The sequence below is a fragment of the Xiphophorus maculatus genome, chromosome 24 (assembly GCF_002775205.1).
Source record: "Xiphophorus maculatus strain JP 163 A chromosome 24, X_maculatus-5.0-male, whole genome shotgun sequence".
Classification (NCBI taxonomy): domain Eukaryota; kingdom Metazoa; phylum Chordata; class Actinopteri; order Cyprinodontiformes; family Poeciliidae; genus Xiphophorus; species Xiphophorus maculatus.
In genome coordinates, this window is record NC_036466.1 from 5,158,939 (window position 1) to 5,270,510 (window position 111,572).

General features: G+C 41.9%; 8 protein-coding genes and 1 non-coding gene across 12 annotated transcripts; 5 read left to right on the forward strand and 4 right to left on the reverse strand.

Moving 5' to 3' along the window:
* Positions 1-3,796: 3,796 nt before the first annotated feature.
* LOC102231613 (sodium/potassium-transporting ATPase subunit beta-233-like) lies at positions 3,797-9,005 on the forward strand. Its single transcript, XM_005807816.2, has 6 exons — positions 3,797-3,999; positions 5,388-5,516; positions 6,644-6,799; positions 6,898-7,082; positions 7,372-7,455; positions 7,569-9,005. The coding sequence occupies exons 1-6, from the start codon at positions 3,909-3,911 to the stop codon at positions 7,824-7,826; spliced, it is 903 nt and encodes a 300-aa protein (XP_005807873.1). The 5' UTR covers positions 3,797-3,908; the 3' UTR covers positions 7,827-9,005.
* A 4,551-nt stretch (positions 9,006-13,556) lies between these two features.
* Positions 13,557-19,218, forward strand: LOC102236010 (cyclic nucleotide-gated channel cone photoreceptor subunit alpha-like). Its single transcript, XM_023329604.1, has 8 exons — positions 13,557-13,743; positions 14,433-14,477; positions 15,052-15,129; positions 15,253-15,309; positions 17,050-17,172; positions 17,372-17,473; positions 17,570-17,676; positions 17,754-19,218. Exons 2-8 carry the CDS (start codon positions 14,434-14,436, stop codon positions 19,106-19,108), a joined length of 1,866 nt encoding a protein of 621 aa, XP_023185372.1. The 5' UTR covers positions 13,557-13,743; position 14,433; the 3' UTR covers positions 19,109-19,218.
* Positions 19,219-20,420: 1,202 nt separating this feature from the next.
* On the reverse strand, positions 20,421-29,236 carry LOC102231350 (ubiquitin-protein ligase E3A-like). The gene is made up of 11 exons (XM_005807815.2): positions 28,928-29,236; positions 28,354-28,398; positions 26,982-27,286; positions 25,648-26,897; positions 25,419-25,563; positions 25,066-25,271; positions 24,821-24,985; positions 24,589-24,744; positions 24,430-24,503; positions 23,732-23,875; positions 20,421-22,978 (listed from the first exon to the last, which is right to left on the reverse strand). Exons 1-11 carry the CDS (start codon positions 29,002-29,004, stop codon positions 22,858-22,860), a joined length of 2,688 nt encoding a protein of 895 aa, XP_005807872.1. The 5' UTR covers positions 29,005-29,236; the 3' UTR covers positions 20,421-22,857.
* A 1,319-nt stretch (positions 29,237-30,555) lies between these two features.
* ddx4 (DEAD-box helicase 4) lies at positions 30,556-36,893 on the forward strand. The gene is made up of 22 exons (XM_023329176.1): positions 30,556-30,856; positions 31,781-31,813; positions 31,916-31,964; positions 32,091-32,138; positions 32,224-32,274; positions 32,943-33,008; positions 33,245-33,289; positions 33,370-33,396; positions 33,470-33,523; positions 33,595-33,630; positions 33,702-33,737; positions 33,814-33,855; positions 33,935-34,077; positions 34,142-34,294; positions 34,405-34,559; positions 34,642-34,771; positions 34,837-35,003; positions 35,081-35,226; positions 35,849-35,948; positions 36,020-36,290; positions 36,357-36,458; positions 36,538-36,893. Exons 2-22 carry the CDS (start codon positions 31,793-31,795, stop codon positions 36,613-36,615), a joined length of 1,920 nt encoding a protein of 639 aa, XP_023184944.1. The 5' UTR covers positions 30,556-30,856; positions 31,781-31,792; the 3' UTR covers positions 36,616-36,893.
* A 1,418-nt stretch (positions 36,894-38,311) lies between these two features.
* On the forward strand, positions 38,312-45,365 carry ccdc14 (coiled-coil domain containing 14). Of its 2 annotated transcripts, none has more exons than XM_023329890.1 (13): positions 38,312-38,415; positions 38,534-38,577; positions 38,648-38,723; positions 38,904-38,976; positions 39,423-39,524; positions 39,851-39,955; positions 40,409-40,774; positions 40,857-40,926; positions 41,009-41,073; positions 41,261-41,404; positions 41,693-41,795; positions 41,936-42,407; positions 45,280-45,365. In XM_023329890.1, exons 1-12 carry the CDS (start codon positions 38,392-38,394, stop codon positions 42,390-42,392), a joined length of 1,629 nt encoding a protein of 542 aa, XP_023185658.1. In that variant the 5' UTR covers positions 38,312-38,391; the 3' UTR covers positions 42,393-42,407; positions 45,280-45,365. The 2 variants fall into 2 exon arrangements, with proteins under 2 accessions (XP_023185658.1, XP_023185657.1); XM_023329889.1 differs by lacking the exon at positions 45,280-45,365 and adding an exon at positions 44,774-44,856.
* LOC102235755 (ankyrin repeat domain-containing protein 10-like) lies at positions 42,426-46,988 on the reverse strand. The gene is made up of 6 exons (XM_005807830.2): positions 46,711-46,988; positions 45,417-45,569; positions 45,254-45,345; positions 44,709-44,920; positions 44,571-44,630; positions 42,426-44,459 (listed from the first exon to the last, which is right to left on the reverse strand). Exons 1-6 carry the CDS (start codon positions 46,906-46,908, stop codon positions 44,164-44,166), a joined length of 1,011 nt encoding a protein of 336 aa, XP_005807887.1. The 5' UTR covers positions 46,909-46,988; the 3' UTR covers positions 42,426-44,163.
* Positions 46,989-47,414: 426 nt separating this feature from the next.
* On the forward strand, positions 47,415-50,641 carry hsf2bp (heat shock transcription factor 2 binding protein). Of its 3 annotated transcripts, none has more exons than XM_023329211.1 (9): positions 47,415-47,491; positions 47,777-47,832; positions 47,928-48,063; positions 48,546-48,649; positions 49,036-49,185; positions 49,357-49,501; positions 49,581-49,698; positions 49,776-49,879; positions 49,960-50,641. In XM_023329211.1, the coding sequence occupies exons 2-9, from the start codon at positions 47,785-47,787 to the stop codon at positions 50,253-50,255; spliced, it is 1,101 nt and encodes a 366-aa protein (XP_023184979.1). In that variant the 5' UTR covers positions 47,415-47,491; positions 47,777-47,784; the 3' UTR covers positions 50,256-50,641. The 3 variants fall into 3 exon arrangements, with proteins under 3 accessions (XP_023184979.1, XP_014327519.1, XP_023184980.1); XM_014472033.2 differs by having other exon boundaries at positions 47,444-47,491; positions 47,750-47,832; XM_023329212.1 differs by having other exon boundaries at positions 47,455-47,832; positions 49,960-50,157; positions 50,242-50,641.
* Positions 50,642-51,527: 886 nt separating this feature from the next.
* Positions 51,528-54,133, reverse strand: cryaa (crystallin alpha A). Its single transcript, XM_005807813.3, has 3 exons — positions 53,757-54,133; positions 53,461-53,583; positions 51,528-52,051 (listed from the first exon to the last, which is right to left on the reverse strand). Exons 1-3 carry the CDS (start codon positions 53,952-53,954, stop codon positions 51,842-51,844), a joined length of 531 nt encoding a protein of 176 aa, XP_005807870.1. The 5' UTR covers positions 53,955-54,133; the 3' UTR covers positions 51,528-51,841.
* Positions 54,134-62,111: 7,978 nt separating this feature from the next.
* On the reverse strand, positions 62,112-62,185 carry trnat-agu. Its single transcript has one exon. It is a non-coding gene; the product is annotated as a tRNA-Thr (tRNA).
* Between the last annotated feature and the right edge of the window lie 49,387 nt (positions 62,186-111,572).

Below are 111,572 nucleotides of genomic sequence, written 5' to 3' on the forward strand. Positions count from 1 at the left end.
ACATGTCACAACCAGAGTAGAAAATCTAAATATTTTTCTCATTCCAATACTATTTTATTGTTACCAAATCAAAAAACAACACTAGGTAAAGCAGCTTGACTTAGAAAACCTACGATATAAAAAAAGTTTAGTTAGAAGACTTCGTGAAGAACACTTGCAGAGAGATATCCTATAGGAAAAACACGATTTTCATCTGAGTGTTTAATCTGTAAACAGCTGCATAGGACATATTCAGGTTCGTCAGTGAATAGTCAAGGTCAGACGCTCTGAATGTCTCCAGCTACTTTTAGCAACACAATCACTCTGACTTTTGGGGAAACGATCTTCCTACAAACTCTGGACTTAGCATTTCATTTTAACAGTTTCCTTTAAAATGTGCTGACCTGAGTCCTGGGCATCCTGCTGCTAATAGGATGGAGTCCTAACCCTAAACAGACGGTCACTTCACTAAAACCGCAACACAGAAACAGGGAGTGATTACAGTGACAATAAAACTATTAAACACTAACACACACTCCACCTTTTAGAAATTTCTTGTAAAAACAAACAAAAAATGCTAAAAACCGAGAATTATTGCCTTTTACTCCGCAGTTATGCACTACTTAGTGTTGGTTTCACATTGAGTCGTAATCAAGTATGTAGTAGTATTTAACTTTAAGGCCTGTTAAGGTGAATTTGTAGTTGACTCTTGTCAGTGAAGGATTGTTGATATGTAAGCAGCACAGACCCACAACATCCTGACTAATATCTGAAAATGGTTTCTTACAGAGAGAGCTTCTGTGGAGGAGTTTTAGGGCACATATGAAATGTAACAAAGACGTCTTCGTGACTTATCCCTGCCCAAAGGTAACGTACGCGGCGGTATTAATAAGAGACGTAACCAATCAGACGAAACTTTTCCTGTTTTAGATCAGTCAGACTTCCTCCATTGTTTCTGATTGCTAATTGGCAGAATAAGAACAGAAGTTTCCAACCCATTCCCTCTGTGTTTGCTAGAATTACCTTTAATTGCTGTTGTCGATTGTCCCATTTGTTCTGGCAGAACTGCTGGAACTTTTTGTTTTCTTGTTTCTAGGCCTCCTTGCTCTCACACACACCTTTTTTTTTTTTTTATGCACCAATCACTGATTTTCACAGATCAGACCTTTATGATGGCCACTCCAAAACACTGACTTTGTCGTCCTTAAGATACTTTGTAACTTATTTGGTGATACAGTGAGGGACAATCAACTTTGGAAGATCTTTTAAAGACAGAGCGAGGGTTGACTAACATTAAACTGAAACAACTCAAGACTAAAAAAAATTGCTCCTGGACCGTCTTCATCAACTTAAATCTGAATTATTTTCACCTTCGCCTTTCATAACCAGTTTTGAGTTGTTTCCTGGAAAAAAAAAAAAAAAAGTAACCAAGTTCAGGTAGGATGTTTGTTATGTTATGCATAAACTATCTTCCTTGGGGCGACATCTCCACATGAAACTGGGGGTAAGGCCCAAAACAGGATGAGTCCCTTTCACCTTGATTCTCCCCCCGCTCCTCACATCATTCCACACCACAAGTGTTTATAGTGTATACAAACTGACAATAGTTGGCGGTTGTAACAGGGCGTAGTGCCTGTCAGACACCGGGCTGTATCATTATAAGGACATCGCCAGCCTGGGTTGGCAGTCGGTTCCGTCACGTGACAGCTTCTTATCAAACACGGGAGACGAGGATTGGAGCAGCGCAAATTATGGTCCAGTTTGGATCTGCACGGTTCCCAGGAATTATCTGACCTTTTCTTCTGTCAACAACAACAAATGGCGGAAAGTACAGCTAAAACGCTAGCTCATTTTAGACATGTTTATCTTCGTAGTAGTAGGATCAGTTCCAAAGCAATTAATAAAAAGTTGATTGTGTAAAGGCAAAAATAATTTTCCATATTTTACACCTGGGAGTCACACGGACAGGACCCAGAAAGACATCATATTCACAATCAACTAATTGTAGTGTCACCTTAGTCCACGGCTCAATCCAATCCAATCGGAGAGCAACATTTAGGAGGAAGAACGGTACTTTACTGGAGGAGACCTCCTGCAGAGCCAGACTCCGAATGTAACCACCTCAACATGTTTGGGGAGTGAAAGTATGCCAGAGAGAAGAAAACAGATCGGAGAACGTCAGGCCAAAGGATCCCTGCTGCGGGAAAGAAGAAAGACTAAACACAGAGATAATGACAGTAATAACGGCCTGTTATAGACAGGAGAGTGAGGAAGCATCTCCATCCCATCATGGGACGTCCACCAAGCACAATTTAATAAGATGTTTACATATACTGTGGAAGCCAGAACTTCACATACAGTTAGACTGTCGTTTAAATGACTTGGGACAGAGTTGTGGATCTTCACCCGTCTGGTTCATCCTTGGGTCTAACTTCAATCAGAAGGTAGACCCAAGTCTAACTTCATTAGTTTGAACAGATGAAGGTGGAACCTGCTGTTCACACTGTTATCTGAAAGTGTAAACGGCGTGCACGTTACACGCAGCTTTAGTGAGTAAATATTTCAGTATTCTAAAAAGTCATTCAAAAAAAATCTCTTTTTCATTATTGTGGCATTTAGTAAATCTAGTCCGTCTTGTGAAAATGTTTGCAAAGTTTCAGTTTTGACTTCCTGGCGGAGAGATGGAAAGGAGAGATAAGAGAATCAAAGTGACCTTTTCACGAGCTTTTATTTTATACAGGAATAACTTTCGAATTCAGCAAATATTTCTCAAATTTCAAATTTGGCAAAAAAAAATAAAATAATAATAATAAAGTGGAATGCGGGATTTTAGTTCTTTCAAAGTCATGCTGTAAGAAAGACATTAGAGATTTGACTTCCCTTGTCCTTGAGCTGATATTTAAAGGTAAAACCACCATGTGTGAAATCCATTCACTCTTACGCACGCATGTTTACAACCAAACAAACGCAGCAGTGTAAGACACCCACATGGCCACACGCTGCTGAGCAGTTCTGCACTGTATGAGCGAACTTTGATAACCCACACACCTGGCAAGAGTGTAAAACTGACAGAATTACCCAGGCTTGTGCCATTAACATGTGGGCATGTTAATGAGTAGTGGGCACGCCACGGTTCTCTAACCATGACAACTTAAGTTGCTCTCAAATTTAACCCAGAATATGTAGTTCATTTTAAGCTTTCACTATAGATGACAGTATTTTGGTTGTTATTATTATACCTGTGGTTGGAAGGTAGTACCTTCTGATTAGAAGGTTTGCATACAGGCACAGCTATGGACACCCACCATGTTAAACAGATGGAAAATAAAAAGGTGAGCAAGAACACAAGAACAAGCTGGAAAAAAAACAAACTACTTTTCACTTCATGATGGGGATCAGGTGAACACATTGTTTGCTCAGTAATTATTGTTTTAGAGGAACCACCGTCACACGCAATTGTAGGTTTGAGGACTGTAATCTGGCTTTGTGTGTGCCTCATAACAGAATTGATTGAACCTGAACAGGAAGATCTCTTACTCTACAAAGTAGAGATGCTTTATATCTAAAGTTTAAAGTTTAATGTAAGGTCTAACACGCTATACTGTCACTTTTTGTCACCAAGCATATATGTCTATATTCTTCTTTTTTTTTAATTGTTATTAATGTATACTTCTATAATGGTTTTTGTCCATGGTCCTGACGTCAGATCGACGCACTGCGTCTCCGCTCCGTAATTGGCCCCCCGGCGCTCAGTAAGCACCACTAGGTAAAGTTGTCCGGAGTTTTCGGGCGGAGTCAAGAAAGCGTGGGGTTTATATATGGGAGTCCAGCGGCAACTTTGGCACCTCTATCCACTACTCTGAGGCTGGGTGGCAGACGGAGGGAGTCCGCCGGGGAACGAGCGACAGAGGAAAAGAAACGCAGGCAAAATGCCCTCCAATAAAGATGACGGCGGCTGGAAGGAGTTCCTGTGGAATTCAGAGAAGGGGGAGCTGCTGGGGCGAACCGGGGGAAGCTGGTGTGAGTATTGGTGCTGAATGGCCGCGTTTCTCTTCTCCCATCATCAGGCTGAATGCGAGCGCGTGCCGCGACGTGCCGCCACCTGTTTGATCCGCTGCGACGCTCCCCTGTTCACGTGCACGAGTTATTTCCGCTAGCTCCAAATGTTTTTATTTTTATTATAAAAAAAAATATATATATATATATTATATTATATATAATATAATATATTATGTTATAATATATATTATATATTATAATATATAATAAAAAATAATATTTTTATTATATATTATTTTTTATTATAACCAACAAGACAAGCGTGTCTTGTTGGTTAAGACACGCTTGTTCCTCCTTATTGTACAGGCGGGGAGCGCCGGCACCGAGCGTGTTGGTTGTTAGGGAAACGTCAACTTTTACGTTTTTAATACTCCCCCTGGAATGAGATGCCTAAGGGTTAAAACTGCATTCAACAGTCCAAGGTGACTCAAGGTGACGGGGGGCCTGGACGGAACCGAAGCGAGTAGTCGGTTTATGGATCTCTATCGGCGTCCTCCCCCTGATCGGGTGTCACCGGGACACAACCGAACTACCTCCCTGCGACCTTTCTGCGCTCCTTTCCCCTATCGCCGCCACTGCGCATGCGCTAGCCGCTTCTTAATGTCACAACGGGAACACCTGGCTAACATGACTGGGAGCGGGGAGTGCATGAGCCTCAGCTGGGGTCCGCATCATTTGCATCCCGCTTCCATCCTCTGGGAGGGGAGGGGTCATTTGTCCTTCTGAGGACACCTGAAAGTGCTGATGCAGGAGAGAAACCCGACATGCGCAGTGCTGTGGATTGAAGGTCTTTGGTCCCATTTGTGTCGTGCTGCACATAAATGAGAAGTTTCCCCCATATATTATGAGATGCTCTCGTTAGCTTTAAGTTTTAACTGCAGTTTTCAGCACTAGTACTGGCAAAAAAAATTTATGCAAAAACAGCCAAGATCAGAAAGCACACGTCTGCCGGTCACTGTTGGAAGTAATGTTCCACCGTGACCTGATGACCTTCCCTTCATGCAGCAAAAAGAGCTTGAGGCTGCTGATGGCTGGCTTGCCACAGCTTCATGTTCTCCTGCAGAACATGAAAGTGCTGCAGTGATGTCACTCTGCATCATCCAGTAGGAGAGTTATCAGTCGACTTGCCACATGCGCCTTTATTTCTCTTTTCGCAACTTTTCTCCCCCCCAGTTCCTCATGTTCCCAAGCGCATGTCCCTTCATAGAGTAAAGGAAGCTCAGAATGCCTCGTCAGGGTATTTTCAGAGCGCTTTCCTCTGCAGAACAGATGTGTTGGTGAGGGATCACGCTCCTCTTGTGTTGCTCCCTGAAAAGTGACCCTGAGCTCCATCTTTTTCTCTCCCGCAGTCAAAGTTGCGCTCTTCTATGTCATCTTCTTCGGCATCCTGGCGGGGATCTTCGTTGGCACCATCCAGGCCATGTTGATGACCTTGAGTGAGAACAAGCCCACCTGGCAGGACAGAGTTGCGCCCCCTGGTAAGAGTCGGCCACCCATGTTCTGCCCAAGCTGTAAGAAAATGGTGCCTGGGATGTTTTGCTGAGTCATGTAAAATTATAGCCTTATGGGAGGATCAGTTTGCTCCATTTCCGACTGAGTTTTTGTAATTTTATATCGATGCGGAGCTTACTCGCTGGATCGGACGACGTAGCTTTTATTAATCCTGCTGACATGAAAAGTTCTGGGAAAATAATGCATGGCGAAAATAATCTTTTGAGGAAACTAGTGTTAATCTGGGGAAGTGAGGATCCCAATGAAGCCTCTGTCTGTCTAGCATTTATTGACCTGAGCTCCTTCTGACCGTAATCAGCATTGTTGCATGTTGTTTCGTTTGGTAACCCTCGTCCCATCGAAGCCTCCCCAGAGGCCACTCTCTGCAGTGAGGTTGCCAAAGCAGGTTGGGCACACCTGAGGGCAACTGGGCCAGTCGGAGGCCAAGTGGCAGTCAGCTGCTGTTCAAAGAGAAAGTATTCCTCTTTGTGTTGAGATTTGGGGTGATCGAGTTTTTGATGGGTTCCTACAGAGTCTGGGAATTGAGACTGGTATTGTTTCAGGCCTTCATAGACGTGGAAAAAGATTTGAATCAATTTGTAAGCTGTCTTTTCGTGTCCTACATTAGCACTTAGCACAGTTAGTGCTAATTGCTTTAGCTCAGATTTCTATATCCACAATGTTGCATGGCAGAAAATGTTGAAAACTGAACTGCTCTTTTCGGCTTCCTGTTATCTGCTGAAGTTGGCAGCTCACTTCTTCTTCACTTCAGACATTGAGCTGTTCACGTCCATCACTTAAAACCTGGCACTAAACACTATGTGTTGGTTTTCATAGATGTTCCTTTCAGCCACTTCATTTGACAGAACACACTGCCACCTACTGACCAGCAGGTGTAACTCCAATCTATAGTCTATTTTCTTAGAGAGTACAGATTCTCAAAGAGTTCCCCTCCAGCTGCAACAACTTCTGCAACAAAGAGTGTTGAAGTTGTATGGGGTGTTTGCTTATCTGACGGCATTTTGTTTAGTTTCGGGCAGGTTTGAAGGTTCCGGCAGCAGCGTGTGGGAAGCTGCTGTCAGTAATAACTCTGCTTCTTTGGTGCCCCCTGCAGGCCTTTCACACACCCCACGTGTTGACAAAGCTGAGGTGTTCTTCAACGTGAGGGAGTCGGAGACCTACCTGCGTTACGTCAAAGCTATGAGGGACTTCATGAAACTTTACGATGACAACATTCAGACCAACAACATGTTGTTTGAGGACTGCGGTGGTAGGCTTCCTTTTATTCTTTGAAGGGATGTTCGAGAAGCGGGCAGAAAAATAAAACCGCTTCTATGTCCAACTGTCCCCTTCCACTGGCCCTTTCAGAACAACCCGCAGACTACAAGCATAGAGGTGACTTGGAGAGCGACATGGGTGGCGTTAAGGCTTGCAGGTTCCCCAAGACTCTGCTGGGTCCTTGCTCCGGCATTGAAGACAATGATTTTGGCTTCAAGGACGGCAAGCCATGCCTGATTGTGAAGCTCAACCGGATCGTCAACTTTCGTCCCAGGGTACTTCTGCTCTCACTACTTCTATGTTTTATGTCCTACTTCCACATTTCCTTCTGGGTCCTTTATATCTTCCTTAGTCATTTCCTTTCTACCTTATATTTGCTGCCATTTTCCTTTTATCTCCTACCTTTTTTCTTTTCATCCTTCCTTTCTTCCTTTATCTTTCCTTCTTGTATTGTTCAAGTTCTTTCTTAATTGTAACTTTTTCCCACATGTCCAACCACTCCCCCTTCTGTCCTGCCGTCTTTGCTTCTTTCACGTTAAGACGTCTATGATTTGTCTTTTTTAGCCTCCCAGCAACAATGACAGCATTCCTGAAGAGGCAAAGCCCAAAGTCCAGGCCAACATCATCCCTCTCTACTGCACTAACAAGGTATCAAATCCTTTTTAACTTCTTTCTTTCTTTCTTTCTTTCTTTCTTATAAACACCCTTTTCCCTCCTTTTTTCCTCCAAATCAATGCATTTCTTTTTTCCCCACATCCTAGAGGGAGGAGGATGCTGATAAAATCGGGGAGATCAAATATTACGGAATAGGCGAGGGCTTCCCTCTGCAGTATTACCCCTACTACGGCAAGCGCCATCATCCCCAATACCTCCAGCCACTGGTGGCGCTGCAGTTCACCAACCTGACCCGGAACACTGAACTGCGCATCGAGTGCAAAGTGTTTGGAGAAAACCTCTACTACAACGAGAAGGACCGCTACCAGGGACGCTTTGACATCAAGATCCAGGTTGACTCATGACCGTCCGGAATATAGCACCCTCCATCTCTCCCCACACGTCCCTTTAAACGGTACCGCACATGCGAAGGGATGGGTCGACCCTCACTAGTCTTAAACTGATGAAAGGAAATGCTTGTTGGGGCGTTGTGGTAATCAGCCTTCATTACTAGCTTCTGCACCTCTTTCTAGCCTTTAGACTTAAATTTAGAGAAGAAATTAGCAGTAGGGCCAATAAGCGTCTAGTTATTCCAATGTAAATGAGTTTCCCACAAGCCATGGGACGTCACTGAAGAGTGTAATTCATCCAGTCTGTCCCCTCTACATATTGTTCCCTTGTGGTGGTTTTGGAGAGAGCAGGACTTGGTGAATCTGGTCCCTCTAAAATGCACCTTCCCTCTATGCATCTGGAGCAGCTCTTGGTGTGCCTGAAACTAAAGCACACTTTTATTAACGCCATGATTTCAAACGGGCGGTTCACTCTTCTGATCTATGTAAGGAAAGCTGCGGTCCAGGGAGCCTCTTCCCCTTTGTGTCTTTTATCTCTGATCATGAGATGCTTTAATCTATTTTTCCTCTTGTGGGTTTTACTGCTGGGGTTCAAACCTTTTTTTTTTTTTGTTTATTTGCCTTGAATGTAGACTTGCGTGTCCAGGCTGTTAGACACTTTAGCCTGCTGTCGGGGCAATGGTGCTGACTTGTTTTTAACATTTCTTGTTTCTTTTTTTGATTTTTTTGTTCTGCTGGATTTCAAACAGCATCGTGGCGTAACTCTGAATGTGCGAGTCATTTAAACATGGTGGGAACATTTTTATATTTATGCAGATGTACATTTTTGTTTCCTTGCAGAATCTTTTAAATGTATAAAGGCAATACCAAAGTGAGTTGGAGAAGGAATGCTGTACTCCTTTCTAAGAAGGTCATCATGTTAAGTGCTAAAGTCCATGTCTTGCCTTGCAACCTTTCAACGGTTAACTTCTGGTTATGGATGTAGTTGGAAGTAAACTAAACTAGTAGCAGGCGTATCGAACTCCATTCATTTCAGAAAACGCTAACTAACTCTGCCCAATGCTGGTACCCGAAATACTCCATAGGATCTCATGTTGATGTTAAATGCTCAACCTGATGTTTAGCAAGCCTTTCATCAGTTCACCCACCTTTATTTCATCAGAAATGGAGACAAATAAAGTATAGTGAACCTTTGTCCTGTGTTTCATTTGATGTCTGTCAAAGTCTTCCATGTACAGATAGAGCTTTGCTGTTCGCCCATTGAACAGGTTCACTTCATTTGACACTGTTTCCTACTGAGCAGCCGGGGTAAACTCGCAATTCAATTCAGTTTCTCCCAAGTTCTTTAAGAACAAAACAGGCCAATTTTGATGTAGAAATGTACAGACGTTCAATCCGAACTCTATAGCAACGGTTAAATTTATCGTTCCATCTAGGAAGTGTCCTGAGGAAACCCGGTCAGCTGCATCAAGACGCTAACTTCTAAAGGAATCTCTGATGCTGAACATAAATGTGGCGACATTAGATGGGGAAAACTCGCCTGTTGCAGGAAGAAACCTCCAGCAAAACCAGAACTGGTCTTGTTGTTGGCAGCCATCTTGGCTCACCTGACTGGGTTTAAGAGGAAGCATACACAAAAAACACAGAAATGATGATCCAGGAGTACTTTCTATGTTAAAATAAAGGTGAAGAGTTGACGGTAAGAAATGGTTAAAACTAGAGAACACACTGCTAGTCACAGAACTGGCCCCTTTAATTAGGTTGTCTTGGAAAGAAACAGTCAAGTGTATTCTAGTGAAACATAATATTCATAAGACAAAGAATCGTTGTTATTGCAAAAGGGAAGGGGGAGGACTTCCTGTTCCTGGAAAGGCTTAACAAGCTCTTTAAAGGAATCGAGTATTTGTTGTTGGGTTGTCCACTAGAATGGACACCCAAAGGGATGTGGAATGGTTTCTATTTAAAGAGAGAGAGCGTTGTCTTTGCTGGACCTGCTGCTGGTGCTCATTTCGGGGGAAATAAGCGAACTGTAACTGGAAATTCTTGTAAGACCTAAAAACCTGTGTTTTGGGGTCTAACGTTTCCTTAATCTAATAATTCCTTTATCGTTTCAGTAATATTTGGAGTTCTTCAATGTGAACCCAAACTGCTTGTGGGGAAGGAGATGATTGTTTCAAGACGATCAACAAAACTTTACGAAAAAGACATTATCACAAGGTCTGAGACTAAATCTGACTAAATATTTTCTGTTTTGTGTCATTTGGGTGACCAATCTTATTATTTTGACCTTTTTTTCCCTAAATGCCAGAATAGTGGGGAAATTTCCCTTTAAACTGTCTGACTTTGGGTCTCCTAAGCCACTTTGTAGCTGACGTCAGGCAGTAGAAGAGAGAATTTCGGCCTCTTCTCAGTTGTTTAAGAACAATGATGAAATATGACGATCAAAATGCTTTGAAAAGAATCTCTTGAAGACACGTTGGGCCTGTTTTCTCCCTCTGCAGAGGATTTGATCCTCCTCACACATGAATGAATGAACCTAATAGACCTGAGAGGGAGGGGGATCGTGGGGTCTCAAGTGACTCAAGGATTTCTGTAACTGTGAAAGTCATTCTGCTTTGGCTGTGCAGGCAGGTGGAGGCTGTGGGATTCAGTTGCAGATGCATGTCTCTGTAATTATAGGAGGGAGCTGCTGCAGGCCAGCTAACACCAGGGATGTTGTTTCAGGGTTTCACCTTACCCCGAGCCCAAAGCCTGCAGAGCCAGCAGCTTGCTTAATGCATCGCATTCTTCCTGCCTCTCTGCCCCCAGGCAGGGGTTAATTTCCACTGCTATTAGCTCAATGATCTTAAGATCTTAAGACCAATCTTGGAAGTGTAGCAGTTCTTCCTTTGCAGTGGGTGGCGATGAAGGAAGCTGTTTGGGTTTCTGGGTGTGAGGATCCGCTGTCCACTGCGACGCGGTGGAGCGCCGACCTTCACCGCACAGAGGTCACACTGGCGGGTTTCTGGCTGGAGCAGTTTCCTGGGATTTTGTCAGTTCATACAGAACCATGGACCAGACAGCCGGGCAAACTAATGACCAAATATGAAAAATAGCAGCTAAAAAAAAAAATCCAACAATATAATTTTTTGACGGCTTCATATTAGAGCTGGTTTCTCCAAATTAAACGACCCGGTCTCCAACTGAATGTCTTCAACCCCTTCATGACAACCAGTAGATCTTTCTGCTGTTATGACCAACCAGCAGCCGCCTCCCGAATCTGCTGGAAGCCGCTGCCTGCTTCCTCTGCCTGCCACCAGGTGGCACTATGCTGTTAAATTTTCCAACACGATGGAGGACTTTTTTTTTCTTCTTCTCTTTTTTTGTTCAGAATGTTTCAACCTGCATCACATTGGATACATTCCCTGCATGAATGTCAGGTTGAGGTTATCCATGACATATTAATGCAATTCAGCCTTTGATTAGGCCACTACTGAGTGGCTTCATTTCTGTTTACTACTGGTCTGTCAGTCGGTGATGTTGCTCCTATAATCGCCTGGATCCTTCACTGGCCTCTCAGTAACGCTGGAACATCTTCTAGCCATCAGGTGTTTGATGGGGACAAAACGTTCCCATGGCGACGCTGACAGAGCTCAGGCTGTAATGGAGTTAATTGGCGAGGCACAACACTGTCAGCAGTTCGTTAGCACATCAGCAGGCCTGGGAATTAATTGTGACTTCCCTGTTTGATCAGCTTTTCCCGTCCTACTGAAGTTTTCACTGACGTACAGGAGCAGCCAAGGGGTTTAGTTCACACAGCCGAGCCCACCCACCCGGCTGGTATTAATGCACATGTGGGAGATGATGAGCTCTGGGTGGGAGTCTCAGAAAATTAATCACCCCGGAGACCAACTGGAACGAATCCCTGAGACAGAAATATGAAAACAACTGTGATACGTACTCATCATAATTCTGAATAAATGGATGGTTGATTTTTTTTTATATTTTGGGGGGTTTTTTTCAACTGTTACATCAAAACCCACAGGTCATTCTGTTTCCCTGGTGTTGCTCAGGGCTCCGTCTACGGTCTGTTTACTTTCAGTAAGTTCGTTTTATCATTTGAGACAAGAAATAACCAAATTTGCTAACAAACCGGTTCGTTGCCCAATTTTTCATTTTGGTTTAAAAAGAAAAATGAAAATGCTGGGGGGTTTAATTTAAAAACGAACTGCCTGAATGTACACGGCCTGTCAGGACTCTGGCAGCAGCATTTTAGACAGCGTTGCAGTACTCCAACCCACTGAAAAGAAAACCATCCCGCAGCTTTTCTTGTTTCCTGTTTCGACAGGAAACCCTTTATCATTTCAGTGATTTGAGAATTTTGTAGAAGAGATTGATTTGGCACAATTTGGAAAGAGACCGCGACATAACGAAACGTGGGAAAAGTGATGCTCTGTCCATTTGCTTTTGAAGGAAACTGAAGTGGGAGTGAACTGGAAGAAGGCAACAGGAAACGCCTAGAATCTGAGACAGCAACCCTGTTCTCCCATTGTCCTTGTTGTCCTGGTGTTGACCCCCTCAGCTGATAGCCAGGCAGGCAAAGGGAAACAGGAGGCGATCATTTTAGATCAGCTGAGGATACCAGGATTGTCCCACTCCTCTTTGAGCTGCAGGTGGAGTCGTGATGTTTTGCTTTAGCTCTCCACTCTAAGAGGATTTGCTCAGACTGGAGGGGATAGAAATAAGGAAGGAGCTCAGACTGCATAAAGTCCTGTTAGTGTTGCAGTTAGTGCTTTAAAAATACTATCAGTAAACATAAATAGCAGTTTGCTATGTGATTCATAGCTGAATGAGGACATAGTGCAACGGCTAAAAGTAATGCAGGGTGAAATTGAAATGCATTCCTGTTCAAGTACTGGCCTTTTCCATTAACCTATCAGGAGGGTCCAAAGCCATGACATCATCATTTGGGTTTTCCTTCACTGTTTAAAGAGATAGTAAGCATTCTGTATGTAAACCTCTGACTTTAAAGACGTTAATAAATAAATCTCTGCTATATTTTTTCCGTCACTTTTTGTAGCATCTAGCTAATAGAAATAATTTTTCTGATTCTAACTGACCTAAAGCGAGGAGTTTGGTTTGATTTAACTTCAGTGAGAAAAAGAGGTGTGTGTGTCTGTTTTTAATTTTTTTTTTTTAACATATGTAAACATTTGGCTCCAAATAGATATAGTGGCACGTGTCACCTCAAGGCACTTTACTAAAAATATATATATACATACATTTCAATCATACAAACAGATTCCAAGCCAAGTTTCATCTCAACGTGCACGAAAGCAATAGAAAACTTTTCCAGCTTGTTAGAAGCTGAGCTAGTAAATTAGAAAAGAAAATTCTGCGCCCCATTTGTGCTGCCGCCCTGGGCAGCTGCCTTTATGGCCCAAATCAAAAGCCACTACTGGTCATGGGCTCATTTTTATTTTTTATTTTTTTACATCACAGAATCATTTTAATGCTCAGAGATTAGTGGTGTCACTGAACTGATGTCTTCTGACTGAGAAAGAGAGTCAATGACTCTAAAACGATGTTTAAGATCCATCAGTCCGTCAGGATTCAACGACCTGGGCGAGGTTCGCAGCTGAGGGAGGAGAAATGTCTCGCTCCCTTCCTCCTCCTCCTCTTCTCACCTCCTGCTGGGAGGTGTCACTACGATAAGGATTGCCTCCACAAGCAGAGGACGAACTCCGCAGAGCGAGGAGACGACTTCGTTCACTGAGCTGCGCTTCCTCCCTGGTGACGTGTTATTTTCTGGAGGAGAGTGTTGCTCTGTTGGGTGTGAAACAGCAGGATGGAGTTTAATCAGAGCTCACCCTGAACACAGACGCTCCTCATCATCATCATCATCATCTTCTTCGTCATCATCTTTCTCATCATCGTCATCATTTACACTCAGGTAAATTTCAACTGCTGAGGTGGTTCAAGTGAAGAAAACTGCTCGAGTCCGAGGCTTAGCGAGTCACGTTGGTCTGGAAATCTAATTTTAGTTTCTGTAATCTGGGAGAAAAGGATTTCAGCGAACTCGCACTGGAGAGGCTTAATGAGCTAATGTGAAAAACACAAACCAATTCTGGCTTTATTTATAATTCAGACACGTCGTCCGCTCGTTCAGTTTGCAGACAGGAGATAAATGGTTTCTAATGTAAGAGCTGAAGTTTGTGCCTGAATTAACGATAAAAACGCTGGATGATCACGGCGTCGGTCTGCAGTCCTGCTGGACCTGCGTAACACTGATGATCTTTAAAACAAACAGACTCCCTATATACATGACACTGAATCTTTGTTTTTCTCTCGGACATTAAATCAGACAAAACCTTTCAACCTAAGTAGGATTAACAAAGTAACTATACTTCTGAGGGTTACATTATCAGTACACTTACACCAGGTACTATCTCAGTTGTCTGTGGCACGAGTCAGAAGTACCATTATTATTTCCTAAAATAGCAAAAGTAACCAGTCAAGCCAGAGATTTTGGTGCCTATTTTTGGAAAAGCATGTTTACTATGAGGCATTGACTCATGATTAATATTTCTGTCATGTGTTGTCGTAGCACCTGTGTGCCAGACTGACTGTCCTGTGTTACAGGATGGAGCCCCAGCAGCAGGCAGTAGGAACAGGACTTCTGTCCAGGTGAGAGCAGATAAAGCCTCACTAAACAGTGGATTATGGGGTTCCATGTGTGCCAAAAAAATATGTTTGTGTGTCTGTAGCAAATGATGAGATACTCTATTGTACTTAGATATTGCAATTTCTGTTAGTGTCATTTATGAAAAAATATGTATACGTTTCTATAATGAGTCCTCAAAGTTGATCTGAAGCTGTTGGGTGCTAAAATCTGCAAATCCTTGAGACCACCTCTAAAAATGCTTATAATTGCCATTTTAATAGTTCAAACACCAAATATACATGAATATGCATTAATACAGAGGAAGATGTCTTGGCACTAACATCCACAGTCTTCCTTATATTGGCAGTACAGCCAATCACTGTAGTCACTGAGAGACCCAATCCCACAACATTGCATATTTTATTTTATCCCAACTTGCAACAAGACAAGAAACAAGAACTCACGCTTTAAAAAGCGCCACAGCTTTCTTAACCTGCAGATAAAGACGACTACTTTCGGGAGGCTTGTTTGACAGTCTCAGGCGAGACTCGCTATTTTTCTAACCAGCAAATCATTTTTTTGGTTCGCTTCTCAAAGGCTTTCAAACATGACGCGCTTTGGAAGGAGCAGCGTTGGTCCTGGAGAGTCCGGCCTCAGCAACCAGAGGACAGATCGGTGAGCTGTGGATAACCACGCAGTTCCTCATATCTAGCTTAGCATCTAGCCTGATGCTTCTCTCTCTGTCTGCTGGGGGACTTTATCAAAATGAATGAACTTCTCCATTTGTTCCTGTTGCAGGGAGAAACGGTGGTCCCTAGCTGCGCAAAATACAAACAACTCCAACAACAACGATGGGTAAGTCACAAATTGTCTCATAAATTTATGTCAGATGAGCTGACATAAACGCCTCTGTATAAAACCTTTTACTTCATACTGTTCTGACAAACTGCCAGCAAGCCACTCCCCTCTGCCAAACCCCTCTACTGCATCTTTCTTCTCTGATGGAGTGATGAGAACCAGGTGGATTCAATCTCCTACCAATCAGAGTGCAGGTACTTAAGGGGTGACTGACCTGTCACTCCTGGTTTTGAAGTGCCACAGCATGAACACAAACAATCCTGGTAGCACGTAAATTGAAACTGTGCAAAAGTTTCTAAAAAACTGTGCAGGGCAGCCGGTAGGCTTACAATACTGTTGCTCATAAACATGGACTTGGATTGATTGTTTGAGAGTTAATATTATTGAAAAGAAAAAGTAGGCTGTGAAGAGCATAAAGCCCAGTTGAAGTCAGCAGATGGTTATACTGTCCTTCTGCCAATGCTTCATTTCAAACCTTGAATCAGAAAGTCTGCATAACAGTGACGGGTTGTGGAGTTGACCATGAACACGTCCACAGCCCAAAGTTCAGGACAATGAATAAGACTACATCTGCTTTCAGTTCTTGGTTTTACGGATGCACCAAGAGTTTCTAAGGTAGACTTGTTTTTTTTAAAAAAACATTTTCCCTTTCCAAATTCTAGAAAATCTGTTGTTCAGTTTAGTACGCATGGTAAGTCTGGAATCATGAAGCCGGGAAAAAGATCTCAAAACGCATCGCATGAAGCCCCAATCTAAAGAAATTCAAAAACAAATCAGACACAGTCGTCAATAACTGTGTGTGTATGAAGTGTTGAAAAGCCATTTTTAGGACTTTGGTACTTTCTGGACTTTGGTACTCCAGGAATATACGATGGGAAACATGAAACTGTGGCGAACCTTCCAATGAGCGATACTGTCATAAAAAAAAAGTAATTGTTAACGGCCCGATCAATGGTTAGTGTCCAGTCCACCAAAGTTACCTTCAGGCAGTGGTTCTCAAAGATTTTCTGGGCCCCATATGGATTACAATAAAAATTCACCCCCAAAAAAGAAAATCAGTTGGGCACACACATTGTTCAACCAGACATAAACCTATACACATATTTTGTTTTCAAACTCCACTGAAGTTCATTTCACACTTCAGGTCGCAACAAAACACACTGCAAACCATCTTTACAGTGAAACACGTTTGTGTAACTGTTTTTTTATTTTATTTATCCATACTGCTTCCCGTGCCCCCCTGCAGCGCCCCACACTTTGGGAACCACTGCCCTAAGAGCTCATCAGGACTTCATGTAGGAGGTTGGAGAAGAACGTAGAACAACATAAAAAGCTCTGCAGGCCTCAAATGTTCATGATTCTACAGCAGAGACGGGCACTGCAAACCAGCTGAAGTCAAGAAGGAGATTTTGTTGTCAATAGACACTAAACATTTGTTTTTTTTAAAGTGCACATGGTGTGGATGTGTTCTTATGAAATACATATCATAAACTAAAACGTGGCTTTTCATTGGCTCTGTGTGCAATTGATCTATATAACATATCCGTTTCATATTTTGAATTGATGAGATGAATCATGTGAAATATGCACATGTGTCACTGTAACAACAAAAAGTATTCACTTTACTGGTCATAATGTTGTGCCTGATTTGTATTCAGAACCACCAGTCTATTGATCTGTGATATTCCTTACTGACACGTTCCCCTAATCTGGCTTTTTAAAAAATTGTTTTTTTAGGAAAAAGGATGAAAAGAAGGAGGAAAAGAAGGATGAGAAAAAGGATGAGAAGAAAGATGATAAGAAGGACGCAAAGAAGGATGAAAAGAAAGATGACAAAAAGGATGATAAAAAAGAGCCACCGTAAGTACCTTAATCAGTTTCTTGAATTTGAGTGGTACACCGACGTCCTCATGGGAAGTTAAAGACATTTACCGTATGTCTACTGATGCTCTATTTGTCATAATTTTGTTATAAAGTCAAGCTCTGTGGTTGTGGTAATGAATAGTACACTGTCCTCACTAATGAAGCTGTTGTCTACTCACCGTGGCCTATCAACCAGGAAGGAGGTGTGGATCATGGACCCTGCTACCGATACGTACTACAACTGGCTGTGCACAGTCTCGGTGCCGGTCTTCTACAACCTGATGTTTCTTGTGGCAAGGTTTGGGTTTCCGTAACTTTCTAAATCCATTTCATGTATCACTTTATTTTCATTCACTACTGTCGACTTTTTCTTGACGACTTTGCCTCCATGTAGGGCATGTTTTAACGAACTCCAAAATGCTAACTCAACACTGTGGATGGCTTTGGACTACATATCAGATGCTATCTACTATGTAGACACCTTTGTGAGAGCCAGGACTGGTAAGCAAAGGCAGAGTTATTTCTTTCAGCTTTTGTCACAGACGGTTCACTTCCTAAAGCTTGCAATGTTCCAACAGGTTTCTTGGAGCAAGGACTGCTTGTGAAGGATGAAAAGGTGCTAAAAGAAAAGTACACAAAGACCCTGCAGTTTAAGTTAGATATGATGTCCATCGTTCCTACTGACTTTGTGTTTCTTTATATTGGAATCAACAACCCAGAGTGGAGGTTCAACCGTCTCTTTAGGTCAGCTCGACTCTTTGAGTTCTTTGACCGGACGGAAACTCGAACTAACTTTCCAAACATCTTTCGAATTGCAAATCTGGTACTTTACATTATCATCATCATTCACTGGAACGCTTGTCTCTACTTTGCTGTCTCCAAGACTCTTGGTTTTGGTACAGACACATGGGTATATCCTAACATAAGCAATCCTGACTATGCTCGTCTGACCAGACAGTACATCTACTGTTTTTACTGGTCCACCCTTACCTTGACAACCATTGGAGAGACCCCACCTCCAGTCAGGGACATAGAGTACTTTTTTGTTGTAGCCGACTTTCTCACTGGGGTTTTGATCTTTGCAACAATTGTAGGCAATGTTGGTGCCATGATTTCCAACATGAATGCTGCGCGCGTGGAGTTTCAGGCCAAGATTGACTCAATCAAGCAGTACATGCAATTTCGGAAGGTCACGAAAGATCTGGAGGCAAGGGTGGTGAAGTGGTTTGACTACTTGTGGACAGAGGGGAAGTCCTGTGACGAGAAACTGGTACTAAAGAATCTGCCTGACAAGCTTAAGGCTGAGATAGCCATCAACGTCCACCTGGAGACTCTGAGAAAAGTGCGTATCTTTCAAGACTGTGAAGCAGGTTTACTTGTGGAGTTGGTTCTGAAGCTTCAACCTCAGGTCTTCAGCCCTGGTGACTACATCTGTAAAAAAGGGGACATTGGCAGGGAAATGTACATAATCAAAGAAGGAAAGCTAGCCGTTGTGGCAGATGATGGGGTGACGCAATTTGTTGTCCTCAGTGATGGGGCATATTTTGGAGAAATCAGCATCCTTGGAATAAAGGGCAGCAAAGCAGGAAACCGGAGAACCGCCAACATCCGAAGTGTTGGCTACTCAGATTTGTTTGCACTATCCAAAGATGATCTAATGGAGGCTCTCATTGAATATCCTGATGCTAAATATGCTCTGGAGGACAAGGGAAGGGCCATTTTGATGAAGGATAATCTCATAGATGAGTCGCTGGTAGCTGCTGTTGATGCCAAGGATTTGGAGGATAAAGTCAACCGGATTGAAGGCAGTGTGGACGTCATGACGATCAAACTTCGAAAGCTCACAAATCAATATGAATCCTCTCAGCGTAAACTCAATCAGCGGCTCGCTAACTTGTCAAATGAGGTCAAAAGCCTCAGAGATGATGAGTGATGTTTGCTGGGAAATTAGTCTACAAAGAGATAGCGAAGGCTTGTCGTCTTTGGCACTGTAGAGCTTTTATACTCACTAAATGAAACAGTTGGACAGTGTTTCTACTCACTATCCCCATACAAAATATACTAAAATAAAAAAGGCTGCCTTTAAAGTTCTCCATTGTGTCTTTCCAGTTGGGCTCATAAGGATGAGCCTGGTGAGGTCTACAGGCACTGAACACAAAAGCAATGCTAACAGAACCATGCTAAATATCACCCAACCTGTTATGACTTCAAAGTTTAAACAAAAAAACTGTAATGATGACAATAAGAACATGATGATTTTCTACCTAAAATGGTCAGAAGAGAACAAGAGATTCAGATACAATGAAGAGATGAATCCATAATGAATGTGTAACTCTATACTACTCAGTTGTAGTGGCCTTAATGTGACTTTTTAATTCTTACTTGATACTGCCACCTAGTGGGGTTTTAATTAAGGCCATCAGATTAAAGTAGCCATCATATTTTGCTGATGTTCTTTGGAGTATAAATGGAGACTGTGTGGGATCATCCCAGGAACAACCAAGGGATGAAGTTTCTGGAACTCCACTGCCATAACCTACAGTGAAACCACCAGAACAGAGCGCACCAACCAAAAACAGGGTTCCACATTGAAAATCCAAATGTCTTACAATGAGATGAGACCCGATGTCTGTTTAGAAGAGTCCAGGTCACGCATTCATATCTCAGGACACACTGAGTACCCATATGTTGCCGGCAGAGGCATCAATTTGTGAGGATGCACAATGTTACTGAAATATTGAAGGTCAACATTGCTCAGCTTTATGCAAGATCCATGCAATTAGCTCAAAATTATCCCTTACCTATCAGATTTAGAGACAAACTCCTTGGAGTTAAAATCATCTGGAATTGAAATTTACTAGTGGCATGAGTAATTTCAGGTTGGTTTTGGAAAGAATATGCAGACTAACATTAAGACTCTGGAAATGTCTTCCCAGAGTGCAAATCTCAAATTTTATGGACTAATCTTCAAATCCAGGTCCTGAAAAACTATTTTTGGTGCTCCACCAATACTGCCAAAATAAAATGGTCCAGATTCCTGGAAACAGCTCCAGACATGTTATGAGGCAGAACCTGCTGGGGACCATGTTAGTGGGTTTATGTATGAATTAGAGAACACCTTTTAAAACTGAAGAACTGGAAAAGTAAAGATGGACAATGTTTGACGACAAAATGATGGGCATTTGTACGGTTATGATACACGATGGTTGTCAGGTCCTCTTACTAATTGGTAAAATATAACAAGATCTTTTTTGTAGTTCCTTTTATTGTTTCTGCCTGGTCTGTATGCAAACAAAATGACATTTACATTCATAGTAATTTCTTTAATGGTTCATAAGGAAGTGGCTCATATAGTTTGTTTAGATGATGCATTTCTCACAGCATACATCAGAGAGATCCAAATACAATCGGAACACCTTGCCCAGATGAACTGCTAGGAAAGTCACCATGGAGCTTTGCCTGAGACTAAGTGACTTGTGGATTTTTCTGACAGGTCAGCAAACCTTTAGTAGGGTTCTTCTACTCATGGTGGTGCTTGTGTCCCATAGCAAGGAGCAAGGATGGCGTTGAGCCGTCCCACCGCCGACTACAGTCCAAGCACTAAAGACCAGAGAAGCCAAACTGTTGAGATCTATTGGTAGCTTCTTGACTCTGTCTGTGCAGAAGGTTCCAGATAAGCTGCTGCAGTGCGAGCCTCCTAAGTGTTCAACGTTAAAACCAAATGTGGATGAAACAAACGGGAGTTTTTACCTGACAAACGGTTAGCAAATGTATTGAGACGGAACCAGATATTTACATACACCACAGCTTGAAACATCCAACCTTTTCATTTCCTGTCTGACGTTAAAGCAGACAAAGCTGTTGTAGGGCCATCAGGATTACCTAAATTATTTCTATTTGCTAAATATAAGATGTTTATTATTTACATACACTAAGATTCCTGTATCTTTAAGCTATTTGGGGTATAGTGCAGATGAAGCTTCTGATGTATTTTAACGCAAGATCTCAAACTGATTCCTTGTGTGACGTCGTCGCAAATTAAAGAACTCAGCCAAGAAATGAAAACTGTGAACCTAAACAAGTCTGGTTCATGTTTGAGATACCTGTAGGTACCACACAGCTGCTAAAACTGTTACATGCAACTACAAACAGCATGGGAGTGTCTCGACATGTCACAGTGGAAGACGACGGGTTCCGTTTCCCACAGATGAACGGGTTCTGGTGTGAAATGTGTGACTCGACACCAGAACAACAGCTAAAACTGAAACGAGTCCTGCATCAAGATGGCCTGAAACGCTGCTCAGCAATGAAGAAGCCTCAACTGAAAAACCAAAGCGTAAAGCCAGATTACGGTTTGTAACGACGCTCCCAAAGGGACTCATTTTTGGGGCTGTCCCAAAAAAATGAAATTCCCCAAAATGTCATTTTTGAAGAAGCTAAAACTGATGAAATTACAGTCTGTGTTTTGTAGTGTCCATAACATCCTGACCTCAGAAAATGAGTGATCAGAGCTGAAAAGGTGGGTAATGGAGCTCTACTAAACCAGTTATGAGGAGCTAACTGCTATGAGAAGTTAATGGAACAAAACCTTCATCTGACTTGAGCTTAAAGGACAATTATACCAAATCCCGAGGCAACGGAAGAAAACTTGCACATTTGAAGAACGTTTCCCTACTCTGATATTAACCAAACAAAAATCTTTTTTGTGATCCCAACCAGCCTAAACAGGTTGTTTAGCTTGATTCATCGTCACAAAAAAGCTAAAGCAGGTTGTGTTTTATACACAGCATTTGTAAATATCTGGTTTCCCTGGTAGGTTGGCACATGGAGAACATCCTCTTTAGTCTACATGTGTAGATGTTGCACAATATGGCGCTGCAGTTTCTACTGCACTCATATATATATAAACACTGTGTTTATTTGGAATTGTCAACACAGGAAGACAAGGAAATGAAAATCTCCAAACAATCATGGTGACCTGTGGCCAAGAAAGAAACAAAAAAAAAAAAAACATTCTGAAAATGTCTAAGTGCACTTTACACAGCTCTGATCTGATAAAGATTTGATTCTAACCTGTGGTGTAACCCCTTCCCACCAAACCCCCACCCAGAGCAAGAACAAATGCCCAGAAACAAACTTGAACTTTAATTTAGATGATGTGCCATTTTGGACCAAAGGACAGTAAATTTCCCAATGCTTACCTTGATCTGAATTGTGTTTAAGCAACAGTAGAGTGGAATGGTCAGTGAAGCTTTAGTGGGGAACCTTCAATCATCTGTTAGACCAGGTTATCTTAACATTGACTGGACTCTATCCCCCTTTCCCCAGATTAGGGAAGCTAACAGGCAGCCATGAGATAACCCACTGAAACGTAAAAATAAATAAGGAAAACTATCCTCTCTGTACATGGAAAACCCAAAAGGAGGCTGCGACACATTCACATACTGTGGATGTGGGAGTGGGAAGTTCAGGAGGCCTCTGTGCTTACACTGACTGATGGAAGATGATGCAGGCACAGCAGCAAAACTACTAGAGTGCTCAGCTGGAACCGTTTGTCCTCTCGTTCTCCTCCTGGTCCGTGTTCTGTCGCCGTTTGGATTGTGTCTGATAAAGCAGGGGGCGGGACGGGGCGGGGCGGGGGTTCATGGGCTTTCAGAGAAGGAGTCTGTTAGTAGTGGGGGCTCAGAGCATGCCAAACCCTTTGGCATAGGTGATGGCTTTCAGCAGTCTCTCTCTCAGCTTGTCCATGTTGCTGTATTCTGGCAGCAGCAGCACGTTAAAGCAGGTGTGGGATGTTGGTAACCTGCAGACAGGAAAACAAGATGACAGGAAGTTCAGGGAAAACGAAAAACTAAAGAAGAATAAAGGAAGGACAGAAAAATAAGAGTTTACTAGGCAAATGCGCCTCCTACTGGTGGTGTTACGACAGTAATATTTGAAGCTCAATACTGATCCTAAGAAAAATATTTGACACCATTTTCAAAACAATGGCAACATTTTTGTAGGGTTCTTTGTAGTAAAGAGCAAAAATATAATTAAATGCAATGAGTAGGAAACAATTCAGCCCTTGTTTAGAAAGATATATCATTTAAAAATGTCATTTTGACAAAACTGTTAACAGTTTAAGTGTCTATGTTAAATAATGTTAATAACTGGACAGTATTATTTTCATAAATTTACCCCTTACTCTACAGTCTCTGTTCCTATATATTTTTTTAAATGAGTTTACTACCTCTAACTAGCAGCTGGTTAAACTGAACCTCCTCACTGTGGGACATTAAAGGATACTTTTCTTTAGGAAGCATGTGCCTTTGAGTCGTTTATGCAATTATTTTTGTGTGTGTTTGAATTTGCCTGTTAATGAATTTACAAGCCCTAACTTTGTTTTAATGGTAATTTAGCAGAATATTTTCTTAAGGCTGACTGAGAATGTGAGGCTCAGTCAGCCTCACATTCTGACTCAGCGAGACAGGAAGCTCTCCTTCTGACCTGGGGAACCTTGTGTGACTGACCGGTGGCCTATTGGAGCAGGACGGTTGTCGTGGTGACACCTCACCTGTCTGTGTCTGGGCCGTTCTTGGCTATGATCATCTTCAGCTTGCCGAGCCCGCCCACAGGCGCTCTGTCAGTACCGGTGGTGAACTGCAGGAAGAGGCGCTTCTGCTCCTCGCTGAAAGAATGCAACGTCTCCCAGAATTCCCTGCAGGAGACAAATCCCACAGTCAGAACAGAAGCTGTCATCACAGCATGGAGTCAACCGCTGGAGGAAAAACTCTTCACCTGCTGTTTCTTATCACATTCTGCATGTTTATGGTTTAAGTTCTCTTAACCAAATGTAGTGGAAAAACTACAGAATCTCCAGCTTATAGTCACTAAACCTCTAGGTTTACATCAGAAGAGGAAGGAGGGAGTAAGAGAGGAAGGAAGAAAGCAAGGGAGGAAAAAGAGCGAATGAGGAAGGAAAAGGGGAATGGAAAAAAAGCAAATAAAAAAGCAAGAAGGAAGGTACAGAAAAAGAAAAAAGGGAAGGAAGGAAAGAAAAAAATTAAAGGAAAGGAAAAGTTAAGAAAAGAACAGTGAAAAAAGGAAAGACGGGGAACAAATTGGGTTATGGTGAAAAGAAGGAAAAGTGAAGGAAGCAAGCACAAAAGGAAGGGAAGTACAGACACAAGGAAGAAAGTATATATAACAGACAGACCACATCTTTAACACACAATAATAATGCAGACCTAGAGAAAAAAGTTGCTTTCTTACTTAATAATTCGAGAGTCTTTGTTATAACCGCCGTCGTACTCTGTTGTTTCCTCAAGAGCTTGAAAATCCAGGTTCTGAATGAGAGAGAGAGGAACTCAAACCCAGGTTCCCAGACACAACCAAAACTCCAGATTCCTGACGGATGTTTCCGGATCTCACCCTGCTGCCGCAGATCAGGAGCTCGATCTCCTCTGGTCTGAACAGGTACTTTAGCGGCGACTCGTTGGTGACCATGTGGAAGCCTCTCCTGAACGCTTTGAACTGTTTCTCAACGCTTTTGTTTAAAATATATTCAGAATACAGAGCTACAAAGTCCTGTGGAAACACACGTCATCAGCAGATGGCAGAAAGTGTTGCAGTGAAGAAGAAGGGTGGCATCAGTTTGGCTCACCTTTCGGTTTTCATTCGTCACTGGAATCTTGTCCCCATTTTCCCTCAAATCGTACATGAGTCTGTTACCAAACGGGTCCGTCTGGGAGATCTGGAAGGTGATCATCATGTCCTCCTCCACATTGCCCTCGTACTCCACCAGCTCCTTCAAACTCTGGTACAAAACCTTTCAAAACACAACTGAATGTCAGCAAAAACCTTCAACTCATCGACTGCTGCTTGAACCGATCCTGAAGTGAAGCTCACCGGATTAGCATCAGCCAAGTCCCTGAAGGTTCCTTTCTTGCCCATCAGCTTCCTGTAGACGACCATGGGAAAGTGCACGTCCAGGATGCAGTTGTTATAGATGGCCAGGCCGAGGACGATGCCGATCAGCGTGTACTGGCCTTCGTTTTCAAACGACGACGAGTTGAACCAGAACAGCCTGGTGTGTTCATCGTACGTGAACATGCCTGAATGAAGAAAAAAACAGAACCATGACCGTGGAAGAGAAGCATCCTCTTTTGAGCGAGAAGAATCCTGTGGAATTAGTCCAAGTCCGTTCATACAGTCAGGGTAGCATGTGGGTGACACGTTGAGCACTTGTTGGGATTTCTTACCAATATCAGGATTGAAGATCTCCTCCACTACCAGCTGGAAGAACTCTTTGGACACTCCTCCTTCATCAACGCCTTGTTCGCCTTCGAACTCCACATACAGTTGCTTCTTCAGGTCGGCAGGATTCTCCATTGCTATCATTTCCAGCTGCAAGAACAACAAAAACAACCTGGTATGACTACACCTCATCGATTGCGGGAGCCAGCAAACGTCGGCATTGTCCACACGTACCCTGACCAGAGCGTCATCAATGATGTGATCTCGGCGCACTTTGAGCCTCAGGTAGGGGTTGAGCTGCTGGCCCTGCACCAGGCTGTAGAGCACCGTGATCCTCCGCTCGCTGTACATGCGGATGCGGTTGTCGTAGTACAGGCCCAGGTTCTTGGTGACGGCGTTCAGGACGAAGGGGCAGGTCATGAAGGAGAACTTGTTTTCTGTCTCCACCTTAAAGAAAGTGTAGTCTTTGTCCATTTCCAGCACTTCGTTCAAAGGCTCGTTCACAAACTCCTCAAAGGGAATGAGCGGCCGCCTGCAGTCGTTGGTGCGGACTCCCAGCTCTGTCTCCAGAGGGTCCACTCGAGGGCCTTTTTTGTTCCGCCGTTCCTCGCCCAGCAACTCCTGCAAGGTGAGCTCGCTGGACTCTGGGATGGGCTCCTCGTCCTCGTCTTCGTTGTTCTCCGTGTCCAGGTCGCCTCCGAGCACGTTTGCATAGTAAACAATCTTCAAGCACTTGGTGGCCGCCACGACCGCATCGTCGTCGTTGACCAGGTTGCGGCTGCTGAACTCGTTGCTGATCACCTTGAAGGTGATGAGCTGCTGGAAGGTTTCCATCATCCGGCGGATCTGTTCGGCGCTGTAGTGGGACCACAGGCGAGTCAGCTTGGCCTGGGCGGCCAGGGGGAGTTTGCTCATGGCTTTGCAGAATTGCGGCAGAGCGATCTCCAGGTATTCTGGACTGTGCAGGTTGTTGTTCTCCATCACTATAACGAACAGGTTCAGATAGTTGGGGTCTCTTGAATACACATTGTGGTATGTCAGGTCACACTCGACATTAGGTGAGAGGTAGACGAGTGCATTCAAGAAAGCGGCCTCTATCTTCTCGTTGGAGAGCAGGCGCTCATACACCCGCCGCACGGCTTCGATGTCCACCGAAACCTCATCCGGGGCCAACTTCTGGACGTCGTTTTCTCCTGAGGAGCATTCGCCGAGCCGTGACGATGAGGAGGTGGGGGAGTCTTCCTCCATGGCTGTGGCAGAGCACGCAGCCGCCTCCTTTTCATCTTCATCCTTGTCCTCGTCTTTTTCTTGGAGGGACTTTAGCTCCTCCTTTGTGTGAGGTTTGGATCTCCGGAAGCTCTGCACCAGGCCTTCGGCGCTGGAGAATACCCGACCTATTACCCGGATCAGAGGAGAGTAATCCTCCTTCTCTCCACAGATGCCCAAGATCTCGTACACCTTCTCCTCTGTCAGGTAATTTATATCTGCGTACAGAGACAAATGTTTCATGAAGAGAAAAGGCAAAACGCCATCTTAGCAAACGTTCCGTATGTCTTGAATGGACCCACCTTTGAAATTGTCTCTAACAGCGTGGACATCTTTATGGTTCAGCTTCCTGTTACTGCAGGCCGAGTTGCTGTGAGCGCTGCTCTCCGGGTACGTGGACGCCGTGCCTTTCTTCGAAGGGTGTGGGTCACATAGTTTGGCGTTGACCTTGTAGAGCTCGAGAGCTTTGACTGCCGCCGCGTTGTTGTCCATGCGGCTGAATCCCGCTGATGAGGCACACCAGGAGTTGGAGCAAGACTCATTCCCACAGCCCTCCGTTAACTGGTGGTAATAGCGCTCTATTAGATGTTTGGCAGCGGCACGCTTCCTGTGTTCAGAAGACAGAAACGGACCAATGAGCACAAACCAATGAGGAGGATGACGATAGTAGAGGTTATTTTCAAGGCTCCAGACCAAACTTGAGAGAGAAGTATAAATAATATGATCTTGATATATTTGATTGGCATTTTTTGAATGCAATAAGTGGAAGGTTGGAAGACCCAGCCATGAAGGGCTTAAAGTAAAAAAAATAAATAAATAAAAAAACCTGAGACCGAAACTTTTTTGTAGTGGCGGTGATAGAAAGATACTGAGTGTGTGGATTGTTGTCTTTAGTACAGTTAACCAGTTCACACTGGTGTACTTAATACAAGTAATGAGCGAAGGATAGGAGGGCTTTGTAAAGATGAACTAACAGTTCTGTGAGAGAATGAATTCTTGCTGGTTGCTAGGAGATCAAGTACTAATTTCAGACAATAACATACTAATTAATAATTAAAAATCATACAATGGGATTGTCTGGATATGTTTTTTTACATTTTGTTTCACAGTTCAGGTGTCCCTATGATGAATTTTACAGACTTCTTCATTCTTTGGAAGAGGAAAAGCTTGAAAAATCAGTGGTGTGTCAAATATTTACCCTATTGTAACTGTTAAAACAAGACCAGACAGAAAATGGTCAGACAGGATGCCTAAAGCCTATCAGTAACATTTCTACAGATAATACCAAACCATCAAGTTCTGACCCAAAACCAAAAGGACAGTTTGATTATTTTTTTTTTTTAGTAATGTCCTAGGGTCTGATAAAACTATAACTGAAGTGTTTGGTTTTAATGACCTTCCTTACATCTAGAGGAAAAAGGGGGGAAGCTTTCAAGCCTCAACACACAGTCCCAACTGTGAAGTAAGGTGGTGGCAGCATCATGCTGCAGAGGTGTCTGGTCTCTTTTTTAACATCACAAAAACCTGACATAACACCTGAGCTTCAGGTGTTATGTCAGGTTCAGGTGACATATTAGGTCTTCGGTGAGCAACCATGTCCTGAAATTGGTGTTTCTGAATGGAGGAATGGAAATGGAATGAATGAAAATGCGTAACTACAGATATTTTACTTACATTCGGCTTGCTTCTGGGTTTTCTATGTCAGGCTCCTCTTGTTCTCTAATTAAAAGGAGAAAACAAAGATTCAAAGTCAAGACTTGACTGACTCATCTGAGCTGTTCTGATGCAGAGCCACAATGTAAACCTCCTAAGAAAAAAGAGGAACCACACTTGGTCTTGTCGCCTACTGAATTGTGTGTACAGCAGCACATTTTTGCTGATATATCACCGTAGTGCCACGATTAATACGTGGTAACTGCTGTGTTGTAGAAAATCTCGCAGCCATTGTCAGAGAAGTCAGTCAGACAAATGTCACGGACAGATTCTCTCTGACGCTGACCCAGCAGGCTAAGATAGCAAACCTATCAAGGCTTCCTCGCTCCAGCTGCATTGTGTGCAGAATTCCTAAAGCGAATAACTTTACAATACATATTTCTTATCCAACAACCAAAGCTGGGGGAGAACAGCAGCTGCAGATGGTCTGCAGCCACACAGCAACTAGCAGCAACAGCTAACTAGCTGGCAGGCTAGCTATTGATCGGTTCGCTCCTCCCCGGCAGCCCCGGCTCCCTCCTCTCGGCTTCCTCACCTAGCAGCTCCTCTGGCGGGGCTGGTCTCGGCCTGTGGTGTCGCACACTCACAGTCCTCCTTCTCGTCGGAATTCATACGAGACTTTATCCTCACTTGTTTGTTATCTGCTGCTGTTTGGGAGTGTCTCGGCCTTCCGCAGGCGGCGTAGAAGTCGGCGAACGCGGCGGTTTTAAGCCCACTAAAGAGGCGGTAGAGCTGTGTGTGTACCGGGCTTCATTTACGGCCTTCTTCCTGCAGGTTCTATCCTTTGCTTGAGAGCCGCAGCCATGTTGACTTCACCCGTTAGCCAGTATCCCACAATGCTCCGCGCGGCAGCTTCAAGACCTGCTGGCCTGGATCACAACTCCAGGGACTGGACTCAACCTCACAGTGCTATAATTTCTTAATAAAAGAAATATTATCAAGAAGTTCATTTATTCAGGAATCAAATCTTAAGTCATATGAAATGTACTTGAAAACCAGAAATTTACATATAGCGAATAAAACGACACACATTTTTTTTCTCGCTGTCTGAGGATTTTTTTTGTGGATTTTTTTTTTAAATTATTCTAATTAAAGTTAAACCAAACTTTAATTAGAATAACCAAAATTCTCCTTTTGTTTTTAAGCCAGGTAAAACCCCACTGAGATATAGATCTCATTTTCAAGAGGGACCTGAGCAGAAATGCAACACACCTAGTTACACAAAAGTAAAACAAGTTAAAACGTATTTCTAGCTGCAGATGATGAGACAAAATATGTCATCTCAGGCCCAGAGAGCATTAGTGATAAGTGCTGTAATGGAGTGTGTGGCCTAAAAGCCTGATGCAGTCCGACCAGTTCTGTTAGAAAATATGGTCTAAATTTCCACCAGGGTATATGTTTGGGCAAGAACAAACCGTGCATCCGCTAACTATTCACAGTGCTTCACTTTTTCCACATTTTATGTTACAGCCTAATTCAAAACTATAAAAAAAAAAAATCTCTTTACTCAAAATTCAACGCACCAATAACCCATTATGACAATGTAGAAATTAAGATTGTTAGTGTTTTCGAAATTTATTAAAAACGGAAACTCACCTCTAAGTTGTAGAAACAACTTTTAAGTTTAAGTTGTTTCTGCAACTTAAATGGAGTCCATCAGCGGTCAATTCAGGTGATTGGTCTTGATTTGGAAAGGCACACGCCTGTCTATATAAAGTTCCACTGTTGACAGAGCAGGTCAGAGGTCAAACACGAAGCATGGAATCCAAGGGGTTTTATGTAGACCTCTGAGACTCCCAAATCTGGAGAAGGCGCTGGATATTTTTAACGGCATGTAATTAAGAGCAATCATTTGGTCATCATAATAGCAAAGCCACAGACATTAATCACAAGAGAGAAAAAGTAAAGGGTTATGAGCTTGTGATGTTGTGTTTGCTGCTGTAAATGTGCTATGTAAATAAACTTTGACTTGACTTGACACACCAAGATCCTTTTTTACTGCGGGATCGCTTTCAAACTGTCAGATTTTCACAGACTATTAGAATTCCAGTATATTTTATTTGTTGTGAATTTAATCGATCAATCACATGATGCTGGAACTTAACACGTTTAAATGAAAATCAGCATGTCCCAAGAAAACATTCGCATTCAAATGTCTGCAAAGCTGCTTTAATTATTTTTCACATTTATTCTCTTTGATGTAGAAACTCATAATATAATTTCCGCATTTGACTGTTTTTGCTCAAGCGATTGAAATAAGCTAGCATGATAAATGAAAACGGAATAATTACGTAAAAGAAGGTTGTTTTAGCGTATTCTCAACATGCTCCAGTAAAGCGGGAAAAAAGCGGGCCTGGCAACCACCCGTGTCATCTACCCTGGCTCGTGAGCTCTACGTCGCAAACGTGATTGGACAGCAGACGGAGACAGTCACAAGAACAGATTTCCACCCGAGAAGCTAAAGGTAACGTTAGCTAGTTTATTGTTTTTACTGCTTTTTATTCCCACTTCCTACGAAGAAAGATTAAAACAATGAAATAAAATAACGTTTGAGTCTATTTAATCTTTTAGGTTAAAGTTAACTCATTTTTATAAAGAGCTCTGTTGAAAGTGCAATGTTATTATCACGCCGATATAACTTGAAATGTTAATCGTTTCTATATTGCTGATTATTATGACAAAATTGCGTCAAAATTTAATATGCTTGGCTAGAAACGGGCTTCAGCGAGTTTTCGTGTCTGGGAACATGTGGAAGCTGTAACAAATATGGCGGCGGAGCACCAGCGCCAAGCTGCTGCCTTGAAGTTTGGAGCAACATGGCGGTCGTGGCTTCGCATAAGGACGACACTGACATGTGCTGCAGTTGTGTTAGAGTGACATAATTAGCGGGAGACCGCATTGTAGGCTTCATTTCTCAATTATTCATAACCAGCCCGTCGTTGAAACATTAGCTTAGTAGCAGTTATCGCGGTGTTTGCCGGGTTTTCGAGGCATTGACGTCGAAGTTAGCGTTCAAATGTTAACGGGCTATTGAGCCAGGGTTTTTAACACCGTCTGGGAAAGTATGGAATTAAATTTTATACGTTTTCAATTGTGCTTTCATGTGAATTATACCGAAGAGTGTTGGAAAAAAATATTTATTTCCATTGAGTTGGGCATTCCCGTAGTTTATTGTACCTTTTTTAAGGGATGCAAGAGAAAGTTCTAGCTGTAGACATATTTCTATATTGTGGTTTGCCTTCCAACATCTAGTACAAATAATCTGCTTCCTAAAGGGGTTAAAGATTTTTAAACCATGATTCTGTTAAGTTACTGGTAATACATTAAAATCCTGAAGTCATGGAGAGGGGAAAAAAATTAAATTGTAATTTTTTTCTTTTTTAAAAAGATCTCCATAAATATGGACGAGTGGGAAGAAGAGGTGAGCTACTTCTCTCCTAATTGACCAATAAGTTCGTTGCTAGTGTTTTCCAACTGTCAGCATGCGATTTAACTCTTTATTTCTTTTTTTTTTTTTTTACAGGAAAATAAAGCAACTACATTTACAGCAGCCAGCTATTCCTCTAATGATGGTAAAGTTTCAAATGTCTCCTGCTGGTTTTTCATTAACTACATTTTATTGCGTCATATTTAAATGGAGGATGTAGCTAAGTTAAAAGAAACAACAACTAATCTTTAAACTGTTTTTTTGTCTTAAGCGGCAGGAAGAGACTCATGGAAAAGTGAACATGGTGAATTTGGACGAGGTAAGGAAGTGCCGTAAGCACTTTCTGATCTTTTTTCCATCACAGAGTTTAAAGTCACAGAGACTGAGTTGATGTTTTTCTCTAGGTCGAGGGGGCAAAGGGAGAGGCAGAGGAGGATTTTGGAACTCCAGCGCAGGTTCCCGTTAATTCAGTTTAATGGTTTTCAACAGAAAATTTGATACAGTGATCCATCCATTTTCAATACTGGTGAAGTCCAGTGCAGGGGGAGACAGGTGGTTGTCTGTCTTTATAGTGCAGCATATTTTTGTAAGAAAATTTTCTTGTTTGGATACAAGCCTAAGAGTTTATGAGGTCATATGGTGACCATTTTGAACTCTTTTCTCCAGAAAAGAGAATCCCTAGATCCAGACTATGTAGGACTTCTATATCACAAGCAGACACATTCATCTCTATCTAATTTAAAACTTTAGTGCAAAAATTAGTTTTTCATGACAACCATCTTAAGAAATAAAAACATGTCAGTAAATATGATTCATATGGGCCCACCTATGTATGCCTTAACAGCATTTATCACAATGGAATGTTTTATTCCATTGTGATAAATATTGTCAAATTTAGTGCAAAAATAAGTTTTCTTTTATGACTGTGGTGGCCATCTAGATTTTTTTTTTCCTCAACCAACCAAGATGTTGAAAACATCTGCTCCAAGCAAGGTTCTTGTATCCATATGAAAGGTTCTGCTGCATTTTTAAACGACCTGCTGCAGTATCAGGGGTCAGTCTGGGTAGAAGTGATTGTTGAACTCTCTAGTGTTCTAAATCTTCAGGTTTGTTGTTGCCGCAGACGGAGACAGCAGGGAATCTAACGAAGACGGGGAAAGACATGGTTTCAGTGGGAGAGGAGGTCGAGGTGAGACTTGAACCAGACTAGACCTTCCTTTGTCCACATGAGGAAAAAAGAAATCTGTTTATGTTTGGCACTAGATCACAGCAGACCAGTTCCATTAATATTCAATCTAACTCCAGGACAGTCAGATAAAGATTCAGCTACACAAGTATTTTAAGTATATTATTCTCCAGCTATCTACAAGAAAAGCCTTGGCTGACTTTGAGCTGCTCTGTTGACTTTACCTGTCCTATTATCAGGGCGTGGCCGAGGATTCAACAGGATGAACTCAGACAGTCTCTCTGGTAATGTTTGTAAATCTTTATTTTGGTTTTGTTTCCTGGGAGTTGATCAGCCTCTAAGACTTTTGGTCTCTGATTTGCAGAGGATGGTGATGGAGCTCATGAGAATGGTAGGAATGACCATGAAGGTTTTCCTTCTGCTGCTCTAAGAGCTCCTGATTGGCTGAATGTTCTGATTGGTAGGGTTCAGAGGGCGAGGAAGAGGAGGTCGGGGAGGAAGAGGAGGATTCAGACAAGGTACCAGTAGATGCACAGTTTTCTGCACACACAGGTGTTGCTGTTGACTAATCACTGCTTGTGTGTTGAAGATGCTGAGCAGGGAGGAAGAGGAGGATTTGGTGGAGGTTGGCCGCCCAGACCTTTGTCTTGAGAGGAGTTTTCTGTCAGCAAGAGCTCACTGTGTCTGTCGTTGCAGGTTACCGTGGAAAAGACGAAGAGACCTTCAATCCAGGTTTGAGGCTGCAGGACGAGAGAATGAACTGATGTGTGTGAGTGTGAATCTGTAATGGCTGTTCTGTGTGCTGCAGGAGAAGACAAAGGTTCAGTCAAGGACGACCCTGATAGTGACAGTAAGTGATCGTCTGGGCTCTTAGATAAACACAGCATGTTCTGCCGCCTAGAACCTGGTGTCTCTGTTCTGACCCGCAGAACCGAGAGTCACATACGTTCCTCCAACGCTCCCTGAAGACGAAGACTCCATCTTCTCCCATTATAAGAGTGGAATCAACTTTGACAAGTACGACGACATCTTGGTGGACATCAGCGGCACCAACCCCCCCAGGGCCATCATGGTGAGTCCCTCAGCTGTGTGTCTGATGGAGGACTGCAGCCACACTGACTCCGTCCGTCCCTCAGACCTTTGACGAGGCGGCCCTGTGTGAGTCCCTGAGGAAAAACATCAGTAAGTCTGGCTACGTGAAGCCGACCCCGGTGCAGAAGCATGGCATCCCCATCATCTCTGCAGGCAGAGACCTCATGGCCTGCGCACAGACCGGCTCTGGGAAGACGGTGAGATCTTAAAGATAGGAATTCTGTTGAATAATAAAAATGTTGTACTTTTGGATATGATCCAACCAGTGTGTAAAATCTTAAACTAAGCGTTCCTTCCTGTCCTGTAGGCTGCTTTCCTGCTGCCCATCCTGCAGCAGCTCATGACGGACGGCGTGGCGGCCAGTCGCTTCAGTGAGACACAAGAACCCGAAGCCGTCATAGTCGCTCCAACCAGAGAACTCATCAACCAGATCTACCTGGAGGCTAGGAAGTTTGCTTATGGGTAGGTGTGAGGGTTAGAAACCTGCCAGCCTGGCTGGCTGGAGGACCAGGCAGGAGCTGAACTCTTCCTCCTGGTGTTTCAGGACGTGTGTCCGACCTGTTGTGGTCTATGGAGGAGTCAGCACTGGACACCAGATCAGGGAAATCCTGAAAGGATGTAACGTGGTGTGTGGAACTCCTGGACGTCTGCTGGACATGATTGGGAGAGGAAAGGTGAGGACAGGAACACTTCTACTCCTCTGGGTAAAGCAGAGAGGAACTAAGTGGGTGTGTGCCAGGTGGGACTGAGTAAGGTGCGGTACCTGGTGCTGGACGAGGCCGACCGGATGTTGGACATGGGCTTTGAGCCAGACATGCGGCGCCTGGTTGGCTCCCCTGGGATGCCGTCCAAGGAGAATCGTCAGACTCTAATGTTTAGCGCCACCTACCCTGAAGACATCCAGAGGTCGGTCTGCTGAACACATAGTCTTCCAGCTTCACCTTCATGGCCCCGCCTCATTCATGGTTCTGCTCCTTAAACAGGATGGCTGGCGACTTCCTAAAGCTGGATTATCTGTTCCTGGCTGTGGGCATTGTGGGCGGAGCCTGCAGCGACGTGGAACAGAAGTTTGTACAAGTCACCAAGTTCTCCAAGAGAGAGCAGCTGCTTGATATCCTCAAAACCACAGGTACACTGGTGGCTGGGAACTCTGTTTACTTTCTATCTGTGCAGGACTTTAACTGTTTATGCAAATTAGGCAAAATTTGGCCAAGTTGTCCATTTACATAAATTGGGGAAAAAATTACATAAAATCTTTTCTCTCTCCAAATCTTAAAAATGCTTTTTGCAGCATCTTTAGCTGTGCCCCATGTCCAACACCTGAATCAAGTGTTTAAACCAACTGTTTATTAACTTTGAATAAAATGTAAAAATTGATCAGAATTTTTCCCCTTTTGGCCCTGAAACTAAAAACTCTTCATGTTGTGGTTTTCCAATAAAGGAGCTGATTTTAGCTGCTAATCCTGGCAGTTAATGATGATACAAATTCTGAAATATTATTATTTATAGTGAAGACTGAAGATCATATTGGTATTTGTTAAAAACAACTATTAATCCATGAATATCTGGAGATATTTAAGAGAATGATTGAAGTTGCTATATAATTTTTGTGCCCATGGAACAAAATGGGCGGAGCACATAATGAAGAATTAAACATGATCACTTACTGTGTCAACTGGTGGAGCAGATAATGAGATGCTGCTACACCAGTGAGAGGCTGAGGGTTGATGACCTTTGACCTCTGTGTGCAGGAACGGAGCGTACCATGGTGTTTGTGGAGACCAAGAGACAAGCAGACTTCATCGCTGTGTTCCTGTGCCAGGAGAAAGTTCCAACCACCAGCATCCATGGGTACCTCACTCCTCCATCTCCTCCTGTTGTTGTTGTTTTTGTTGCCCACGGTAACTGTGTGTGTCTGGTAGTGACCGAGAGCAGAGGGAACGGGAGCTGGCTCTGACAGATTTCCGCTCTGGGAAATGTCCTGTTCTGGTGGCCACCTCCGTAGCTGCCCGTGGTCTGGACATTCCAGATGTTCAGCATGTGGTGAACTTTGACCTCCCAAAGGACATCGACGAATACGTCCATCGTATTGGGAGAACTGGGCGCTGTGGGAACGTTGGGAGAGCCGTGTCATTCTTTGACCCAGAGGTTGACGGGGGGTTGGCCCGCTCCCTGGTCACGGTTCTGTCCAAGGTGAGACTCTGAGCTCTGATTGGCTCTCAGCTTGTGATAACAGCCTGTGTTTTTCTCTCCTGACAGGCGCAGCAGGAAGTGCCGCCATGGTTGGAGGAGTCTGCCTTCAGCAGCCACGGCGCCGGCTTCAACCCCAGGAAAACATTCGGCTCCACGGATTCCAGAAAGGTAATTACTTCCACTCTGACTCTGAGCCATGTCTGATTTTCTGCTCTTCTAACACGTTTGCTGTGTTGTGTGTCTGCAGACGGGCTCCTTCCAGGAGAGCAGCGGGAAGAGCCAGGCTGCAGCTCAGGCTGCAGCTGATGACGAGGAATGGGAGTGACGCTTCTCCAGATCCCAGACTGTTGATTTGGTTCTTTGGTTCACTTGTTGTTTCAGTGTTTGTTAAATGAATCCTGGGGAAGCTCAGCTTGTGAATGTTGAATGTAGAACCCCGGGCTTGCATGCAGCTTTTTTTTTACTTGGTGATATTGTGCAGTTTTGATTTCAATTTTCGATAAATTAAAACGGTCAGTCTGCTGATCAAACTTAGTGTTTTTATTTCTTTTGAGCATTGGCACTCCTGAAATGAGCAATAAATAGTGAGCAGCCTGAATTTTTCCTATTACTGAAAGTCAAACACACGAGGCAAGTTAGAGGTAAAAGCTCAGCTTTCCAGTTGCAGTACAGCTGCTCTGCCACACTCAGTTTTCCCATCAATCAATGTTCAAAGCAACAGTTCAGTAATGTAGTCAGTGTGGAGATCCAAAGTGACGTGATCAGCAGAGGTCCAGGTGATGCAGGGACAAACGAGCAGTAAGAGTGGAGCTCATCCTCATGGTCAGCAGCACAGAATGTAAACGACTCCCTGAAGAATGCATGTTTAAATGAACTCCAATAAAATTACTTTAAAGGAAAAACGTTGTTTGAAACAAAAACAAAAAAAGAATGACTTTGTTAACCCATTTATTCCTTTTTCTGGGTTCCTTATATGTGTAGAACTTTCCAGAGTTGGGTAACTTTGGAATGTTTCCAGACTATATTCCATCAATTCAATAAGACTTTATTAATACCAAAAGGTATTCGACTCATACAAGTTTGTTTAAAGAGTCGATGCTGAAGGATGCCCTGCAGCAGTCTGTATTTCAGCGATCTGAAGAAGCATCTGACTGAAGAACTGTTAAAACAGTCTTGTGAAGAGGATGCTGAGGGTTCTCTAATCTTCATATTTTGAAGACTCCACAGCGGTCCCCAAAGCTGTGGCTGTGCCACTGAGGTATTTGTAGATTCCATATCTTCAGACCTCAATTAAGAAATTAGTCTTTCTTTTATTTACAATTGAAGTCTTCAAACTACTACAGAGTGTTAGAGCTGTTATAGACAGAAATAAATTTGGCAAATTTCCACCAAAAAGCTATAATTTTGAGAATAAACATTTTTTTTTTTTTTTTTTTAAACCAGGATTATTTCTGAGTTTCAAAAGTTAAAAAAATGTTCCGAGTTTTCGAGTTCAGACATTTCCGAGGTTTTTGCTAGAAAACATTGAGATTAATCTCAAGATTTCTGCTGTTTTTTTTTTTGGTGGAAATTTTATCAATTTTTCTATCTATAATGGCTCTTGTATGCTGTTCTATTACACAGTTGCTTGGTCTCCAGACTATTTCAGTGTCATCGTGTTTGCCTTCTGTCTCCTAAACAGACCCACCCTGTCGACCTGGGATGAATAACACAAAAATCCCTTCAAGATCTATTGTGGTGTGGGCGGAGTCATTTACAATGATGCGTTCGCGGCACCTAAGAAGCATTCTTAGTTATAAGTGCGGCATTCCATGCATTATATACAGACGTTTCTCGACTTGAGCGTCGTATTGGGTTTTAAAATTAGAGTTGAAGAACCTCCGACTTTCCGAGTCGGAATTTCATCTTCAATTCATTTTTCCGACCTGGAATTCTAAATTTCCGAGTAAAGCCTCAACGCAGCATAACGCCATTGGTCAGTTAGAGGTCGCGCTTCCAGCGGAAGTGATTTGTTTGAAAGTTCTTTCCCATCTGGCTAGCTTAGAGACATGTCCACGTCTAGGTCCATCTGCTGCCTTTAGAGACGGACTGTGGGGAAACCATGAGTGGAAAAACGCGAGACAAAGTATGACTTCCGGATAGCCGAAGGGGTTTAATCACTATATGAGCTGTTAGTCTGAAACATCGGATAAAGACGGGCTTATATCTGACCTAGGTGTGTTTTTTCTCTTTATAACCGCCAGGTGGTGACATCGGGAAGACTGACAGGAAAAGTTACAGTGAGTCGGTGAGTTTGAAAGTTCAGAATAGATTTTAAAAGAATATTTTGTTATGCTGTCTTTGTTTTGTGAGATCAGAGCGCCTCCTGATGGAGGACCTCCACTCCAACCTCAGCCTGACTACTCTCTCTACTCCACAGACTCAGAGGACCAGGTAAGAATCATCCAGGGATTTTAGTCTCCAGGCCCATAACAATGACAGTTATGCCCAGATTTCATTCTGTTAGAGTCTATAAAACCCATTCTCTAAGCACCATGAAGCCCTGACCAGAATGAAAATAATTAATTTGGAATAGCCTCTTGATTGATTAGTAAGTCTTTGTTCTGCCCTCAGGTCACCACTCTACACAGGGGCCTGGACAAGTGTGCTGCCTTGCTCAGTGGCATTCTTGTGGCAGATGAAGCAGGTCAGGTGGCTTTCCTTCATACCTGGACTCAAAACTGTGACATTTATCTTAGGTTTGTGGCTGTTTGAGTTGAAGAACTGCATGGCCTCAGATCTGTGGCGTTTCCTGACGTGGACTGAAGGGCCGCTCAGACAGGAAGAAGCCATCATTCTTTTTGGCTCACTTTTCTGTGCAGAATTGTATTCATTTAGACTCACAAAGCTGCTTTTTTCCCCCGCCATTCTCCTGCGTCCGAAGCCGTGTTTATGGACAATGTTGATGCTTTCATTAAAGGTCAACAGAAGAAGACATAAATTGTAATATCAGCCCCTTTTTTATAGCAGTCAGTCTGTTAATTAGGTTTCTAACGTGTTTTCAGTGAAATCCTTTCACAGCTTTCCGTCGAAGGATCCTCCTGCAGAATAATCTAAGAAAATATATCCAAAATGCTGTGTTGTGTGTTCAAGCATCAGCAGGTCTTCAGAGAACCCCGAAGAAAGAAACGAGCAAGCCAAGATCCTCCAGTTTCCAAGGGAAAAAGCCTGGAAAGAAATTCCCAGCGAAGGCAGGTACTTGGTGTGTTTAGAGTCCAGTTTCTGATTTTAACCCAGTTTGAATGAAACGGTGCCCTCCAACATGCGTGGTTGTTTTTTTGTTGAGAGTTTAGGTTTCTACTAGGATAAACCTAGTAGAAACAGAAATACCAACATTTTGTTACGTAGGAAAAATCTGAAAAGTGTGGCATGCTTCTGTATTTAGACCCACTGAGTCAGAACCCTGGAGAAACAGCTTTTATGAAAGCTGCAAGTCCCTACCATCTTCTGCATTTTGGAATAGGTTCTTTTTCCTGTACTTAGCTGTGTTCTCTCTCTCTTTCTCTCTTTTTGTGTGGAAGCCACTCCAACTCTGTTAAGAATTGTAAAGGGTGGCACAGTCAAATCAAGAGGATCCACCTCCCAGGGGAAGGCGAGCGAAAGGAAACCGGCCATAAAATCAGCTGGTGAGTGTTGAAGTCCTTACAGGTCCAGCGTAGCTCACTGAATCCAAGTTGGCTGCAGAATTGTCGGGGTTTAAACATCATCCGCACGTATATTTATTCCAGTGGTTCAATGTAAAAAATATGAAACTCCATATAATTTCTAGATTCACACAGAGGGATGGATTTCAAACATTCTGATTTAAGGAAGTAATTAAATTTTAATGGCAGGACCGGGTTCCTGAATCGTCCATTTTTCCCCCCTGATCAAATAAAGTTAATGTAAATATTAATGTTTTATAGTTTTTGGCCAAAAACATAAAACAAAAGGTATTTTTACGAAGTTGAGATAAATTTTGTTTTGACATAAATTCCCAAAATCAAATTCATTTTAAAAATTATTATTACTTATTAAACTACACCTGCATACCTCTGCTTCCTAATCCCCTAATGTTTGTTTTGCCTCTCCACCCTCAGATACTCAGAGGTCAGAACGGCGCCAGCCAGCAGCCGCCCACAGCTTCACCCCTCCGGCTCCGCACTCCGGAGTGAAGCTTCATCCTCCTCAGAAACCAACCCAGTCTGTTCAGTCTCTGTCTGCGGGCTGTCAGACATCTGCGCGCCAGTCCGCCTCCGTCCCGCCTCCGCTGCGGTCCAGTGCAGCGCTGCGGGACCATTGGAACCATTCCCGCTCTGCGTCTGCAGTGTGCGATGGGAAGGAGGAGTGTGGTCCTGTGGGAGGTGCTGATGGTGCAGCCGGCTGCATCCCGAGGGAGAGCTGCTGCAGGGAGGAGATGCTCCGCTCTCTGCTGGAAGAAGTCCGGGCTCTGATTCCTGGACAAGGTGCCCAAATGGAACCTCTTACTGCTCCTTTAGCTTTATGTCTTCAGCTCCTGATATACGTGTGTGTGTGTTGGCAATGTAGCAGAGTGGCTGCTTGGCCGTTTGGAGCAGACCGTCTGTGTTTCAGACACTCGGAACCCTGAGCTCTGCAGGTACGCTATTGTTTCCCTTCATGCTCTACTCACCCATGGCTTCAGACACACCTCTGCCCTGAATTGTGTGTGTGTGTTTCAGTGTGAAGAATCGGCATGAGAAGGTGGAGGAGCCACAGAAAGGCCAGATACTACTTTCTTCAGAAGGTGAAGTTTTGCCAGTTGTTCTTTGCTAAACAGCAGCAGATGTTTTTGAAAGATGAAATTATTGGGAGTTGAATTGCATATTTACTCAACCTCTGTGTCTGATGTTGGCGTTTGACGATTTGAATCATGACACCATGTGACCCAGCCTGAAGGAAGTTGTCACCGCAGCATCCTGTTCTCCCCACAGAACCGAGCCTCCAACAGGAAGTCATCTCTGCCCAGTCCAGCCTTCAGCAACTCCAGGATGACCTCACAGAGCTACGGAAAGCTCTGCAGGACACACAGAGCCGGCTGAGGGACACCGAGGCAGAAAAGGCCCTCATTAAGACAGGTTCAGACAGACTGAGATTGTATCCATAGCAACTCCCTGCAGCGGTAGGAAGAATGTGAAGCGTGTTGAAAGGCAGTGAGACAGTGGTGAGGTGTGAGAAAAGAGTGAGAGCTGGGAAAATTTTTTTTTTTCTACTGTTAAATATAAAATATGATTTTTTTTTTATTGCATTGCAAAATAAGTATTTAGTTTAAATCTGGTGGTTTAAAATGTTTTTACTAATTCCTGAAGTGGTACGGAGGGAACAAGTTGACTTCTTTTGGTCAAGCAACATGTGCGTGTCTGCAGAGTTGGAGGCGGCTAGAAACCGGCTGCTGGAGAGCGAGCGAGAGAAGATTGAGCTAGCATCAGTCGCTCAGCTAAGACTGAAGGAAATTAAACATCTTAGAAGGTAGGCCTGGGTGTAGTTCTTAAAGAGTCCACCTGGGGGAGTTCTGCTTTACCAAATATTCTTCAGTCTGTAATGATATTTCCTTTAAAATCTAATGTTTCTCTAAGTTATCTGATCTTGCTGCTTCCTGTCTGTTTCAGGCTCCTTCAGAGTCACTATTCATCAAAACCCATGGATGTCCAGAACTCATTGTCCGTCACCAAGCAGTATTTTGGCCAACAAAATCAAGTAGTGGTATCGACTGACCGCATCAAGGAGTTCCTGATCTCCCTTAACCAGGGGGAGCCCACACACACCGAGAGTCTGCGCGTTGCTGCAGAACGAGAAGAAAACTCGAAAGGCGACGGATCAAATCAAAGAGAGCAATGTGTTGAGACGTTACCTCATCACCAGGATCATCATCATCATCACCCCAACCTAGCCTTCTCTGAGGACGTCCCGCCGTGCGAGGCGGCGTCTGTGTGGTCCAACTGGAGCATGAAGTCGGAGTCGACCTTTAACACCAGAGATGAGGCGGCGTTCAGAGATGGCCTGGCAGCTCTGGACGCCAGCATAGCCAACCTGCAGAAAACCATTCAGCTGGATCTGAGGAAGTGACCCGTCGGCCTCCAGGTTTCTACAGCTCAGTGTTTGACCTTTTTTTTTTTTTTTTTTTAATATATGTAAGGATTCAAATAAAGTATCTTTCCTCCTTTTTATTCTTAAAACCTCTGAGCTCAGCTTTACATCAAGGAAAGAGCAGATTTCTTAATCACAGCAAAAACTCAGAATATGTCGCTATGTGTAAAACCGGTTTTATTAGGAAAGAGCAGGACAAAATAGAAAACTAGCTCTGAATAGCAATGTTGCTGGTTTAAGGCAGTTGTGGCAGCACAGCTGACATGGCTTGTCCTTTTAGCACAAGGTTCCCCTTCCATAAAACATAAATAGGTTTGGATTAAGTCCCTGGAGACAGAATCGCAGCACGGTACAAAACGTTCCCTTTGGTACATCGAGGCTTTCAGTTTAGTTTCAGTGCAGCAGATCCTCTTGGTGATGGACAGAGGGGGGGCTCATCTGGCCACCCCTCATAGTGCAAAAGCAGCGGCGGTGTAAACGTGAATACACCACACGAGGTGGCTGGTGGGAACCGTCAGTTTTACAGGAGCTACCGCAACCAACCTGGCAACTTGCAAGTTGCTCATGTCGATGTTCCGTGCTTTCCAAGAGCTCCCAGCTCTTCAGATTATTTTCCAAGCTCCTTAAATGTATCTAAAAAAACCCCAACTAAATACAGAACCAAAGAAAAGTGGAGACAAAGTTCCAATAGAGGGATAAATCACAAAGGAAAGAAGGGGAGGAACAAAAAAAAGTAACGAGAGAAGATGTAAGGAAGTAAGGGCGATGGAACTGAAGGACATCAGGAGGAAACTGAAGGAATGAAGGCACAAATTATGGACAAGTACAGAGAGAAAAGATAAAAAATGAATAATAATGTAAAAAGTAAAGTAGGACACAGGGAAGAAAAGAGACAATGTACAGACAGCATGAAGGAGAATAATGTCTGGAAAAAAATATTTTTACATGCTCATTTTCCTTCTCCATACTTCAAGATCTGAAAAATACTGAACTCCCAATTCCATAGTTTTCCAGGCCCAAGTAGAGCGTCTCCCTGAGTGAAGTTGGTCCCCCACCTCCTTCAAATCAAGCAAGCAAATGCTTTTATTTTGAAGATATTGATGAAAGTTTAAGAGGTCAAAGGTTCGACTGGCCCCCCCCTCCACATTACCCAAATAAACATTTGTGGAGGAAACTTTTAGCAGCACAAAGTAGCACAGTTTGACTTCAAATTAGTTTGATATCATAAATATTGGAGGGGCTCGTTGACCTTGTCTGACCTCTGGAAACGTAAAAATGTTCGCAGCAGAGCGAAAAATCTAGCTGCACAAATGTTTGACACCAATTTAGTTTGTTTTGAAGAAGGTTCAACTTGACTCGGATGGAGCGTCTCGGAGCGTGGCTGGGTCACGGTGTGTCCGTTCCGTGCAGTACAGTTAGCAAAGTGGCTTTAAACGTGAAAATCACGTTTGTTCTGGTACCATTCTCCTGACTGGACCCGTAGTATGGGGACATTCTTTAGAGTGTTTCACATCTCTCCACAGACTTATTTGCCAAATTGTCCGTTAAAAGTAGACCAAACTGAATCTTAGGACCATTCTTAAGTCTGAAACATTGGGGGAAACCAAACAAGAACAATTAAGACTTCAGGACGGTGAAGATGTTTCAGTTTCTGACTCGTGTGTTTGACCTCCTGAACTCTATTCAGCACCAAAGTTCCTGAAGTCTTGCTGCTGTGACTCTGAGCCCAACGGCGTCTCGGCAGCTTCATTTACGAGCCGTGGTAGAGGTGGACGGTGCTGGTCAGAGGCTGCCTGCAGCCGCTGTCGCTCAGGTCTTCGGCCGTGTCTCCGAAGCCGTGGTAGTGTCCGTAGAGCAGCGAGTCCCCGCAGTCGGCTCCTGTCAGCCGCCAGTGTTCCGGCCGGTTGGAGCCAGAGCTGCCGGCCAGGTGCAGCGAGCCGCACATTTCGGCTGGACCGGGCAGAGAGTGGCGTCGTTCTTCTGGTAGTGTGTCCTCAGAGGGAGGGGTGGGCTGATGTGCGCCGAGGAACGCTTTGGTGTTTGCGTCTGTGTGTGGAGAAAATACAGCAAAAGCAAATTCCGGAAGAGTTCAGGTGTAATGTTTGAAAAGAAATCTCCCGTCGTTGGCTGGTGGATCTGAGCTGGTTCGATTCTCACCTGAGCTCGGCTCCATGCTCATGGTCTCCACCTCGTCACCAACGCTGCTCTGCACCAACACTGCAACAGTTCCAACACACACTTCTGCACTGAATGGTTCTTATATTCATGGTTGTTGTTTTTTTTCACATTTCTTACCCTCCGCTCTCCGGGCCTTCTTCATGTGATGGGTCTCCTTTTGGGTCTGCTGCCTCTTCCTGCAGTGCTGTCCCTGCCCACAGGGGGCGCAGTCTCGGAGCACACTGAGCTGGACCAGCTGTGTCTGGGCGTTGGAGATGATGCAGAAGCAGTCATGAAATCCGTGAGCTTGGGCAAGGTCAGCTGCCGTCTGTCCGCTGGCGTTCCTTAAGCTGAACAGGAAGGAGAACTCGGGAATTAACGGTAGAATTCCAACATTTTCCGGCCTCAGTTTCCAAGACTTCTTAATCCTTTACTTTCTTTTAAAATGAGAATCATCGAGTCTCCAGAGCATAAGCGTTTCCATGAAACCCAATCTGTTACTCCAACCGCACACCTCACCACTGTCTTCCTGCCCTTGTTCCCCCCCTTGTTGCTTACATATAAACATTTACAAATATGCCCTGAGCCCTGGTCTTCAGTTTACATTATGTTGGTCTTCAGATCTGGAACAACGCACCTGTTAACCCAAGATCTTCCAGAAACTGTTGACCCCGATTACTCACTGTGGTTCTGCTCCGGCTATCAACAGGACCTGAACACACTCCAAGCTTCCGGAGCGAGCCGCCTTGTGAATGGGAGCCTCACCGACGCAGTCCTGAGAACAGAGGATGTGGCTCAAACACCGGCTGGTCACAGGACAGCCGCACCGGCGTTCCACAGACGCACCTGTCTGTTGATGTCGGCGCCGGCCTGCGTGAGCCACACCACACAGTGAGGGTGCCCTCCGAACGCGGCGGTGTGAGTCGGCGTCTGGTTGAAGCGGCTCGTCACTGTGTTCACCTCGCACCCCATCTGCACCAGGTGCACCACGCACTCCAGCTGGTCGAACACAGCATCAGACAGTGACATGTAGGAATCCTAAAAAGCTGCATTCTGGACGGCACCTCCTGGTTTAAGGTTTAGTCTTAATGTGGGACGCCTGGAGGTTCTGTTGTTGTGTTCAACCTCTTTATCTTGTCAAAGCAACATTTACAGTGTAAATACACGACAACCCAGAGGTTAGGGATTTTGTGTTTGCACTAATTTTTGGTGCATTTAATTAAGTAGGGAGAGAGGAACGTCACGATGAAGGAAAGACAAAGAAGAATTCTTCATTTAGAAAACTGAATAGGTAATAAGTTTGGAAATAGTTAAAATTGAGAAAGCATTAAAAATAAGTTTTTATTATGTTATTTTGTAAAACTAAACAAAATTAAAATTCTTGTAATTAAGCATTTCTCACTTACAGAATTTGTTTCAAACCCCAGTTTTTCCGGTTCTTTTTTTTTTTTTTTTTTTTACTTTTAAATCCTCACATTTCACTGTTGGTTGTTTTCGACCGTGTTCATGGCTTTATATGTTCTGCTGTTAAAAGCAGGTGTAGCAATTTATTAAAATTAAAGTGTGTCGTTAGTTAGGAAGAAGTATGTAAGATATATTATTTAGGAAGCATAGTAAATGTGAAAAGGTCGTCATGTTTGTGTTTTTATTAATGTTTTGTTCTATTGCCCCCCAAAAAAAGTTTAGAAATAGACATTTTAAAAAATGCAAAGAGAACCCAATGGATTATGTCTAATGTCTTAAATTGAATTATTAAATAAAAGTGCTTTTTTAAAAATCAGATTCTTATTTATCCGGTTGTATTTGAAATAAAAAAACAGCATTTCCGGTTTTCGGCTTCGCGCCAAAGCAGTGATTGGCTCAGCGGGGACCAATGAGAGCGCGGCGCCGCTTAGGCTTTTGTTTTTTTCTTTCACACAACAAAACTTTATTGAGAAGCAACCAACACAGCAGACGCTCAATAAAACAAACACGTTTAAGTCTGTACAGACGGCTTATGTTGCTGTTCCAGCCGCGGTTAAACTCACAGTTACAGACGCTGGGGCTGAAATTAAACTGAATATTTCTAATAATAAGAGGCATTCTTTTTTTTATATTTTCTAATGCAGAAAAAAATAACTTCGGCAAATCAAAACCCTACCTGTCCATAGTGAGCAGCCCAGTGAATGGGAGTCCATCCATAGCAGGAGTCCTCAGCGGTCAGATGAGCCTGGTTTGACAGCTGCTCCAACAATGACATCAAAGCCATAAGATCTCCATCCCGGCACGCGCGGTGGATGGGAAACTGGTTAAAAAAGCCCTCATCGCGAGACAACTCGGCTCCCACTCCCACCGACATAAGATAAATTGTTCACGCCGCGTGGATTACAGAGTTCCTCTGGGTCACTTCTGGTCTCAGCGGAGATTTTGAAACACAAAAGAAAAAGGGGATAATGCTGCTTTCAATTGGAGCCGGAAACTCGGGATTTCCAGTACCTGAATTAAAATCAAAATAAACGTTATTGAAAGAGGGGGATGCCTAATTTATGGATTTGAACAGTTTCCTATCCACCAGTTAAAAAAATTTCAAAAAAAGTCTTGCATATTTAACAATTTTTAATTTTTAAAAAAATATATATTTTAAGAAGTAAAATACTTTTGAGCATTGCTGCAACTTACGTTGAGCAACCTACACAACTTTCGAAGGCATATTTGTAATGAACAGAAAAGAAACACTACAACTTAAATCTACTTTGTACGTCGAAGAGGAAAAGGACGGAAATTATTTCAATTCAAAAAGCTTCCATATCCGAGACACACTGAATGCATCATAAGCCTCTGTGAACGTGCGGAGAATCCAAAGACCCGGACTGGAGTTTTCTGGCTGTATTTGGTCCGGCTCGGACAACCCTGGCAAATAATCGATTAGGAACGTCACTGAGGTGTCAGCCGCACTTTCTTTCATATGTTGGCAAATATTATTATTATTATATGATTATCTTTGAAATAATGAGTGAGGTCGGGCTTATTAACTCAAGTACTTTCTCTGTTTTCTCACTTCAATATTTCTTACTATCTGGTTAACAAAACTGTTAGCTAGCTAACTTGAATGTTACTGCTACATCTAGTTAGCCCAGTGAATGGGCAGATTGGCTATTTAGACTTGATTATTGTATTGGAAAAAAATATTAACAATATAGGAGAACTCTGTCTTCTGTAATCACCAGAGCTGAAGATGTCTTTATATGGCGGGAAATCCGTGGATCACAATCACAAGGCTAAGGTAAACTATTAAAACTCGAGTTAGACCAATCAGGTTGTACTTTTTCTGCTTTAGTGTTGCTTGTACTGAGCATTTCTCTCCGCTTTTTTCTTCAGGATGCGTTTGTGAGAGTGCGGAAGAGGGATTTGGAGAAATTAACGACAGAAGTCATGCAGCTGAGGGAGTTCCTGCCCCGAGTTGTGAATGGTGATCTGACTGAAATGCTTCACAAAGCCCGGAGAGCAGAGACAAGTATGCTACCATGACCAAAGTTCCAACACACTTTATGATGCTTCAAGAAAAACTTTTGGGAAAAAGAGAAGTTAAGGGAAAGCTCAGGTGGTGTTACCCTACCTTGTTATTTCACAAAACGTGAGTTAAAGTATGGCGACACCTTAAGACCAAAACCAATCAGGCCTTCTGTTCATATCTGGTCCTCTTCCCAGATATGAATGGTTTTTGGTAAGAAGTGTGTGAGAAGTCAGTATCCACAATCAAAGTCATCTATGTACCAACATGAGTAGAAACACCACTGAGAGAAGAAGAAGCCTTAGAAGTAACATAAATCAGGGGAAAACACTGTCATTTTTCAAGAGATGCTCTGTTGTTTGACGCTGCTTATCCAAATTTGCATAAGCTTGTCACATCAGAGCCACTGCATATGGAAAGAAAGAGCTTGTTTTCTTGGGACTGTGTCACTTAGAGGAGGTCAGTAAATGTGGCTTTGTGTTTAGAGAAGGAACACCTGGAGCAGGAACAGAATCAGCTGAGACAGGACTGCTCACATCTTCAGTCCCGGCTGGAGGCAGCGCACTCTGAATGTCAGAAAGAAAGAGAGGTGAGAGCAGGGACGTGTCAGACCAGGGGTGGTAAGGGTGGGGGGAGGTTTGGGAGGAATTTATTTGAAGGATAGTCACAGAGAGAAGGAAAATAATCAAATGTATGTCATGTAGGCTTGTCCTGGATTTAGCTCCATTCATCTCCACATCAACTTCATTGCTAACTAAAACCTCCTTCACCTACTTCCATATGGCTCCTGCGCCCCCAACTGGACTGGTGGCAAACTGCATTTGGCTTCATTTCAGCAGTACTTTATTGTTCCGCCTTTGTGTTGCTCCGTCACATAACAACCCAAAAAAACATAAAGCAAAATCAAAATGTGGAAAATTTTAAAGACAAGCATCCGTGCTTTTAGTTCCTGCGTGTATTTCTGTGTGTGTGCAGGAGAAGTTACTGTTGCGTGAGCAGCTGTGGCAGAGCGGAGTGGAGCTGCAGCAGCAGGCCGACTTCTGCTCCACCCTGGGATCCGCAGCCTGCAGCCTCCTGTGGAGCGGCTCGTCCAGGGAGGAGACGGTGGCTATCTGGCTGACTGATGTGAGTCCGTCTCTGTGCGGTCATCCCCATGACAACCACCGCTGCTTGATGTCTTTGTCTCATAACACACTGCACATTCAGATTCAGCTAAAATGTAATACTTTACTTCAGATGTCAGATTTTGCCATCTAATGTTTCCGTTTCTACATTTTTTGCATTTCCATGGCGAAGGGAAAGCTCCCCTCCTTCCTGACCGTTGCTGCTCAGACTCTGGAGAGTTTCGTCAAGTCCATGGACGACGAGATAAAAACTCAACCCGGGGACCACAACTCTCAGGAGCACCAGTTTGTGTTGGCTCTGGTTGGGACAATCACAAGTGAGTCCAATATGTTGGAATATATATATATATTTAGTTTGACTGAATGTTAAACAACTACTGTTTTTCCTCCTATTAGATATAGCAGCAGTAACATCTGGGCGGGACTTCCTGTCCAGCTCAGGACACGTCCTGCTGGACACGCTAATGAAGCTGCTGCAGCTGATGAGGCCTGCCGTCTTCCCCAAACTGAAAGTGTAGGTACCCAACTTTAGCTGTTATCAGAACCACCTTAACTAGGACACTCCTGGACTCGGCTGGTGTTCTGCTGCAGGTTGATGCTGATGGCTTTGTATAATGTGAGCATCAGCATTAAAGGACTGAAGTTCATCATTGAGAATAAAGATCTCATTCCACTCATCTGGACGCTGTTGGACGGTAGGGTCGATCATTCTGACATTCTGTAGTAATGGACTGCTGTAGTTTAGAATCCTGCCCTCTGATTGGCCCCTTGTCAGATGAGCACTGGGAGGTGTGTCTCCACTGCCTGCGCCTCCTCCAGTCCGTGTTGCTGGAGGAGGATGTTGTGCTGCTTCTCGGCTCCTCGTTGCTGGATCCGGAGCTCCAGGCTCGGGTTGGCCGGCTCACCTCCAGCCTGCAGCCCAGCCTGAAGGCCACAGCTCAGCAAACCCTGGAGGACCTGCAGGCCCTCCGAGGTACACAACCCTGCCTTAAAGATGGAAATCTGTTAAACATTTGGCTCTTCTCCGTGTGTTTACAAAGCCGTGTGTGTTTTCCAGGTCTGGTTAAATAAACCCAGAAGTGTGAACGCTGGATTCTGCATCTTCAGTTTGCTTGGCGTCACCCATTGCTGTCTTTCAGTTAGATTTGAGCTGACCTGACGGGGTCTGAATTGATTGATTTTATACTTCTATTGCTACACTGTTAAACTGTTCTTCATTAATATTCATGGTATGTTTAATTGGTTTATTAACCATAAAGATGATGGTTACACTCCTCAGAGAATTGTGTTTCTGTTGGTGTTCTGCTGTTCAGCCACCTGCAAGGAGGAGGTACACATCCCAGTACTCATCCATCCATTGTACACCTACATATCCTTGCACCAATACAACATAGAAAAATATAAGTTATAATGTTAATTTTAACTGGTGTTTAGGCATCAGAAATGATGAGAAAGTTTTTAACCTGGATTTATTTTGAATGGTTGTTCTTTGGATTTTTGAATATTTGAGATGTTAAAACTGGTCACCGATGACGTTAAAAGGAACTGTACACAGATGTTTAAAAAAAACCCAACTTCTTGCATGCAGAGCGAGTTTCAAATTTGTTAGTCGTAAATCTAGGATTGCCACCTTTTTCTGACACCTGCTGTCATTTATGAACTACAAACACCATATCGTTAAAGTATCTTTTGTCATCTTTAGCAGAACACTTAAGGCCAGGACTTAAATGCATTTTCGCCAACTCCATATGTCGGCTCCAGCCCACTGATGTTGAAGTAGTTACAGTTGGGCAGGTAGTCACAACCTGGCATGGATCAGGGTTTGCCAGCTTTACAGCTGTCCACCTGACTAACTAATAATGTAAAAGATTAGAAAACAATCAATATTTACACCACATGGTGGTAGGATCGTCCACAACATGAAGAACCATCATGTTAAAGTGAAACTCAACTACTGTAGGTCTGAGATATGTTTCGCTAAACATCGTATCCAAGCAGTCTTTTGAGGTGGTGACTATGGACTACATCGATACTGCAATGACAGAAACTGTTGCAACCTTGTAAAGACTGGACCAAAATTCCTCTGCGATGATTGAAAGGACTTGTCAAGTCTAATAGAAAGCGTTTCCTAATAAAGAAGGTGGTTCTAGAAGCTGGTGAATGAGGAGTGTCCTGCATGATGTCTTGTTATAAATCAAAAAACTTACCAAACCAGGAAAGGACCAGATGTTAGAAGGATGTTGGAATTGTACTTACCTGCTTTACCATGAAAAAACATTTGATTACAGACCACTTAGTCATCCCAAGTTCAGCTGAATCTTTGCGAATAAATCAATAGACTGGTTGCAATTTGTTAATATTACAGCTTTATTATATGTTATTAGCAGATATTCACTGAACAAGGTCTACACTACATTACAGGGTAGGACAAAAGAAGGAAGGGTATCGAGCACCTTACTTAGCAACCCCTAAGGGCTGATCTATGTTATACTTAAAAACAATGATACTGTAGTTCTGGATGAGGAAGCTATAGAGGAACTAGAGAAAATGAAGGAAGAAGAACAAGAGTATCCTCTTAGGGAAGGGTAGAAGAAGAAGAAATCTCTGGTTGTCCATCCCAGACCAGCAGATTCTTGGGGAACTGAACCGATTTTCCTCTATGAGGATGGAGCAGCATTGGGTTTGTCATCACGGGTGACGGGGATGCTACGCTCACCACGACCAGATTCGCTTCCTCCAGATAGCTTTGGACCAGTCAGCGTCAGCAGACCATCAGTTGACAGGGCGCAGGTGATGGCTGATTGGTCAACAGAAGTGGGCAGGCGGTACCGGCGATGAAACTCGCGAGAGATGTAACCATGGTCGTCCTGAAAAACAAAGCGGTTGGTGCCATAAGCTATGGGTTGAGGATTACAAATTTATGTTTTGAGAAGAAGTATTAGGACCAAACTTTGCCATTGCTCAATCTCAAAAGTTTGAGATCCAATCAATTTCTTACAGAGTTAGTGACTTCTTAAAGATTTGAACATAAGTTATATATAGGCTTCTCCACAAGGTGTCTTATGCCCAAAATGTTTATGAAATCTGGTTATGGTTGATGGTTTTAAGTCAAAGTGGAGCTCAAACATGTTTTCCAGTTAGATGAAATGGTGTTTTTACACCATACTGAACAGTATTAGACTGTATAGAATCTAATTAGCTTCTTGAGACTTCATCTGATTCGGCTGGAGGTCTTTTTTTTAGTTCAAATCACTTTGGATTCTGTTATTGAACACAAAGTGAAGACGGTTGTTCTGACTGACATGTGGTTGGTCTATTTGTTTTTCTGTAAAGGGTTTTGAGATGATTTTTTTGGGTGTTGGTACCAAAGAAGTAAACTGAACTGATTTGGACTATCCAGTACAGTGGACCCAGTCTGAGTCACCTATTTATTGATTTTTTTCTGCGGAACTTAATACCAAATTATTTGTGGAAAAATTGTCCATTGGCAGATTTTTTTTTTTCCTGAAGCATATCTAAAATATTTGAAAGAAAATGTAGTTTGGGAAACTAAAATACCTCGGGGCAATGCTACTTGACATACTACCGGCTGCTGTTAGCCAATTGAGGAGCGTCATTTATTTTCCTTTGCGCTGATTGGCTGTATTCCCAAGAGCTGGGGATATATATATTTTTTTATAGCTTTAGCTTTTACTAGAAAATATCTTAGAACATAAGACACAGTATATCACATGTTGCCATTGCTTTAAAACACGAGATTACATTCTAAGATGCGAGAAAACTAATGAGTTTTCTTGCAACTAATGAGTTTTCACATTTAGTGGTACTCTGAACATTTAGAGAACCAGCCCACAGAACAGATCCAGGAGGCAGTCTGGAAAACAATGCGACTAGATTGAAGTATTTTCCAGCTCCACCTAAGTTTGGAAAAATGATTGAAATTTCAGACTTAATTTTCTGTTGCTGGGTTTCAGTGACGCTTCTTTCTTTCCTTTCCTCCTTGTATATTTATCTGTTCTTCATTACATTGTTCTTTTCTTCCTATCTTGTGTTCTTTCTTCCTCAATGACTGACCCCATAGTGAACTTTCTTTCTTTCCTTTCTTTTTTATGTTCCCTCTTCATTCCTCTTTTCCTTGCATCTTTTCTTCTATCCCTACTTGTATCCTTCTACCCCCTTGTGCCGTTCTTACCTCCGCTCCCTCTTTCTTTATCTGTCCTTTCCTTGTGTTCTCCTTCCCCCAGCCCCCTGATTGGAGAAAAATCAAGAGCATCACCTGTCTTTCTCCATGCTTGCCCTGGATCTCCAGGTAGTCATCAGTGACCTTCACGCTCAGCTCATCGGGGGAGAAGTGCTTGACGTCCAGGTAGACTGTAAACTTGTCCTTGTCAGACCTCACCTGAAGAAACACACATGGATAGAGAGGTTCAGTCAGCACTGTGGAAAGACCTTGTGCGTTTTAACAACAACACAGCAGAAGATCCATTTCACTCCAGCTAACATTAAGAGGAATATGAAGAGCTTAAGGAATGTTAATCTGTTCTCAACTGTCACGGTCTTAACTGTATTTACCTCAGAGATCCCAGAATTGGAGGAATCCAGAAGGTTGCGGAAAAGTGAGTGTCTGTAATAGGGGCTGATCGTGGAGGCAGCGAAGGGGAAAAGGTCATAGTCAAACATTCCCTCTCCGAAAAACTGGTCAAAGAGTCGGGTGGGGTAGATGGAGCCCAGGGCACGTCTGAACCAGGGGTGCTGGATGGCAATATCCATTGTGGTTGGAGGCGGTTTGGTCTATGTTTGCTTGGTTTGGCTCAGGTTGGCAGGTTCACCTGCAGAACTCAGAGTCCAGTAGGACAGAAATTGCAGGAATAGGAGAATAAAGCAGACAATAAAAATCTGTGAGTGAAGAATGTTTCCACGGTGCTTCGTCCCCTGCTCCACAGCTGACACCTCTTTATATACCTGAGGACCAGAAAGACGGGCTTTAACAACAATCCCTCTGGAATGGCATTATCTCATGGTGGGTTGGACCCTGTCAGCAGAATCAGAGGTGACAGAAGGGGCTTGTGTGTGTGTGTGTGGGGGGTGGGGGGACGCACCATTACTACCATACCCTGGAGCGACCCAATGCCCTCTAAACACACCAGACTCACATGGCTGCCAAAACAAACCATGGGTAGATGGAAGAATTCTACGTGAGGAACAAAAAGGCCAGGAATCTGGCCTACAGTCACGCAGAGCAACTTTACCTGCATGAAACAGATACACACATCTATCTGTTCAGCCAGTCAGTGACATAATGCTGCTGGATTGTTTTGCAGCCTGGCTGGACGTCAACCAGCTTTAGGTACAATGATTCCCAGGATCAATGGAGCAATAACCACTAACAGAGACAGTCATAGTGAACGGGAAGCAGAATGTCTTTTAGCTTTAAGAGGTGGTAATAAAAATGCACAGGGAGTTCTGTGATGACAGATGCATGTTTGGTACAGATCCACCCTTGTATGTGGAAGTTATGACACAATCCTGTTTGATAGTGAGACGTCAGATTTTGTGGCATGGCACATGTTCACATGGCAAAAAAAACCTTTTCATAACTTTTGATCTTCGAGGCCTGTAGACTACACTGAATGATCCAAGACAGGTTTTTGTAGGTCTGCAAAAATAAAAATTAGGCCCAAATTTGTTACAGGCAACATGTCTGACACAAAGGGAACCCCCAAAATGGATGGTGGTTTTTACTGAAATGGGAGAGTTGTTTTGGCTCCCTTTCCTGTACCCGAACAGGTATTTAGTATTATTACTTCACAACTGTCTTGGACATTTTAAGATGTTATTTTAGTGCAACAGTGCAAACAGAACAAATAACAGAATCAAGGCCACAAGTGCTATGAATGTTCATGCTCTCAGCTGTAGTGTGTTCGAAGATGTTTGGGGATTTTCACAAGCCTCTTGTTTCACCATCACTGGTTTCCCGTTGTATTCTATTAGTGTAATCCCTCTGGGCTTTGGCTAGCCAACACGGGGGGCTTAGTGGCACCATGCAGCCACAGGCCAAGAGCAACTGGGCCAGGCTGCAAAAGGCTGCCTGGCCCAGGGGCAGCTTGGGCAGTCTGTTTGGGTTCAGGGTTTTTAGCAGCTACACACTGGGTGTGGATGTAGTTAGACTGACTGCAGTTCAGCACAGTCAGCATTCTCCCTTTTTATCAATGGGCCAGACAATGCCTGTGTGCTCTGTCCTGCCCCAGCTCCAAAAGCCCGTTTTAGCCAACGGGTGTGGAAAGCCTACCAGAATGGCATTTGTAATATTCAAAGATTTTCTTTTTTAGATGTTCATTGAGGCAAACACAGAAGAAGACAAAAGTAAGGCAGGAGGGATCTGAGAACCTTGATGAAAAAAAATAAACCCTCCATTTTTCCCAGTCCACCTTATTTGCTGAAGTTGCAGCAAATAAAAGTTGTTGAGCGTCCAGTTCTGATATCTTCAGTTCAAACAGATTCAGATGAAATGGCACACAGTTTATTTACAATGTAATGATGTTCATTTCATCATCAGTCAATTATTGCTTGACTATTGTTAAATGATCATGGTCACACCAAGCACTAGAATGGGGAAGAAAGAAGATTTAAGCAACTTTTGAAGAGTTATTAGTTGTTATCCTGGTTATTTCAGAAACTGCTGATATACTGGAATTTTCATGTGCCACCATTATTCATGTGTATAGGGAATAGAGGGGAGAAAACTCAGTAAGTAGTAGTTGTTTGGCCAAAAATGCCTTGTTGAAGTTAGTAGTTTGACTTGGAAAAACGTTAGCAGTGGCTCAAAGAACCACTTGTTGCAACTGAGATATGTAAAGTATCGTCCATGAACAGATCTGCTACAGCAGGAGGAAACAACACCAGGTGCCAGAGCTGTCAGCTAAGAACAGGAAATTTAGGTTACTGCTTATTCAAACATTAGACAATAAACGAGTGGAGAAAGTTTGCCTGCTTCAACAAGTTCAGTGTACTCCAATGATTTCCACAGTCACAAACTTCCAATCCTACAGAGCACATTTAGGTTGTAGTTTACCAGAACTACCCTCTTCCATTTAAAGGTCTCCATCTGGAACTAGATTGTTGACCTGTAAAAGACTGGAAGAGACGGCAAGACAGTTCACGAGGTGGTCGGTATGAAAGAGACCGCTGATGGCTCCATAATTCCCAAAAAAACGAAGAAATAACATACCAGTCTGAAGTCTACAGTCTGGAGCTTTGTGGATTAACGTCATGATTTTCTGTCAGAGGGTTCTTCAGATTTGTCTTAATACAGACTGCTACAGGAGATTCTTCACAACCTTCGACATCTGCAAAAACAATTAGAAGACAATTACATATATATTGAATTGAGCTGAATTGCCTTGAATGGAACTTGACCCAGTAGATTTACCCAAGAGTACAAAGGTGAGTTCAATAAGGAGAACCTGCACCTGTGGAAAATCTGTAAAAGGAGCTGAAACTTTAGGTTGCCAAGCAACCAAATCAAAACCTTCAGGATTTGGAGATTATTTGTAAAGAGAAAGGGGATTCTAGAAACTAGATAAAAGAATGTCTGCAGGGTCAAGAGGCTGGAGAGTCCGCTTCATCCCAGGATCCACATCTGGTGGAAAGCTTCTCTTTCCACATCCACACATCAGTAAGTTGAGCTTTTATTAGGGATGGTTCAGGAATAATTAGAGGGAATGCTCCACCTGCTCCACCTGCTGTGATGAGCTGAACTCGGATGATCTATAACAGCACAATCAGTCTCTTAAGGCATGGAAGTACAAAGACTGTACACAAGGTGGCGCTAGTAGCATTAAAGTAGCTTCAATGGTATGTTTATGAGTATATTCTTATGTGTATAGCTATTATTAGAGCTCTTTCTGTCTCTACTGTATATGATATTTTCATACCCTCGTCAATAAAATTGGTTTATGGTTGATTATGGTATGAAACAGATAAACATCATGCACTGGATCCGTGTTTGTTTTTCCTCTCTTTGCAGAATAATTCCAACATGTTTATGTAACCGCAGGGGTTCGACCCCATCCTTTGTTCCTGCGATTGGGGAGTACAAGTTTTTGTTTTTCTTTCATTATGCAAAACAGTCAAGCACTGTCAACTTCTCTGTCTGCACTGCCTTTGGGAAATGATAAAAATGTTCCCTACCCTTGGCGCATAGAGCGTCGATTCTGCCTGAGTTCTGCCCTGAACGCAGAAAAACACGAACTATCTGATCCAGACTTGGATTGATCTTTCATAACGGCACCATTCCTGGCAAAATTACATAAGATATGTGATCTGAGAGATTATTAATGCAACTAAAAATCGGCCTCTTATCTCATCTATGGTTTACTAGTATGTGGTCACTCCGCTTACATAACAGGTGACTAATCATTTGTTATATCAAAGCAACCAAAAAAAAAAAAAAAATCAAGAAATACAAAGGACAGATATTCTGTTTAACATCCTGTCCAGGTTAGAAAAAGCCTGGATGGACTCACTTCTCTGCATCACTTTGCAACAGGACATTTGTAGTTTCTGATATATTAAAAACATGTTTTAAATGAGACTTAAAGAATATGTCAACACAAAAAGGACGAAGTTTGTTTCCACTGCAGACTACTTCAGGAATTAGGGTTGTTTTCTGAGACAGTGTAAGGATTTGAGTTTTTCTGAGTGTTTATTTTGGATTTCTGTGTCTTTTGAGTCTCCGGGTTGTCCTGTCTACCCCTTGATTGTTCCCAGGTGTGTCTCGTTCCATGATTACCCTCTGTGTATTTAATCCCACCTTGTTCCTCATCGGGTCCTTGTCCTAAAGTGTCTTATCTGTCTAAACTGTCTATCGTTCGTACCTGTCTGTAGTTTTTGTCTTGTTGCCCGTTCGTGTTCCAGTCGCTACCAGTGTTGAGCCTTAGCCTCCCGCTCAGCTGTGCTGCCTGGTTTTGGACTTTCTGGACTTGCATTTTCACCATTAAAGCTTCACTTCTTCATCCCAACCTGGGTCCTCAGCGTTCTCCTCACCACACATCATGACAGACAGAACATAATGTTTTTTTGTAAATTTTTTATTGAACTACAGGTGGAGTTTTGTTTTTTTTTGCTCTGAAGGTGCTAAACATTGTTCTTGTTCCCATCAAGTCTCAGTTTAAAAGCCTTAAAATTGGCTTTAAATGATGCAACGTGTTGCATTAAAGGGTATACAATCAAATGCAGCCATCTTGCAGCCACTACTATTAAAATCTTTCGTGACTTTAATGTGATTTTACTTCTGTTTCACAAGTAACCACTAGTAACTCCGTCTTTCTTAGGTTCTAGGTTTGATTGCTTCCCTAATTATTTTGTTCTTTATTGTTCGTCCTACAGAACATCAACATTAGTTATTAGAAAGACTTTCCAGCCTTAGATGACTACATTTTTAATCAGTGTTTCATGGTTCTGAATCCTGCCTGAGCAGCGGTGTGTAAGCGGATATCGAAATATTCCTATGGGCGGGTTCTGGTAGAAGTCTCTCTGACACCTGCAGACAAAACTTATTTATACTAACACTCACTAGAGAAACCATAACCTATAGGGCAACAGTTTAAACAGATGCTTATATTTCATACACTCATTTTTTAGCTCATTTTTGCATACAATTGATCAATTTTAACAACTTTTAGAAGGCCATGAAGTGCCAACAGAAATTGTATGTTCCTGTGGTCTCCATATCTTCCATATCAGCTGATAAAGCTCTGTAACTCACACCAGGAGACAATTTCTAAAGGGCTGCAACAAGCTCACTTGGTATGAAATTTGTTTGACAGTTAAAGTCAAACAAAAACTATTACCAATAACTTCTTATTCAAACTAACCTTTCGGGGTCATAAATGCTTGGTCTTTTGTGACGTCCAGGAAGACTCAATCTGCCCTGGGACTCATTTCTGTCCACCAGATTAGGTTCACGACCGTTTCATGTTTTCTCTGTTTCTGGATTTTGCCTCCCACGTTAGTTTGCTGAAATCCCAACGTTGTTGCCTTTTGCAACTGACTTTGTTTCTCATGCATTCCTGAATTTCTTTTCGTCATGATGTGTTGCTTTTTGAGATCTTTTTAGCCTACTTAATGTTGTCGCATAGTGAAAGTGGTCCAAAGAATAATTTAGAACGAGAATTCAACGTTTAGTCATATTTGATCAACAGGGGCTTGTTGGTTGGTTTTGGATAATGAAATCATTATTTCAACATCAATGCAGCATAACAAACATGTGCTGATTATCTACCTTTAGACTACATGGTTAGGTTTACTTAATATTTGACATCTTATTAGATCAGTGGTGCCTTGTGACTTCCACACAGTAAGAGGGGTGTTCCCAATCAGAATCATGTAGAAATGTAACATTTTACATAGATAAATTAATCATTTGTTTAAGAAAAGGATTTACTATTTACTCAGGTAACAAGTGTAACAAAAAAAAACACAGAAGAACTCAATAAGGGAGGCCAATAATTTTACTTTTAAGAAATCAATTGACCGAGAAACAAATAAAATTAATACTCAATAATTCACCGTGCGCACAACTTAAAATAGGTCCCGTTCCCATAGAAAACTTTTAAACGGCCTCGGCTGAGCAGCAGAATGAAGCCCAGTCACAGAAGAGGAAAATGCTGCAGGAAACCCCACAGCAACGAGGACAGAAGCAGGGAAACGCTTCGTACAACAAAGGGAAGCAAACTGAGGAGGAACAAGCAGCAGCAGGGCACCCTGCAGCGTCTTCTTAATATCTCTAAGCAATTAATCCAATTAATTAAAAGACAGTTTGCATGGTCGAGCAGTTGGTAGCAATGTTGCCTTGCAGCAAAACGGTCCTGGGTTTGAATCCCCGGTTGGGTTCTTTCTGTAGAGACTGTGCATGTTGGTAGTTAGTTGTGTGAATAGGCTGAAATAGATTGGGTGTGGGCTAATGACTGAAGTCTTGGCGATGATTAACTATAGAAACTTTTCCATTTACCACATAATTATGTAATTTGACATTTTTAGAAAATTTTTTTTTACCCCTCCAGGGGGTCTTTTTGTGGGCTCTAGTGTCCCTTCTATGACAGTGGGCTGACAGGAAACAGGGAAGGAGAGGGGGGAAGACATGCGGCAAATGTCGTCGGGTCCGGGAGTCGAACCCGCGACGGCCGCGTCGAGGACTCAAGGCCTCCAAATATGGGTCACGCTAACCACTACGCCACCACGGCACGCCCCTTTAATTTGACATTTTGAAAACAAATTTGCTTAATGGAAACATGCCGATTACGGAAAAACACATTTTTCAATAAAACGTTTGTCACTGGGATGAAGTGATTTTTGTTTTGCTTGGCCACATAAAAATTGGTTTGCTTCTCTGAATTGCAATGGAAACACTTTATTTCACATCACATGAGTCACATGATCAAAAACTGGATGTTGCCACTGGCACAAACCACAAAGAAGAAGACGACAGGAAGTAGTTGAAGGATCGTGACACGTCATGTTTTTTTAATGACACCGTGTGAACAAACTTCTTCACATGTGATTTTAATTACTCTTCTTATTTAATGGAAACACCACAGCTGTGAAATTGTGTTTTTTTACCGACACGTTTTGCACATATTTGTAATGAAAATCCATCCAGGCAGGGTTAGTCTGGCCTAAAAAAGTCAAAATCCTGATCTTAATTCGATTAAAGTGCTGCAGATCACTTGAAATGTGTGTGTGCGATACACTCCTCAAATATCTCACGTCTCAAAGAAAGATTGTGACTTAAAGCAAGCAAGGTCAAGGAAAACAAAAATGAAGGATGATCAAGCAAGTACAGAAAAATAAGTTTCTGAAAACTTCATGTTGTATTTATTCATGCTATTTTTACCTGTTATGGAAGTTTATTTGGTGTTCTGAAAGGAAATACAGATGTAATCTGTAGAGGGTCAATACTTATTCATAGACTATATAAATCATGTGACAGCATTCTGGGTGTGTGTGTGTGTGTGTGTGTGTGTGTGTGTGTGTGTGTGTGTGTGTGTGTGTGTGTGTGTGTGTGTGTGTGTGTGTGTGTGTAAAATGAGTGCCCTCTGCTATGCGAACACTAACACACCATTTGGAGTTGTTCTTCATGGTGTCACAGTGTGTCCATGCACAGTTAAGTTGAGATATAGTTACAGCAATAGTTACAGCTCAACCAGGCGGTTTAATTGGACAGCTGCCATTGTCCTGGTATGCATGCGTGGAGGGAGAATCAATTTATTGACAGAAGTGTGTCCAACTGGGCCACTGTAGGTAGAGGTGAGCAGCTTCCAGCTTGTTAGTTCTGTTTTAGCTGCTCTATTACAGACCTAAACAACCGACACCTGCTCTTATGTGAGACAATTTATGAGAGCGTTTATGTGGATGTGTGAGCTGCCCAGTGCTGATATGAATCAAACTTTTTCATACTTTGTTTTTGTGTCGTTATGCAAACAATATGGTGAAGGGAAGGACAGTTAAGCCCCAAATTGTTCCTACTGCTGGTAGATTCAGGCTTAATGGAATCTTTCAATTTGACCAACGTGTTTCTTTTGACCTACTAAGACATGGACGTCTAGTTAAACTGGCAGGAGAGCATCAATCACAGACGCAGCCGGGTGGATTATGCTAACTCTCTTTATTGCTGGCAAAGACATTGTGCCTCTACTCCACATGCAAATGTATTTGGAAGCCAGAATATTCGAGGTAGGAGGGAAGTGTTATGACCTTCTCAGAGACACGTCCTTGTCTATCTGCCAACTTTGTGTTAGAAACTGCCAAAGTCAAACCAAAACTTACCAATGGGTAGAAATCCAAAACTAGCAGCTTTATGTCCTTGATCTTAACCTTTCCTGAGGAGTTTTTGCATACATCCACCATTACAGGAGAACACTTAATCAAAGGCACTGCTAGGATTTGAACCCAGGATCTCCTGTTTACTAGGCAGGCGATTTGACCAACTAAGCCACAGCGCCTTGTAAATAGTAAAATGACCATTTCTCTAAATGTCAGATGACGTGTGAAACAAACCAATTTCAAAATGTATACGTTGTGAACACCAGTGATAATTTTTTTCAGGTTTTTGAATCCAGGATCTTCTTTTGACAAGCAAGCCAGGTGTTAGCTACCACCTTTTTGTAGGAAAGAGCTGTGTCATGCAATTTCTTGTAAGCTTCATAGTGCAGCTTTCTTCATAATTGATCTGGTACATTACATACTGTATGTCACAGCCAAAAAATTATCAACCCAATTGTTTAAAACCTCAACAAAGTCCATGTCACCAGCAAGCAATCATTTCTCCATGTTGAGAGTTTGGAGCCTGTGGATGAACCAAACTCAGAACAATCCTGGATGAAAACCTGTTAGAGGCTCCAGAAGACTTGACTTGAAAGTGGAAGTTCACCTTTGAGCAGGACAATAACTCTATGGCTTAGATCAGAGCAGATTCATGTGTCAGAATGGCCTAGTCAAAGTCCAGATCAAAGAACAGATTCATTTTTTTTAGCATTTAGCTGTGTATATGGATGTCCTCGCTTTCAGCTGACTGAGAGCGAAGACGCCCTCTGTGAAAAGATGGTTTTCCAAGTTTCATTTTTTCTTGCACTTTAGATTAAATAAATGTTCTACGTTGCGTTGCTGTGTTTCATGTAAAAAACAAAACATCCAGCGGAAGTTTGCGTTTGGAACCAAATGCGGAGAAGTTCACTGGGTGTGAAGATGTTTGTGTCTTGCTGCTGTTTGGTGGTTTGGTTTATTAATCTTTTCGCTATGATTATATAATTCGTTTTTATTATGAAGCGTCAGCAGCATACTAATTCACAATTAGCTTTTCATGTTCCTCTTCGGCAGCGAGCGGAGAGCCACTGACAGTAAATTTTTTACTATTCTAATGTTATTAGAGCTCAGATCAGTGAAACTAAGAAGACAGCTCATGGGTTGTTTGTGTTGCATAGCAACCACAATGATGAATGCTTGTTTGGCTGTTTGATCTCCTGCTCTCTGGTGACTGAGGATGCTCTCTGGTGTAGTTTGGAGCTGCATATGAGGAAAATAGCTCATTTCTAATTATGGGCTATATGCTGGATTGTTAGCACTGTGCCGCATTGTTATTAGGAATTAATTTGTTCTGTGACAGCAGCAAAGCACATTGATGTTCACACGCCACAGCCTCAGGGCGAAGCTTCACATTAACCAGTACATTACTTCTACAGCTCCCCTATGTTAATGTATAAGACTGATTAAAAGCTGCAGAAAGCAGAATTTCTCTCATTGTAGCACTGGTTTCACTTAAACATGAAGCTAAGTCAGCCGCTGACCTTTTACCCACCGGATCACAGTGACTCCTGACCCGAGCGCTCTGTTGGAGGATTTCCAGGAGATGTTCCCTGGTTCCTCTAGAGAGTAAAACGTGCCTCATGTTTGACCTGAAACATTTCTCTGAAAACTGTTGCTCAAGAATTCCAACTGAGGTTTGAGAACTTTGTGTAAAATGGGTTTTCATCAGCAGCTGGGGGAAGCATTTTCATTACAACCCATCAACCCATTAGCTCATTATCTTCCGTCAGTCTGAGATTGGCCTCCTCTCTGGCTCATTCTGGAAGATTCCATTCACAGATTTGTTATATCTAAAATATTCAAAATAAAATGCAACTTGAGAAGCTGAAGCAGCCTGGGAACAATGCCACTTGATACACTGTTGGTCATCAATAAGCTAGCTTGTGCTTTCGAAGCAGCTGTCACAAAGTCCTAGAGAAAACTAGTGGTCAGAAGTGAAAAGATGTGTGAGAGGGGAGACCTATCAAACCAGTACCTTGGGTCGGTCAGGAGGAATGGGCCAAAACTCCAGCAAACTACTGCAGGAAACTTGTAGAAGGAAAATCATTTGCTTGTTACTGGTTTGAAAAGGAGAAAACTGATGCAAACTTCTGTTTTAAGCAACTTTCTGTTAATTGTTCTGGGATTTAGTCAATGCAAATAAATGAATGTGTTAGGGATTCATTCATTTGTCGAACATTTGTCACACATTCCCTGTAACAAACACCCGTCCTTTCGGAGATTCAAGGCATTTCTTCTATTTCCAGGCATTGCTTCATTGAGGTGAAGGAGTGAGGAACAGTTAGTCAGATAAGTTGACTGTTTGTACTGTAGCTTTTCTGCATGAGCCCGCAGGCTCTTTACTCAGCTCACTGCTGCTGCTCAATCTGACAGCGGGGTTAGATAAGAGCCGGGAACAAACAGAGAGGAGTGTAGGAGAGGTGTTTACTTCAGCCAGCCTTTCTGTCACAACTCGGATGAAAGGTAGGAAGTTCTAAAGAGAAGAAAAGTAACTTTCTTTGGGCTGCTCTCCTGTCACATCGATTGGAAGTTGACTGCTTACAGTCCGTCTCTCCTGTGTAATGCTAAATTGAAGTAGGTTGCCAGGTCTTGCACTGAAGATGCCAAAACAGCCCTGATCGCACACTATTTACATCAATCCTGTTTCATGCTAACAATTCAGAGTAATCACTGTGACGGTTTTCTCTTTAGTTCCTCTGTAAAACGTCACACACAACACAGGACTGGAACTGACTGCAACGCCTACAGTGTGAAGCATGTTTCCATTGGCAACAAGTCTGCAGGTCCTATGTTCATACTGGAACATGCTGTATAAAAATGGTGTTCTGGCCCTCAGGATTGGGTTCTGGTTTTGTTCTTTTCTTGGAGTTTTAGGTTATATTTATTGGAGTTCCATAAATTATTTGCATGTTAGGGTGTTTTCACACCTGATAGTCCGGTAGACTCAGTTCCATTGGGGAACAAAATTTTAACATTTGTTACATGAAGCTGCTGTGGTTCGCATCCACAATGCACCACGACCCAAACCAGCTGAAAAACCGGTTCCCCCAGTCGTCTATGGCGGCGCTGCACCAAGAACTGAGAAACTGAAGGAATCTTCCTTCTTCACAAAATGTGAACAAAAATGGAGCTGCGTCAGATTTTTGACGGTTTTAAAATTTCTCCTTTGATATACATAACTAGTATGGACGTCGCCTGTTGGCTGCTAACGCTAGCGATACTCCTACAAGCGCCATTACAACGCACTGAGTCATGTCCACAAAACCATTCTGTCTATTTCAAGTGTACTAGAAATCTACACAAAAATACTTCGGAAGAGTTTGTGTACACATGAAGGTTTCAGGTCATCAAATGACGTTTAATATCAGAGACATATGAGCTGCATAAATACAAAATGTGGTTTTCAAATAGCGATTTTGTTTAGCAAGAGAAAGAAAGCTCTGTAAAGCAACCATGCAGTGAAAAGTAACTGACAGTTTTAATTCAGTCAGTCGTCCATTCATGGCTATCTTTACGTCATATCCTAATCAGATTAAAATCCTTCCTTTAATTAGGCCACTTTCTAAAACTTTTGTCTGTTTCTGTTGTTGAATCATGAACTCTTAACTAAAGTAAGTCTTGCCCAGGTTGCTTTAGATGTTGATCTGGACGAGTTGACGTTGTCTTGAAATAGTTTTATTGGCCAAAAGATTCTCCTGTTCTATATTTTCCCCATGTGTGGATATTAGGTCTCTCTGTATTTCTCTGGAAATGGCTTTGTAAGGTTTTCCGGACTGGTAGATGTTGATGAGTTTGTTTCTTATTGGTTGTTAAATTTCTTTAAAGAAAGAAGGTTGCTTTTTAAAAACATTTAGCCTACTTAATGTTGTCAGATTCTACTTATGTGTCTGCATTTCCATTGACTATATACACTATATTTACGAACATAAATGTGTTTAATGGAAACACACCAATTTAGAAAAAGATGTTTTTTCTAAATTGGTGATGGACATGATGAAGAAAGCAAGAGGATGTGTTAGGAGGATAATGGCACTGCATATTTTTTAATGACTTATCATGTGAACAAAGATATTTACATGTTATTTTAATTGCGTTTCATATTTAATGGAAAAACCACAATTGAGTTAGCAGAATATTGACAAAGTTTTGCCCACATTTGAAATGCGGCTAGTGATCCTTTGCCATAAATCAGTGTGTTGTTTTTACGTTTGACGCATACGATAAAGTAAACGATGAAATGTGCTTTTTTAATTCTGACAAGGAGGCGATGTATATCCTGATTTTGTCTGAGTCTGAAGCCGTGCTGGTGAAGGCCAGATAGGAAACTGATCAAGCAGTCTCGGGTTTCCTCAGCAGAGTCCAGGTCGGGTTGCGAGTGGAGGTGGACAAGCGGAGACGCAGCGGAGCAGGAAGTGGGAGGGAAAAGTCAGAGGACGGCTCATCCAAGGCTTTGAGGTGATTTCCAGCACCAACAGTAGGGATAAGTGTTGTTTTGGGCCATTTAATCCCATGGGGGCGATTGGCAGGTGGCCTGAACTGGAATAAAGAAACAACAAGGAGAGGAATGCACTGGATTGTGGAATGGACAGTCCAGTGATCTTCCTTTACTCTCACCGGTTAAACAATGGAAAACAGCTTTCCAAAACAATGTGGTGCAGAGGTGCAGTGATTTTTTTTTTTTTTAACAATGAGATTATCTAAAATATTTGAAAGAAAATGCAGCTGGGGAAGCTAAAAAAAAAACCCTACTTGAAACACTATTGGCTGTTGTTTACCTTGGAGCTGATTGGCTGCAGATAAGGAAAACTGTAAATGTTAGTTGTTACAGTAATGGCAAGATGGCTTCCAGAGTAAGTTATGCTCCTTAACCTCAATGAATGTTGGGTTTTTATGTACGAAGCGTTTGTGAGTAAAACACATTGGGGATGAGCTTACAGAAATCATCATGGCAGAGGAAGTTACTGTGACAAATCTCTAATCCAACAAGAATATTTTGTAGGGACTTGGAGAAGAGCATGATTTGTAGATGAAAGATCAATTCTGATGTATGTGTGGGGTTCACTAGCGTACAAACAAGTCCTTGTTACACAGCGTGAAAGATGTATAACACAGTTTAAACAGGAAAAGGATTACATCAGAATCGGCAGTCCGTGGAGAAAACACAAAACAGACATTTATCTGACAAAGTGAATTTTCTTTGAGGTGAGAATCAGTTTACTTCTAAAGAGCCTGAATTTACTGGACTTTAACGTCCAGAATGAAGCGTTATCAGCCCTTACTGCAGCATTTCGCCTTGGTTACTAAAACGGACTTCAAAACCTGGTTTCAGCCTCACATGTAGATTCAGCAGAGCCGTATGTGAGTGCAGTCTTTAATACAGAAAACAGAGAGAACAAGCCGTAAATAATTTACAAGCCAAAGTATAACAAAATAAACTAAAAGACTTCAAAAGGCTAAAAAAAACCCCAAACAACACAATGATCCAAATGACTCATGGCTAAAGTAAGTTAAGTTGATCTTTTCTTGCGGTAAAATAGTCTACGACGGAGAAATGTCAAAACATTTAATGAGAGTAAATGTTTGTGATCGAAACCACAAAATGTTTGGAGTCATCATCATCAAAGTAATAACCTAGTTTGACCAAGTTCACCTCACAGGTTTTCCATTACCAGTAAAGACTTGCTGACCTCCATGAAGGTTTCCACGAGCGTTGGAAGAGAAACACGCCTAACCCATCAGACGTTCTCCATAAATAGCAGCAGCCATGTTTTCCTATCCAGTGTTTGTTGCTGAAAAACTCAATCTTGGTCACATTTGACCAAAGGACACAACTCTAGTTGAAGTTCCAGAAGAGTTTGACAAACTCTACATATTTGAGCTTATGACTGCAGGACAGGAAAGTTTCAGTTTAGTGGTTGTTGTGGAGACTTGTTGATAGCAAGACGCTGCTCTCCGTTGCCGTTTTGACTTTCTGTCCTGGGGTATTTGGGGTATTATGTTAATACCCCAGGCCAACAGGAAGTCAACGATTACAAACCAAAGGTTCCCAGGGACTCTGAACAGCCAATCAATATGAGACTAATTTCCTGCACATCTTAACAGTGACTATGTATAAAGGGTACTGTATTATCTCAAGGCTAATGTTCGCACATTCTGTCTTTCTGACTTTAATTAAAGTAATTATCTTCTCCACACTGATTCATGTCAAGCAATCCTTTGAATTTGGCACTTCATTAAACTCTTTATGAAACTCTGAATACTTAAAATACAAATCAGCATGATGTCATTTGACAGGTTTAATAAAAACAAAATCCTCTCGAGCTGCCAGTGCAGACAGCAGTGTTTGTAAGTGAAGCTCTCAGTATGTATGGCTTGTCAGTTTTTATTTTTTAATGAATGTTTTACTTCATTGTAATGATTTGGTAGTAAGATACTGTACATGAATGCAAATGAATGAAAAAACATAAATGCAATTTATGTCAGTCAGCATCGGCCTCTGTAATGTACTACAGGCTTTATGCTACCTATTTTAACTTTGTCTACTGTATAGGGTTCAGCAGTTGTTACTCAGCTAAACAGACAATAAGAGATCGACTGATATTTTAGTCTTGCAGATAAATCTGTCAGTGGTGCTACCACTGGTCTGATTAACGATAGGCCAATAACAAAAACTCAGGGGGACCAATAAGAAGGAGGTTGCTCACTTTCGTTAGCATCAGAGAGGCTAGTGACTAGCATGGCTAGGCTGGTAACCCACTGGATTTGCTGTTCATTAGCAAAGGTAAACTGGTGTTAGCTTTGAAGAGGCTAATGATTAGCATGGCTACACTTCCTGCTGGAAAAGACACATACTTTTTTAAACAGAACACTTTATTAAGAAAAATCAACTCAACCCACTCTTGCTTTGCCTCAGTCTCAATACACTTGATGACCATTGCTACCATAGAGGCAGTTACAGTGTTACATTTTGGGGGCTTTTTCACAAAGGGCCAGGTTTGTTTGGAAATGTTTTTCCCTCAATAAAAGACACATAATAATAGTAATAAAAACTTGATTTTTTTTAATTGCAGTATTCTGTGATATTAGCATTTGTTTGATGATCTGAAAGAATTCAGGCTGGATAAAGTCTCGGAGTCACAATGGGGCTCTGCTCGTTTGCACAGTCTAGCATTAATCTTGCACAGCGCACATGATGAAATATCTACTGTTTGTGCGGATAAATGCAGCTTCTGGAAAACGCCCTTAAACCAGAGCCACTGCTTCCTCAGCAGTGCTCACCAGCACTGAGGAACCCTGGGTAATAAATCAGGAGTGAACAGGAGTTTCCTGAAATACCATGTTGAGACTGCGCCCCATACGGCCAGCAGTTAGGTGTCATCCTTGAGACTTCCTTTCAGTTATTAAGAAAGGGTCGTCTGCATATTGTAGATATAACCTTTCATTCTTAAATGTGAGAAGCTCACAGAACTTGTTCCAGAAACCAGACGCCGGGTTTCTGCCACTGTTTTCTTCTGGGTCTCACCCCACCGTACTTGTTGACTACAGTAGGAGATGGACAGTCTGTGTTCTCTGGTGAAAACGTAGCTGCTGCTTATCTTTCGCAGACATTACATTCCAGTCAGTGCTGGGTGCATCCATGACGGCCATCACGTCTGCTGATGGCCACATGCGTGAATCCATAGTAACATATTCCGGTCAGATTAAAGCCCTTTGCAGGCTTTAGCCTAACTTCCTTCTAACTGAACCGAACAACGCCAAGCACCGTCTGCAAAGATACAAGCACTTTGATCATGGTGACAGATAATTGTTAATTATTATTAGATTATTATAGAAGAACAGAAAAGATCCCAGCAGGCGATGTTCATTCTAATGATGAAAGTGGATAGGTGTACTTCAGACGTGCCTGACCTAATTAATCACACCTGCGGCGTCACAAACAGCAGGTAAACAAACCCCGAGCTGACATCAAAGGTACGTCTTTACAATAAAAGAATTCAATAAAGTTCCAGACATCGGAGAAGTTTTTTTTTCTTCTTCATTTGCAGGTAACTTTCACCATTTTGTCTCATTAAATGTTGCTTCTTTCACATTAATATCAGGAGAGTAAGACGGTGCGCAGAGAGCAGGTTCTCCATAATGAATGCGTTTCAACTTTTCCCTATTTTGTCGGGTTACAGACACAAATGTCTGATTATTATTCTGGGATTTTATGTGACAGACAAATACAAAGTGCAAAAGGGGAGAGAGAGAGAGAGAGAGAGAGGGAAACAAGACAATGTTTCTACAATTTTCCAGAAACAGCCCTCTGAAAAACTTGTCGTGCATTTGTAGTCAACTCTTTTTACTGTGGCACCCCTAAATAAAATCCAGCCATTTAATCTGAGCAGCGTTGTGCATAAATGTGTTCATGAGCGGATCTCACTTCCCGAGAACGTGACGTTTGGCTTGTGAGACCAGCAAAAATATAAAAACATAAACATGACTCCGAAATGATCTCTGACGGTGAGACGTCAGTTAAATCTGAAGCATTTGCTCGACAAAAAGGAAAAGGGTTGCAAATATGGTTTATCCACCATATTTGTTTTTAAAATAATGTTCTGAGAGAATTATGATGCAGCTTTTATGCGTAGTGATGACGTCAATATCACCTTTGCTTGTTTTGTGAAGCACACCAGTCCCTCTTGCTTCATAACGCTCCCACAACATGATGCTGCCACCACTGTGGGATGATGTCATCGGCCTTCACATCTCTTCCAAATGTCATTGTGATAAAATCCTTAAATGTAGCTTCACTGGAGATGAAGAAATGCCATGACATCATCTTCTTCACTTTAACAAGTTGTTTTTAATATCTTACTGTAAGAAAACTTGAATTTGAAGATGATAAGGAAACCCTCCTTATTTGGGCATTTAGCAATAGAAAATATATTCGTCGACTTCAAATTGGAAAAGATTGTCATTTTAAGCTGCTGTGAACTGTGGCTGTTTGGGTTTCACATTGTAATCATTCTGTTCATTTCTAGGCTGGATTATGTCAGAAAGGGCTTACCAGCTTATTTTGTTGTTCATTATTGTCATTGGGGTTTGAGCTATTTGTAGCATTCTTCCCTTTACATTTAGTTTTCCATATGTTAGTGTTTGGGTTTTAGTTCCACATGTATTATCTGTGTTTATTAGTCTTTCCTCAGTCTTCCAGTTTGTTTTCCCTAAGCTCTTCAATACTCCCCTGATTAGACTCACCTGGTTCCCATTTCCTCTCTCTCCTCTCTTTATAAGCTCACTGGTTTCCATTGATCACCTCTGGTTTCTACAGTTACGTGTCCTGGTAAGTCCTTCTCTCCTTGTGTGTGTTCAGTTCTGCAATTAAATTCAGTTTCATGCAGCAGGTTGACTCCTCAGTCCTGTTTGTGACACAATCCATGACACACACAGTGAATACAATTACCCATGTTCCCCTGATTGTTTCTAATGAAAAAGATCTATTCTAGGTAACGTATTGAGCAGACAAAATGTAAATGACAGTATTACACCTGTTTTTTCTCCGCTGTTGCTTTTTCGTCACCTTTTTTGCAGCTTCCAGATCTGCATGCAGCTGATTTACGTTGAATCGCAGAACCGTTAGAGAGAGAGCTGACCTTTTGTCACAGTTCTGTTTGTTTTTGTAGGAGTAGAAACACATAATGTGTAGGTGTCACTGGAAGGCATTTTCTATCTGCAAAATTCCAGTCCTTTTCCCTTCTCAATAGTGCTACTATGATATAATTTATGGTTGTGTGGATACCACTCTTTTTTTTTTACTTACCCCACCCCGCATGCAATCCTCTTAACAGTATTTACACAGACATGCTCCCACAGATTAAATTCTCACCTACAGGGACCTTTTAGAAAAGCTGCCGGATGGTTCAGTGAGAAAGAAGAAGACTTACAAAAACCATCTGGAGTGGGAGGAGACGTCTTTTACCCACCATAACTCTGGAGATGCTACAGTGATTCTCTGTAGGTGGGATCTGTCTTTTAGACTAGTATTACGTCTGGATTGAGGGGGCAAAAGGTCATAGACGTAAACCTAGACATCTATCTCCCTAGCAACATCCTCCAGCTCAAGCAAAGGAGTTCCCAATGTATTCCCATTGGGAACCCAGATATATTCCATCTGGTTATGACCATCAGAAAGGTCATAACATAAAGGGACCGGTAAATCGAGAGCTTTGCTTGTTGGCCCTGGCCTTTCTTCACCACTACAGACCAGAGCAGCACTTTTGTTACGGCAGATGAAGCCGCAGTAAGTATGTCCATCTCTGTTTCCATCCTAGCATCACTTGAGAACAAGACACCAGGATACTGCTTGAGCCAGAGACTGAACCCTAACCCAGAGGGGGCAGTCCACCTTTTTTCCGGTTGATAACTATGGCCTTAGACTTTGAGGAGTCGACTCTCGTCCCAGACTTTTCACACTCAGCAGCCAACTGAAGAACCCAACAGAATGGCATCATCTGTGAAAAGCAAAAATTAGATCCTCAGGTTCCTAACCAAGATAGCCTCTTCTTTATGGTAGCATCTTGAAATCTTTGTTCATGAACTCCTCAAATAGGTTTGGAGACAATTGGCAGCCCTGGTAGAGTCAAACTCACACTGGGAACAGGTCAGACTCTGTGAAGTCCAGTTATTCCTTTTCTGCTGTCATGTCCACTATTAACTTTAGGTTCTTTCAGTTCTTTTCCTAATAGATGCTACATCTGACTTTCTGCTCTGTCTTACCACTGCCTACAATTTTCCATTCTCAGTCTTAAGATGATGCACTTGACTCTGTCTTAACCCTGTCTGTCCCATGTCTGTCCCAGAGACAAAAACAACTGAAGGAGCTATTCCTGTATGTTTTACTACTTGCCCAGAGCTTACATGTGTCGGTGTGTTTCTCACTAATGGATCTACTGCTGCTTCATCCATTGTTGTCGTATGCAAAGTCAGTATGAGGGATTGCTGCAAAATTGAATTGCACTATGTCCTTGTCACTACAGGCTGAATCAGGAGGAGTGATGCAATTTGCTGGGTTTCCTCAGATAGAAAACGTAAAACTTGGTAGCACTTTATGTGTCGGGGCGTGCATAAGACTGACATGACACGGTTATCACGGTTATCATTTGGTAAATGATGTCATTACTTAATAAATGACACTTCATAACAACAGTCATAGACGTCCTTCCTGTTTCATGACAGATGTTATGCCATATGTATGACCGTGTCGTGTCAGTCTTACTCACATCTCGTCAAAAGAAAGTGTTACCGAAAACTTTTATCTGGAAAGTGAATGGCAAACTGAACTTGGCTGCATTTTTGGGAAGTAGGATAAAATCGGATTGCATGCTGTCAACTTTTATTCTGTCTGTAGGATTGTTTTGACAGCATATATTCTGTGTATTGTGAAGTGTTGGGGAGTCATTGGTCATGAACGGAATAAACCGAATTAAATCTAAAGTTTATGACTCCGTAAGCGTGCAGGGGTCCGCACACAGCAGCGGCATTTACGAGGGAGCGTCAGTGTTCTGCTTTGTGTAATCTCTTTGCCTCCAAGGCTGTGAGCGAGCGCTGCTGTTGTTTCACAAGATGTGCGCACGTAAACTCACAGATCACTCACCCATGCAAAGACTCACGTCAGTGTGTGAGTAATCATGTGTAACATTTGTAGCTTCTCTGTCTACCTCCACTTCACTTCAGCGCCTTGAGGAAAAGCGGCTAAGTTCTGCTCTCACCCTCAAAGGTGACTTCCTGTATGTGCCAAATGTGACAAAATGTTTTGAAAAGACAAAACAAACTGTTTTCTTGAGATACAAAATACAAACCAATATGTTTTTAATGATTCCACTCCTAAGCTATTGCTAGCTAGGCTACAGCTAATTAATGGGTTAGGCATAGTTTATTCTATTATGTCCAATGAAATCCACATAGATGGTTGCTATTTATGTTTGCCAACTTTTTTAGAAATTGGCAAACAGGGGCTGTGCTCTTGGGTCTAGCGGTAGATCTGTTATGGACAATAGCTATGTTTCCATCGAATGGTCATGAGAATTTTAAGTGAACTTTAAAAATGTTGCAAAAAATTAAAAAAAACCCTGAAAATGTTAACTGGATGTGTTTCCATCTGGATCGATGTGAAACAACCGGGCCACACAAAGCCTAATTTCCTCAGATGTTGACGCTACACATGGATGCAATTCTGTTTTTGAAAAACCAAAAACCAACTGAAGCTGGTATAAAAACATTTTTTGTTGTTGTTGCAAAACTGAGGAAGTAATTTTGGATTTTGCCATTTTCATCACCCTTTACTAATGCGATATTTCAGAATGTGCATAAAGAAATTGAGGGAAATTAAGGCATGCAGGGTATCGCTGTCCAAATTCATGGGCCGTTTGCAGAGACCAGAAGTGAGCATCAGTCTTGCTCTCAGATCTATTCCCACTCTTACCTCGGCGTATTTCTTGTCCCCTAGCAACCGTAGCAAGACTAAGCTGGTAAAAAATCAAGCTCAAAATCTTGCGTGAATCATTTTTCTTCCTTATAACCCTCTTTAATTAATTTATTAATTATATTTTAGGCAAAAATTACATTAAAAACATACAAATGACAAAACTCTAACAACATCATCACTTCGCCACGAGGTTTGAACTTAAATTTAAAACTATTCTCTTCTACCTCCCTCTTCGTCCGCCTTTGAATTTGGATGTGGACTTAATCGATCTTCAAATACTGCCAGAACAGCGTGGTGCCCATAGATCTGCCAGTTTAAAAATCAGCAACGCGCATGCTGTCAGTTTAAGATGATCGTCCTTTACAAGAAACAATGGCAGAATATTTTTATATTTTGCCGTTTTATTTCTTTGTTCCTATTTCAATGCTTTTCATGTAATGACGTTTTTCATTATGAAGCCGGATGTGTAAATTCAATTGAAATCAATTCCTTGTTTGATAGTAGCAAAAGAAATGTTAGAGAAGCAAACAAACAAACAATAATTTAATCTTAAGCTGTTGTTACAAGTTGAAAGTCATGTTTTATCCTTTTGTGCGGAAGATTCTTGAGCCACCGGTTTATTGAGTAAGTTCGAATTCATCTATGTAAATATACCAGAAAGCATCGCTTCAGTGAAGGAAACCATAGAAACCCAAAAAAATACCAAGAGATGGAACTGGAGAGGTGGATTCAAAAGGTAAAATATGTATAAAAAGATTTGCATACAGTATAAAAAAGGGAATAAATAAAGTAACAGGTGGAATCAGAGTATTAGCAGAACAACGCAACCTACTGATCCTAACACTTCCCTTTGGCAATATATGTGTGTGTGTGTGTGTGTGTGTATTTGTGCGTGCATGGCCCCTGGCTCTAAAGGTGCACACACACACACACACATCCACATGTGTGTGCACGCGTGTTGGCGGGATGATTTGTAATACTAAGTGCACTGAGTGGGAGGATGAGGAGGAGATGAGACTGAGAGGCAGGGGCCGAGCGAGGCAGAGATGGGTTTAGGAAAAACACAGGAAAACAGCGGATTGGAGAGAGAAATGTAATGCCTGTCATAGCACTCCAGTCACACAAATCTACTGTACTTAGACAGACACACAGGCTCTCACACAGAAAACCGTAAAGCCAACAGCCCACGCAAGTCCAGAGGTGAGCGTTATTCCTCCCACTGTAATTACCTTCTCTCCTCTGTTTCTCTCCATCCCTCTGTCTCCCTGACAAACACCGAGAGACTCCTACACACAAAACACTTTTTTAGTTTTTATTTTTTGAAAGTTTTGACCTGATAGTTTCTCTCCCCTCCCCGCCGCGGCTTAGAGATGAAACAGGTTTTCTCCTGCCGCAACAGGTAAGGTCTTTGATTTGAGATTAAAGAATGTCTGCACATTTCTTTTGGGAAATATATGAGAAAAAAAAAAACCAACAAAAAAAAAAAACCACTGCCATGTCCAGGCTTCATGCTGGTTTTGTTTCTATCTGCTTCACCATTCACAAACCATTCCAGATCACATGTGGAGTGGGGCTAATTTACAGTAATCATCAATCCACTTCCTTTGCATAAAAATATTGCCTTTTCACTTACACTTTTACTATCAATTTCCCAAAAATTTTCACATGTAAATAAAAATTTGAAGGGATTCTTATTTACATTGGACTAAGTCAGCAATTAGTTGTAGTTACAGTTGTTGGTCTTTTGGGGGTGGATTTAGCTGTTTTTCTTAGTATGAAATTTGAAACTTTCAGATCACAATAAGACGAGTTAAGTGTCAGCATCCCAATCCGATACTAATATCGAAAATCTGTCCGATATCAGCCAAAAAAGAAGTATGCATTGTTTCATAATAACTGCATCAGTCGTTCTCATACCTATTGTTCTCTGACTAATATAACTTGATCGAATGCTTTCTAACATTCCATGATACAAAATACGTAACAACAGTATGATTAGCGCTGTAACCAATAGGAGTATTGGCCAATACTCAATGCTTGTATCGGTATTGTATCTGAAGTCATAAAATTGTATTGGGACAACCAGATGTAGCAAGACTTCTGTCCAACATAATGTTCTGCATGTTGGGTTAAAAAGTTTAGTTTCGCCCACACAAATCAGTTTTCGTCTGTTTGATGTTCTTGCAGAGCTCGTGTGTCACTTTGTTTGTCAAGGGATTGTTCTCCAGCACACTCAGGAACAACCTGCCGAGTGCTGCTAGAAGAAGGGTGTCCCTATCTGTTTTCAAGAAGCTACTGAACATCCTACTCCAAAGACAAGCCTCCCATCCTAGCATGCGCCACACAAATCGTCCCCAAAATCAAGCGGATTGTGTTCTTTGAAATTCTGTCTTGACTTTTTAGAAGTACTTATCTGCTCTGGTCCAATCTTTGGAAACTATTGCTTGCCGCCCAGATGTTGACGTTGGCCTCCGAAATCAGCTGAAAATAATGAAGGAAAGACAAATATATATTCAAAGGTTGGAAGAAACACCAGTTGCTGAGACATTTCTGTCTTTGGGGATTCTATCCACGGTCATTTTCCACTGATCCATGTCCAAAGACAATGTTTAGCTCAGCTGTGATGTGGCATTGTCCTGGAGGAAATTACCCTAACATCAGCAGAGATGATAAAAAAAAACAAAAAACATTTTCTCCACTAAGAAGGAGAACAGACAGTCGTCCTGTCTTCATGATGACTGTCTTCTGTTTCACCTTCTGGGAAACAAGACAGAAAACGGACGATGATGTTGGCTAGTAAATAAAACACACGCTACCTCTCAGCTTCCCCGAGGACACTTCTATCCGCCTCTAAAAGGTTGCTGGTGAATTTTTTAGTTGTGAGGGAATGACCTGGAGGCTCGTTTTGAGCAGAGGAAGGATGCTATTTGAAGTCAGTTTCTGTGACATTGTCCGTAGGCCACATGCAATTAATGTTTAATTGGAATGCTCTACAAAATTTTGTTTTTTCTTCAGCCAGGAGGATTTTTTTTTTTCCAGACCAAAGACGATGTTCATGTTTTCATGTTAATATTTCAGAGCAGCTATGGTTGATACAAAACATTTCAACTACCACTTCCAAATGTTTCCAAGCGTTCCAGTGGACAGTACCAGTGGAAGTGGGTCAGCTTCTATTCCTCCTTGGTCACACACGCCTCCCAGCTCAGCCTGTGAATGTTCTGCTTGTTGTCCATTTGGAAAACCCATTTATATCCAAGGTTTTACTTTTACAAGGTTTTCTGGAACAAGCTCCCAGAAAACTGCAAAGCTGCAGAAACACTGAGTTCAGTTAAGTCAAGTCCGCTTGTTTAGCTCTGCCTTTGATTCATAATAACCGACTCATTAATCGATATTTTTGATGTATTTGATGGTTGATCGATTCCATTGATACCTGATCATTTTGATGATGGGGTTTTAGAAAATGTAATTCTTATTGCTTTTTTCTCAATTGATAACTACATGATGGCACTTAGAAACAGTTTTGTTATACAAATTAACTTTACTGGTGCTTTAAGATGTTGCGTTTCATAATTTCTACACATTTTTCTTTCCTAATGATGTCGTCTATGTCGTGAAGCGCACCAGCAAAATGCTCACACATCATGATGCTGCCACTCCCGCACTTTACAGTTGAGATGCTTTTCTCAAGCCTTTTCCCTCCAAATGTTACAATATTCACTATTGTCAAAGTTCAACTTTAGTTTTATTGGAAACTGGACATAACATAAAAAGGAAATAAGGTTTAGCTCTTGAATGATTTTTGAATTTTTGTGTTCCTTTTCATGTAATGGCTTCTTATAATTATGATCTGTCACCTCAATAGTTTTTAAAATAATGTAAAAGAAAAAGTTTTCATTAGAAATGCTTGCCGTCACGTCTTAATAAAAACAGATTCATATGTATCCGGCTTTGCTTGCGATCCAGCATACATCCTTTCTGTTTCCATCCACACATGCAGCAGCTCCCAGAAGGGTCACGCAGAGTGACTGCATCAAACTGAAGAGTTCGACGGAGCAAGTGACGCGCATGTTTGTGTGTTAGGCTTACAGTCTGTCTTCTCTCTTGTCTTTGTCCTCTGATGTCGAAAGCCTGCCTCTCATTTTCTCGGGTTTATGTAATTCCTTCCCCGGGCAAAATTCATTTAATTCCAGCATCCAGAGTGTGTGTGTGTTACGCTTTGTGGTGTGTGTGTGTGTCTGTGTGTGTTGCTTTTATTTGTCTTAAAGCCACAAAAGCTCTTAGAGGTTTTTGAAGTCTACTTTCTCTTCTGTCTGTCTCTCTCTCTCTCTCTTCGTCTCTCTATCTCGCTCTAACACACACATGCACACACTCCCATTAAGCCCAGCATAACTGGATTAGCACTCAGCTATTCGGAAGGAGAGGCAGCGAGAAAGTAATGAGGTCAACCTAATATTCATTCATCTCATATCTGAACTTATAGTCAGTCGTTTCGCTCAATAACAAATGACATGATGAGCCACTTCCATGGGTTTTCCCAGATATTTAAACAGTAAATCTGTTTAAATATCTGTTTCAGCTATTACTGATCACATTTCAACACACATTCCCACTTATTGTCATTATCTTTGAAAAAAAAAAAGAGAAAAAAAATTAAATAATTATTTTTCTATACAGGAGGCAAAGCAACAACTTGACTCTTGAATTGCTCTGCTGCTAATTTTATTTTCTGTTTTATTTTTTTATTCATTCTTTTTTAAGTCCTATCAGTTTTTTCAAAGATTTCATGGGATTTTATGAAAAATCAACATATTTTTTTAATCCTAATGCATAATTGTGAGTTGTTTTTTTAAAAATAATTCTGCAAAAATCGTCAAAAAAACATTGACGTGACGCTACCTCACACCTGCAGGTGGCAGTATTTCTTACTTCTGCTACAACGTGATGTCAAGTTATAGTCCGTGATCGATATGGTGAGTAACAACAAGTGAGCTATTTTACAATAATAATTTGGTCTACTGTTCTTGGCAGAATAACTTCAGTCATGTTACATTGGAGTTTTTATTTTTTATTTTTAGCATAAATATCATACTTAAGATTTGCAGATTTACTCATTTGTTGTTCTGGGACTTCCTGGATGAGCCATCGATGATCTCTTGGAGTCATTTTGGTGGTTCAGACTCTCCGCTGATCCATCGTTTCTCCATGTGGATAACAAATGTCACTAGACCACATAATGACACAATTTGACTTTTGAAAAATAAATGTACTTAATGCAAACATGCCAAAAAAGAGATTTTTATTAAAAAATCTTTTTTTTTTTTGGCTGCATTGAAATTGGCTTATTGCAACTTTTTTCATATCACACGAGCCACGTGATCAACGACTGGATGTTGCCACTGGCACAAATCATGAAGAAGACAACAGGAAGCAGTTGGTGGATGATGGGGTGGCAAAGTTCTTATTGCATTGTGTGATTTGAATTGCGTCTATCATTTAATGGAAACACATCAACGGTGTTATTTGTGTTATTTCAACATTATTTAAATATCGACAAAGTATTTTGTAATGGAAACACAGTCATTATGGTTGTCTGGTCTTAGAAATGGCTTTTAATCATCTCGTAAGTTTTTCTTTCTTGAACGAATGAACGAAAGAAAAACTTACTGATTAGAAGTTTTTTCCATTTCTAATCAGACCTGGGTGTCGCCAGTGAAGTTCCAGGCAATTTATAGATTTCCCCCCTAATCATTATTTAAATACTTATTTTGTATTTCTTTAGCTGATACGTTTTATTGAAACGTGTTTGATATAGCATGTGAAATAAAACTCAATTTGTTTTGTCACTTCTCTGTGTTTCTTAGCATCTGCTGTAGTTTTCTTTGTGTTGAAGATGCTGTTCCAGTGAGTTGTGGCTTAGTATCCAAATTAAAAGAATGTAAGAAAGTATAGGAACCCAAACACCCAGAAGCATGAATTGTGATTGGCTCCCAAAGGACAAAGAATAGAATCTATCTCCCCTGCCCTCTCTTTTCTTCTTTCTCTGCACTGTGGACCACCAGTGGGGAATGGTTCTTCATCTAACTGCATCCTTGTGTCACAGGACCATCTGTCACTGGTGGGTGAAGCAGGAGCCTCATTACAGAAAATGGACCCACAGGTATGTTATTTACTCTGGTGTGCAGCTTAATGTTTGCAGCCTTCTGTCCTTGTGCACATTACAACAGGATGGCTTTCAAAATATCTTAAAATAAAGTTTGACATTAAATTACAGAGCAATTCATTCTGCCACAGCAACAGAACAAGGTTTATATGAGAAGATGAAATCGAAGCGATACTAGTGTGGTGAGATCAACTCTTTAGTTTCAGATTTTCTCGTGGGTTTTTATTTTATTTTTTGGATTCTTGTTTCTCAAATTACATAAAAAAAAAAAAAAGATTTTTCTTTGATTTGCTCTCAAATGATAATTTATTACACTGAATTTACTCTCGGAAAATGCACGCCGCAAAAATTTGTTTTGTTTTTCTATTTCCTGTTTATCGTGTTAATATGTTATTGTCGTGTTTTCTAGACACCTATAAGCTTTGTTCAAATTCAGTCCAAGATTTTAACAAAAATAATTCAAAGGAAAAAACACTAAAAAAAAAAAAGACAGAAGACAAATTATATATCAAAATTAAACAATTAAAGTATTGGTATCGATATTGGCAATACTGGCCCAGGATCGCTGACCTAGAATTACAGCCACACACTTCAGTTCTTTGTTTTTATTTAATTTGTGATAGATGAACATAGAATAGTGAATAATTATGAAGGGGAATATTGAAATTCTGTCATTACTAAGAAAAATCACCTTTCATTGCTTTTGCAATTTTTAGTTGTGTGTAACTACAAATTGAAATATTTGTCCGTTTTTCTTTCAAAATAGCTCAACATTTGAATATTGAACAGAAAATGTCAACTTTCAAGTCTCTCTACAGATTCCCCTTTGGACTTTGACTAGGCCATTCTAACACATAAATATACTTGGGTCAAAATCATTCTATTTTATCTTTGACTGTATCTTTAGGCTGAGAGTAATTAATATGTACATCCATACCTCACGTTATTTATGACCTATGGAAGTCATATATAGCAGAAAACTTTTAAAACATTAACTCAAATTCTGCTCTTTGGATGCAAAATTATTTGAAACTATAAATCTAACTATAATATAATTATTATATCTCACTTTAAGTTGTATGAGGAACTTAATGCACAATTCAGAAAATTGACGTAAACGTGCTGTAGATTGGTTTTCTCGTTTTTGCTCAAAATAAGAAAATAAGAAGCTGCATGGAGGTCCAAAACTTCATATTTAATAGATCTATGGAGGTTTTTGTCTTCCTCTCTGAAAATCGCAGCCGCTGTATTGTGCTAATCTTCCTCGTCGGTCCATATGTTTCAGTGTTATCAACTCTGAATGCCGTTTTGGCAGCTTTGCACACCAAATGTGTGCTATGACAATTGGCTCGATTGACACTTTTCCATCTCTGCAGCTACAGATGAACACATCCTCAGCTTTGTGAAACTGTCGCCCATGAAAAAGAGACAAAAGATGCCAGAAAGGTTTGCAGGTTGCAGGGAGTGATTATGGAGCGTGTGATTTGGTCAGCAGCCGATGTGATGATGGAGCAGAAGATCTTACTGATCTCTAGATGTAGATTGTAGTTTCATTCCTTTATTATTTAGTTTCTTATATTGTGGTTAATCCCTTGGGTCCGTTCATTGACTCATTGTTTGTGATTTGGATTTGTTTCTTCAGGTCAGAGTTTCCTTCCCCCGCTGCCTCTGCTCACCTGTAATTAGCTCTTCTGCTTCCTTCCTCCAGTCACATTGTTCTCCACTGGCTCCTTCTGTTTCACTCCATTTCTCTCCATAGCCTCTCTTCAGATTTGTTTTGCTTATCGTTACTCCCATTCTATGGCAATATGCCTCATCTATAATATGACGATTCTGCAATTAGAGTCAACGTAACTGAGACCCAATGGTGAATAAAAATGTGTTTTTGTGTTCAAACTGATGCAGCTAAGTTATTGGATGCTTTTACTTTTTATATTTCTCCCTCTTCCAGACTTTTTTCAGCCGAATTGTACAGGATATTGATCATGCTAATGGTTACGAGTTAATGAAATTGTTCCTCTCTCTGACATGTTCCATCTTCATCTCTGTACTCGGGTCTTTGGTGGAATGCATTTCCTGGAGTGGAGACGTCATCATGTCCCGCTTAACCAATAAGTCGGACTAAAGTGAAAGTGCCAGGTGATAAATCCATCTTAGCATTTTTTCTTTCTGTAGACGTCAGACTTTCCATAATGGTCAACTGGCTTTATTCTACTATTTTTGTTTTCTAAAACACGTCATTTTCATTGAATAAAATCTCCAGATTTAAATACACAATAACAACTCCTAGTGAAAGTTTCGACTAATTTGAGAACTTTTGAAAACGGTCTGGTTTTTGTAGAAACATCACATCTGTAAGCAGTTTCCATATAAAAAAAAGAAAAAGAAAATCAAAACAATAACTACAATAAATACCCACGAACATTCATTGTTTGGAAAAAGCAGCTCATTAATGGCGGGCACCAAAACCCATTGTGGGTCCGCGTGTGGGCCAAGTTTGGTCCGAATCGCACCCCTCCCCCTGGAGCGCTTCGCTTTGTTTTCGTGATACAAAAACAGCCAGCTGTTGGCCAGAGAACGATAACTTTGTTTCTCCCGTTCTCCATAAACGCTGCGGCGTTTTCTCCACGTCCTCCATTGTTGAGCGAACGCGGTTTCGTCGTCGCCCTTTCAAGCTCTGCGTTGTTCGCGCGAGGTCTCCCGCTCGCATAATCTCCAAACGTTCCCACGTGCTTATGAAAAGCCGCAGCGCTACTTCGCTCTGTTTGTACAAACTGAAACAATGAGTAAATTGCCCCTATCTAGTTAGCCAAAATGACCATTACGCTCCGCTCCTGTCTGTGTTTACATTTAGCCGAGGCGTGTAATTAGGGAGTTGGGGAATATGTGACTCTAATGGGCCGATCAGAATTAGTGTGACTCATAGAGGCAATAATGGGAAACCAGCAGGTCTAAGTAAGTTGTTACAGAGCTTTCATTAAAAAAAATGTAGGAACTAACATTTCTTTTTGAGTTGTTTGTTGTCGAACCTATAGATGTGTCTCCATTAGAACAGAATACATAATAACAGTTATCCAAATAAACATGACGGAGAGCAGAACGCTGTGCACAGACATCATTATAACCCTTTTCTTTTCGAGCTGTAATATATGAGCTGCATTGGCTTAGCAGCTCTGTGGGGTAGCTGTGGTAATTGCAGCTCGGCGAAATCACTGCTTTGGAAAAAAAAGAAGAAAAAAAGCCCCCCGTACCATTGTGGGGGCTTCTCTGTGTCTTTGCCTTTGTGTTTGTAGGCGTGTGCGTGAGGGTGTGTGTGTGTTTACACACGTGTGGTTTCAAACATGCATCTTGTTTTGTGTTCCACAGAGGTTTCATCTGTGTAGAGAAAGCTCTTAACTGGTTAGGCTCAGCAATGACCTAGATACAGTAAGAGAGGAAGGAGGATGCAGGAGGAGAGACAGACAGCAAGAGAGAGAGAGAGAGAGAGAGGGAAGGGGGGCACAGATAGGCAAATTAGAGGCGAAGACAACTCACCACGTACAGTCTTATATCAATTATCCCACAGAGGGTGTGTGACAATTGCCATGTTGCCATGACAGTTCATGTTGTCCCAATTAACACTTGCACGCTTGCGGAAAGCAGACCACATTTCACTTTTTGGAACTTGGGTTGCAGAATGTCTCTGCTAAAGTGTCAGATTTCTGCCTTCAGTGTTGGAGGTGATGCAAGGTACAGATTGGCCCCGACGACTTGTCCCGGGGTCTCAGAGGAAAACACAGGCGGTGTATGTACGGCTGCAACGCTCACCGCAAGAATTCACTCCGCAGAATGTTTCCTCCACGCTAAACGGACTCAACGCACTTGCGAAGCGTCCAGCTCCGCCGGCACGTTGAGGCTGCCGCCAACATTCAGCCGAGAGAGGAGAGAATCCATCAGAGCTTAGAATGAAGCTCACACAATGGAGATAAAGTTAAGCAACATTACAGTTTTCTTTCAGGTTGCTTCAAATTCAGTTAAATTTGTTGTCATAGCTCATATCATTCCAGCACCTGAAAACAGTCCTGGACGGTGATGGATCCAGGAAGGATCGGCAGGTTTTCCGGGGGGGAAGTTTCCAGCTTCCCTCCTGTAGTTCATCCGAAGCCAAACAGCTGACGTGTGGTCACGCTGCAGGGTGTTCATATTCACACACATCGCACAAGTTTCACAGAACAACCTGCGGACACCCCTCTTACTTCAATCAGTTACAGAGAAGGTGGCGCAACGTTCTGCAGACAGCCTCGTCCAATCACACAACACATGAGGCCTGGTGTTGAGAAGGGAAGCAGGAACTTGGTAGAACGTCATCAGCTTCTACCAACACAGACACAGAGACAATGGGAGCCAATCATTGTGAACAATGGATAATGATCTGCATGCTAGATCATTATCCTATTGATGTTGCCACCAGACGGGACGTGCTGGTGTTTCAGTGTAAGTCAATACAGAACTTCTCTACACCCTGTGAATAAAACCATGACGAGCCTATATGATTTGAATGATCTCATAACCCAGTTATTGTTATGACAACAGCGCCTCAGATCACCCAGGCTTCATCACCAATGGGGGGTGAGAGGAGCAGAGAAAACTTCTGGGATCAACCAAGCCTCCGTGTGGAGGGTCCGAACGCCACGACCAGAAACTTCAATGTTCTGAATCCCAATGCAGTTTCTTTTTGCTGTCTAACCATCAACAGACAGTATTTACAAATGGCAAACATGCGTGAATATTAATTAAATGTACAAACATCCTACTGGAAGGTAACTAGCTTAAGTCCCATCCTTAAGTCCCAGATTGTTTCAGCCTCTGCATCCATGTGGATCCTCCGTCTTACTCTGTCTCAGATTGAGGCGGTCGGACGTTTTGCAGCAGGACAATTTATATTTGTCACAAACTGTATTAAACGCCTCAGAATGTCATGGGGTTCGGGTGGTGAAGTAGTGAGGCAGAGGCAGCGGACCCAGGAATGATGAATTATGATGTTTTTAATGAAAATAACTTAGTCCAAACAACGAGCAGGAGTAACACAAACTGAACACGAGGAGACTAAACATTGACGAGGACCCGACGAGGAACAAAGAACACAGGTGGAGTTAAATACACGGGAGGGTAATCACAGAGACGAGACACACCTGGGAACAATCAAGGGGAGGACAGGACAACGAAGAGACTTAAGGACACAAAAAACTCTAAATGAACACAGAAAACACAGATCCTGACAGTACCCCCCCCTCAAGGGCGGCTACCAGACGCCCAAAAAAAAAAAAAACCACAACAAGGGTGGGCGGAGGGGCGCCGGATGGGGGGCCAGAGTCCAGAAAAAACAAAAACACAACAAGGGTGGGCGGAGGGGCGCTGGACGGGGGGCCAGAGTCCAGAAAAACAAAAAACTACCCACCATCGTGGGCGGAAACACAAGAAGGGCCAAGAGTCCATAAACAAACAAAAAACTACCCACAGGGTGGGCGGAGGCAAAGGAGGCGGGAACCACGGAGGTGGTCCGGTGGTCGTCCGCGGCGGCGGGAACCACGGAGGTGGTCCGGTGGTCGTCCGCGGCGCTGGAGGCGGGAACCACAGAGGCGGTCCGGCGGCCGTCCGCGGCGCTGGAGGCGGGAATCACGGAGGCGGGAACCACGGAGGCGGTCCGGCGGCCGTCCGCGGCGCTGGAGGCGGGAACCACGGAGGCGGTCCGGCGGCCGTCCGCGGCGCTGGAGGCGGGAACCACGGAGGCGGTCCGGCGGCCGTCCGCGGCGCTGGAGGCGGGAACCACGGAGACGGGAACCCCGGAGGCGGGAACCACGGAGGCGGTCCGGCGGCCGTCCGCGGCGCTGGAGGCGGGAACCACGGAGGCGGTCCGGCGGCCGTCCGCGGCGCTGGAGGCGGGAACCACGGAGGCGGTCCGGCGGCCGTCCGCGGCGCTGGAGGTGGCGATGAGTCCCGGGGGCCGCCCACAGACGGCGACGACGAGCCCCCCGAGGCAGGGTCTCTGGTGGAGCACAGGGGGTCTCGGTCGGAACGCTGGGGGTCTCGGTCTCGGGTGGAACGCAGGGAGTCTCGGTCTCGGGTGGAACGCAGGGGGTCTCGGTCTCGGGTGGAACGCAGGGGGTCTCGGTCTCGGGTGGAACGCAGGGGGTCTCGGTCTCGGGTGGAACGCAGGGGGTCTCGGTCTCGGGTGGAACGCAGGGGGTCTCGGTCTCGGGTGGAACGCAGGGGGTCTCGGTCTCGGGTGGAACGCAGGGGGTCTCGGTCTCGGGTGGAACGCAGGGGGTCTCGGTCTCGGGTGGAACGCAGGGGGTCTCGGTCTCGGGTGGAACGCAGGGGGTCAGGGTCTCAGGAGGAACGCAGGAGGTCAGGGTCTCAGGAGGAACGCAGGAGGTCAGGGTCTCAGGAGGAACGCAGGAGGTCAGGGTCTCAGGAGGAACGCAGGAAGTCAGGGTCTCAGGAGGAACGCAGGAAGTCAGGGTCTCAGGAGGAACGCAGAAGGTCAGGGTCTCAGGAGGAACGCAGAAGGTCAGGGTCTCAGGAGGAACGCAGAAGGTCAGGGTCTCAGGAGGAACGCAGAGGGTCTCGGGAGTCGGGGTCTCGGAGGGAACGTAGAGGGTCTCGGGAGTCGGGGTCTCGGAAGGAACGTAGAGGGTCTGGGTCTCGGTAGGAACACAGGGAGTCTCTGGAGGAACACAGGGAGTCTGAGTCGGAGCGCTGGGGGTCTGGGTCTCGGAAGGAACACTGGGAGTCTCGGAAGGAACACTGGGAGTCTCGGAAGGAACGCCGGCTGGAACGCCGGCTGACTCGGCCTCGGGTGCGCCGGCTGGAACGCCGGCTGATTCGGCCTCGGGTGCGCCGGCTGGAACGCCGGCTGATTCGGCCTCGGGTGCGCCGGCTGGAACGCCGGCTGACTCGGCCTCGGGTGCGCCGGCTGGAACGCCGGCTGACTCGGCCTCGGGTGCGCCGGAGCGAAGCCTTGGAACCGGCCGCGGAGGCGAGCCGCAGCGAAGCCTTGGAACCGGCCGCGGAGGCGAGCCGCAGCGAAGCCTTGGAACCGGCCGCGGAGGCGAGCCGCAGCGAAGCCTTGGAACCGGCCGCGGAGGCGAGCCGCAGCGAAGCCTTGGAACCGGCCGCGGGGGCGAGCCGCAGCGAAGCCTTGGAACCGGCCGCGGGGGCGAGCCGCAGCGAAGCCTTGGAACCGGCCGCGGGGGTGACAGCTCCGGAAGGCGACGAGGGGCCGGGTCCACCGGCGGCTCACGTCGCTGTCTCCGGGCTGACCGTGGAGGTGGCGGCTCCGGAAAGCGACGAGGGGCCGGGTCCGCCGGCGGCTCACGTCGCTGTCTCCGGGCTGACCGTGGAGGAGGTGTTTCCGGAAAGCGACGAAGGGCCGGCTCCACCGGCGGCTCACGTCGCTGTCTCCGGGCAGGCAGCGGAGGTGGTGTTTCCGGAAAGCGACGAGGGGCCGGCTCCACCGGCGGCTCACGTCGCTGTCTCCGGGCAGGCAGCGGAGGTGGTGTTTCCGGAAAGCGACGAGGGGCCGGCTCCACCGGCGGCTCACGTCGCTGACTACCCGGACGGAGGAACCGACGCGGGCCGAATCCGGGGGGCGCCAACACCAGTCTTGTCCCTCGGAAAAGCTCCCGCTGCAGCTCGGCGAGAGCGTCAGCCAGCGCCCTGTCCTCCCTGCCGGATCTCCGCCTCCGCACTCCAGCTGGGTCCATAATAGCAGCCTCACCTTTCGGTCTGGTCGGGTCCTACTGTCATGGGGTTCGGGTGGTGAAGTAGTGAGGCAGAGGCAGCGGACCCAGGAATGATGAATTATGATGTTTTTAATGAAAATAACTTAGTCCAAACAACGAGCAGGAGTAACACAAACTGAACACGAGGAGACTAAACATTGACGAGGACCCGACGAGGAACAAAGAACACAGGTGGAGTTAAATACACGGGAGGGTAATCACAGAGACGAGACACACCTGGGAACAATCAAGGGGAGGACAGGACAACGAAGAGACTTAAGGACACAAAAAACTCTAAATGAACACAGAAAACACAGATCCTGACACAGAATCTACATGAGAACGTGTTGAATTTACTAAAGTCAACAGGTCAGGCAGAAACAATAGTTGTTTTTCTTTTGAGTACTTTTTTTAAAAGATTCAAAATCCAACGTAAAGGTTACATTTTTCTGTCCGTTTTTTTTTTTTAATAAAAATTTTTTAATAAAAAATATTCAGTATTGCTACTGAATATGGAATCCACTTCAGCCCATTCATTGATATCTTTCTTGGTCTGCTTGTATGTTTGTCTTCTACAACCTTGACACTTTTTTACATTTTTTTTTTTTTTGCAGCTTGCTCTGAATTTTCGACACAATGAGCACAAGTTCACCTCAGGGCATTAATCGATACTCTGCTTGCTCGGACACACACACGCACACACACACACACACGTACAGAGAGAGAAAGTCACAATAGAACAGATTGGAATCACATAAACAAAAGAAAAACAGCTTTGTCAAAAGATTCCCTCTCTCATTGTGTTCATTGAGTTTTTCTGCATGCTTTGCTTCTTTTTAACACGCTGTACTGAAATGCTGCTGGTTTCTGTGTATCTCTTAACCAGGCAGCATAAGCCACACCGCTGTTTGCCTTATACTTTTTAAAGTATGTCATCTCTTCTCTGTTGCCGTGCAATGCTTTGATCAGAAGAGTTTGAAGTAAACAGACACAGAGTTAACTTAGTTTTACTTGAGATTCTCCAGCGAGTTTGAATAGATTTGCCTCTGAGCGTCTGCCCAGCGGAGTCCAACTCTTTGAAACTTCACTGTTTTCACCAACACAACTTTCAGGCCAGAGCAGATTTAAATCGGCTTTGCTAACTAATGTTGACGTTTGACACAGCCAACAAACCAACCCAGTCCTTTCCAAACCCACACAGCCAAAACATCAGACCTTTCTTCATGTGATTATCTCTGAAATTGTAATTTTCTTGCAGATGCGTTCATTCTTCTGATTAAGAACGGCTGAAAAGGCCTTCAGTGTAATAACAGATTGAGCTACAATAATCTTTTATTCCGCACGTTCAGTTTCTGAACCTGGAGCTGCTGATTAAAGTCACGAAAGAAAGAAACTTTTGTAAGACTTAGAAAAAGAAAAGAATTTTCCCTCTTGCCTTTGAGCGTTCCGTACGCACGTTGAAGTCACTACGTTTCTCATTTAACGCCAGTGAGAGCATTTCAAAAGTAGCAACGGGAACAGGAGTGTAGTCTAGTACATGACTCTAAATGCTGACGAGATAAAGAGAAGTCATGGAAAATCTTTAAAGTCTTTCTTATCTACAGCAGATTGGAAGAGGCGATAGACTAAGAATGAGAAAACGAGGCAGAAACGAGATGTGTGCAGCAGTCGCCAAGTTAAGCTGGTGCCCACAGATATCACTGTCCCAATTATCTTTATGCTTCTTCGCACAAAGATAATTACACAGAGGAACAGGTTGTTGTTCTGTGTTTGACAGTGTGGCGCCGGCGCCGGTTGGGAGCTGCAGGTGAAACTATTTTCACACGTCAAAGAGCAACATTTAGAAGGTCAGGCATAAACGCACCGGGTGGCAAGTACTACATCCCATTTATGCATCAAAATTCTCACCATGAAAAATATAGAGCTTATGATTCCAGCCTCAAATCCAGCAATAGTAAATGTGAAAGGAAAATCTTTCATTTATTAGTAATCACAATAATATACTGTAGGAAACAAAACAGACAAACATGAAACCTGCAGCAAAAAGAGACAAACGCAGGAAGTCAGTGACGCCGACGAGGCAGTGGTGTCACTGGGAAAGACTGGTGTCCTTTCCAGTGACACCAGTCCTGTTCGGGCTGGTTTCTTTGAGGAGATGTGAATGCACAACTGAACTCTGATGCGGACTAAAAAAGCGAACTCTGGTCCACATGAAAACCGCGTTCCGGTTTGGTTGAAAGTGAACTCTGGTACGGTTTGAAGGCATGTGAATGCCGACCAGACCGGAGTCCGCTCCAAAAGCAGGAAATGATCTACAGAGCACTGCATGCTGGATAAATACAACCAAAACCAAACGGCTGAGTCCGTAGAGCTAATGAGAGACATGGAGAAATTTTGCCTGTGGAGATATCCTGAAACCGCTCAACTCTGACGCCGCTCCATTTCTGTTTACGTGTCATGCAGAAGAAGATGCTCTCAGTTTCTTCTTCAGAGCTTTTCTTCCTGTTCCCTTCAGTCGATCTTGGTGCAGCAAAGGGGGCAACAGGTTGCTGGAAGGATTTGGTTTATTTGACCTTTCAGGATTGAGAAACGTCCAACCATCGTACCTCGGCTGAAACTGGAACAAATGCCACTGTTTTTGGTCCGCTAAGCCTAACCCTTATGATTAAAGACAATTATGATTATAAAATGGCTACTATGGGAAAATATTTGCCATTTCTGAAGATTTGGAATTTCATTGACATTATTTCCCCCTATTGACATGAAGAAAAAAAGAAAAGAAGAAGGAAAAAAAATTAAAAAATAAACATATCAGCAGGTGATATAAGCAAATTTTGTTATGCCATATTTTTTTGTTAAAATGTAGATAAAAGTTTTATTAATGTTTTTTTCCAGTATTTGCTTTTGGGGGAGAAGTCTGCATCATTTCCACTAATAAACTCCAGTGTTAAATAAACATAACTTTAAATTGAAATCTGCCACGGGTCTGAATATTTTTTAAACCTAACTGTGTCATAAAAAAAAACCAACCTCAACTTATTGACCTAATAAAGAGAAACGAACGTGAAACCTTTAGCCTTATTTGAGAAATGTCTTTTGATCTGTAATGCATGGAGCCGAGCTGCCGGCGGCTTCAAACAGAATCCCTGTTGACTCTAACAGAGATCCTGGGAAGCTTGAAGTGAGATTTTCTCCCCGAACAGCTGGGGAGGGTCAAGGTAGCAAGACAGAGGAACCGCAGACATGATGAGGGGGGAAACGACAAAGAGTTAATGATGGTGTGGAGGTCAAAGGTGATCAGGGACCGGAAGAGGAAGACGAGGTGGAAAGGAAGGAAGAGCAGAAAGGAGGCTCCATCAGACCAGGTTCTAAAAAATATCACCTACAAATAAAAAGCAGTTTTGGTTGACATGATACTCCAGAAAAGGAAAAAAAAAAAAAGATATTTAATTTTGTTTTTCAGCTGATTTTCTTTCCAAACCTTTATTGATTTTTTTTCCCCATCAGCGGAAGAAACTCCGGCTCACATGGCGTCCGTTCTCAAGGTTCATTCTGCGTTTGCAGAAAAATAAAATGCACATTACAATTTATGATCATGTTATGCTGTTCTGCTAGAGTTTAAGTAGTTGTGTCAGTAAAACCTTTTATGCTAGAAAGCAACAACTTACTTTACTTTACTCGTTTGTGTCGCCATCGTGAGATGCGACTTTTTAAAGTCGTCGTTATCGCAGCCTTATTCCTCCGACGCAGTAGATTTATTAAATGTTTTTTATTTGTCAAATTTCATAAATGACGTTTTATGACAACAATCATTCCATTTTATTTGGACATTGTATTGGGCGAGACTTGTTAAATATACAAACTCTGAACGTTTAGAATATAAGAGCGCATGTTCTTGAAAAGGTTTAAGCAAAAGCTCAATATTTATATTTACATTTACAGATTATTAAAATATACATACAAAAAAAGAGAAAATTTCAACATTTTATAAAAATTGTAAAAAAAATCAGGAGTATGCTCCATTAGCCATGAAAACATGCTTCAGTCAAACCAGTTTAGATTATTTTGAATTAAAAATCGTAATTTTCCAAGATTGAAACTTGTTGAATCTGCAGAATCAGTGAACCGTTTATGATTCTGAAAACAATAATTCAGCCTCGTATAAACTCATAGCTCGTAAAATTGGGAAGCCAGAAACTTTTTTTGTTCATGAAAATGAACGAGGTTAATCATTGCAGTCGTTACGGCTCTACGCTCATCGGATCTGGAATTGATTTTTTATTTATTTTTTTTTGGTCCTGGATCCAGATTCTTTTTTTTTTTTTTTCAGACTTGCTTTTCACCTTCTGAACATGAGAGAAGCTGAAAAGAGGATGAAGTTTCCTTTGTTCTCCTTAATTTCTTTTCCAAACTTCTCACAATGTTTTCATGTCTGTCTTTGTCTCTGAGTCACAGTCAGAAGAAGAAAGAAGAAAAACTTTTGAGTTCTTTTATTTTCTCTTCCAACTCATTTAATGAGTCACATCTTTGTTTTTACTGGGCGTCTCTGTAGCAACACTCTCAATCACTGTTATTTACAACATACATTATACTGCCATGTTATTATTATTATTATTACTATTGAAAACCATATTTAACAGCTTTTATAACAGCACAGCTGCAGAACCGTAGAGTAGCAGCTCCATTTTAGTTTCATTAATGATCTGTTTATGTTCTCGTTTATCCATTCACATAAACACAGACAGATCCTTTATGCTGTTGTGAAATTAGTTCCTTGCTTCAGTCCAGCTGATTTCAATTGACGACTGACTAACAGGCGTTTGTTGAACTGCAATCAGCTGAATCAGGGGGAAACCCTGGACTAAATACCCATAAATGATAGAGATAAAACAGACATTTGCAGGACATTGTCATATTTTCACATTCCAGTGGAAGGCATTGAAGTTTGTGGTTGAAATGTGACAAAAATATTAAAGGGTCAGCAACATAGAATCATTTTATAGCATAATCAAGTTAAGTAACTATGCTGTATATATCAAATATGACTTTGCACTTTGAAATTGGGCCTCCTGAAACTCTGTCATCACTTCATGGCTCCTCTGTTCAAAGTGCAACACACCAGGTGTGCTTTTGATGCGGGAATAACATTATAACATGATGTAAAGCTCATAGAAGTTGATTTTACATTTTACTGCCCCTTTAACATGTGATTACTTTTCCAAGGCAGCAAATTCTGAAAGTAGTTTAGTGAAAGCGATCAGCCTGGTTCTGGTCCGCCAGCGTTTTATTTCTGCTCCGTCCTTCATTTTGTTATCAGGGTGGAAAAAAACGTTTTTCTCTCATTGCTGCTAAATCCACAAACATGTTCCTTTGTCCTCCTCCCGTTCAGACGTCAGGACCGTTCCGACACAAGAACCACAGAGCGGGCCGCTGCTGTCCGCCGGCTGTCCGCCGCTGACACAGCCCACAACGGGCCGGCCTGCTGAGGATTCCTGCAGCTGACAGCGCTCCCAGTTAATCTGGAAGTCTGAGGTGCAGTGGGTGAAGAAGAACTGTCAGAGTCCACTCCTCCCCCCCTGTGCTGCTGACCACCCTCAGACACACACACAGCTCTTCAGCTGCACCAGCAGTGATGTGTCTGTCAGACCGACAGCCACTCTGGGATCCGAGGAAGCATCCACCTGCAACTCCAGCAGCCTCTCAAACAGCCGTGCAGGTTGGATGACGGTAAACACACCCGCTAAAATCAACATAAATCATCTTTCATATTCCGCCTGCTTGATCAGCTTTGGTGATGATTCCGTCTTCCGCTGCAGATCAGCAGCCGTGGGGTTCCATAAAAGTTCTCAGGGCTCACACCGGTCATGGGTCAGGCCATGAACACATTAAAGATAACTGGAGTAAACACAACCTGCACATGAAAAAAAGAAACCCAAACCAACCTAGCAAGAATGTGAAGAAATAATTATAACTTGTACCTTGGAGGGCAACTACTTTGGTTGTACTGCCAACAACTTTCATCGAGCATTTTGGACACACGTAACGAGTTTTGTTTTAATTCATCCACATTAGGAGAGTTTTAAGTATGAATAGTCCAGTTTAAGATTATGCCAAAGCACATATATTGGATTCAAGTTTAGATTTTGACTAGACCACTCGAAAACCTTCAGTTCGAGGTTTTCAGAGGGGGAATTGGTGGTGAATTGTGTGAAATCAGCAAAATGCAGCACTATTCTATTTTTGTTCCAGCATGATGTTGTATAATGTCAAACCAAAAACCCAGTGTAGATTTTCAAAACAAAAAGTTCAAAATGATGTTTTATTTTGTTGTGGAAAAACATACATTTTTGTATTTTGTACAAAGAAACAACACAAGTTAAACAGTTTTACATTTTAGCAGAGTAAAAATAACAGGTAACAACTGTGATTTTTTTAAAAATCCGGACACATTAATGCATTTAACAAACAAATATTTTGATTTTCAACAAGAGAAGGGGTCAATTGATGTACTTTGTGTGCAGTCCAGTGGGGTCACATGCACTATTGACTTGTTATGAGTGCAATAATCTGACACTGGAACAAATACTTTTTCCATCAACATCCAAGAATCATCAACTTAAAACAAGCTCCCGTTTCTTGCTGAAAACTTACTTGCAAGTTAATTTCAAGTGTTTTTAAAATTTTGACTATAACCAGATCAAAATTACTTTATATCATTTTGCGTTTTTGCAGTGTAGAACATCTACTTTGTTTATTTCATTTGCAATGTCCCAATGAAATGGAATAAAACGTTTAACCAGGAAGTCATATGGACTTGGTTTTGGTGCAACTAATAACTTTTATGCAGACGTTTAAATGTTTTAAATGTAACTTTTAAATGTTCGACTTTGAAAAAGCTTTGAACTCTTTAAGATGTCTGAAATGTGCGTCTGGACGAAATTACGAAAAGGGTAAAAGCTAACTCACTTCGCCTGAACTCTGAGTGTTTCTGGTCATTTCGTTATTCCTCTGATCAGACAACGGCAGGTTTGAACTAGACCATCAAACCAACTTTCCAAAGAATCAACTTTCTCCTTCCACCCGTCCAGCAAGCTGTACCTACTCGGAGTTTGTCCCATCATCTGGTCACACACTTGATCATGTGTGAGATCTATGTGGTTTAAAGGTTTTGGTTAATCTTAACTAACTTAACTAACCGAATCAAACCAGATGCCTTGGCTTTTGTCCGTCTGCTTCGTTACCTTTGTTCTTATTTTTGACAACCAGCTCCTCCCTATCTAGGTCAGCTCTCGCGTTCTGATCCCTGTGCTCCATTTCATTGGAATCCTGCACTGGAATAAATTATGTGTGTAGTTTCCGTGCGTGTTGCCATGACTACCGCGTGACGTTGGCATTTTAGTGCCAGCAAGAGGGGCTATCTCTGTTTTCCAGACTTAGAGCTCGCTTAAATAGATAACAGAAAACAGAAATGTATTGACAGATCATTACACGTGTAACAAATGGGAAACACAGGAATTAATTATAAGAATTATTCATCTTTCACATCATCAAACTCAGGGATCCTTATATTGAATTTTGTCACATTGAAACTAAAGTAGTCTGTTCGGATGAAATAAAAAAAAAGAGGTTTGTTTATGCTTGGAATGATGGACAGTTTGTTGAGAAAACATCTTTTAATGATCCAACATTTGCATCTGTAAACCTGGGTCAGGTGTCTAGAATAAACTTATTCGTGATCAGGCAGCTGCAGGAGCATCTAACAGTCAAACGGGTCCAGACATAGAGGATGGGTGTGTGTGGGTTTTCAGGAGGGAAGGCCAGGCATCCTCCCGTTGTCTCCACGGTAACATCCTCCATCTTCTTCTTGGGAATTCCAGGACATTTCTGTCCCAGAGGGAAGTTATAGTTCTGCAAGCTACAAGTCTGGAAATACTCTCAGTAATTTGAACAGTTTCGTAATTTGATCAGAGTACTACTTATTTTGATGTATAAATTATATTTAAAAGTGTTTTTGTTTTGTTTTTTTCCATCAGAACAACCAGCAAGTAAACTTTAAAAATGTGCAAGTATTGCTGATGGTGCATTTTACGGGAAAGATGAACCAAAACAAATCAAAGATCCAGTAAACAAATAGTGATCAAACTGATCCCTAATTTTAAAAAAATACCCAGTTTCCTATACAAAAATAAAAATCAAATAATTTCCATGTTAACCAAATACAACATCACAAACCTTCTCTTACAATATTACATCATAGATGTGCTGCTTGGATGTATTTGTCAGGCTCCAAAAGAAACTTAGTTAAGATAATGTTAAGCATATATTTGTCCCTTTATTGATGAATAATAAGAACAACAGACAATGTTTCTCCTAGAAGTTTAGATATGGAAAAATAAATCCTAAGATGTAATGAATGAAAATCAGTTTGTAGCATAGCAATGTAACTAAACCTACAAAATTACATTACAACGTTGCTACACGTCCATTGTTAATTATAATAAATTCATTTTACTTACAGAAACAATATGAACAACACATAAAAGTAATGTCATCATTAAACTAAAATAATAATAAAAAAATCAAGATATAAAAATACTAGAAAACTACTGGACAAAACTACACAAATGAAAAGTAGTCGAAGTCTAGACAAATCTGAACAGACTGGTTCTGACTTTAAATGTGGTTTGTGATGAAACTGTAAAAAGTACTAATGGAGAGCATACCAGAGCGGAGAGGCAATGCCTCTCTGTCTGTAAGTATTATGTTCTGAGTCCATCACCCAACACATTCATGGCATCCATGATGTCAACATGGAAACTGGCAACACTTGCATCACTGTGTTCAGACCCTCAGTACAGGATCGGTTCTGAACCCGCTGCCATCCGCAGTTTAAATCTTTCCGTAAGTGCATTCTAGGGCGTTCTGCTGCCAACCTTCTGCTCCTGCATGATGGGTGAACTTGAATTTTATTTTTCAAATCTTAAACAGTCCTCTTTTGATAGTGCTGGAAGAGAACTCAGCTTTAGCGCCGTCATCGTAGGACCCAGGAGAGAGCAGGTAAGCAGCAGAGGCGGAGGAGAGCGAACAGCAGGTGTGAAGCCCACATTCTGTTTGACGTCGATTCTGTTCAAGTCAAAGTGAAGCCGCGAGTCATCTGTGTCAAAGTTCAAGTTGAGATTAAAGTGATTAAAGTTGCGACTCGATTCTAAATCCCATAACTTGAGTCCACACCTCTGAATCCCACCTGCTCTGTTGTTTCCAGAGCTATGTACTCGGAAAACACCAAAGAAAGTCGCAGAGGAGCCATCTTGATCTTGAGCCTACCTCAACTGAGTCCGGTTGATGTAGAAGAAGCTTACACTGACCTCAGAGAGTGGCGCTCCTCCACCTCACTCGGTCTCGTCCCCATTCAGGCTATTTCAGATGATACCAAACTGATTTAAATAAGTTTAAAACACGAACTGCAGTAACTGTTGCGAACCTGAAGTGAAGAGGATGTAACATCTAACATGGGACCATTAGAATATGATGGAGTTGGCACTAGCATCATCATTCATTAGCTCTCACGCGTTCATCACAATACAGTCTTGTCGTGTCATTTCCCCCCCCCCCCCCCCCCATCAGTGTGACAGCTGCAGAACTTTTTTTTTTTTTTACATCAAGCTGATTTGCATCAGTTTCACATGTTCATGTTTTGAAAATTTCATGAAGAAGGAACCCCAGCTGCTTCTTGTGTCTTTGAAAATGATTTATTTGTTTATTTGAGCACTTTGTAAATTGAAAGTACTAAGAGAATATACAAACAGCCATAAGATATTACACAGACAAAACACTTCACATCAGGGGTTTCCCCAGAAAACCACCACTAAAATCCAAACCAAAGTGAAAGACCTGAGTACAATGAGTCTGACTGTTTGTAAGGGTAAATCAACCACAATGTGAAAAGAAAATGACTGCAACTTTTATGGGGTGTCTTTTATTACTATTATTCTTTTTTTTTTTTTGCTTGCGTGACTAAAATCCTGGAAGTATTTAAGATGGATGAGTTTTGTGTGATAGCAGCAAAGTGACTGCCAGTTTAAAAGTGAAATAGTAGAATAATTATGAATAAGCCTGGAGACTAAAACTGATCCTCCAAACGGTTTTGGTTGTGTTTGGCAAAACGTCACACACTGCTGGCGGGGGAAAGAAAAATTGTTTCAAAAGAAAGAAGAAAAAAACAACACACAGAGACATGCACACACTCTGCAACGCGATGCCGCCTGCACTCGATGGTTATCAGGACATTTGAATGTATTTTAGGCCAAGATGCATTTTTTTAGTAAACAGTTTGGTGATTTTTTTTTTTTTTTTTAAACCTACTTTGTAAAGCAAATCTCAGCAGAACATACAGGTCAAAACAGTCTCAATCTTAATCAGGTAACTTCTGTAGACGGCTGCATTCAACCAGCCAAACCTGTAGCTGAAATGCTAGTCGGCTTTTACAAAGCAGCCAATCCAGAAATGCCGTTCATTTTCCTTGGCACTGATTGGCTGATTGATTGGCTGAGCTCCAGGAGGAAAACTGTAGATCTTAGCTTCTGTTGTACAGACATAACGGTTTCCAAAGTGCATATTAAATGAATATTAAGGTATATTTGGTGTTTGAACTATTAAAAGGGATATTTGTAAGAGTCTTCAGAGAGGGTCTCAAGTATTTATGGGTTTTTGCAATTTGCTGCTGGCTGTACATGCTACATTTTTTAATATTAAATAAGCTACCATCACTTTCCAGAGGGCTAAAATTGGTGCGTTTGACCAATTTTTTTAAATTAATGCCATTTAAAAATTATGAAAAAAAAGAGTTGTTTTAATTCAATGAGTTAAGTAAATGAGAAAGCATAAGTTCTCAGTAATAAACACGTCACCAATGTTTCAACTTAGTTCTGTTTAACCTGGTGGGAATCTGTTTTGGTTTTGACCCAAATTCAACAAACGGTTAGCTTAGCATTTTTTAATCTTCTCCCCAATGATGTTAAGTAATATATTGAAGGTATGAAGACTTAAACAGATGTTTGCTGTTTTACAGTTTGGTTACAAAAAACACAATAATAATAATAATAATAATAATAAAAATAAAAAACAAGTTAAATGTTTTATGTTGATTTACCCTTTTTACAGTCATTCTGGCTGCATCTTGTACAAGAACACAAATGTGGCCAAGCTGCAAATATAATTCAAAGCACATATTTACCATCATACATAAAACATTTATAGGACAAAATATTTGAGTGGAATTTTTCTTCAGTGTATATATTTATATATATATACAGTATATATATGTTACACATCCTGCCTATTTGACACCTAAAACCCTCGTTTGGTCTTTAACATGTTTGACGATAATCTGAAGTCACTTTTACTGTTATTGGGACAGAAAAGGACTAGAATTGACATTTCCTTAGATTACTAGAAACTCCATGCTCCGTACATAGAGGTAAATAATTTTTTATATATATTTTATAAGAACACAAGTCTCTTCTCTTTGGAATAACTTAGTAAGCGATGCAAAACCCTGAAAATGTTCACCTTGTGTTGAGTATTTACAGTCATGCACAAGAAATATACACATGAAAATCCAACAGTGTGTCTTAAGCCAGTCTCCTGTCTGCATTTGTAGATAATTGTACATAATTCCATCCTTAGCATTATAAAAAATTAACAGTATATTTTTTTTATTACACTTCTCAAAAGCTTTTAAAAGTTGTTTTTTTTTTTTTTGTGGATCTGTCTCAGTGGAAGGCAAATACCTGTCATTAGCTGACAGCGGTCAAACCAATGCTCTGTCCCAGCAGTGTGTTTAAAACCAGTCATTGTGAGGCACCATCTAATTACCAGAGACAGAGGCTCTCTGCTGCTGGGCAGTAGTTTGGATGATTATTGGCCTCTGGCTGAAACACCGACTCTCTCTGACTAAGACACATGATTCCAGCTTTCACCACAGGAAGAACATCTTCCAAAAATATTTCGTTTTGAACAGGAAGCCTGACATTAGTCGTATTTAGTTAAAGGATTTGACATGTTAACATTTTCTGAAATTTAGGAAATATGTTGAATATGACCAATCTACTGTATGGTCACCAACTGGTCACATCAGAAAACATACAGAGAGCTGCTTCGCTACAACGATAAACGGGTGAACTCAGGGAAAGAAAGAGAGAAACAGGAGGTTTAATGCTCATAATGTAGAGTAAAAATGTCACCATCTATCTGTCTGATTTTTAATTGTTTTAAATTGTTTTAAATCCCTCAGCTGTGCCGGTTTGTTAGGTCTCAGAGGTGCTTCATAGACATTTCTTCTGACTTCAGTGGAAAAAATACAAATAAAATATAACATATAGACATAAATTCACATCACTATTTTTTCCTTTTTCGTCAAGCGTTGTTCCATAAACACTTTTTACAGTATTTATTGGTTTATCTTGCCTGTGCAAATCAAATGCAATTTACTGACTGTCTTCACAAACACAAAAGCCTGTTAAAAGTTCGGCTGGATTATAATTGGCGTATATTTAGAATTGATTTGTGTGAAATGAGTGAGGCTGCATTTACACAACCGCTTCTGACTTGAATCTGCTCCCGGAATATCGCTCACTGCTGATTTTCCATATCAAGTGATGCCAGATAAATACACCTGAATTTAATTAAATTCAGAAAAATGGACTGACCTTTCCGTTAGGGATGTTTTTCTTTTCTAACTCCAGAACGGGTAAGAAACGGGAGCCTGTTTATTTGGCTGCAGCGACTCATGTTTGCCCTCAATTGCCCTCAGTGAACTCTAGTTTCACTTTTCCCAAAACTCTGCAGACTACCATTCGCATTAATTTACTTCAGAAATCTAGGATTCTCACGTTTTAGACAAATTCGTTGCGAAGTTTGGAAATGAAGTCTCAATAGGTGACGAATTTGTGCCCAAGATTTAACTTCCTAGATTATGTTTCAAGAGACTTTGTGAAATGCACCACTCCGTTCTCTGGCAAAATAAACTCAGCATGATGCTACCACCACCAAAAGGTGTTTTTAGTCTTCCAAGCTTTTCCTTTCTTCTGCAAATATGGTCACCGTGACAACAGCACGTCTCCAAAAATTAAGCTCTTCGTCCCTGAATACATTTCCACACTGTAATCTGTATTTTTATGTTACTTTTAGATTAATGGCCTCTTCTTCTCAGTACATTTAGATACTTGACTCATTTGAACAAATTTTCCGATAGAAGCTCAAATATCCAAAATATTAACAATAGGAGAAATTATAGTGTGTAACAATATCCCAGTGACAAAGTTAATATTTAAGCAAATCTATGCATAAAAAAAGTAATAATCAATGTGAATCAAGAATTAATGCCAAAATAGGGACTGATAGCACAAGTGATGAAACTCCCACACCCCTAAAAACTTAAAATAAATGATTATCCTTTCTTTTTTTTTTTTTTACACGCCTCTGAAAGTTGATCAGGTATTTCTTTGAAGATCCGGGACATTCTGTTTTTTTTTCTCCCTGAGGGTAAAACTGTTATTCTGGACATTAATCCTTCAAATAGTCAATGTGAAGATTTGATTAGACTGGAGGAGAAATGAAAGAACATTGTTGCTTTTTCTGTGTGTCATTGTAATTAGACATGAACAGGTGAACCTTTGTCTCTAAATTAGGCTTAACACGGTTCATCTCAAGTATTTCTGACTAATCACTTATTGGCAACATTTAGCTTTATCGAAATGCAGAGAATACATCACGGGCTGACAATGCCAAGCTGAAAGGAAACCAGGAGGAGATTAACCAGAAAAGAGATGATGTGATTTAGCACTCTGAATCTCAAAGAAGCGTCATTATCAGCTACTTAAAAAAGGGACAAAGAAGGATTGAGGTTCTGAAAGGTTGGGATTTGTTTGTCTGTAAAAGAATCCCGTGTTAAAATGGGACTTGAGATGCGAGAGGGAGCCAGATGTGTGTTAAAAAGAGTGAAATAATCTGATTATCTCAGAATACCACAAGCTAACACACATAAATAAAATACAAAGATATCACCTTAGATGAAAGAACTAAATGTTACTAAAACCTTCTCAATCTTTATAGGGTCAAAGAGTAAAAACTATCTGACTGCTGTTTAACTTTCCTTGGATTTTGAGGACAAAAACTAACTAGCATAACATTCCTAGCCCTTTTTAAAATAGAAATGATCCTGTATTACTTAAAAGAGCTATTCTTCTTTAAGTCGACAGGAAGTGTGCTTACTTCCATATTTTTGAGTGTATTTTGGGTCAATGACACAGGTGAGCTTCGATTAGAACGTCCTGCACCTCATTAGCATTGCTAGGCAAGTGAAAACTATGAAAACTGTCCGTTGTGTACAGGCTGAACCACACAGTCAGACTCTGAGGGGAAGAAGTTTGTTCCCAGAGGAATTCTGGACAGCGAACAAGATACAGGAAAATCCAAAAGCAAGAGCAAAGTTCAGCGCTGTCTCAGAAATGAACCATTTTTAGCCTCTTTCCTTCTCTGCAGAAACTATAGATAATCTAATACTTTTTCCATTAAACATTATAAATGATCAACTTTTCCTATTTTAAGGTGGCAGTATAGAAATAATACACAATAAAAACACGTGAATCGTAATGAAGTCTAAATATTATTAAAGGTGGATGCTAATAATTCGCCTTCTCTTCTAACGCTGTCTTTATTTCACTGACTCTGCACCATCTACCTGCCACTCAGCTGTCCATCACTAACAGGATTCGCCATCAATGTGTCCGTTAGACAGAGAAAAGGCTCTGGTGTAAAGTGCTGGCGGTAAAGGCTTCTTTGCTTTCTTTCCTCTCTCTAAATGTGACAGACTGGCTAAAACCTCTGGCCATAGGAGTCGCAGGAAAAGGCTGTGGTGTTAGCGATATGTTTTGTCTAGTCCCAGAAAGGTTGCGATTCCGTAATGTAAGAAAGCAAAGTTGGATTAAGCGTCCTGATGATGTGCACCACAGATTTCTAATCTAACTTAATTATTTCAGATCCTCCAACACATTTTAGTGTGAGATAAAGATTACCAGTTCTCAAAAGATGATCTCATTTATCCAAACAATGTGGTGTGGTCGCTCTGTCACCACACCTGCCATCGACGAGTTTTTCTGCAGAATTTTGTCCAAACTTTGACTAGGCCAATGAAACGTTCATCCTCAATTCTTCGTTGCACCATTCGCGACGTGTCATTTAAAAATGAGCCCGTATCTAGAATACTGAAAAACCAATTTGTGTTGTTGAGAAAACAATCGTTCTGTTACATATTTCTGTAAAATCTGGCACAGATTCCTCACAAAGGCAACAAAAAGCTGGTGCCGCGTGTCTGCTGAATGTCGCGAGTCGTTTCTGTTGCAGCCCAGTTTTCTAAAATTGTGTGTTATTAATATGGAAACGGAGTGAATGAAGTGGGAACGAGGATTCTACAGAGGGACTTGTTCCTGAGAGCAGCAACATTATGACAGGGGATCAGGAAAAATTCATGAGTCTCCATCTGGGTGCGGGTTTCTTTAACCCAACGCTGACATATTAAATCTGCCAGTGTTCCCAATACAATGCACATCAAACCATTTATTTCCTGTTTTTGCATAACTTTGCACCAATATGGTGTAAAAGCAAAGCATGCTGGAAAAAGCCTTGCTGTAGTTGAATGTTACAGTCTTACTCCAGAATGTGTAACCTGTTGATTTACTTTTTAAAGAAAGCATAAAGAGAGCATCTAAATTAAAATACATTATTTTCAATATGATATGTCTTCGAAACCATGATGCTTTGTTATGTCTCAAGGTGATAATCTGGAACATTTTAAAAGATGATCTCATATTTTCTTAGATTGTTTTAATGGTATTTTACTAAATATTTTATGTTATCTTTTAAAATATCTTTTGAGTATTCAGTTTTGTTCGAATTCATGTTATGAATTACAAATATGTTTCCACAGGGTGTTCTAATTTTTTTTCCAGCAAAAGCTTATTTCAGTAAGACAAGCTTTGTTATATTGGATCTAATATTACTTCACTCCCCACAAGCATCAATGATCCCTGTCTTCATTTCTCCTGTTTTCCTTCCTCGAAGCGCTTTAAGTAGGCCGTCGCCACGGGCTTTCTTCTAAATCCCTCACATCTTTATGATTCTTCGCATTTCCACCTTCAATAACCCACATCAACAAGGACCAAGTGTTCACTTAGTGCTGCTTTCAGCAACTCAACATCCCTCTCTTTTCCAAGTTCACCACTGTTGCTACTTTTGAAATTTCCATATTTGAACCACACATAAACCGGAGAACTTAAATAATTATCCGTTCAGACACATCCAGTCGACCCTCAGATATATCCAGCTGTGAAACTGGATTCCAGGCTATAAACAACAACTCGTTTCAGGGATTCCTGTCTGGGTCTTTTTGTGAAAATGGTGTTCCTGTCACCTGCAATGCCAGATATCACTTATCGGAATAAAAATGAATAGAAATACTTCAGGACCTTTTATTATCCATGTCTCTCTGAACAGCGAATCTTCCTGGAGAAGCACAGGGTAAGTAGCACTGAAACCTAGCTTGTTAATCCTATGCTAACTCAGTGTGACTGACTTCCCGAAACAAGAAATGAAGAAGTAGAAGACAGCACCACAGCGGAGCCTTTGGTTTCCTATGCTTTGCATCATCATTACGCTGCTCATCAAATGCAGCGTTTTTTCCCCAGAGGAAGAAAAAGCTAAAACGGGGAAAAAAGCTAGAGGAGTTTTGATTCTCTTAAAGGCGGAGGAAGTATTCAATAGACAGAAATAACCTGACAAATACAAACTGCAGTGGTCAAATTATGAGTTTCTTCATTAAAAGTATTATGGAAAGAAGAAGCAGCTCCCTAAACCTTAATGCTGGTGTTTTGAAGTGTTTGTGTTCGTGACAGCTATGAAGACATTTTGGTTCACTTTTCTAATTGGTTCTAATTTGGGTTCGCTGGAGAGTTTCATAGAATATAATTAAAATAGCTGAAGGTCACAAAAGCACAGATTATTACATCAGTATGCACAGTCAGTACTTTGATTGATTTAAAAAGTCAATCAGGCAATTAGCACACCGTGTTCAGAAATCTGATCATCTTCTGTTTAGGCAACAATCTTCTCTGAAACGTTTGTTAACTTTCTGGTTGAGTTGAAGGTCATGCAGGAGTGTCCAGTCCTTCAGGATTTACTGCTAGCTAGAGAGAACGATGCAACGTATTCACTAATTACAGGTCCAGACCATCTTGTAATTTGAACTTCTGGTTTATCAGTCTAGGAATACTCAAATAACTATTGTTTTGTCTCCTTCTTATTGCTGAATTATAAACACTGAATGTGATTTTTGTTATTTTGGAACCTCCTGAATGGATCATCAATACCGATAGGCCGGTAATTCCTGGGAAGTTTTCTCAGTTTGCGGCTAACAGTTATCAGGACGTGTTCAGTCTTTTCGATCTTAGTATATTCATCACATGTGGACATATGTTTATGTTTATAGAAATATTGTTTGGTTGATTGTATTTTCTCAGCTTATCTTTGTTAGATATTAAAACGGGACGATCTGAAACATTTCAGTGTCCTACATGCTTCTGGCTGAATGGTCCAATGAAAAGGTTTGTCTTTTCAACGCCATCAGTGAATAAAGCGGCGACACGATGAACGAACAGGAAGTCGTGGTTTTCTGCAGGTCTCAGCTGTTTTTCTCCAGTGATGGAAGCAGGGATGGAGTCCAGAGAAAGGTAAAGCTGAGGTTAGCTACTTGGAAATATGAACGAGTCGACTGCTGAGCTGCAGGAGGGTTTGAATAAAGCTTTCACTTCGCAGAAAAAATGCCTGGATTTGGGACTGAGGCAAAAAATAAAAAATTCTTTCTGGTTCCTTATGAGAATAAGAACCGATGAACTCCACATGCAACTGGTGGCCCACACAAAGTAAATGTTGTACTAATAGCCTGTTGGTGTGATTTTCAGTTTTATTGTGTCTCCCTCTCAAGCTAACTAGAACTAAATAAAGGATTCCTGTTCTGCCTCATTGATTCATGCCCTACTTTTCCTTCTCAACCTCATCATTACATTTCTCTAATTCCCCTCTCCTTCTGCCTCTGTCATTTCCTTGCATCAGCTTTCTTCTTTGATGGTGAATGAACTGAAATTAGACGTTTTTGAGCAAACACAAGCGCCTCGACATGCAGGGAAGTCAGGAATGGAACCACAGACATGGTGACAGGTGGAAAAATTCTATATTTGTATTTTTGTAAAATTGAATTTTATTTATTTTTGTTGTTCTACAGCATCCTCAGTCTTTTCCTGTTCTTCAACTATGCTAAAGAGATTTATTGAGAAAAAAAAATTCCTAAAGTCAATAGGCGTGGATTCAATGTATTGTTTTTACAGAAATCTACTGAATTTCATAGCATTTCAAAAATGATTATTAGCGTTTTAAACTTTGCCTCTTTTAGCATGGATTTGCCTCCATAACTTCGGAGAATTTGCAGAGACTAATATGTGGGAAAATCCCAAATTCTGGTGTAGAACGATCGAACTAAATGTCAGGTAATTCTGAACAACAACAAAAAATGTTTGAGGCTAAAAGAAAACTTTAAAAATACAACCTGAGCTGGATGGTATATACCAAAACGGATCGTGTGTTACTCAATAAATTAAAGTGTGTCAAGATGGAGAGTTTCTCAGTCTGGGCTCAGCAGTGGAGTCAAAAAGAAAAGCAGCTATAAGCATCAGCAGCAGAGCAGCACGACTGAAGATAAACTGCTGGTTTGCTGCTCTGCTTAGTGCAGCACCGTCTCAGTGAAATGGACCTGAATGTGTTGGTGTGTCTGCTATAGTTAAGCAGTCAGACTGCAAAGCGGCTTGCATTGGGTCATTGAATAATTAGAACAGATCTGATCTCAGCTGTCTGTACCTTCTTGGTAGAGCGCCTTAGAAATATTAATAGGAAAAACAGCACAAAAAGCAAGGACGCTATAACAATATGTTATATGCTCATAGATTTAATCTGGATTGCTGTCAGCTGAAAATGTTTCAGATCATGAAATAAATGTAATATTAGACATAGATTCCATTTCTTAAAGGAGAACCATTAAGCCATCACTTTACACTTAATCCAGGATCGGGTCCAGAGCCTCGTTCACATGGCAAGATTTCATGCCAATTTTTTTTTACCTTAAAGTTTGTTTACTCCGAATTCATGTTTGGTTTCTCGAGAGGTTTGGCCTGATTTCCCATCTGAATGCTGCTGAGTGAAATCACTTTGTGTTTTCGTGTGTTGCTCCTCCCATGCGGCTGGACAACACAAACTGCAACAAAATCTGTTGCAACTATGATTTTTTTTGTTTAAATCATGGCGTGTGTGATCTCTGGGGTTTTAAATCTCGCCGTGTGAAGCAGACAGAAGACTTCCCTCCAACCTGGAGCAGCTCATCCTGGGGAATCCTTTGGCATTCCCAGCCCATCCTAGAAACAACTGGAATAGCTCACCAGCTTTCTTAACCACGTGGAGGTCACAATCTGATGAAGCCAACAGAACCACATCATCTGCAAACAGCACAGACCCAATCCTGACACAACCAAAGCGAATCCCCTCAACACGTTAGCTGCACCTAGAAGCTCTATGAAGAGGACCGGTTACTAAGGGCAACCTTGGCAGAGTCCAACTCTCACCAGAAACAAGCCTGATTTAAATATCCCTTACATCAGATATGAAGTTGTCCCTTTAATGCATGACATGACATCTCGATCCAATGTTAAAATCTGTTTGTTGATCTGAAAACCAAAAAAAACAGCTGTTGCTCGTCTTCTTCTGAGGTAAATTTACTCCTGTCATATCTTCGCTGAACTGCCACATGAGATCTGCAGCAGAGCTGAGGCCTGAGCGAACTAGAAGACAAATCCTGGGATTGTGTGAGAAAACGAGTTTGTGTGTGCTGTTGGATTCTCCTCACATTCGCCTGTTTGCTCTGCTGCACTGACGGGTTTATAAAGGATTAAAGTGAAAGCAGCCGACTCAGCTCCTTGTGATTCAGCCATATTAGGGAAATCAAGTCTCCTGCCTTCACTTCATCGCTATTTAAATTACAAAAGGAATCTGTTGAGCGCAGCTCCTCGGTTCTGACTCTGATGAAGGCGTCCTGAGTGACATCCGGTCACGCCGGATTCCGACATGGTGACCAGAACCGGAGCTAATCACAGACCCATTTCTGGCGACGATTGGCTCCTGGGACAAAGCGATGAGCTAATTTGCTTTCTTGCCAGGATGCATCAGTCTGAATTAATTAAGGTAACTGAAGTGATCTGAGAAAGCGGCTCCTTGACTCATTCATGCTCCCTCAGAGCCAGTTCTTCTGTTGGATCTCGTTGAGCTTCCCTCAGTCAGATGTCCCAACATTCTCACATCAGCAGCCCAGAGCTGTTTAATTGGGATCTTTAATTGGGATCTTCTTTTGACTACTTAGCTCATCTCAAAAATCTGAATGAATGACTGAGAAGAAAAGCCAAGTTTAACAGATATTTGGTTCCTGTTTTTTTTTGCCAAAGCAACAGATATAATACAAATAAAAGTTTTAAAGAATTTATTAAAATGATCTTGGACAATTGTCCTGATTCCCATTTCCTAGGACTATCCAAATCCCTTAATTAACCCATTTAATTAGCAACAATTGTTGCCAGACATTTTTTCTAACTTCTGGAAGCTCTAGAACAATTGTTTTGATGTTTGGCAGCCAATTGAAGTTTTAAAATAAAATAATAATGTGTCAACTCTAAGCAATATCAATTTCATGCATCTAGTGTGAAAGGTCACATGACCAGAGCTCTTTACTTCCTGCCTGTAACGCTGGAGGTATAAATGTCAGTCACAAACCTCTACAAGAGGAAGTCAGTAAAAATATTTAAATGAACAAATATAAATAAAATATTTTGAACATATGTTCTGTCAAGTGTCTTTAAAGAAAATTGTATCCCTTCATTCATCTTTTGATCATAAGAAGAGTGAATGTAAGCATGGCAACAACGGTTGCCGCTACAAGATGACGCCACGCCTGAAACTACTTTGATATTTGTGATTGATTATTACTTTTACCATTTTTAAACCCTGATTTGTGATGAACATGTGAGCAGCAGAAGATTTGGCCAATAAAAAAAACTTGCACAATCCTCCAACACTTTACTCTGCTATGAATAATTGCGTGGTGTCAGCTTTTGGATTGGAAGATTGAGGTTTGAAGAAAAATTACATATTGGCAATTTAACAGTTTGTTAAACAAACAGCCTTGATAACACAGCATTATATAATAACCGACAGAACATGTAATAAAATTTTTGAGCATATTTTGCAATACCTTCTCTTGCAAAATGTTACATTTTGTGGCAATTAATTATAATGTAATAATATATGCAATAAACAATTATAAACGGTTTCTTTTCATCCTGGTCATTATTCTTCTAATAACGATCATGTTATTTAAGGATTTGTCAATAAATGCCAAACTTTTGCTCGTAGTTGTCTTTTCAGAATCATAGAAAGAACCGTCGGTACTAACTTATGTTGTTCAGGGCAAAACGATTCAAAATGCGTTTTATGACTTCATTTAATTTTGTGCTGGTTATTACATAATATGGTCTTAATGATGTTTTGTTACATTTAATTATTAGAGCCCTACATTTTGTTACCGATGTGAGAAAATCACATCGGTAACAATTACGAAATACACATTCTGTAAGAGCTACAGATTTCACTAATGTTTTAAATTCAGAAGATTTTTTTTAGTCCATCATTGACAATAGATCAAATGTCAGTTCCAGATATAATATGCCAAAAACCTAACAGTAGGCATCAAAGTGATGATTTTCTCATTAAAATGTGAATATTTGCAAAGTGTTTTTGTATGATTAGCAGCTGAAAGACGTTTCTTCTGAGAATCATGAGGAAATGAGGAAACAGGAAACAGGATTCAGGATTCGACCCAAAACAGAAACAACCCGTTTCCACGCTCCTTCAGGGTTTCTTCCACCTTTCACCTCAGCCCTCCTCTTATTCTGAAAAATATCATTTTGAAGCTCTATAATCATCATGGCTTGTTAGCTGGTAGGATTTTAAGAAGCAGCAACTTTCCTCTAATCCACCTGCCTGCAAATCTTCCTCCCTGCGTAGTCATCACTCCCCCACTGACTTCCTTTCAAATCCGCCGCTTATCCTGATCTATTTTCAATAAACAGAGCGACTTCAGCCACCTCACCCTTGCTACTTAAAGTCGCTGCCCTCCCCACTGGCAAGTTATATAAGCTGGTTCGCTCGCCCTGTGAGGGTGGCAGCAGAGAGATACATCAATGAATCTCTAGCAGCTGGAACCGTTCCTTCCTCTTCTCTCCTGGGAGAAGAATTCCTCTTTGTTTCTAAGACAGACGGCGACTGCAGCCATCTGCTTTAATGCTAAGCCTGAACAGCATCACTGTCAAACTCATCAATTGAGCTTTTAAGCTTTATAGTGGAGAGAACTTCTACCAAGCTCAATCTCATAATAATGATCCAGTCTGAGAGGGTAGAGAGGAGAAGAAGTCAAGCAGAACTCCATCCATAGCGCTCTAAAAAGGATTAAAGATTGAATCTGTTTTGTTGAGCTTTTTTGGTTGTTGTTGACATTTGAAGGTCTCAGCCCATCAAATGAGTTTTGATGTTTTTGGAATACAAAAAGCCATTTTTGAGAGCTGATTTTTAAACAATTGAAAGTTTTTCACCTTTCAAAACAGACAAAAACTGAAAAAAACAAACAAAACTACTGACAGATTTCAACTGGCCTAGTCAAAGACCAGATTTAAGTCCAACTGAGATGATGTGGCATGACCTCAGACAAGTTTACGTTTGCTAACATTCCACTTTGGTTGCACACAAATACCAACAAAGCAGAGTAAGCCATATTTCCTTTAACTCTAATATTTATATCAGTTTAACCCTTTAACTGTCACGAGGACATTGAAGTTGACTAACATTGACTAACATGTAAATGTTTTGAAGGTGGCAGTTAAGGGGCTTTAAAGATCTGATAGGAAAAGCAAAAACTAATGCAATATGTAAGAGGAAAA

Coding starts and splice junctions, on each gene's coding strand:
- LOC102231613 (XM_005807816.2), top strand. CDS start 3,909: ATGCCCTCCAATAAAGATGACGGCGGCTGGAAGGAGTTCCTGTGGAAT. Junction 5,517..6,643: donor GGACAGAGTTGCGCCCCCTG/GTAAGAGTCGGC, acceptor TGCCCCCTGCAG/GCCTTTCACACACCCCACGT. Junction 7,456..7,568: donor CTCTCTACTGCACTAACAAG/GTATCAAATCCT, acceptor CCCACATCCTAG/AGGGAGGAGGATGCTGATAA.
- LOC102236010 (XM_023329604.1), top strand. CDS start 14,434: ATGGAGCCCCAGCAGCAGGCAGTAGGAACAGGACTTCTGTCCAG. Junction 14,478..15,051: donor GGAACAGGACTTCTGTCCAG/GTGAGAGCAGAT, acceptor CGCTTCTCAAAG/GCTTTCAAACATGACGCGCT. Junction 15,310..17,049: donor AACTCCAACAACAACGATGG/GTAAGTCACAAA, acceptor TTGTTTTTTTAG/GAAAAAGGATGAAAAGAAGG.
- LOC102231350 (XM_005807815.2), bottom strand. CDS start 29,004: ATGAATTCCGACGAGAAGGAGGACTGTGAGTGTGCGACACCACAGGCC. Junction 24,745..24,820: donor TGACGAATGAAAACCGAAAG/GTGAGCCAAACT, acceptor GTGTTTCCACAG/GACTTTGTAGCTCTGTATTC. Junction 22,979..23,731: donor AACGGCCCAGACACAGACAG/GTGAGGTGTCAC, acceptor TCCTGTCTGCAG/GTTACCAACATCCCACACCT.
- ddx4 (XM_023329176.1), top strand. CDS start 31,793: ATGGACGAGTGGGAAGAAGAG. Junction 33,738..33,813: donor CGAAGAGACCTTCAATCCAG/GTTTGAGGCTGC, acceptor TGTGTGCTGCAG/GAGAAGACAAAGGTTCAGTC. Junction 35,227..35,848: donor TGATATCCTCAAAACCACAG/GTACACTGGTGG, acceptor CTCTGTGTGCAG/GAACGGAGCGTACCATGGTG.
- ccdc14 (XM_023329890.1), top strand. CDS start 38,392: ATGAGTGGAAAAACGCGAGACAAA. Junction 40,775..40,856: donor GGCTCTGATTCCTGGACAAG/GTGCCCAAATGG, acceptor TTGGCAATGTAG/CAGAGTGGCTGCTTGGCCGT. Junction 41,405..41,692: donor AAAGGCCCTCATTAAGACAG/GTTCAGACAGAC, acceptor GCGTGTCTGCAG/AGTTGGAGGCGGCTAGAAAC.
- LOC102235755 (XM_005807830.2), bottom strand. CDS start 46,908: ATGTCGGTGGGAGTGGGAGCCGAGTTGTCTCGCGATGAGGGCTTTTTT. Junction 45,346..45,416: donor GCGCCGACATCAACAGACAG/GTGCGTCTGTGG, acceptor CTCTGTTCTCAG/GACTGCGTCGGTGAGGCTCC. Junction 44,921..45,253: donor ATAGCCGGAGCAGAACCACA/GTGAGTAATCGG, acceptor CTTCCTGTTCAG/CTTAAGGAACGCCAGCGGAC.
- hsf2bp (XM_023329211.1), top strand. CDS start 47,785: ATGTCTTTATATGGCGGGAAATCCGTGGATCACAATCACAAGGCTAAG. Junction 48,064..48,545: donor AGCCCGGAGAGCAGAGACAA/GTATGCTACCAT, acceptor CTTTGTGTTTAG/AGAAGGAACACCTGGAGCAG. Junction 48,650..49,035: donor AATGTCAGAAAGAAAGAGAG/GTGAGAGCAGGG, acceptor GTGTGTGTGCAG/GAGAAGTTACTGTTGCGTGA.
- cryaa (XM_005807813.3), bottom strand. CDS start 53,954: ATGGATATTGCCATCCAGCACCCCTGGTTCAGACGTGCCCTGGGCTCC. Junction 53,584..53,756: donor CCAATTCTGGGATCTCTGAG/GTAAATACAGTT, acceptor GTGTTTCTTCAG/GTGAGGTCTGACAAGGACAA. Junction 52,052..53,460: donor GCAAGCATGGAGAAAGACAG/GTGATGCTCTTG, acceptor TTTGTTTTTCAG/GACGACCATGGTTACATCTC.